The 130,307-nt window shown below is 45.5% G+C and overlaps 3 protein-coding genes across 4 annotated transcripts; 1 reads left to right on the forward strand and 2 right to left on the reverse strand.

Moving 5' to 3' along the window:
• Positions 1-28,985: 28,985 nt before the first annotated feature.
• Plekhd1 (pleckstrin homology and coiled-coil domain containing D1) lies at positions 28,986-58,901 on the reverse strand. Its single transcript, XM_076921836.1, has 13 exons — positions 57,657-58,901; positions 47,278-47,371; positions 46,845-46,934; positions 46,570-46,646; positions 45,740-45,831; positions 44,777-44,829; positions 35,593-35,687; positions 33,997-34,090; positions 32,506-32,684; positions 31,925-32,057; positions 31,107-31,251; positions 30,548-30,697; positions 28,986-30,296 (listed from the first exon to the last, which is right to left on the reverse strand). The coding sequence occupies exons 1-13, from the start codon at positions 57,803-57,805 to the stop codon at positions 30,130-30,132; spliced, it is 1,518 nt and encodes a 505-aa protein (XP_076777951.1). The 5' UTR covers positions 57,806-58,901; the 3' UTR covers positions 28,986-30,129.
• A 9,187-nt stretch (positions 58,902-68,088) lies between these two features.
• Positions 68,089-108,185, reverse strand: Slc39a9 (solute carrier family 39 member 9). 2 transcript variants are annotated; one of them, XM_076921839.1, is made up of 8 exons: positions 107,125-108,185; positions 85,185-85,293; positions 83,497-83,697; positions 78,006-78,074; positions 75,737-75,822; positions 74,568-74,702; positions 71,812-71,913; positions 68,089-71,696 (listed from the first exon to the last, which is right to left on the reverse strand). In XM_076921839.1, exons 1-8 carry the CDS (start codon positions 107,218-107,220, stop codon positions 71,547-71,549), a joined length of 948 nt encoding a protein of 315 aa, XP_076777954.1. In that variant the 5' UTR covers positions 107,221-108,185; the 3' UTR covers positions 68,089-71,546. The 2 variants fall into 2 exon arrangements, with proteins under 2 accessions (XP_076777954.1, XP_076777953.1); XM_076921838.1 differs by having other exon boundaries at positions 68,089-71,908; positions 74,573-74,702.
• A 9-nt stretch (positions 108,186-108,194) lies between these two features.
• Erh (ERH mRNA splicing and mitosis factor) lies at positions 108,195-118,920 on the forward strand. The gene is made up of 4 exons (XM_076921837.1): positions 108,195-108,346; positions 110,881-110,968; positions 115,266-115,386; positions 118,456-118,920. Exons 1-4 carry the CDS (start codon positions 108,344-108,346, stop codon positions 118,556-118,558), a joined length of 315 nt encoding a protein of 104 aa, XP_076777952.1. The 5' UTR covers positions 108,195-108,343; the 3' UTR covers positions 118,559-118,920.
• The last annotated feature ends 11,387 nt before the right edge of the window (positions 118,921-130,307 follow it).

The following is a 130,307-nucleotide window of genomic DNA, read 5'->3' on the forward strand; positions in this document are numbered from 1 at the left end:
TTGTCTGATTTCCACAGCACACTCACAAGTGTACCTGCTTGCACGTGCACAAACATACACACACACTCCCCAAATATGATAATGAGAATGTATAATTTCTTGTGCTTATGACCAAACTTGTTAAGAAGCCTTTGGAATCTTTTGAGATGTCTCTTCTCTATTTGGGCACTGGGATGGATCTCATGATTAGTTCAAGTAGCAGAAAAATCCTCCAGGTAAAGGCAGCCGGCTCTGAAACTCTGGAGTCATGATGATCTCCAATGTGTACATCGGCTTGGCATAGGTGCATAGTACCAGTGTTGCGCGCGCCTCCCGTGTCCCCTTTTCACCCGTGGAAGAGAAACACGAGAGGCAGAATTCGGGTATCACCACAGCGAGGCTTTAATCTGTATCAGCAGACTTGAAAGATCGCGGAAGGGCTAAAGACAGGAAGAGGCACAGCTTAAATACACCCTAGAGTGACGTATTCACTTCTGATTGGCTGTTCACTCATCACCCCATATTATGCCCCGGGATGGGCAGTGACTTTGGCGCACTTTCTGCCTTTTGCACCTGCGCAGTCAGTTGTTTACTAGTGGGAGGATAGGATGCCCGCGCCATCTTGTAATGGCGAATAACTGCGGCTCCCAACATACCAGCATTTAGACTGACTCAGAAGGCAATAGATTGCACTCCTGGAGCAAGAGAAAATCTACTGCTAATTTTATTTAATGTTTTTATCTAATCTTGGTATAATAAAAGTGTCAAGCGTCCCAGAAATGAGGTTCAACTGTTCCTGGCCTACAATGCAACAGGCCGAGGGTCACTAGGTGCTTCAAATGGACTATCCCTTCAGTAACTCAGTGTTGAATATTACATGGGTTGTCATACTGCAGGAATACCCAGGTCCCATGAGAGAACCTAGCACAGACCACTTCATGGAATGCTTGGGAGAAGGATTCTGCTTGCATGCTGCATAGTAATTTTTGTGTGTGCCCAGAGTCCACTTGGCCTGATCCCCCTGATTGGGTTGCACAGAAAGCCATTTCCCTAGAATCTGCAACCTTTTTATGCAGTCTGTGCCCTTCTGTCTGACACAAGCTCCCAGGAATTCTGTAGTAACTGAGGTGATTAGCAGGAGACTGCCTGCCCAGAATGTCAAGTAGCATACAGCAGTGCAGGCTTATGTCCCTGCACACAGCCAGCTTCCTTGGCACCCGCCTGCCCTCCACAAGCTCTCTCTCTGTGTCTCTGCATGGTGTTTTTTCTACAAACCCGCTTGTTTCCAGGCGGCAGAAATATGCCTTCCATGTTTCCAAACCTTCTCCATGACAACTCAGTGTGAGCTAGCCAAGAGAGGCCCTGGGGGCAGACAGTATGCAAAAGCCCAGGAAATGCTGAAATTCTGCATTGATGGCAAGTCCGTCTGGAGGATAACACAGTGGAGATTGAACAGAGCAAGGAAAACTAGCGTGAGGATGTCCAGTAAGATAAACCAGAAGCTGGAGAGCACAGGGCAACAGGGACTCTTTCCTTCTAGAGAAAATATTGTGCAGTTGAAAGCAGAAATGAACTGAAGAGATGGGTCAGTAGTCAAGAGTGCTTGCTACTCTTCCAGAAGACAGGGATTCTGTTGATAGCACCCACATCAGCTCACAACACCGTGTTCCTCCAGTTCCTGGGAATCCACTACCCTCTTGTTTCTCTGGGCACCAGGTACGCACATGCTACATACAAATACTTGTAGGTACTCACAAAATACATAAAACAAGAGATCTTTTAAAAGAGGAAGGAAAGAAGGAAGGAAGGAAGGAAGAAAGGAAGGAAGGAAGGAAGGAAGGAAGGAAGGAAGGAAGGAAAAAAGGAACAAATAAAAGGAAAGGGTAGGTTGGTGGTGGCCCATACCTTTAATGGCAGCACTCAGGAGGCAGAGGCAGGTTGGATCTCTGTGACTTTGAGGCCAGCTCAGTCTACAGAGAGAGTCCCGGGACAGCCAGGGCTACAGAGAGAGAGAGAGAGAGAGAGAGAGAGAGAGAGAGAGAGAGAGAGAGAGAGAGAGAGAGAGGAAATGACAAGAGACCAGTTAGGAGAGGTTTCTAAATATGCTGCCAGTGCCTCAAGATTATAGATATGTGCCTGCCCACACACTCGAGCGTCTGTGAATGTGTGTGAGTGTGTATGTGAGGGTGTGAATATTCAAGTGTGTATGTGTGTATGTGTGAGAGAGTGGTGTGTGTCTCTGTGTGTGTGTGTGTGTGTGCGCGTGCGCGTGCACGCGTGTGCGTGTGTTTTCTGGGGATTAAACTAGGGCCTCACATATGTCAGGCAAATCCTACCCACAGCCCTGGATAAATTTTTTATAAATCTAAAGTGCTGTCCAGATGGTGTGTCTCAGATGTTGCCCCCTATGCTGAGCACACCCAGCTGCAGCTGATGTTATAGTGGCCAGAGTCCCTCCTTTCCCTTCCCCCACTATTTTATAACAGCATGAATCCTCAGGACAGGGTGTCAGCACAGCAGAGATTACTGTTCAACACAAAGCATCTACAGAGAAATATCTTGAAGACCACTAGTTGTTAAGGTTTTGGGGAGTGGGGGTTTGGGGAGTCACCAAGAAAAAATTATTAACAAGTTAAAACACCAAAGGAACCAGGTTGGGGTATATCTGCAAGCTGGAGAAAGAGGTAGACACACAAGAAAGATCCATTCTGCTTTAAAGCATTCCTCTTTACTGTGGCTCTCATGCCTAAGCCATACTGCAAAGGCGGGAGTTCGGATCTCTGTACAGCCCTCATGGGTGCCAGCTGCTTTTTCTGGCCTCTTTCTCTGCTTCCTAATACTGTGCCTCTCCTCATCTTCACTCATAGTTAAAGAGAGCCTCTTCTGAGGCCTTTGGCTTCAGTTAGTACAGGCGACACTGAGGGCTCTGGGCTCCAGCTTGATGTTCAAAGGTATCATGTTATTATTAGTCAGGGTTCTCTAAAGGAACAGAACTGATCAGGGGAAAAATGTATCTATTTATAAATATAGATTCTCAACCTGTAGGTCGCGACCCCCTTGGAGTCACATATTAGATACCCTGCATATCAGACATTCACGTTGTAATTCCTAACTAGCAAAATTAAAGTTATGAAGCAGTAACAAAATAATTTTATGGTTGGGGTTCCACAACATGAAGAGCTGTATTAATGGGTCACAGTGTTAGGAAGGTTGGGAACCACTGACAGAGACCCCATATATTTGAATACTTGGTCCCCAGTTGGTAGGGTAGAATGATTTGGGAAAGATTAAGAAGTGTGGCTTATTGGAGGAAGTGTGCCACTGTAGACTTCTGACACTCCCAGTAATATGTCTCCCTCTCCCTTCCCCTCCCCCTTCCCCTGCCCCTCCCTCTCCCCCTTCCCTTTCTCTCTCTCCCTCTCCCCACTTTCCCTCTCTCTTCTGCTTGTGGATGGTGATGTATGCTCTCAGCTTTTGCCCCGGCACCATGTCTACCTACCGCCATGCTCCCTACCATCCGCCGTGCTCCCCATCATGCCTACCTACCGCCGTGCTCCCTACCACGCCTACCTACCGCTGTGCTCCCTACCCTGATGGTCATAGATTCCAACCCTCAAAACTACATGTCTCAAATAAATTCTTTCTTCTATGAGTTGCCTTGGTTACGATGTTTAATTACAGCAAGAAAAACCCTAACACACACACACACACACACACACACACACACACACACACACAATTTATTAGAGTGGTTTACATGCTGTGGTCCAGTAATGGCTGTCTCCTGAATGAAGAAGACAGTAGTTGTTCAGCCCTTGAGGCTGGATGTCCCAGCAGTCCCAATCTGGTGCTGGAAGCCCAGAGGATTCCTAAGGAGCCACTGGTCTTCAGTCTGGGTCGGAATCCCAAGAAGTAGGTTCTAAGTCCAGTGAAGGAATCCCTCGGGGACGGGATAGATGAACTTTCCAGAGAGTGAGGACAAGCAAGCAAACAGCAAATGCTCTCTTCTTCCATGTCCTTTTAGCTGGGCTGCTACCAGAAGATGTGGCCTGGATTTAGGGTGGGTCTTCTGATTCGAATGACCCAGCCAAGAAAATCCCTCACAGCTATGTACAACTGCTTGGAATTTAGGTGATTCCAGATGTGATCAAGGTGACCACCAAGATTAGCCACAGCAGTATCTGTGTTAGAATCTGAAACCACACCATTTGCCACAAGTCAGAGCATCAGGAAGCTTTGGCTCACCGGTCTTCATTTTCCTTGGGTTTCTAGACAGGCCTAGGACTCCATCTCTATGGTCCTCATCTGTTCTGGTGGATGGAACATTGAGCTCCTGCTCTGACACAATGTCAGCTCTCCTCAAAATATCAGTGAGCAGACAAACTACCACACCAAGACAATGGAGAAGTGGAGGCTCATAGCAGGCCAGCTACTTCCTGTCTTGATTGGTTATTTTGACTCTCCTAAACTGCAGCATTGACTGTACAAACTGCATGGCCTCTGACTAAGTAGCAGTGTAAAGCCTCTTCCTTAGAGATCATTGAGCATTTCAAGATGGCACCAGCAGAGCATGAAACCAACGGTGAACTCTTCTGGGTATGGCTACCTGTATAGCTACTTTTATATTACTGTGATAAAACATCATGACCATAGTGACTTTATAGAAGAAAGAATTCAATTTGGGGCTCATGGTTCCAAAGAGTTGGAGTTCAAGGCCATTGTGGGAGGGAGCATGGCAGCAGGCAACAGGCATGGTTCTGGAGCAATAGATGAGGTCTTACATCTCCACCCAAAATCACAAGGCAGAGACATAACTAGGAATGGTGTGGAACAGCCGTTCTAGTGACACACCCCTCAGCAAGGTCACATCTCCTCATCCTTCCCAAACAGCTCCCACGGAGGAGTGCCCCTCACTGGCTTGGTCCCTCTGGCTTGCTCAGCCGCCTTTTTTATACAGACCAGGCCCACCTGCCCAGGGGCGGCACCACCCACAGTGGGATGTGCCCTTCCACACCAATTGATAATCAATAAAATGGACACACACACACACACACACACACACACACACACACACACACACACCAATCATATGGAGGTGGCTCCTCAGCTGAGACTCTCTCCCCCCAGGTGTATCTAGGTGTGTGTCAAGTTTGCTTCTCGGAGCAATTATTTTACAGTTGTAAAAACAGACACGTTAGGCCAAAAGAAAAGGCTCATGCTCCATATTTTGTGTTTGTCTCATTCCTGTCTAGACCTGTTTTAGTTAGGGGTTCTATTGCTATAAAGAGACACCAGGACCAAAGCAACTCTTATAAAGGAACAACATTTAATTGGGGGCTGGCTTACAGGTTCAGAGGCTCAGTCCATTATCATCAAGGCGGGAAGCTTGGCAGTGTCCTGGCAGGCATGGCGCTGGAGGAGCTGAGAGTGCTACATCTTGATACAAAGGAAGCCAGGAACAGACTGACTCTTCTGCACTGGGCATAGCTTCAAAGCCCACGTCCACAGTGACACGCTTCCTCCAAGAAGGTCACACCTCCTATCAGTACCACTACCTATGGGACAAGCATACTCAAACCATCACAAGACCCTTTTAAGAAAGGGTCTTATATCAGTATAAGTGTAAGGGACTGGGTTTTTTTTTTTTTTTGAACCATTAAACATGGGTGTAGGACAGTCTTTCTCAAGTTTCTTCCACTGCTGTAGCATTCTATCCTCTTACAAAACTGTGCACTGCCTGAAACTGAGGAGTAAGTCAAATGCCCCTGGCCTTGAGGTCATCTCAAGGAAAATTATATGATTTATCTGAGCCTTAATTTCCTCATCTGTAAGATGGGGACAATAATGTTATACATACTACACAGATTACTGTGAGGACTATATGAGAAAAAAGCACACAGAGAGAACAGCATAGCACCTGGTGTATAGTATGTGCTCAGTAATAAATAGCCTTTGGCAATCTCATGATGCCTCCATTAAAAAACAAACAACAGATTCTCCCTATATATCTTTGGCAGTCATGGAACTCACTCTGTAGACTAGGCTGGCTTTGAATTTACAGGTATCTGCCTGCCTCTGTCTCCCAAGTCCTGGGATTAAAGGCGTATGTCACAATAGCTCATTACTTTTTGCTTTTTAGATGGGGTTTCTGCTGTTTAGTTCATACTAGTCTCAAACTCCGAATCCTTCTCAAACTCCTACTTCAACCTCCCAAGTGCTGGGACTATTATCATAGACCACCACACTTACCTCACCATTAATTACATTTTTAAAAAGTTATTTATTTATTTATTTATTTATTTATTTATTTATTTATTTATTTATATTTGTAAATGTGTTTTGCTTGCTTGTTTGTATGGGCACCACATGTGTGCCTGCTGCCTGTAGAGAACAGAAGAGGGCATCAGATGCCCTGGAACTGGAGTTACTCCTTACTGCTGAGCCATCTCTCCAACCCTTTGTCACTATTTTTTAAAAATCAAGCAGTTTATGGTGCTAGAGAATAGCTTAGTGGGTAAGAGCACTTACTGTTCTCACAGAGGACTCAGGTTTGGTTTCCAGCATCTATACAATGGCTCCCAACCATCTACACCTCCAATTCCAGGATCTCTTCTGCCCTCTTCTGGCCTCCATGAGTACTGCACACAAAAGATGTGCATACCATACACATAGGGAGAACACTCACATACATTTTTAAAAGTAGATAGTTGGCCGGGCAGTGGTGGCACATGCCTTTAATCCAAGCACTTGGGAGGCAGAGGCATGTGGATTTCTGAGTTCAAGGCCAGCCTGGTCTACAGAGTGAGTTCCAGGATAGCCAGGGCTATACAGAGAAACCCTGTCTCGAAAAAAACAAAAAAAAAAGTTAGGTAGTTGGATTCATTTTTGTTGTTGTTGTTTGTTTGTTTGTTTTGTCTATTTTGTTGTGCTGTGTTTTTTTAAATAGAGTCTTGCTATCTTGTTCAGACTGACCTTGAACTTCTGGGATCAAGTAATCTTGTGTTTGCTTTTAGAGTAGCTGTATACAGAAGCATGCCACCGTATCTGTCTTAACGTAGATAATTCTAAAATTGAGTTCTGTTGAAACAGAAGTGTCTTAGTTACCGTTCTAACACTGTAAAGAAACACCATGACATTGTCAAATTTTATAAAAAGAAGCATTTAATTGGGGTGCTTGCTTACAACTTTAGAAGGTCAGTTTATTATCAACTTGACAAGGAGCTTGGTAGCAAGCAGGCAGATGCTGGAGCCGTAGCTCAGAGCTATATCTTGATCCACAGGCAGAAAGGGAGGGAGAGACTGGTTCTGATGTGAGCTTTTGAAATTTCAAAGCCTACCTCCCCAGTGACACACTTCCTCCAACAAGGCTGCACCTCCTAATCCTTCTCAAATAACATCTCTCACTGATGCCTAAGCATTCAAATATACGAGCCTGTGGGGCCCATCCTCACTTAAATCACCACAAGAGGTGATCATAGGGAACTATCCCTCTTAGCATTAGGTTTAAAAAAGAGTTGGCTGCAGAGAGACTGGCTGGGGGTGTCCATGTCAAACACAGATCACAGGTCCTAACAGCCCATTAGAGCCACATCACTAGTTTCCCATTGAGCTCGTGAATTGTTCTCTACAAGCTGAATGAAGGCGCTTTTCTTCCCAAATTGTAGACAAGATAAAATAACTATAAATTATATTAGTTTTCCCCAATTTTTTAAAAAAGACTTTGGTGCATAGTTATGGATATCGATTACAAATAATGAGCGTTTTAAAGTCTAATCACACAAATTTATGCTCTAGAGGGCTCAACTGCAGGGACAGTTATAAAGAGGGTAATGGTGGGCTGTGGTCTTGCATGGACACTAGCTAGTGTTCATAGATGCGAGTGAGCAGAGGGCACTTGTGACCCCAGAGGACACCCCCTGCTTTTCCTTTGGCCATGGTCTGATTGTGTATGTCAGTCAGCTTTCCAACACTGTAACAAAGAACCAAGAGTAGGCAAATCCACTGATAAAGGGAAACTTATTTTGGCCCATGGGTGTCATTCACAAACTTGGCTTTGTTTGTATGGAGCCCATGTGACAGCATCACATGCCAGGCAGTGGTGGTGCACACTTTTAATCCCAACACTCGGGAGGCGGAAGCAGGCAGATCTCTGTGAGTTCAAAAAGAGCCAGGTCTACATTTCAAGTTCCAGGACAGCCAGGGCAATATAGCACTGAGAGAGAGGGGGAGGGGGAGGGAGCGAGCCACAGGGAACATTTGCTGGAACAAAGCTACCTACTCACATCATGGCAGTCTGGAAACAGAAATGAACAAGAGAGGCTGGGGCGCCAAGAAGCTTCCTTCCTCTAGGGCCACGCTCTTGAAGGTTCCGAACTTCACAGTAGCATCATAAGCTGGCAACCAACTCAGCATGTGGAGCTTGAAGGACATTCTAGATCCAAACGATACTACTATGCTCTCCAGAACTCATATGTTGAAATATTCATCCTCAAGGTACAGTATTGAGAGGTGCTGAGGTCCCGAAGAGAGACGATGTCTGACTATCAGGAATGAGTTCTTTCTTTCAGAACTGGATTGATTACCTCAAGAGAAGGTTGTTATGAAGTAGGTCTGCCCCTTTTGGACATGCCCACTTTCTTCTACTTCCTACCAGGATTTAAGGTAGCACAAGGCTCTCACTGGCACCATGTTCTAGGAATTCCCACTGTCCAGAACCATGAGCTAAATAACCTCCTTTTCTACATTAAACTACCTAGCCTGGGGGATTCTGTTGTAGCCTCAGAAAACTAAGACACTGGCCTGTGAGGGTAGATTTTCTATTTCTCCTCTTCCTGGGTTCCACCAGATAATCTGAGATGACCATCAAGGACAGGGGGACAGAGAGGAGAGGAGAGGAGAGGAGAGGAGAGGAGAGGAGAGGAGAGGAGAGGAGAGGAGAGGAGAGGAGAGGAGAGGAGAAGGAGAAGAAACACAAATGTGTGGGATTCTGGTCACAATGCATAAATTGGTTAAATCTGCATAATCCAATGGCTACCACAAAAGGTTGCCTTGTTTCCTAGCCCTCCTAGGCAGTGAGGTGACAGCTGCATTTGGAGGTCAGTTTAGGAACGTGGACCATGCTATGCTTTGAATCTCTACGGCAGAGACTGCTGGATAGTGTGGCAGACAGACTGCTTTTCTGACCCCACCAGCCACAGTGAGATTTGCTGCCTGCAGAATATGCCAAAGAAGGATCTGGCCAAGACAAGGAAGCTGTAATAAAAAGCATAGCCACTAACGGCTGCCAAGGCCAATGTTTTGGGTAGTGTCTTCAATGAAAGGCTGGCAGGAGACCAGAGCCTGGAGCTGCTAAGACCTTGGGTCTTAGAGAGTATATGGCTTCTGCTACAGCAGCCAGATTAACCCACCACAGCCCCTGTCCCAGATTTAAAATAGATTCTGTACAGTAGAAAACAGATTATAGAATTCACAAGTCTCTTTTGGTTAAATCTGACATACACAATCTCCCTTCTCTTCTGCCAAAATACATTGATTTTTGCCTAGGTTTTGAATCTGGTAAGGGAAATTCAAATTCCTGCTACTCACAAAACCCTATCTGTCTTCCTACTGGGGCAGGATGAACAAACATTATTTTGAGACAGGATCTTATGTACCCCAGGTTACCCTCAGACTTGCTATGTCATAAAGGGTGGTCTTGAACTTCTGATCTTCCTTCTTTTACACTCCAAGGGCAGTGAATCCAGGCATGTGCTGCCATGCCTGTTTTGTGCAGAGCTGGGACTGAACCTAGGGTTTTGTGTATGCTAAGCAAGCACTCTACCAACTGAGCCATGTCCCTAACCTAGAGCTCTCCCTTTCCAGGAGGCTCTTCTATGACCCGTCATACAAGGGAGAGAGGAAGAGGAGAACGGTGATTGCTCTTTAGTGTTTGCATGTATGAGCTTGTAAAAGTGCTAGTCCCTTTAGGCAAGAAGGAAGGCAGTTTGTATGCATTTCTTCTGGTTTATTCTGCATCTATTAAGTGCCTACCGTGTTCTTGATCCCAAGAAATGTGGGCAGGTGGGATTGCAGTCCCTGACCCATGGTGCTCCCAGCCTTGTGGGATTTGCAGACCAGTGATGTCATCTTTGTAGGATACTGTAAGAGATACTTCATGGAGGACAGGGTGAGCACTCACAGGAAGCCTTAGGCAAAGGAGGGTCACACAGAGAACTGTCACACAGAGAACTGTCACACCGACTAAGGCATGAGGGAAGAACAGAAGGCTGGGATGAAGAGGCATGCTTCCTCTTACTTGAGTCTACAGGTGCTCCAGGCTGGGTAAAGAACCTTGGCTGGTCAAGGCTCAGTTCCCTTATAGCTCCCCTTGCTGTCTTCTGGGATACCTTCCAACTCACCAGCACCACCTGCTCTTCCTAGGAAAAAGGATGAATATGCAGGGCCACCATTTCTTCTTGTAGACAGTTGACAAATACATCCTATTGGCCAGAACCTTGTCATAGGGCAATTCTAGGCTAAAAGTGGGGAGGAAAAAGAATGTAAAACCAAACAACCAAGCATTAAAGTACTTACCACAGAGCTTAGTGCCTAGCTCGTCCTCCCCAAGTTTGTTCTGTCCTGTCTCTTGCCATTTCGTAGACATTCTGTTTCACAAACATACCGCCCCCCCCCCCCCAACCTGGGACCTAATTGCCTGCTAGTAACCAGCACCTCTGCAGGGAGATATCTCTGGTTCCCCAAGGCTCTTCTGAATGGTTCGGCACTGGGAGAAAGGTCCCATGGGTTTAGTGGTTTGATGAGGCCCAGATGTCTACCCATGTGTTAAAACCACTAATCCACAGACTAGAGAGTGTGGGGAGCTCAAGGGTTCCCACTCAAGGCCAAGCAGCATGAATCAGCCCAGCTTCTTGTCCCAAAATGCTGTCCTTGTCCCAAAGCTGCAGGGGGACTGGGCCTCTGGACTGTAATGTCAGCATGGCTTACCTCTGTGGGTGTCAGGTCTACTCGTTACTCCGTTGCCTATACCCTCACAGTTACAGCCTCGAGGAAAAATCACTCTGAAATTTGCAGTAGGTTAGGGTTATGAATAATTCAGCAGTGCTCCTGACTGGGAGGAAGGATTCCGTTTCTGATGCGACTTAACCAGCAGAAACAGTAGACAGCACTCTGCAGCATAGCGTCTGCTCAGACTGGAGACAGTGGATGGAGGAAGCAGGGCAGAAGACAAGAAGCAAGTGGGACAGGAAGGGAAGATGTGGAATAAATAAGGAATACCTTCTTCAATGGGTTTTAGGAGTTCCCAAGTTCTTTATCTCACCGAAGGGATGCTCTGTGGTCTGGTTGACTGACAGGCAGTGTTTACCTACCACCCAGGCAACCATAGCTGGGTAATAACTAAGTGCAAAGCCTGGCCACCAAAGGGAACCTTGATCTGAATGAAAGAGGAACCTGGTGCCTGCGTGCAGAGACCCTCCTAGACAACACGGACCACAGGGCCATTCTCCCATTTCTGTTCAGCATTGTTTCAAGACTCCACGAGGTTAAAGGTGGAGGGGGGTTACGAGGACATAGGTTGGAAGAAGTTCCAGCCCCAGTTCTGCCTTTTGTGGGAGTAGGATCATGTGTTACCCTCCTGTGGTGTGAATGAGGTAAGGATGGGATCTGACCAGGGAACCCAAATTGTCCCAGCCGGTCCCATCTCAGGGCAGACAAAGGCAACACTTATTATTGAAGTTTGTTGTTTTGCTTTGTTTTTGTCTGTGCAGACCAGGCTGCCCTCCCTATGTAGGGGACCTTGATATAGATGGGACTGTCTGAGGCAACTTAGTTTTCTTTTTTGTTGAATCCTAAACCTGTTTGAATTTCTCATCATAAGGAAAGGTGAATTCTAAGGAAAGCAGGTCAAGAGACATCCATCAGAGGGCCCAGGACTTACAGGAGGAGTAAGGATGCTCGCTGATTCCACGTGTCTTCTTCACCAGCCACAGGAATAACGCATCTTGACATTGCTCCTGAGGGGTGGGAGACAAAGGTGGACAGGGTGGGGGTGGAGTGATTCTCTCAGGCTCTCTTGGAGCCAACACTCTGACCTCACCTTTCAGGTAAGAATTGTAAAAGCAATAGTCCTGCTTCCTCAGGGGGTTGGTGAGGAAGCAGAGACTCTACAGGTTGAAGTGGTGTCGGCGTCAGTAGGGAGCATGGTTCTCTCTCTCTCTCTCTCTTGGTTCCCTCTCTCTCTCTCTCTCTCTCTCTCTCTCTCTCTCTCTCTCTCTCACACACACACACACACACGCCTGAGACTTACTGTATGGGACATGGCTATACCTCCCAGGGACAAACTGTATGGGACATCATCCTAAAATACTATTGAAAACAAAATGCTCTCACAACCACCCAAGGGAACAATACCGATAGTGGAGTCCGGTACCAGCTCACTGTAGATAGCGTGTGCAGGTCAATTTAGACACCTACCAACCAGGTGATGTTGTCCTCTGCACTTTGGTGGAGTCTCAGTGACTCAGTCTGGTCTTTCACTTTGTGGGCCATGAACCCCAAAAGACACTGGTCGACCCTGAGACAGAGATCCAGGATAGTCAGCCCCCAGTCTAGAAACAACAGTGCAGTCTTTACTCTGGAAGCCCTTCTCCTTTTCTTGTGCCTAGAAAATACTTCTCTCTGTGTGTTGGAATGGAATCCACCTCATCCCTCATAAAATGAATGAGGTCATAGAATGCTGAGACAGGAGGTCAGGGGGCTGCCTCCAACCTGTCTCATCCAGTCGCTTCTCTCTGGGAACCTTGGGGGCCACTGGATCCTCATGTGAATAAGCACACGCATTTTCTTTCTTTCTTTTTTTTTTTTTTTCTGTCCTTCATAAGCCATCTGCCAAGAGAACACTCAGCAAGTTAGTATGCCTCGGACAGCAGCTTCCTTAGGGAGCCTCGTAGAGAGGAATCCCACAGCTGCATCACCCACTCTCAACCCCTGGAGCGACATTCTCTCCGTGGATGAACAAACTGTAATCACCGTCCGCAAGATCAACCATGGAACTTGCAAACAGTCTCTGAGGCTCTCTCAACTTTTGCATTGGGGGGTGGGGCAGTTACTGGAGCTCAAATCCAGGTAAAGCACCAAACAAGCCTCTTAAGGGACCCATATCCCAGGCCTCAAATTTTTTCAGCTCAATTCCTGCCCACAGAGCTCTACCAAGCTTTACTACCTGCAGTTTGAATGACAAAAAAAAATAATATAAATAACTATCATAAGTATAATAATTATTATTTCAAATTGTATTAAAACATTTGGGGGTAGTTTCAAATTCTGTCGAATGGGTCCCCTCCTAAGAGAATGTTTCCTTCTCCCATCATGAATCACTGGTTTGGATTGACCCGTCAAAATGATCCTTTCTTGTGCTACGGCGAATCTATCCCTTGGGTATCACGGGTGCAAGACTCTTACGTGTTCACACTACGCAGCCCGTTCGTGTATAAAATAATTACTATACGGTTCAGTAACTAAATAGTAAATTTACCCAACTGTGCTTTGGGATTCTGAGGGTGATCTAGAGCAAGATGAGGTACGTAGCTCAAATTGAGGTTTTATCGATAACCTGGGAACACAGCTCGACTTGTGCTGGGAGCTAAGCGAATACCTGGAAAGCACACCTGGCGCCCCCTGGAGGGCACAGAGGGCACACCGCATTTGTCGATGAGGGTTTAAGCAACCTTCCCCCATTACCAGTTCTTCCAGAGGCCGCCCCAGCAGTCCACCTCACTCATCCGGCCAGGAAGCCTAGAATGTCATACAACTGACCTTGTCCCTTTCCAGAGAGTTCCTGGAACATTCCCTTGATTACTTTTCCCTCGAAGGTCCCCGAGGCCTTGTCTGGATGGGATTGAGAGACAAGCGTTGAGCACATCTTCATGAGGTTGGAAAGAGACAAGTTCGTGTCCTGTTCCCCCCAAATCACATTAAGCTCCAGCCCCTCAGTGTGAACGAGTTTGGGCATGGCTCTACAAGGTAGTAACTAAGATGCAGGGAGGTCACGGCAACTAGGGCTCACATCCTTTAGGAGAGGGAACCTGGCGTTCTCTCTCATGTGTGCAGCCACAAAGGAGGTCATGGGAGCATCCAGTGAAATGGCAGCCACCTACAAGGTGAGGAAAAGGTCCGAGAATAAAACCTGACTTACTAGCACTGGTAGTTGAATTTGTAATCCTCCCGTCAGCCTTTCAGGTTACAGGGCTAAGACATAACTCCCATTGTGGTGGTTTGAATGAGAATGGGCTGAATTGGTTCATAGGTTTGGATGCTTGGTCCCTGTTGGTGGAACTATTTGGGAAGGATTAGGAGGTGTGTCCTTGTTAAAGAGGTGTCACTGGGGGGGCCAGTTTTAAGGTTTCCAAAGACCATTCCACCATCCAGCTCTCCTTTCCCTGCTTCCCACTTGTGGATTAAGAGGCAAGCACTCAGCTCTTCCTGGTGCTTTAACATCATGAACTGGAACCCTCTGGAACCATAAACTGTCTTCTTTTATAAACTGCGTACTGTCTTATCACAGCAATAAAAAAAAGTAATTAAGACATGAACCTTAGGACAGAAGGTTTGGCTGGTTCATAATATGTCTAAATACTTGATACATCATGAACTTTCATTAGATGAAAAAGATAAATCATCCTCCTGACAGGAGCTTGTCTCTAAAGTGGCTAGCCTGGCAGGGGTGGGCAGCAGGCTGCCCACTTGGGCCTGGCTGCAGGCAATCATAGGGGAAACTGACTTGGAAGGCTCAGGACAAAGTCCTGTGGTTGGTATTATCCCCATCTGAGAGTCTCTCCAACTAATGGAGAGGTCACACATTGTACCTGAGGAAGACACTGCTTTGCTTCAGGGCAGATAAGAAGTTGTCCCCAACACACAGTGCTTGTAAAGACCCAGCAGGAGAAGCTTCCCTGGAAAACAGGCTATCGAGGCATGTAAGTGAAAGAGAGGGGTGGACAGCCAAGCAGAGGGGCCAGAAAAGATGAGATCATGTGACCAAAATGGCCAGGTTCAGCATTTGCCTGAGCTCTCTTCTGCTGGAAATCTGGAGTCCTGAGGGATTGCAGCAGGAAAGCAAGGTGGTGAGGTTCACTCTTTAGAAAGATGGCTTGGGCAGCTGTTGGAGGAGGAGCTGGTTAGGGACAGGAAAGCCTCATGGGGGAGATATTCCACAAACAGGGCACACCCATGTGCCCTGTGGCCGTGTGCTCTTCGTCTTGGAACCCTGTGAGATCAGTTAGGTATGGAACACATTTTTGTTAACCCTGGGACTCATGCACAGGCAGACTGAGCGTGGGTGCTGTCCTGTGTAGCCTTGGGGAAAGAAAGCCGAAAGCAACATTGTATCGCTGTCAGCTCTTCCCTGGAGCTGGGATGGCCTAAGTAGTGGTGTCATCCTTTGTCTCAGCAAAAGAAAGACGGGTGTCCTTAGGCAGATATCCTTCAAAACACCCTCCAGTCTTTTTCTTGAAACCTTCCTCCATCAGGCTGTTGCCATGACAACCGTGGCTGGCCCAGCCTTCTGGAAGCAGCAGCTGCAGTCCAGAAAAGCTGTGGTCCTGCTGCTGCTCCAAATAACTCAGCTTGTGATGCAACTGTGGCAGGTTGCAGATCACAACACACACACACACACACACACACACACACACACACACACACACACACACACCTTCTGCACCTATCCTTTGCACATACTTTTCTGGCAATACCCTACCCCCAGCAGTATTGGCGGATTGCCTGAGCAATTATAGAAGCTCATTCTCCCCACCTGCAACAGTGATTTAACCAAGTGGTAAGTAAGCACAGGACCTGAGGAACAGGGACAGTTCATTCCCCAGGACTGAAGACCTCAAAAAAGAAGCTTCCTTTCTCCCAGTGTGTGCCATGCTGGGGCTTCTCATGGCTGTGCCTTCACTCCAGATGTCTGAAGTGGTGAAGAGCAAGGTCATCTCACAAAGACACAGAGGCAAAAACAGAGCCAGCATTTTCATGGCAGCCACACCCTGCTTCTGAACCTTGAGCCCCAGATCATGTGGCTAACACTTGGGGTCTGCTATGCCTCAGCTTCAGGAGCCATTGTGCTCTGTGATCAAACACCCAAGTGCATTCATCTCAGTTAGCTCCCATCTGCTCCTCAGCGTCCTCTGAGGGGATCACATCCCTTCTGTGTGTCTTACCTTCCACAGCCCCAACAACGGTTAGAATGCATCTTGGTCCCAACTGTCTCCACTCTAGATGAGGTGAGGAAGCAAGAACAGGTGGTGGAAGGCTGCAGGTTAGCAGCAGGCCAGGGGACTCTGGAATGACCATCCCGCTAATGCACAGTAGAGAGATAGAGGGGACCTCTCCAGAGAGCTGGCCTGAGGCTGAGAAGTCAAAACCATGTTGCCACATCTAGAAAAGGGCACCTCCTGGCGCCGACAGGCTGCTGCCAACAAAGAGTGCACACAGAGCTGGCACACCAGAGAGGCCGTCCCCAAGCCAGCCCTCCTCCTTCCCAGAGAAGTCGGTGCTCATAGCGGGTCTTTGTTACTGAGCTCTGCCTCACATTTTATCCCAAATGCTGGAAGAATTAGCCCCACTATGCATATGTGTGTATGTATGCATGTGTGTATGTATGCATGTGTGTATGCATGTACATATGTACACACATGTGAAGGGGCTCAGAATGAGGGGTAAAGGGTTTTAAACCTGATGGGCCAGGCAAGCCTTTGAGTCTAGTACTTAGAAGACAGAGGCAACTGGAACTCTGTGAGTTCGAGGCCAACAAGGTCTATATGGTGAGACCCTGTCTAAAACAAAATAAAACAAAAATAGATGAAACGTGGTAAACCTGAACAAGGATGAGGCCACTGTCATTCATTCAGTGAGTATTCACTGACTGGCACAATATGTGTAATCTCAACACTGGGGAGGTGGGGCACAGCTGGAGTCTCAGCACTGGGGAGGGTGGGGCACAGCTGGAGTCTCAGCACTGGGGAGGGTGGGGCACAGCTGGAGTCTCAGCACTGGGGAGGGTGGGGCACAGCTGGAGTCTCAGCACTGGGGAGGTGGGGCACAGCTGGAGTCTCAGCACTGTGGAGGGTGGGGCACAGCTGGAGTCTCAGCACTGGGGAGGTGGGACACAGCTGGAGTCTCAGCACTGGGGAGGGTGGGGCACAGCTGGAATCTCAGCACTGGGGAGGGTGGGGCACAGCTGGAGTCTCAGCACTGGGGAGGTGGGGCACAGCTGGAGTCTCAGCACTGGGGAGGGTGGGGCACAGCTGGAGTCTCAGCACTGGGGAGGGTGGGGCACAGCTGGAGTCTCAGCACTGGGGAGGGTGATGTGTAGTGTGATTTATCTTGTGCACCTGGCCCTTCAAAGGATCCCCAGTTGACTAGAATCAACTTTTTAACAATTCTTAGGTGTTAGAACCGCTTGACCCTATGACCTTTGGTGTTGGTTGCCTCTTGGATTTCTGGGAACAGGATAGGATATAACAAAGCCAGCTGAGGCTAAGAAAGGGGATTGGACTAGCAGAGTGAGAAGAGAAAGCAGTTGATGCAGAAGACATTGTTAGCGACAGCTGAGCCAGAGGAAGCTGGGCTGAGCAGATAGGCTGGAGTGTTGTTGGAGTTTGGAGCTGTTAGTATTGGGAAAATTGGGAGAGGGGACTGTTTAAGCGGACTATTGGCAGGACCACTCTGTTCTCCATGCTGGGGCAGGCTGGTTAGAACAACACTGCACTGAACAAACAACACTGTCTCTCACAAGCCCCTCTGAGCCAGCAGAGTGGGTGGAGCCATCTGGTAAAGACCCAGCTTCTGCTGCACTTCTGAAAACCCTCTTTCACCTAAAGGTGTCCCCAATAGAGATTCCTGGTTTAGGATTAGCATCACAAACTCTGTTAGCCACATAGAGAGCTAGGTTTGTGAGTCTCAAGCACTTCACTCAGGACACCAACCCCAAAGACACCAACGAGATAAACAGATTGGGGCTTTCTCTCCTCTAGAACACTCTGGGCTGTTGGGATGGCCTCGCCTCACAGAGTTGTTTACCACGAGCATCACAGCTGTCACGTGTGTCCATAGCATCCCTCAGCCAGCCAGACTACATTTCCCAAACTCCCCTGCAAAAAGATGTGGCCAAACTTCAGCCAATTAAATGAGAACAGAAGTGCTCTGGGCTACTTCCAGGAACAACGAACAGGGAAAATCCTTATGAGCAACTGGAGACATGGACCCCCGGCGGTAACCTTGGAAACCGAAGGCTGATCATTGGAAGGTAACTTTTGCATAGGCCTCTGGATATCGCGTAAAGGACTCTGTACAGTTAACTTGGGCGTGGCCTCATTTATGCATCGCTAACCCCTGCAGTGTAGCAGTGTTCACCCATTGAACACATGTACCATCCAGCTGAAGACACCGTAGAGGACATGACATACTGTTTTTATGTACCCATAAGAAATCAAAATGCAGGCCGGAGAGATGGCTCAGTGGTTAAGAGCACTGACTGCTCTTCCTAGAGGTCCTGAGTTCAATTCCCAGCAACCACATGGTGGCTTATCACCATCTGTAATGGGATCTGATGCCCTCTTCTGGTGTGTCTGAAGACAGCTACAGTGTACTCTTACACACAAAATAAATAAATATTTTTTAAAATGCTGGCAATTAAATTATAACATAAAAATCTTCACTTAGAACTGTCTTTTCTTTGTTTGTTTCTTTCTTTCTGTTTGTTTCTTTGTATGTTTTTTCAAGACAGAGTTTCTCAGTGTAGTCCTGGCTGTCCTGCAACTGGCTCTATAGACCAGGCTGACCTCAAACTCAGATCTGTGCCTCCCTCTGTCTCCCCCTTTCTGGGTGTAGAGGCACCTGGCATATGACTATTATTAAAACAGCCATGGCTCTCTTGAGAAACCTCCATTTGAGTGTAGTTTTCCTTTCCCTAAGAGCCCTTTTCTATTAATACCCAAGGTTAAACAAGGTTAAACGCTTAAATCTCTTTTCATTATGCTCTAATTCTAGGGCCCAGAGAGCTGGCTCAGAGATTAAGGCATTTGCTACTCCAGAGGACCTGAGCTCAGTTCCCAGCACCCATGTTGAGTATCTCAAAAGAGATTCCAATTTCAGCGATTGAATTGCAGGAAAAATGGGCCAGAATTCTCAAAAATATGCTTTTGATCCTCAATGAATATTCATTGAAGGAATGAGTTGATGTCTCTAGTTTCTAATCTGTGGTTGAAAAAATGCTTTTTTGACTATTTTAGGGCCAGAGCCCTTAGATATGAGAACGATGTCAGTAACTCAGCAATCCTGGAGAGACGGAGGCTCTACCCCTGTTTGGCCCTCCTGCATGCAGTGGCATGGTTCTCAGGTCTCTTCCTCATGATCCCAAGTGCGATAGTCAGGGCACAGTCAGTGGAGGGAAGGCACTGTAGCTTTCCTTTGGCTTGCTTTAGGGAGAAAACCTTTCCCAGGAGTCCTCTGGCAGACTTGGGTCTTTGGCATCCTCTTGACCATGTGCCTCCCTCCTCCTGAAGCACTACCTCCAGCAGAGAAGAATAATTGCCATGACGACATTGGATCAATTAGGATGTGTCATTGAGCTGGAATCGAGTTCACCTTCCTCTAGGGGTAAAGGCTTGGAAGTCAACCAAGAGTCTATTCCTGTGAGAGAGGCAACTGAGCGGCTAGCGGTACCCATGAGTAGGCACCAAACGTTTGACTGTAAAGTTGCTTTAGTACCGCTCCTATATAAAGCCAGCTGGGCCTGTAGAGTGAGTTCCAGGACAGCCAGGGCTACACAGTAAAAACCCTTTCTCAAAAACAAAGCAAAAGGACAAAAAAAAAAAAAAAAAAAAAAAAATCAAAAGAATGCTTCTCACATGATTTTTGTTTTTCTTTTCTGAAACAGGGTCTTACTATATAGCTCAGGCTGGACTAGCACTTTCTAAGTAATCCAGGCTAGCCTTAAACTTGCAGAAATTCTCCTGCTTCAACCTCCCAGCGCTGGATCATAGGTATGTGCTGTCACACTTGGCTCATTTAAAGGATTTAAATTTTGATTTAGAAGAAATGGTGAGGGCCTAGCTTGATGGCTCGGTGGCTCAGGATGTGTGCTGCTTCTGCAGAGGAGCAGGGTTGTGTTCCCACAGAGCTGCCTGTAACTCCAACTCCAAGGGACCCAATGCCACCTTCTGACATTGCAGGCACTCACATGAGATGACATTCACACACACACACACACACACACACACACACACACACACCCCTACCTGACAGATAAAAAATGTTAAATCTTCAAAGAAGGAGATGATGGCATTGCCAAGTGGCCATAAAAGGTCAAGAATGGCCATCAGGCAGCAACAGATTTGTGTAGAATGCTAGTCCAATAACATGAACAATATTTCTTGTTGGTATAGATCTTGAAATACAGAACTGAGGCCATCACACTGACACATGATTTCAGTACATATTTGGAAAGCTGCAGCCCACAAATCTATAAGAAGAGCAATAGGCACCTTCTGTGGGTTCCTTTTACACCCCATACTTATTTTGTTATTGTTTGTTTTTTGAACAAGCTCTCGGATGTTCCAGGTCAGCCTCAAACTTATCAGGCAGCTGAGGAGGCTCTTGAGTTTCTGGCTCTCCTGCTTCTACTTTCTGAGTGAGATAGCAGACACACATACACACACACACACACACACTTCTGGTTTAGACCATACTGGGGATTTGAACTCGGGGCTGTGGGCATGCTAGGCAAGCCCTCTACCAGCTGAGCCACATCCTCGGCCACACTCTAAAGCTGCTGTTTCACACAAGGTCTCTTTAACACTGAAACCTCATGCTCCCTCTTTGCATAGATAATCGTTCATCAGAAGAAAACTCTAGGCAAAGTCAGAGGCCACAATCGAATTTTCTTTCTTTCTTTCTTTCTTTTTTTTTTTTCAGTTTTTTCGAGACAGGGTTTCTCTGTGTAGCCCTGGCTATCCTGGAACTCACTGTGTAGACCAGGCTGGCCTCGAACTCAGAAATCCGCCTGCCTCTGCCTCCCAAGTGCTGGGATTAAAGGCGTGCGCCACCACCGCCCGGCCTAGAATTTTCAAATGAGAAATGTGGTCATTATTTTCCTCTGTTAGTGAAAGGGGAAAGAGTGGGTTTTATTGTACCAGCCTTCAACCACGTATTCATTATCAAATGCTTAGTAGAAGGTGGCATCCTGGGTCTTCACCCTGGATGGCAGGCCCAGGAGCACTTAGCCACTTTGTTGAAGGGTTCATTACTTTCTAAGATCGTTTGAAGAAACATTTGAAGAAAATAGAAGGCTATTTCCCCTTCATATGCCTGACAAATTCATAACATTTAACATCTTAATACTCCAGGTCCACAACAAATAGTAAGTAGACTTCTGCCCTACACCCTCTTGCCTCATGAACCCTCAACACAATCAGGACAAATGTCACCAGGGACAAAGGGAATTCCTTGGGTTAGAGCCTGGGTGGCGGTGAACGCGGCTGCTGTTTGTTTTCTGAGAAGCATCTCCAGCGGAGGGAGGCTACAATCCACACCAGAACTGTGGGAGAGTTGAAATGAGCAGCCACGGTCACGTGTGTCTTAATGATGTTCCAGTAAAGTATATTTTCCAGGATGTGCTACAAAGAACACTGACCTTGAGCTCAAACACCTGAACTTCCATTTCCAAGTCATGTGACCTCGGGCAAGTCCTAGGCCACTATGAACCTTATTTCATAAACCCAGCAAAGGGACGTTTTGAGACCACAAACGAGAAACCAGTGTGAAAGAGTCCGGTTTATAATGTACTAGGTATACAATGGTCAAAGCAGTGCCTTTGTTTTCTATCCTAAAGGAAGGAATAACCTACAGATCCATCCAAGCCAATCATGAAGCATTGTGCAGTCCACAAAGCCCTCCCTCTGCTGCGGGAGCCCCAGCTCACTTTCTCACGGGAATCTGCAGGCATGCTCAGAGAATGCTGCCATCTGCTGGGGAGAAGGAGGAAGTGAACATTCAAGCATCTCTAAATGGCAGGAAGCCCGAGCGAAGGAAACCCTAAAGAAAAGAAGGGTAGGAACTGGGCAGTGAACCCTTGTCCTTTGAGACAGACAAGGACCCCTCCATTAGCCAACAACTTGTCAGAATATTTCAATTAGCTTTTTTAAAAAAACTGACAGGATATTATTTAAGGAAAGAAATCCTGACACCGGCGAAGCTCAAAGATATTACGCTAGGGCTTGGGGATTTAGCTCAGTGAGCGCAAGGCCCTGGGTTCAGTCCTCAGCTCTGAAAATAAAAAAAAGACAAACTAACAAAAAGACCAAAAAAAAAAAAAAACAAAAAACAAAAAACACAAGGTTAAAAAAAAAAGATATTATGCTAATGAAATAAGCTAGTGGGGAAAAAAAGAATCTGGTTAAGAACATTGGGTGCTCTTGCAAAAGACCCTGGCTTGGTTCCCAATGCCCACATGGGAGCTCACAACCATCTGTAACTCTAGTTCCAGGAGATCCAATGCCCGCTCCTGGCCCCTTTCAGACACCAGGCATGTGCATACTATACATGCATACGTGCGGGCAAAGCAGTCACACACACACACAGTAAAATAAATCCTTAACAAGACAAACAAACAAAAATGGCCTCACGAGATAGCTCGTCGGTGGGAACAAACACAAAGATCGACAATTTGTGTTTAATCCCAGAAACCCACGTGATGGAGGAGAGAACTGGTTCCAGCAAGTTAACCTCTGACCTCCACATGTGCGCTGTACAGCACACAATACATAAACAAACATGTAAAGAAAAAGACAAATACTGCCTCGTTCCACTTACTTGATCCATCTGTGTCTAAAGTTGCCATAGACACCGAAAGTAGAATGGTGTTTGCCAGCACAAGGGGTAAGGCCAGGGTTTTTTTTTTTTTTTTTTTTTTTTTGGGTTTTTGGAGACAGGGTTTCTCTGAGTAGCCCTGGCTGTCCTGGAACTCACCCTGTAGACCAGGCTGGCCTCGAACTCAGAAATCCACCTGCCTCTGCCTCCAAAGTGCTGGGATTAAAGGAGTGCACCACCACTGCCCGGCCAGGGAATTATTTATTAATGGGTTCCGAGTTTTGCCAAATGAAGCATCCTGGAAATGGATTGCACAACAATGTGAATATAGCTAACATCACTAAGTCACATGGATAGAAATGGTTTGACTGGCCAGGAGACAGAGGCAGGCAGATCTCTGAGTTTGAGACCAGCCTGGTTTACTACAGAGAAAGTTCAAGGACAACCAGGGCTACACAGAGAAACCCTGTCTTGAAAAAACAAAAAGACAAGAAAAGGAATGAAAAGAAAAGAAGAGAAAAAAAATGGGTTCAAATAATTTTAAGTGATAAATTTTGATTGCGTATTTTACCACAATAAAAAGCCTAATAAAAGACAATGGAAGTACACAAACTCCACACCGTAGAATCACAATAAACGCTGACTGAATGAAGAAGGGGGACATCGTCTCAGACATGGGGTGAAGGTGACAATGGGCATCTTCCACTGATTATTTTTTCCTTGAGCTGATGAACTGGTTGTCTTTCCTGTTCTCATCTCAAGGCTGAAAATAACTAACTAATTAATTAATTTGAAACTGTTTCACTGTGTAGTCCTAGCTATCCTGGAACTCACTACATAGACCTCAAACTCACAGAGATCCACCTGCCTCTGCCTGCCCAGTGAGTGCTAAGACTAAAGGCATGTGCTACTACTATGTCTGGCTCAAACTTTTCCATTTCAAATAATTTGGAGGACAGTGTGGCACTTAGTTCAACTGACCAGAGCATCTTCAGCGATGGCCTGACTGTTCTGACCTCTAGTGGCAGTCACAGGCAGTTTTCTATTGGTTACAGAGCAGGAATATTCTGGATTATGGAAGCCCATAGTCATCCATGTGACCTTATAAGATTAAAGAGGCTTCTCTCCTGCAATATAAATATACATAGATACATAAATCACTATAAATAGTGGCTCTCCAATGCCACATGGCTGGCAAGTGACCAGCAGAAGCTTCACCTTCTCTATCAGGGCCACCTCTCCACAGGAGTGGGGAGAGAGGCAAGATTCTCCTGAGATCTTGTCAGTTGAGGTGCTGCTTGTCAAGGGACAGTCTCTTTTGAGGCACACACCTGCCAGCCATGGTTGGGGCAGGGTATAACAGTCATGGGTTGAGTGCTCACAGCATGACTGAGCAGGTGCCAGGTTCCCTAGGACCATGAATCCCAAAATGTAGTTTGCTCTTTGTCACCTGGGTGGTGCCCTGGAGCCCTACATGTACATACAGCTTCTGTCTCTGAGAAGCCCCGAGTCACTTTAGCTTCACCTGATCACCCCCAAAGCAAAGACACAGAGACACAGGACAGGTTGCATTTCCAACTGCGGGAATACAGGGAGATAGTCACCAAGGAATTTGGTTTATTAAGATCTATCTCAGAATACCTGGTCTTGGTGTGTTCCCTAAACTTTTGAAGGACCTTCATTCAACCCCACTGGACAGAGTGACTTTCTCTTTCTACCAGGCTGAACCAACCACTTTATGCTCCCTCAAAGCCTTACTGCTCTACTTCTTCACAAGAAATGGGGTGAAAGAAGCCATTAGCTCTTTCCTGGATCAGAGCTGTGGGGTTTCTGACTTTGGGGAGACTCTGCATAGGGCTGGAGATCAGAGCAGCTTCCCTCTGGCAGGGGCACAGGGCTCCATGTACAGGGTTTTGCCCTGTAGTTTAACAGCTGCTGTCTAGTTAGAACACACTTGACACCCTAGGCTGCTCCTGCGACTGGAGCATGTATCTGTCCCTTGAAAAGGCTGCCAGGGCCAGGCTTAGCGGTGAGTGATTAGTGATTTGAGAGTATTGCCTCCTTCCAGAGATGGAGACAGGAGACAGGTTCCTAAGCTGGAACGTTTGTGCTTTCCAAGTCTCTTGCTTTCTTTAATATGTCTTTGGGGTGGGGGTCGGGGGGAGGTATGATGGTTAATATGGTCAACTTGCTGGGATTTATAATCCTCATGGAAACAAACCACTGATTGTGTCTGTTCAAGATGATCTACATGGAGGTTGGAAGACCCACCTGAAATGTGGGTGGGACCGCTGCTACAGGCTGGAGTCTGGGGCTGAATGTATAGAACCAAACTATAGTGATCGGAATAGGAAAGGCTTGGCATCTGGCTGTAAGTGAAATGTCTCAGCAAACCCTTTGCAATGTTTGGGTCAATCAGTAGAGACAGATATTGTTTTGAGACTGTTTGAACCTTGAAGAAATGTCTCTCTAGAATGTCTGTACTTGGTGCCACATGAAAACTTGCAGCTGCACTAATCTTGGTCCTAAGACACTCCTGGCAAACCTGGAGTTCTTTTGATTATGGCTAGCCATGGTCAAAAGGGGCTGAGATCTGTGTGGGTTGTCTGCTTTCATGGGCAGCAAGGGCAAGATAACTTTGGTAGCTGGAACCATTCCCAGTCCCAATTAGCTTTGGCTAATGTTTGAATAAGTAACTGGAGTGAGCTAGCTGGGTGCCAGTCTTATCCAAGAAGGCTGACCCCTTCTGGTCCTTTGGAAAATGAAGGTTTAGCATCTTGGTGAGCCTCTCCCTCTATTGTGCCACATGACCAACATCAGTCAATGCTAAACAGTGGCATTCCTGGCTCCCCGCTACAAAGGCAGTGGGGCAGCTGTGAGAACAGCTTCCTCTGAAAACACTCTTGCCTTCAGAGACTGAACCTTTGCTGGCTTTGCAACCAAGTTAATAATATGCCTGGAGACCACTTAGAGCTATGCACTAACCTGCTTCCCACTGTGTATTCAGCCTGTTCATCTTGCTTTAAGAAACCAATGTAGCCCACCTTACGAGGCCTTGGACTTGCCCTGTAACCCACTTTTACAAGCTAAACTGAATGCATGACTTTTACTCTCAGACCACATTCCCTCCCTCTCCTTTGTGACTCTTCCATGACCCTGACCCAGAACAATGTGTGTGTGTATATGTGTGTGTATGTGTGTATGTGTGTGTGTGTGTGTGTGTGTGAGAGAGAGAGAGAGAGAGAGAGAGAAAGAGAGAGAGAGAGAGATTAGTTAAATCATCAGATAAAAAAATGGTAGCATCAGAAACAATTATTTAATTGTCCAATATAAATGTTGGAAACAACATGTAGATATAGGTTGGCAACATCTGTTTGCAGATTTGAGTGCTATTCTGGGTCAGTAGGATTCAATAAACCAAATGATTCCCTTATAAACTCTGGTTTTTTGTTTGTTTGTTTGTTTGTTTGTTTGTTTTTCGAGACAGGGTTTCTCTTTGTAGCCCTGGCTGTCCTGGAACTCACTCTGTAGACCAGGCTGGTCTCGAACTCAGAAATCCGCTTGCCTCTGCCTCCCAAGTGCTGGGATTAAAGGCGTGTGCCACCACCGCCCGGGGTTTTTTTTTTTTTTTTTTTTTTGTTGTTGTTGTTGTTGTTTTTTTTTTTTTAAAGAAAGAAAGAAAAGTCAAGCCGGGCGGTGGTGGCACATGCCTTTAATCTCAACACCTGGGAGGCAGAGGCAGGTGGATCTCTGAGTTTCAGGCAAGCCTGGTCTACAGAATGAGTTCCAGGATAGCCAGGGCTACACATAGAAACCCTGTGTCAAAACAAAACAAAACAAAACCAAAAATAAATTAATACAAGCCAGAAGAATTCTTTCCTATACCATGTTTTTGTGTTTTTCAATGAATACAGAGCAAAGCCCTGTGGGTGGACTATAGACACAGGGAGAGAAGTGGAGAACTCCAATTGTGATCATCCTTGGCAGAGATTGTCCCAAAAGGAAGACTCTCATTTGAGGTGGCACCATCACAACCAGCCACCCCAAGCTTCCGTTGCCATGGCTTCCCCACCATCAGGGTCTGTACCCTCACAGCAAGTCAAAATAACCTGTTCCTTGCTCTATATCTGGTTCCATAATTGGTTGCAGAAACAAGAAAAGTCATTAAGACTGTGGGAATGCATCAGAGACAAGCGACCATTCCATGAGGACATTCATGGTAGGCAAATGGGGAGCCCCTGAGTATGCTGGGAAACGGTAAACACCAGGGCAGCCTGCATGACACACGTCCTCAGCTGGGAAACTAACTGAATGACAGTAACTCATTTCTGCAGGAAACTAACCGAGTAACAGGAGAATCCTGTAACTCATTTCTGCCTCTCCTTCTGATTATGAAACAAAGCATGCTTATGAAATAGAGCTGGCAAGACTGCCCATTCCTGGTGTGAGTGTTGAAGTTATCAGGCACGTTGTCTCTTTCAGGCTGTGCTTTTGTTCTATACTCAAGTCAGAGGAAAATTCTGATGGTTTTATAACATAGAGACATCCAGGACCTCAGGGTGGAAACACATAGTTTTCAGTTAATTATTAAGAAGTCAGTCACCGGAAGTTTTCAGCTAGAACAAGCAGGACAGGACAATACAATTCCATGGGTGGCCTGCAGGGGGCAGCACATCTCTAGGAATAACTACTTTGAAAACACTGCCAGGAAGTAACGCACTTAATTAATTAGCCAATGATTAAGAGTTACTTTTAGAAAGTACTATATAATATTAATGTTATATGTCATGTCAATATTTCCAGTAAGTAATTCCGGCCCTCCATATTTTCGTATAGGGATGTTGGTTGGTATATATGCACCTCTGTGTGTGTATTTGCTGTGTTAGATATGGTTGGAGGTAACCTAGACTTGGCTGAAGCATAGAAAGTACAGAGTGAGAAGACAAAATGAACTGGGGAGTTGGTACTTGTGCTCAGAAAGCACTGCTAAGATTTGAGTCTGTCTCCTCCCAGATTCATGTTAAAATTCATGTTTAATTATTGCTGGGCAATGGTGGCACACACCTTTAATCCTAGACCTCTGAAGGCAGAGGCAGGCAGATCTCTGCGAGTTCCAAGACAGCCAGGGCTACATAGAAAAGCCCTGCCTCGAAAATCCAAAAATAAAACCAACTCAATTGCCATTACAATAGTATTAAGAGTGGGAACCTATCCCATAGTGTTGGTGGCACAGTGCCTTTAATCCCCACACTCAGGAGCCAGAGATAGGCAGAGCTGAGTTCAAGGCCAGCCTGGTCTGCAAAGGGAGTTTCCATCCTTTATAAATTACTGGGCTGGGTATGTACTAGCAGTTGGTAAAGTATTGCCTAGTTTACTTGAAGTCCAGTCCTCAGGAGGTGGAAGCAGGTCATCCTCAGAAACACTGAACTTGAGGCCAGCCTGGGCTATCTACAATTCTGAATGAATAAACAAGATACAATACATACTTGGAGGAATTCTTGTACAGCAGTATTTTTCTTTCTGGTTAATAGTTTGACCAGGAACACCAATGCACTTGAAATTTTCTCCACGAGCAAGCCATTATTAATTCTTTAAAAACAAACAAAACCAGTAATCTGGTTTTATACATCTTCATTTCAAAGTCCATTCCACATACATATTTTGTAGACAAGCTCTGGGTTTATGCGGGTTTATACACATGTAAAGCTTTATATTTACACTCAGATGCACTGATTCCAAAACACCCTAAGGCCACCCTCACCAAGAAGGGTCCCCGGAGAACAGGGCAGCCCAGACCTTGACAAAGGCTATTCCCTGGAGCTACATCTGTCCCCACCTCAGGATGCTTCAATCTTCTGAACAGAAAATAGATGCCTTTGATTCAGCACTGTCTTAGCACCCAGCCTCTTTTAAACTTTTTTTTTCAAGATTTATTTTATGTGTATGAATGTTTTGTCTGCATGTATATACATGCACCATGTGAGTGCCGAGTGCCTGTGGAGGTCAGGAGAAGGTGTTGGATCTCCTGGCAAATGAAGTCACAGATGGTTGTGAGCTACCACATGGAATGCTGGGAACCAAGTCTTGGTCCTCCACAAGAAAAGTAAGTGCCCTTAACCACTGTACAAATCTCTGCCCCCCCCCCCCCCCCCCGCCTCAAGTCTTGTTTGGCAAGAATGATAGACTCAGGCAACTTCTGAGGGATGCACCCAAAAGACTGTCACAGATAAGAAACACATTCCACAGTTCTTGGCCTCCTGAAGGGTAGTGGTCATCCATAAAACCTGCAGGCTGGTGTTACAGTGTCACTTTGACAACACTGAACCAACCAACGGCTACTGGTACCCCACAGGCCCATGTTCCTATGTGGTGGGTTCCTGGCTACATTGGTTCAGAGTGAGGCCACTGCAGGGAGAGGAGGCAGCAAGGTGAGCCAGCTAGGAGAGAGACAGACCTCTGTGATCTCAGAGCAACAGGGTCACAAGAGCCTGAGGCAGCTGTAGTTCTGCCTGACTGTGGCTAATACAAAAGCTTTTTCACTCCTGATCTGGCTGTGTGTCCTTTAGGAAAACCCTGGATCACACATGTCTCCTGCACCCTCCAGCAAGTTGCTGGAGCTATGTATGGAGAAACCCATTTGTGAATAGGAGACCTGGGTGGCCTTACAGCCAGGGCAGCCCCGAGGAATACTACAGAGAGGGTGTGGGGTGCTGTGAACCTGGGGTTGAGTTTTAGGGCCTGCTCTTCCCTCTCCAAGGACGTAAGTTCAGGGCCTGGACAAATGTTGTATTGGAGGATCAGGATCGAAGAGAGAGTTAGAAGGTGTCATGTGACCAGGGTCAGTGCAGCAGAGTCACCAAGGGGTATGGTAGGTACCAGAGGAACTTTTCAGTCCTCATGGAATAGACGACTTCTCTTCTTGACCAACAGATACCACACAGAGCCAGGCCTCATCATGACAACCAGGTAGCACCCAGAGTGGACCCACACCACCAAGGTCAGGGCTTGGGCCTGGAGAGATGGCTCAGTGGTTAAGAGCACTTGCTGCTCTTCCAGCGGACCCAGATTTGACTCCGGTACCCACACTGTAGCTCACAACCATCCACAACTCCAGTTCCAGGGAATCCAATACTCTCTTCCAATACTCTCTTCTGACCTCCAAGGTCGGGGCTCTGGGTGAGGCAGAGGAGGTATCGCCTCCTTTGAGAATGAGGGTGGCCCTCCCCCAGCAGTACTCTGGTGGAGAGGACCAAGGGGAGTCCCACCAAGGAGGGGGAGGAGTTGCCATTACTTTCCTCCCCTGGGAAGTGCAGAGGCCCCAGGTTGGGTGGCCATGATGTGATAGATGGATTCCCTGAAGCGCTGGTCTCTGCTTAGCCTCTTGGCCACCTCTTTCAGCTCCTCTATGTTGTTGGCTTCTAGCTGGGAGGTCAAGAAGGACTGGGATGGCTTCACTGTGGAGACGAGAGAACCCATTGCCCCATGAATGGCATTCCCCCATGCTGAGCCCACCCTTCCTCCCCCCCTCATCCCAACCCTGCATGCTGCTGAGTTTCACTTGGTCCTTCCTACCCCAGGCTGGGAGAGCCATGTTCCAGGACATACTGTCCAGCCTTGTCTAACTTTGTTCTCTAACTTGCCATCTTCCTGCCTTGTAGCCCACAGCCTGTTCCATCTGACCCCACCAGAGTATATGGCTGCTCACTGTCATTCCAGGAAGTGCTGGACCGGCGGCGGTGGAAACGGCAGCTCTTGATTCGGCGAGTGGCCGCCTTGTGGATGTACACAGAATTCTTCATGATAACTGGCATCTTGGCTTCCAGCTCTGCATTCCGGATGCACTCCTCGAAGAACCCTGGTGGCAGGAAGGAGAAGTTGACTGTGTCTTTCTCTGGGCCTGTCCTTCTCCTCCTAAGTACTGGTTTGGTCCGGCGGGAGATAAGTTGATCTATCCTTTATGGAACGTAGTTTGTTCCTCAAACTACAACCTATAGCTATCAACAGGGAAGACCTGCTGGGAACAAAGCTTTGAGCTTTTAAAAAAAGAGGACAAAACTCCAGGCTTTCCGTCCATATCCTCATTCCAGGCTCAACTGCCACAAAGAGGCTTTGCCAAGGGTACTCCTACAGGATGGTGTCTGAGGAGAAACAGGAAGAACCACTTCACATGTGTTAGTGCTAGGCCTGTTCCAGGCTCTGGTGGGCTTGGGCTTATGGGGGCTGAGCTCTGGGATTAGAGCGGATCCCTGGAGAGAGGGTCTTACTTTTCAGGTGGCTCACATCAGCACGCATCCTCTCTTCCTTCTCCTTGTTCCGAACCTTGGAATTGAGGCCTTGCTCCAGGCTCCGCAAGGCCGCCTCTGCCTCCCGGAGTCGTCTCTCAAGGTCCATGCGTACTTTCACTTCAGCCTACGTGGAGGGATGGCCAAGAGGGAAGGAGTCCAGGGAGCTCTCCCCACCTCCCCAGAAGCCTTCTGTCATGGTGGATTTTCATTGCTAGTTGGATGGGATTTAGGATCACCTAGGAGACACACTTCAGGATGCGTCTGTGGAACATCTCCAGAAAGGTTTAACTGAGGGTAGAGGGTGCACCCTGGGTGTCCCGTGGGTTGAGGTCCCCGACTGAACAAACAGGAGAGGAGAGAAGGTATGGATTCTCGCTCTGTTTCCTGACTACAGACAATGTTGCCAGCTGCCTCATACTCCCACCATCATGGTTTCCCTGTTAGGATGGACTATCTGCCCCTCAAACCACGACCCTTCCTTCCATAGGCTGATTTTTGACAGGTACTTTATCACAGTAATGAGAAAAATAGCCAGGATACCTTCCCTGATCTTTGTGCACTCAATAGGCTTGGATAGAACTTTCCACATTTTGCTTCCACGCCTTACCCATGACCCAGATGACTGGGCCAGGGCCTATCACACTTTCTATCCATGATAAAACGTCTGCTACTCTTTTGATAAACTCACACCTGGATACACTGGGAGAGAGGATTGGGGTGGCTGTGAAGTACAGGGATGGGCAGGAGTCCCCAGGAGTATGGAGGCCCAGAGCACAAGGCCCATGCAGGTTGCACACCTTGAGTTCCCGCTCGGCCTGCTGCTTCTCTGCAGTCAGCTCCTGCAGCGAGTTCTGCAGGGCTTGAGACTGGCTTGAGTAGAACTCCCGTTCCTCCTCCAGGGCCCGGGAGCGTTCCTCATTCTCCTTCATCCTGCAAGCAGGAGAGGTGCTTACCCAAGGGTCGCCTACAAAGGGGCTTACGCCTGCTAGAGACATGCCTAGCATAAGACTGAGTCCTCTCTGGGTCCAGTCAGCTAGGTGATGAGAGGGGTGGGGTGGGGTGCTAGGAGCCCGAGGCTTAGCTGTTTGGGGATTGCTACTTTTCTGACCTCAGAGAAGTCCCCCGACCCCAGTGAGGCTGTTTCTTCATGGGTTGGGTGGGTGGAGGCTAAAGCAACCTGCTGGCTGGCCATGGACAGTGTTTTGATGGTGCTCTGTATGGTTGGTTAAGTCAGCTTTGAAAAAGCCAGGTCATAGGCAGAAAGGAAGTAAGTGGCCCATCATGTGAATGACAGCTAGAACTCTAGCCCAGCTGTCTAACTCGAGGGCAGACATGGGTCCTGAGATGCTGGAGGACCTGGCCGCCTCAGGTGCCTCACCTCTTCTCTGCCAGAAGCTTCTCTGCCAAAAGCTCCTGCATCCGCTCTTCGATCTGCCTGAGGTTGCTATGGAGACCATCATTAGCCAGTGGCTGCTCACTCTGATTGGTCAAGGGCTGTGGTTGGTTCTTATCTTCCTCCAGCATCTCTAGGGTTTTCTTCTTCTCTATAGAGAGTTCCTGGCACAAAGACAAGAAGGATGAGAAGGAGCAGGGGTTAGCTCTCCAGCATGGCTGCCCTGGTCTTCTTACAATTCCAGAGAGTAAACTACTCCTCCTTCAATCCTCCATGAGGATGTTTTACATGTCTCATTCCAAGATCTCCTTTCTTAGAACATGGCCAGGTTACTCCTTCATCAAGACAGACAAGGAGGAACCCAATGTGACTTCCAATAGAGATGGCACCTGTCAGAGCCAGATGTCAAGGCCTTAGGGCAACATGATCTTTTGAGGCCCGTGTTCCTCAAGGAGAAAGAAAATATATTGGGCTCATGTAAAAATGCCCAGAAGGGTCAGCCCACAAATAAATTCAGATGTTCTCTACATTTATCAACCAGTATCTTAACACTACAATGAAATTATGCCATTGAAAATATCCATGGTAACCACTCCCCATGATGAGAAAAGTGAAACAAACCAAGGTTCCAGTTACTAAGGAGACTAAAACTCTTACAGCCTTCATGACAACTCATGGATTCAACTAAGATGCCTGGTCCCACACTTACTTCAGATGCAGGACTTTGACATGGTATTAAGGCATGGTCAAGTGAAGCCCACATTTCAAATACATAACCAGAGTGTTAATCTTGTAACCGATGTGCAAAATGCATGGAGACACAAAGCAAATGCCTACCTAGAAGAATCAAGGAAGCTTTGACTAAAGAGTCTGAAGACAAATAGTTTTCCAGAAAAAGAGATGAGAAGGCTATGTGGCCTAGAAGCAACCATGGGGCTGTGGTGTGGGGGCTGAAAAATCTTATTGTCCTTGGGGATATGAGTTCAGTGGTTGGAGCAGGGAGTGGAGGGGCAGCGGAGGGACTGCTTGCATGCTATGCTAAGAAGTTTGTTCTCTGTCCTTGACACATGCGGCTTGCCCCTACCACTCTCAGTCTCTTGTATCAGATGACAGTGACCTGGAAGCTGAGATTTCCCTTCATGCTCAATTTCACCCAGGAGCAGCTAAGTTAGGAACCACAAAAGGATGTGGTGGGTGGCACTAATTGATCCTGCCTCTGGTATAAAAATAACAGCATTACAAAAAGCCGGTTTCCTGCGGCCACGGTCGTCACAAGGGCAAGCTGGAATTTTTTGTTCTGGGCCTGGGACTAACCAGTCCATGCTTTGGGTCTCATGTGCCCGCTAGAGTCCCCAGCCAAGCAGAGAGACGTCCTTTGGGTAAACTCGCTTCATGCTCATTCTCCTGTTGGTACTTTCCCTGGGAAATATGAGAATCCAGTATTGCTCAGCCCAGCCGGCTAGCTTGCCTCCTCACCTCCAGTGTACGCTGCAAGGATTCTGTGAGGTGCCTCAGCTCCTTCTTCTCTTGTTCCACGCCCTTGAGGCATCTTGCAGTGAGTTCTAGCTCCCTGTGGGGACAGAGAGCTGAACTGGCATGCTTCCCAACCTCTGCTTCCAGACACGTTTCTGCCGTACATTGTGTGGCTCAGTAGGACTCTTGGATGTTGCTCTGCAACACTGGGTACTGAAAACAGCTGTAGGGTTGGGGCAGCTAAGGCACCTCAGCCAAATGAGGTGGAGTCACTTACCAGATAGTGAGTGAGGTCCTGAAGCCAGGGGACTTATCTTCTAATTCAGTGTCTAACGACTGTCTGGCTTTTTATTTAACTAGATTCTCTTATTTGTATGCTAAGTTTAAAAATTAGGAAAAAGAAGTCTCTGTATTCCACCCCCGTCCCCAGTACATATCTAAATGATTCCCTTTAATAAGGTCTTTACCAGTAAGTTTCTCTGGGCTATCACTAATATCCATGGTGGTGGTGAGGATGATGGTGGTGGTGGTGGTGAGTGTGATGATTAGGATACGACACCAAGCACCACCAACCTCAGCAATAGTTCCCAGATTCTGGATAGACTACGCCTGAGTCACCTAGGTTGGGGATCTATAAATGCCCTACCTTCGTGAGGTTATAATTCAATTAATGCTTATAACGGTCAACTAGTTCTGTCTAGACTGAAGATTCCAATGTGCCATTAACCAAAATGTGAAAGGACTCCAGGAGAGATGGAGAGTGTTGGGGATCTTTGCAGGCAGCAGTTCTAGGCCAGGGCAGCTTGTGGCCAGTAACCCCGGTAAGTGGCTTTCACAAAGATCAGAGGGGCTTGTTCCGTGGAAGAGCCTGGCCTGCTCTTACCCATGTCTAACACTCTTGTTCACACCATTGCAAGACACCATTATCAACGAGCACAAATGACCCACTCATGAGGCTCAATATTCTTCTGGGTATACTGAAGGCCGGGAGCATTGGGAAGACCAGGCCATAAGTGGTTTCCTGATAAAAGCTGAGTCTGGCTGAACATCAGTCTGCCAGGACCAGAGCCAGGGCCAGGGCATCCCCCCTGTTTCCCCTGCCAGGGCCAGGGCATCCCCCCTGTTTCCCCTGCCAGGGCCAGGGCATTTCCCCCCTCCCCTGTTTCCCCTCCCAGGGCCAGGGCATCCCCCCTGCTTCCCCTCCCAGGGCCAGGGCATATCTTTGTTGCCCCTCCTAGAACCAGGGCATCCTGCCCTCCGTTGTGTCTCCTAGGACCAGAGCATTCCCACTCTGTTACTCTTCCTAGGGCCAGGGCATCCTCCCCCTCTGTTGCCCCTCCTAAGACCAGGACATCCCTCCCTCTATTGCCCCTCCCAGGGCCAGGGCATCCCCCATTACCCTTCCCAGGTCCAGGGCACCCCCATTGACCCTCTCAGTGCCAGGGCACCCCCACTGACCCTCTCAGTGCCAGGGTAGCCCCCAATACCCCTCCCAGGTCCAGGGCACCCCCATTACCCCTCCCAGGGCCAGGGCATCCCCACCATTTCCCCTCCCAGGGCCAGGCAGCTCCCATTGCCCCTCCCAGGGCCTGCCATCACCTCTTGATCTGCTCCTGCTCCACTCTCAGCTCTTGTACCACCTCCTCGAACTGCTGCTTCTCAGCCTCCAGCACCTGATTCAGGCGCTCAAGCTCCTGAAGAGAAACGGAGAAGAGGAAAGTCACGGCAGGCACAGAGCCCCTAGGTCCCCTTCACTAGGTCAGGGGATCCTCTGGGGTTTGGCTCAGTCCAGGGCATAAAGCCAGATTTGTGAGAACTGAAGAGTCCAGGCTCCACTCAGTGGCACAGCCTCAACTAGCCCAAGAATGTGATGAACCTGGCCCATGAAAACTGTTAGCCAGAGGAAGGACAAGGTTAGACACGATCCCAATAAGGATCCTCTGGCAGATTCAACTAATTCTGGATGTTGTTCTTCTGGACACCTATAGGAACTAACACCTTAAGGTGAGGTGGTTATGCATCTAGCATGGAACACACACACACATGCACACACACACACACTGATAACAAAAACATGGAGCCTATATTTCCAGGACACTGAGTGGCATTGGGTAAACTGTCAAAAGACAAGCTATTCCCAACCCCAAGAGTCAGAGTTAAGGTGTTCTTTATCTCAAGGCTCATTTGAGTCGGGTCTACAGCTTCCCTCTCCTCAGCCCTATGGGAGTAGGAATGTCAGGTGACTGAGGACCAGTCCCTTCAGGGAAGCCAGGCCTCCTGTTGTTCCCCCTAGCATGTTGGAGCCTGTAGGCTAGGGCTGCTGTTTTCCCTGGGTCAGTAGAAGTGGTGTTAGGGTTCTGTTTCTGACGTTTGGCTCCGTTTTTATGTCAACTGTTTTGTTTCTGTTTTATGGTGTGGTAACATTGTTTCTGGATCTGCTTTTCACTTTGCAGTTCCGGGTGACTCCCTAGTCACGTGGGGGCTTTGTTCTCCAGCATAATGGCTCCTTGCACGGGAGTGGCACTACCTGTGGACAGTGATGTTGCCGTTGGCTTTGAAAAGATACAGAGAGGAATAAATTACAGGGAAGAGTCTGGTTTCAATTCCCACTCCTGGGTTTCCTACCCAAATAAGTCATTTCTCATCTAAGCTTTACTGGCGCAAACTGCCTCTGTTTGTTCAATGCTCATCACCTGGGCTGCTCCCGGGAGTTCTGATGCCCCCACCCCCACGCCCGCACATGCATGGCTACAGCACACTGGCTATTGGTGGTTGAGCTTGTAAGAATGGATAAAGTAGATGTCATTTGATGAGCTCTGGTCCCTTGCCCCGGGCACAGGTAGAGAGGTCCCTTTGGCCAGGGCCTCCAGGAATGAGGACTTGTGAAGCAGAGCTCCAGTCAGCCCGAGGAGCAGCGTGGGAAATTTTGTGCTGTTAAAAGCCATGGGCATATGGGGACATTGGGTTACTCCAGAAGCCATGGCCTAGCCTACATCTATATTTGATGTATCTTATATAGACAAAATATAAGTAGGATTAAATTTATATTCTTGCACACACCCCTCTTTACAATTGAAGACAACTTCAGACCTTAAAACCAACAGAAGCTCTGTTTTAATATGCATGATGTCGCTGGTGCTGACAGCCTCGCTGGCCCCAGAGTCAACAAACTTGAGAGGCTTTCCTCTGGCAGTGTTTGTCTGCTGTCAGTTTGTCAGCAAGAGCTGTTGAGAGGCCCATAGAACTTACTAGCCACAAGGACCCGAGCCCCAGGATGGCTCTCACAGGTCCCATGATCACCCAGGACCCAGTAGAGGACTCCACCCCACAGCCTGGCTTTACCTCCCTGGAAAGCCAGCTCCCTAGCACAGGCAGCCTACTGCCACTCCCTGCTCACCTCTGTTGCCCTGGAATAACCACACTGAAACAGCTTTTCCTGAATTGTCAGTCAGTGTCTGAAACTCAGACCTTCCCACCCTGGGACTCAAGCTCCTCGGGATGCCAGCAGATGCTAGGCTGTGCCTCTAAAACCCCCAAAGGGAAAGAAACCTTGAACATAGCAGGACCATTAAAAACAACCCAGCCATTTGCCTTTTTCTCCTCTTGGTGGTTCCAAACATATGTGATAAGATGTTTTTACTTGTGTCAGTGACTAGCTATGCCCAAGGAAGCATTTGCTGCCACCTCAAAGGAGCCAGGAGACTGGGCGTGACGAACCAAAGCCCTCCAGGGCCTTAGCAACTCTAAAAGAAGTTCAGTCTTCACTGGATGCTTAAATCCCCTAATCATTTTTTTTCTGCTAGCAGGTGGCCAAGCTCAGCTTGAGTGACTCTCAGGGTAGGAAAATCAGAAAATCGGTTTCAGCTTTAACAACCTACAAAAAGCATCCCACCTCCTCCACACCCACCCCACCACCAGCCCTGGATCTCAGTCTCTGAAAGCCACAGACACAGGAGCATTGGCAGATGATGGAAACATTTTGTGGAACTCTTCACACGGACCCACCATCCATGCAACAAGTCTCTGTTCCTATCCCAGTCCCTCAAGTCACCCTGAGGGATTCCCTCCCTTCAGCAGCTACCTCACTTCTGATCTTTATCACACTTTCTTCCTGGGTCTCTCTCTCTAAGTCTCTCAGACCTGTGGATCCCAGACCACAGAATAAGAGCGAGCAGATTGTCCTGAGCCAAGCAGAAGACTGGCAGGGCCGAGGGCAGCGGCCAGCCCCTGAGCATTCCAGGTTACTCTATGGTGCTCCTGGAGAAGCAAGCAACCCATGTTGCCCACCGGTTCCATTTCAGCCCAAATCTGCCTCCCTGCCAACTTCCCTCACCAAATCCAACTTCGTCCTAGGTCATCAAACAAAACTAATTTCTTTTCCCTTCAAAAGTCTCTTCCCAAGTTTCCTGTCCTCTAAGCTGAACACATCTTGTTTGCATGCTTCACAGACCATGGTTTCTTGTCCTCAATAAAACTAATTATACTCATAAAAGGAATGCAGCAAAAGGGGCTCCTGATGGGGAAGACTTAACACAGGGAGGATTCTTTGCAAGTCATTTACAGGCTCAATGCAATTCTAGGAAATGGCCCGGTGTGAGATGTTTTTTTTTTTTTTTTTTTTTTTTTTTTTTTTTTTTTTTCTTATAGTTCTATTCATTCACACTACATCTATTTACCACGTGTGTAGTGTGTTCCAAGCATCTGCTGGGCTCAACATGGAGGAGCTAAAGCTGTTCTTGCGGAACCTATGGTTTCGTGTAGCTACTAAAAAAGCCAGACCAGGCTTTCACATCAAATGCAGGAATCCAGTGTACTGAAATAACCAGGTACACCAGAGAGCAGTTCAGAACACGATACATGTTCTGCAGGACAGGGATCCAGTTCTGAGTCAAGCTGTCCTGGATGAAAGTAGAGAAGTTGGAAGAGTGGCAATCAGTTGGTTCTTGAGCTGAGAGACAAAGGAAGATAGGTACACGAGTTGGAGATTTAGTTCGGTGGCTTGACTAGTAAGTACAAGGCCCTGGGTTAGGTCCCCAGCACTAAACACCAGCAAGCAACCAAAAATAAATACATGGAAGAAAAGAAAGCCGGGCGGTGGTGGCGCACGCCTTTAATCCCAGCACTTGGGAGGCAGAGGCAGGCGGATTTCTGAGTTCGAGGCCAGCCTGGTCTACCGAGTGAGTTCCAGGACAGCCAAGGCTATACAGAGAAACCCTGTCTCGAAAAACCAAAAAAAAAGAAAAAAAGAAAAAAAAGAAAAAAGAAAAGAAAGAACATACAGATGGAAGAAATAGTACCTACAAAGCCCCTGTGGAAACCTGTTGCCTGAAGAACCAAGTCATGCTCGTATGAGACATGAGAGCAACCATGATGGGCAAGAGGCTGGGCTCAGAGAAGCAGAGAAGCTGAGGAAGGAGACACCATACCCACGTAGCGCCTGACTTAGGTGAGGATCTTATGGGTTTTCTTTTTCCTGAACAAGAAGCAAAGAACATTTGTCGGTTGGTCAGCTGTTTGGAGTCTCACACTGACCACGTCACCTGTCCCAGCACAGCCTCAAATTCACAGTCTTCCAGCCTCTGCCTGCTGAAAATGCTGGGATTGCAGCTGCGTGCCCTCACATCAGTGGCAGCAAAAGATCTGAGAGCAGAAGGTCGCTGGCAGCCAACAGGAGCTGTTTTCCCTTTAAACACTGAGTTGGCTGCAGTGTTGAGGAAAAAACAGAGAGGTAGAAAGAGTTTAAGGACCCCAGGCAGGAGGCCACAGCACGTTAGGTAAGGCCTGGTAGCAGCAGGACTTGGGAGTGGGGTGGGAAAAAGAGAAAGGCAGAAGGACAGGGTAAAGAAAGATCCCTAAGTTTCTGACCCACACACAAACCTTGGGTGGTACATATCTAGAGACGGGAATGTGAGAAGACAAGCAACCCTTCCAGAAAAGGTAAAGGCAAGACATCTTGACCTCAGACAAGACATGCTCTCAGCATCTTTGGATGTCTGGGTGGGGTGTGAAATCAATTGTTGAGTATCAGAGGATGGGGAGACAACAGAAAGAAGGGACAGGTGTTACCCTGGGAGTTGCTGGCACATAAATAGCAAACTGAAGTTAGGGGGCATAGATCTGGAGCAGAGAGAAGAGAGGGAAGTTCAAGTTCTAAGACCTGAAACAAGACAGAGCTATTTTGTAGACTTCCCTCACACAGACTGCTTGCAGTGTAGTAGCTGCTTAGCAAGCGCCTTCCAGGCCAGGTGTGGTGTGCACACTTTTAATCTTAGCCCTCAGAAGACAGAGGCAAGTAGATCTCTGTGAGTTAGAGGCCAGCCTCATCTACATAGTGAGTTTCAGGCCAGCCGAGGCTACATCCAGAGACCTTGTCTCAGATCAAGGTATTATACGTACTTTAAAGAGATTATCAGAACCATAGTCAGATGGTAGCCTTGTTAAAAAATTATCAGACCAGGAATTAAAACAAAAAATAAACTCAATTGTGGGTTATATGCTGAAGGCTTTAATGGAAAAAATATGTAAAAAGATAAGACTAATATATGTAGGGAGATGGGAATTACACAGACACACACACACAAACACAGAGACACACACACAAACACACAGACACAGACACACACACAAACACACATACACAAACACACAGACACATACACACAGACACACAGACACACACAAATACACACAAACACACAGACACACACACCCCAAATGCAAGATTCAAAACACAAGACAATTGAATAATAGCCAAGTGTGATGGTGTGCTCTTGTAATCCCAAGAAGACAAGGAGGATCAGGAGTTCAAGGGTGGTTTAAACTACATGTGACCCTGCTTCACAAAGCAAGCAAAAAAGCAAACAAGCCAACAAACAAACAAAAAACAATCAGAACAACAAAACTGTGCTATGAAAGAACACAGAGTGTCTCTGATAAGAGAAACTTCCAAATACAACAGAGAGCTTGCCCTTCATCTCTTCCTATGTGTGGAGACATAGGGTACACTGTGATCTGGCAGCTGTCTACACACCAATGGAAGAGACCTCAGAATACCGCCTTTCTGATAACTTGATCTTGTATTTTCTACTCTCCAGAACTCTGAGAAATAAATTGCTCTCATTGAAGTCACTTGGCCTGATTTTATCATGGTAGATCAAACTGACGAGGCTCTATAACCTACACCACCCAACAATGACAGAGTCCACATCATTCTCAAGTTTGACTAGAACATTCACCAATACAGGCTGGACTCTGCAGGAGGAGACACACCTTTACAGATTTTAAAAGACTAGAAATCATATCATGTTTGCTTTTAGTAATAAAATTATACCATAAACTAACAACAAAACAGTAGTAAGAAAATCCACAGAGATCAGAGATTTAAAAAAATACATTTATGGGGCTGGAGAAATGGCTCAGTGGTTAACAGCCCTGATTGCTCTTCCAGAGGTCTGGAGTTCAATTCCCAGCAACCACATGGTGGCTCACAACCATCTGTAATGGGATCTGATATCCTCTTCTGGTGTGTCTGAAGACAGCTACAGTGTACACATATGCATAAAATAAATAAATCTTTAAAAAATACATTTCTGACTAACATGGGTTAAAGACATGGTTTCAAGAGAACTCCCCCCAAATTAAATATTGAGACCTAAGTCTGAAGAAAAAATTAACATTCCTTGTTATTTATTCAAGTGAAATGACAGTGTCTATCTACACCAAAAAAAAAAAAAATATCTATGGATATGTATGTTTGTAACTGGAACAACCCAGAGGTCCTTGAGTGGGAAAATAGATAAACTGAGGTATATACCCAGATAACGAATTTGCTCAAATATGAAAAGAAACCGATGTTCAAGCCATACAATGACACAGTGGATGTTTAAATGCACCTTACAAGTGTAAGACACTGATCTGAAAGGTAGGTGTGGTATGTGATTTCAACTCCATGATGTTCTGGAAAACGCAAAACTTTGGAGACAGTAAAAAGGTCTTTGTGGTTGCTACATTAGTTGGTTGGTGGGAGAGATGAATACATGAGATGCAGAATTTCTAAGGCAGTGAAACTATTCTTTGTGATATCACAATGGAGAAATAGTAGCATTCTACGTTTGTCAAAATCGAATGTGCTACACTAAGGCTGGAGGCGGATGGCCCAGGCAGATATGCCCAGGTTGCTCTCTCTGCATTCTTGACTTGTGTGCTCAGAGTCTCAGGCTCTTTCTGACACATGAAAAACGCCATGGGTCCACCGTCACATGGTGCGTTTCCCTGAGTTCTAGTCCATTCAGCCTCTCTGCAGCCCAGAAGAAGGCAGAGCAGCTCTCATTTTCATTGAGCACTAGAGACGAGGAATTTGAAGTCCATAGGAATCAAATGACATCCACATCGTCAGGGCTGAAGCTAAAATTCCACCAGGGACCCTGGCTACAGATTCTGAGGTTCCCTATGAGTCAAGGGTATCCCCCAGAAACCTCACACCTTGTCTCTGGGATACAGTATTTTTTTTCTGTGTGGCCCCAATCCCCTCTGCCAATCCTGGATCTAGAATAGGATAGGGAAGGTATTGGAGACAAGCACATCTACCCCATGGGTGAGGAAACTGAGGGAGAAAAACACTTAAGCAGAGTGACTCAGTGTGGTCATTCCAGGAGCAGGATCTGGTCAAAGCCTAACACTGACAGGTAGCTTGTACCTGGTGTGGTTCTCTTCCTGCTGATGCTCCAAGCAGCCTCCTCCACGTTAACTGCTGGGCTCGCACCTTATTTGGACTCTATAACTGCCAGCGTCCCACTTCAGTAGGTGGCATTAAGGGAGGCCTGTGTGCCCTGGGTCTCCACTGCCCTAATTTCCAAGCTAAGACCTAGATAGTGTGTCTAAATTTTCCTCGGGCCAATTGCTGCCCCAGATTCAACCTCTGTTGGCTAAATCTCCTCTCCCTGTCGGGGGCTGTGTCTCCCACTCCAACCCATGCTGGCCCTCCCAGATCATCTGACTTTAAGGGCTCTGACAACATACCAAGGTCTCGCTCCAAATGCACAGAACGCTATGGAGAAAAGGCCTAAACTCTAATGGAATCCAGATGCAAGGAGTGTGGAGACCTTAGAGCTCAAACTCTGGGGGTTGGGGGGAAGAGGCACAGCATTATCATGAGGGTCCATCTAAGGTACTACCCCCTTATCTGCCCTTCCTGGGTGCCAGGCATACATGTGGTGCATAGACATGCATGCAGGCAAAATGCCCATACACATAAAATGCTTAACACTAAACCCCAATTTCAACCCTGCATCTCCAAATTAAAATCTTCAATCTTGGTTTGTTTGTTTGTTTGTTTTCAATGAAAAGACTCTAGATCAGTGGTTCTCAACCTTCCTAATGCTGCAACCCTTTAATACAGTTCCTCATGTTGTGGTGACCCCTAACCATAAAGGTATTTTGTTGCTACTTTATAACTGAAGTTTTGCTACAGTTAGGAATTGTAACGTGAACATCTGAAATGCGGGCTAGCTGATATCCACAGGTTGAGAATTGCTGCCGTCTAATTGGAAGAATAAACTGGCACAGAAGGTGAGATTTTTGGAGGAAAAACAAAAGCAGATTATCCTAGTGGTCTGAAATTAAGCCATAATGTAAAGCTTCAAGAATCAAGTCAGCTCAGTGATGGCTTCCACGGTTACCATCTTATTGTAAGCTGGGTGCTGTGCCAGAAGGGTTTGGGTCCAAAGGAGACATGTGTTTCTTGACTTTGGGGCGTGTTTTAGAGTCCCATTAGGGGTAATAGGGAAGGCACCAAGTTCCTGAACTGAGCTACAGCTGATGGCCTCAGCCCTGTGGCTGTCCTGAGAGAGGACAATGAAAGTGACAAGATTAAAGAATGTGGATTGGGTCAGTCTCCTATCTGCAGGCTCCTCTGAGCACCAGTCTGCAAAGCCAGACCTCACCTATGCCGGCATCACCAATAATTAATAATAACATGAGCACAGTGCTAAGAGAAACAGCTAGTCACTAAGCACACACCGTGAGCATTGTGTACACGCAGTGTGTCAAATGCTTTCAATGCAATCAATGTCTTGCTTCATCTCTGTAACATCCCTTAAAGAGATTGGCCTTATTATTTTCCTCATTTTTTGGGGGGTGAGAATACTGACATTCAGAGAGGGTAAGTAACTTGTCAGGGATCATACATTTAGAAGGGCTAAGGTCAAATACAGGCACAGGCAGTCTTGCCCCAGGTTTCCCCTGCTTACAACCTGCCCTGCCCTTCAGGTGTGGATTCAAGTGGCTCAAATGAGACAAGAGTCCCCTTAGCCTTCAGGCTGGTTTAAGCCTGTGCTGAGCCTCCATGGGGCTTGTATTGCTGATGGAAAAAGAGCAAAGGGATAGATCTCTGAGGTCCTCAAACCCCATCACCTTTATGGACCAGAAGTCTCCCCAGCCCCCATCTCCCACCCACCCCTCTGTGGATAACTGAGGCCGTTGCAACCTGCTGTGGATATCAGCAAGTTTAGAAGGCTTTGTCTCGAAGTTGCACTCACTCATTCTTTTCCTGAGAGTTCGGAGAAAAAACACTTCCCACCAAGATGCTACAACAAGGTACAGATACTGTCACCTCAGTGGCCTCATTGCTCCATCCCTTCTGAAGCCTCTTGGGTAAGTTTCTGGATGCCCAGTGCAACACACACACACACACACACACACACACACACACACACACACATCCCTTAATGCCAGCTGTGTCTGGGGGCAGGGCTGAGTCTTTCTGCACAGCCACGCACGGGCTTACCTCTCTCTGCTCCCTCTGAAGGCACAGTTCTTCTGTCTCCTCCATCAGCTTGTCTGCCAAAGCAAGCACACACACACTGAAAACTGCTCAGAACTGTGAGGGCAGGTGTCTTAGGTGGCCTCTGTCACCTGTGCCATCTCCTTCGAAGAGCCACTCCTAGCCTGGGGTTGGGTCCTGCTCTGCTGAACTGAAGCTGTCTCACTGGCCCAAACTGCCTTTCCAGCCATCTTCTCTGTTTTGTGCCTTCATGGATCCACAGAGGACTTGGACACGCAGGCTCAGATGGGTCTTTGCAGCCTGTGCCTCTGTAATCTCTTACTACTGAGCTAGTGCCTGCTTAATCTGGGAGGCCATATTCCTGCCAAGGGAGAGGTGCCTAGAGCAGGCAGAGAGGGGCCAGGGTCTCAGATATCTCAGCAGGCTCCCAGGAAGGGGATCAGTCCATTCTCTCCCAGCTAGAGGGCATTTAGCAGACCACAAGGGCGCGGGGCCTGGATCCTTGTAGCTAGGTTCCAAGTAGGTCTGGTGAGAAGAGGAGAGATAGGTACAAGACCTGCAGCTCAGGCAGGAGAACATTTTTTCTGTTTCGAGATCTTTCAACTGAAGACCTGACACAGACACACACCTAGGCATTTTCTCTTTAAGCTGATCTCCACCTTACTATAACTCCTGAGGTCATTATGGTCTCTTCCTTAATAAGAAGGAAGTTGAGGCTTATAGAGCCTGAGTGACCAACTCATCCATACAACAAACAGGTAGATGACAGGGCTACAGCCCAGGTTCTGGCCACTAGTGACTCCTGCTTCTAGCTTTCTGGCCAAAAAAGCATGTATCACACCATTAGGTTCTATAGGTGTCAAGCTCCTTTCCAAGTCCCAGAGAGAACTCCCATACCATTCCCACCAGGTCCCTCCCTAGCTGTCATTCAGAAACTTCAGATTCCAGTTCATCCTGGTCACCTACCTAAATATTCCTGTTTTTCCTTAGCCAGCTGTAGCCCCTGTGCCTCCAGGCTTTTGATCATAGCTTCTCCTAGCTGGGCATTTTTCCAGGTCCTAGGGAGGGAAAAGCAGATGGGAGAGAGGAAGTGAGGAAAAATACAAACAGTCAAACCAGAAGGAAGGCCCAGGGAGAAGGAGAGTGTACATTTTCTGTTGTTAGCCCCGCCCCTTGCTCTACAGAATCTCAGCTCAGTCTGGCACCAAGGGCTCTGGGCAAGCCACCAGCATTGATCAGTTACAGTAACTGGAAGCTGAGGTTGCAAAGTGGGCCACCGGGACAGAGCCAAGAGCACTCACAGAGGATGGATGGGACTGATTCCCTAGGAGCCTTCTACATCACTGCATGCATGCCTACCACCTGGTGCAAGGCTGGGTACTCGGTGTTATTGTTTAGGTTAGAAGTACGGACTGGCTCGAATAGGCACAGGCTGTGTTGGTCAGGTGGTTTCTGGGACCTGCACTGTGATTTGTAAACACCATCTCTGGGCCTTGCCAGGGTTCCATACAGGTCTGGGAAGGGAAGATGGATGTACTGAGGTGCTGAATACAAGGAGCAATGCTCTACTCCCTCCCAAGAGTTGGAAGAAGTAAATGATGTCCACATCTGTCATCACTGAGGACACCTTCCCAAACTCACCACTTGGGGACCCTCACGGATGCTCTACAGCCTGAGTGGTCTCCTCCCACACACCCTAGGCAGCTCCCACAGCCCTGTCTCAGGACCACAGACAGGCAGGTGGGCAGGGCCAGCCTAGCCCACGCCCCTCAGGTGCCCTGCTGGCAGACACTTACACCTTCCCAGACTCCTGCAGCATTTCAAGCCATTGTGTCTGCTCAAACTCAGACTCAGCAGCCAACAAGACATTCCCCTGTCGGGAAAAGGAGCCAGAGTGAGAGGTATCCAAGAGAAAAAGGGGAGGGGGGAGGTGATTTCTTCTCTTCCCACCCCATTTTCCACAGGCCCTGACAGCCCTCTCAGGCTAGATGGTGGAGAGCTGTTTCCAGGGGACCAAGATGAAGCTGTTTTGTCCTGTGGAGCCTGGGCTATGGGAGGGTTCCCCACTTACGTGGAAGTCCTGGTGTGAGATCTTCATGGCATAGGGCATACTGGGCTCTTCTCTGGCCTCCACCAGGCAGCCGCCCAGTGGGATGACACCCTGAAGAACAAAGCAGAGCAAGCAGCTCCCACCCTACCCAACTCACATCACTTAAACATCCCAGGAACCTCCTGGAGAAAGCCAAGGGCTTTGCCAAGGGCCTCCGGCTGGACCACATCTTAGGATTATGCCATTAAAGATAGGACTGACTTCCAGAAAGAAAGGTTGCCGGGACTCAGGAAGTGTGTGTGTGGAGGGAAGGACCCAGCCCAGAGGCTGGAGGGGGAGTGTCTTGAGCCCTGAGAGGATTTGCTCTCCAGATTCTAAACTAAATCAACCAAGAGTTCTCTACCATCCCCAACTGTCCCTAGTGGCCCCCCTCAGCATGGAAGGCACCCCTCACCTTTGGGTGAATATTGAAGTATTTATTGGTTTCAAAGCTCTTTCTCTCGCTCTCAGAGTAGTAAAGCAGAAAGCTTTCTTTGATGATGAAAAACCTATGGGAAGCCGTGAGAAAAAAATGGAAAGCTCTTGTGAGTCAACAGCACCCTTGGGGGCCCCGGACTCACAAGGGAGCCTATGGGGACCCCCGTTCCCACTGCCCATTGCACAGAGGTCTCAGAGGTCTCCTGGATAGGCAATGAAGGAGGAGGCTGAGGACTGGCTTCCCAGCCTGCCCTCTTCAGCACAGCAGAAACCTGTTGTCGTTCTCCTCAGGTCCCTTTATCCTCTGAACCGTCAGCTCCGGTCATGTGGTAACTGCTCCAGGTCTGGATGGAGGATTGGACGAATTGATTGTAGATGGGTGTTATAATGTAATCAAATGGGACTGCTATCCACTGCTGAGGCCTGCAGTCCTGGTACCCCAAGGTGATATCGGCATTCTCGTTCATCTCAGAGTACTTACATCCTTTCTTGAGTCTAACTGGGATCAAAGTGGTCATGGTACTTTCTGGTTACTGGGGAGGCAAATCCTCAGTGCCAGCAGGTCCTTGACTTGCCTTGAGGACTCCTACAGAACTAGAAGCAGAAGCTTTAAGAAACCAAGTGTGGGGGGCTGGAGAGATGTCTCAGAGGTTAAGAGCACGCACTGACTGCTCTTCCAGAGGTCCTGAGTGCAATTCCCAGCAACCACATGGTGGCTTATAACCATCTGTAATGGGATCTGATGCCCTCTTCTGATGTCTGAAGACAGCTACAGTGTACTCATATAAATAAAAGTACATAAATAATATTTTTTAAAAAAAGAGTGGGAATTTAAAAAAGAAAGAGAGAGAGAGAGAGAGAGAGAGAGAGAGAGAGAGAGAGAGAGAGAGAAAGAAAACCAAGTGTGCTCCAGGGTGAACTCCAGTTAGGCCTTAAAGCTCCTGGGGCTCAGACACTAGAGTTCTCTCTCCTCCAGGGACACTGCTACGATGTGACCTGGAAAGGCGCTGGAGGAATCCTGAGTGTGTGTGTGTGTGTGTGTGTGTGTGTGTGTGTGTGTACATACAAGAGAAAGTTCGGAGCAGCAACGTGTTAGAGCCTTCTAAGATAGACTCACAATGGCCAACAGTGTGACTTTCTTACCTGCTGAGCATTCTGTGAAATGACACAGGCAACCTGATATAGGTCACGGCAGGAACATTTGCACCATGAAAATCAAATACTGCAGAACCACCCCCCAAGAGCCTATTATTAAACCATGCACTGGACCTTCTTGTGAGGAGCTTGAAAAAAATGTAAGTAGCATGAAGAACTCACAGGATCCTTGCAGGTCCCCCAGCTGCATGAACTTCCCTGTCACCATAGCTGATCTGGGGTAGAATGGAGGGGTAGCCTGGATGGCTGCGGCCTCTGCTCCCTCTCCAGAGGGACCTGAAGCTAAGCTTTGCAGTTTCGTATGAGTTCCATGATTTTGCCTTTTTCCCTCAACTCTCTTTTGAGGTGTGTGTGGGGTCTTCCTGTGTTGCCCTGGCTGGTCTTGAACTTATAGACTTGAACAGTCTCCCTCATCTCAATTTCCTGAGCAGCTGACACTACACAGCTGTACCACCAGGCCTGCCTTCAACTCATTTTCTGTATTCATGTCAACAGAACAAATGCAGCCCTAGAGGACTCTGTGTTTGGGTTCTTGCACTTAGCATTCAATACCCATTGCCACAAAGTGTGTTTCTTTATCTAGACAGGGCCACTGGGCTCCTGAAGGGTGGGGCCATGCCACATCAGTCCCTAGGGAAAGGTAGATGTCTCTCCTGACAGTTCCAAAAGAGCCTCACAGGGTAGGTAAGAGCTCAGACCTTGGATTTTCCAGCTTGGGGGTGGGGCGTTTAGGTAAGGACGCTCAGCTACCTGAGCCTTAGTCTCTGGAGCACAGAAGTGCTGGTACCAACATTAGGGGGTGGTCGTGTGGACTGAATGAGACCATAGTTATAACCTAGCCTGTGTGTGAAGGACCCAGGGTGGGGTGAAATGTCCCATGGTCTGGTGACGTCCCTCAGTAGGAAAGGCAGGCAAGCAGAATAGAGCTGCCTCCCCACCCCCACAATAGTGCCTCACGAACCCCTTAATAGCTTTATACTTGAGGAACCTGAGCTGGGGTTGGGGGAGGGGTGTCGTTATTGATAGAAGGCTTGCCTAGCATGCACAGAGCAATCTGTAGTACCACATAAAGTAGGAATTGTAGCACACACTCATGACTCCAAATATCCAGGAGGTAGAAAGAAGTCAAAGTCATTGTGATGGTTTGTATATGCTTGGCCCAGGGATCGGCACTATTAGGAGGTGTGGTCTTGTTGGAGTAGGTGTGTCACTGTGGGCATGGGCTCTCATACCCTTGTCCTAGCTGCCTGGAAGTCAGTCTTCTCTTAGAGGCCTGCAGATGAAGATGTAGAACTCTCAGCTCTGCCTGTACCATGCCTGTCTGGATGCTGCCTTGATGATAATGGACTGAACCTCTGAATCTGTAAGCCAACCCCAATTAAATGTTGTCCTTATAAGAGTTGCCTTGGTCATGGCATCTGTTCACAGCAGTAAAACCCTAAGACAGTCATCCTCAGTTATGTAGTGAGTTCAGAGCTAGCCCAGTCATGATGCTCCTATCAAAAAAAAAAAAAAAAAAAAAAAAAAAAAAAAAAAAAAAAAAAAAGCACCTCACTAGTAGCACACGTCTTTAACGCCTTTATAATCTCAGGCTAAGATACAGAAGCTACAAGACTGTCTTGAGATACACAGAGGACCCTATGTCAAAAGAATAAGAAAAGGTAATCTTTGAAGAGAAGGCAGGTATGTTAGACACAGAGTCCACAGGTACCAAGGTCCTTGGTTGAGAATGCAGCCTGTTCTAAAAGGAAACAGAAGGCTGAAGCAAGACTCCAATGCCTGGATCCAGACTGCACAGGCCTCCGTGGCTTCTGTCATAGCAATGATGGCAGCGCTTACATTCACCGAGCCATAACCACCCCAGCTTACCCTGACTTGCTTCTGTTAATACATTTAACACTCACAGCTACCCTGCCAGGCAGGTGCTGACAAAGTTCCTGAGCTTTCTGTGTAAGGAAATGGAGGCGAGAGATGGCCTGAGGACCTGGGACTACTTGGTAGCAATTGGCTTTCTCTCAGAGTAAGATGGCCACGGGAGGGCTTTGGGCAGGACTGACATGGGTAGCTTTGGCTGCTGCACGGACAACAGACTGTCCTGGCATAGACAGCAGATCTGCTAAAAGCTATTGACACGTATCACCGTATCACCGGGGCAAGAGATATGTAGAGTAGATGGAGGCTTGAAGAGTTCCCAGTATCTTCCCAATAAACAGGATGTCCCCTGCTGCCAATCCCCTCCTAAAGCCAGCACAGGAAGACAGAGGAGATGCTCCAGATAGCCTTTGCTCCATGGTGGCCACACCTGAGCAGGCTGAGAGTCACCATGGACTGCCACATGAGCCATACCTGGCACAGACCTGGAGGCGGAGGGCAAGCTCCTACCCACCATGGTTCATCTGACAAGATCTTTGATTATCAAACTGTGTTGGTGGTGGCTACTCTGACTGACACCTTTTGGCTTCTACTCTGCAGCTAGGGCCCTTGCAGGTCTATGGCAAATTGCAAAGAGGGGCATTCCTCTTTCTATACCTTCCTCCAGAGTCCCCATGTTCTGGACACCCTCATTCAGTATGCAAGGCTGGAACAACCTCCTTTGGGCCCCGCAGAGCTGGGCTGTCAGTGCAGGAACTGGTCACAAGTACCATTTTCCTGTGTTAGCTTCAGTGAGGCAAGCGATGTGAGAACCTGCTCCTCAGGATAACGCTGGAGGCGGGACCTTTCACTCCCATTTCTTAGATGAGGAAAGAAAGGCTTAGAGGTGAAGTAACTGTGGAAGAAAGAAGATTGGAACCCAGGACCGCAAGGCCCTCTTCCTGCTCCTTATCTGGCTCATGGAGCTGATGTCCTGGCTTAAGCCACACCCAGGATAGAGGCTTAGGTAGCCAAGTTGCACTAGCTGAGGTGGGAGGCTCACCGCTCACTAGCAGTGTTGGGGTGAAGCATCTAGTCTTCTTAGGCCTCGGGTCCCTCCCTCGTGTGGAGCTTGAGGATGGTAGTCAATGGCTATTTCTCATGCTTGGGAGGGAGAGGAGTCTGATCACGTGAAGGCTTAGCTCACAGTGAGCACTCAGGAAAGGATTGTTACCATTCTGCTCACTGTTACTCCTTAGTTAACTTCAGCATCCATGCAGTCGTCCTGCCCGCTTCCCATTTGTGCTCACACAGCAGCTACCGAGGAGAACATGGCTGCCGCCCAGCTGGCTGCCTGCTTTCCAAATCTGTAAACAGCCCTGGCCTTCTCCTATCCAGGAGAAGTTTTACTATCAGCTTTTAGATCCCTGGGTTATGGGAAGCCTGGAGTATGTGCAAGGTAAAGGTTTCATTCAGCCCTGGCTGCCTCCTCTCTCCAGTACCACTACTGCTGTTGTTGTTCTTGTTATTATTATTATTAATTTATCTATTTTAAGACAGTGCCTTTGGTGGCCTAGGCTGACCTCAAACTTCATATAAAGCTGAGGCCGACCTTGAACCTTTGACCTTCCTGCCTCCACCTCTTGAGTGCTGTGATTACAGGCATGAGTCACCATAAAGTGGTAAGAATTGAACCCAGGCCTCTATGCATGCTAGACAAGCAGTCTATCAAGTGACCATATCCTCAGCCCCCACTCTGGTATTTCTACCTGCAGATGAAAGAATATTTAGAAGTCAGCAAGGTATGCCCTCTGCTACACATACTTTATTCTGTCTGTCTGTCTGTCTATGTATGTATGTATGTATGTATCTATCTATCTATCTATCTATCTATCTATCTATCTATCTATGTATCTATCTATGTATCTATCTATCTATCTATCTATCTATCTATCTATCTATCTATCTATCTATCTACCTATTGGTTTTTTGACACAGGATTTCTGTGCATACCTCTGGCTATCCTGGGACTCAGTTTTTGTAGACCAGACTGGTCTCGAACTCACAGAGATGTGCCTCCTGAGTGCTGGGATTAAAGGCATGTGCCACCATGTCCAGCTATACTTTATTATCTTATTTAAATGACCCTCAGTGATGGGTAGGTTTTTTTTTGGGGGGGGGGTCTCATTTTTTTCTTCCAGCACAGTGGTAAGGAAACTGAACCATATTGAGATTAAGCAATTAGTAAGTGGTAAAGCCAGAACTCTGCTGACAAGGCCCAGGTTCTCAGCTGCCCATAGGCTGTGTTGCTAGCACGATCACCACCATCCCCAGCTGCGTGTCTCCCATGAGCTGGTCACTATGGAATGGCTGTAGAATGGGCGAGAGAGCTGCTAAGGAGGCAGTTACCTGGCCTAGGCAGGTACCGGGCTGGGCCAGCTTGATGAGCCCCGGCCCTCAAGGAACTTAAGAGATGAATGTAGGAGAGCATGTGGAAAGAAAGAATTGTTAAAAACCAAGCTCCTTCTTTGCACCAGGCCCTGTTTGAGTCGCAGCAGTTTGTGTAGTAATACATTCGCTGCTTAACCAACGTAGGTGAAGAAGCTGGGGTGCAGAGAAATTAAATAACACGCCCCAGATCACACAGCGGGTAAATGGGGAAGCTAGAGATATACAGCTTTAGGATATAGGGTGACACTGTCAGACATGAGGGTACACAGCAACACAGAAAGCACAAGGAGGATGCTGTGACCCTGTGAATGCCTGTGACCCGGCATACCTTACTGTGACATTATAACCCAGCGGGGTGCATAACAATGACACACAGTGCCCGGAGGATGCACAGCGACTACAAAGCACCAGGACACATAGCAACAAGGGACATTTGTGTGAATAACAGAAGTATGGCCACCAAGAGGACGAATGGCTTAGGGTCTGACCAAGGTCTGAGAGGAAGTCTCAAGTGGTCAGGGTTTTGAAAGAATAAGAAATGTCTTAAGAAGTTGGGAGGCAGTAGAAGAGGAAGAGATGATTTCTAGACGGAGAAGGACATATGTAAAGAACAGTATGCTCAAGGTTATCAGAATATCCCTGGTGTTATGTGCAGATAAGTTATGTACTAAAGGGGTGGCCAGGGCATGGGGGAAGGGCAGGAGAGAGCACAGGGTTGTGAGCAGGGCCTGAGAGCAAGGCAGCCCACCCCACCCCTCCCACACACCCTGCAGAGATATCAAACAGGTACAGGGAGGTCTTAGAACTAGAGGGGTGACCCTGAGGGGGTCACAGCCGGGCAAAGGGCGGACCAGAATTATCAAAAGGTAAATATCAGCAGAGCATGCTGAGTAGATAGACCAGGGAAGGGAAGCCTAAGTCTCATGACACTACGGCCAGGGTTTTAGCTTGAGTGACAAGATGGACACAGGTGTCACCTAACATGATAGTGTAGCTTCCCTGCACCCTGATCTCTGAGTATAATAAGGCCCAGTCACAGCTTAGTGGTTAACACTGATCTCATGAGATATCTAGTAGAGGCAGTGGGAAATGTTGTTCAGAGCACAGACGCAGTGTAACACCACGCAGGTCTTGTTAAAGAAGGACCAGCCAGGGACTGTGAAAATGGCTCAGTGGTTAGTGGTGATGGCAACTCTTCCATAGGACCAGGTTCAGTTCCCAGCACCTACAGATCAGCTCATAACCATTTGTAATTCCAGTTCTAGAAGATCCAATTCCCACTGTGGCCTCCTTGAGCACCGAATATACACAATGTACAGGTAGAACACCAATAATTCGTAAAATAAAAGTAAGTAAAATCTCAAAAAAAAACCAACAGATAGAGATAACATCACCACCAGCCAGTCCAGTCTGTGGAGATCTTTGGTGTTTGTGGGTGTAGGTGGTGTGTGTGTGTGGGGGGAGGAGGATTTGAAGTTGGGGATATCCTGGAGGGTAGAAAGAAGGAGATATGATAGGTCAGTGCAGAGAGAGAAAGAGAGAGAGGTCTCAGGAATGTGCATGAGTTTGGGCCAAAGGTGGCATGGCACACACATGGTCTGATGGCTTGTATATGCTTAGCCCAGTAAATGGCATTATTAGGAGGTGTGGCCTTTTTGGAGTAGGTACCCTTGTCCTAGGTGCCTGGAAGCTAGTCTTCTCCTAGCAGCCTTCAGATGAAGACTTCGAACTCTCAGCTCAGCTCTGCCTGCACCATGCCTGTCTGGATGCTGCCATGCTCCTACCTTGATGATAATGGACTGAACCTCTGAACCTGTAAGCCAGCCCCAATTAAATGTTGTCCTTTATAAAGACGTGCTTTAGTCATGATGTCTCCTCACAGCAGTAAAACCCTACCTAAAACACATGGTATCCGTAGAAGCACAAACAGGCACACATACATAGATGTAAATTTAAAAAAAAAAAAAAAAAAAAAAAAAAACAGTGTCAAATAAAACAGGCTTCAGAAAACAGAGCAGAGAACCCACCTAAAGGAGCTCACTCTTCCATGATGTCCCTCAGCCTCCATGTTACCATGGTTTCCCTTACGTGCAGCTTGCTCTGCCCACAAAGACCATGTATGAGAGATTGAAGGTATGTAGCAGTGGAGCAGGCTGGGCCGGGGGCAGGGAGACTGAGGAATGGGCCAACTTCTACCTAAATTATACAACACCCAACAACAGGACACCTCCCGGGATTAGGGAAAACAAGGATTTAGATTTCTGTGGGATTTTATCTTGGAGCCAACTCTCGCTCTCAAGAGGACAGTGGGAACCTACCCACGGATGGATGCATGTGTAGGGTATAAGTTCCCAGCATGGATAATGAGCTGAGTTCTGGATGGCCTTATGGTGGTCTCAGAAAAGCATTCTATGTACCCCTTGCTGACCCTGGCTGAAGCCAAGACCATCCCCCATCCCCTCCTCCTGTTGAGAGGACTCAGGTCTTTGTATCTGTGCTTTTGCTACCTGAAGAGGAAGAAAAGATCAGTTTACCCTCTAGACCCCTCTCAAAATTCTCACTTCCTTCCCTTTGCCCACAGAAAGTAAGCTAACAATGAGAGCACCTTCCTACTGCTGTTTGGGCAAGGTAGGGGTAGAGGTGGTGGGGTACTGGAAGCTCCCGCTAAGGCAGACTGAGGAGGAGAGTTTTAAGAACTCAGCCAGCCACAGCCAGTTCCATCCTGCTCTGTGGTTATTTATGCAGCATGGAGCCTTTCCAGGCCTCTTCCCCTCAGCTGCCCACTAGGGCATCGATTTCTCTAATGGCAAGCCTCTGCAGTGGCGGGTATTGGCTGCTCTGTCCCAAGCCTTCCTGTGGTCACTAATTATCTGAGGCCCAGAGACTGCACTTCACAAATGGGAAAGTGGAGCCCAGAGGCCCTACTGGGCAGCAAGAGGAGGCTGGCTGAGCCTCACTCTGCTCCTCTGTACCCTGACTGGGTGTTGCTGACTCAAGGGAAAACCATGTGTTGGGGGTGGAGGATGGGGGGGGTGTTCTCCCTGAGGAGGGTCCGTGAACAAAGACCTAGAGCTGGCAGGTAGGCTGTTTCCTGAGTCACAGAGAGAGTCTGCACAGGGAGCTCTTGAGCAAGGAAGGAGACAGAGGTGACAGTCTCGTTCAAAGGACACAGAGCTAACTTGGCCCTGGGACTTACTGTTTTGACTTAGACTGGCTGGTTTGTTTTGGGCAGCTGTGGGAACTGCTCTTGGAGACTTAGGGCCCCAAACTCCAAGTGCCCTGGGTTAGCAGCCCCAAATTAAGGAGCCAGGTCCCTCCTCCCCACCAAGTACCTACACTGGAAAAGGGACCCAGGAGATTCAGCCTGAGGGATCCAAGGCACCTACCACCTAATCGGATGCAATCTGGTGGAGATGCCTGGCAGGATAGTCTTAAATGAGAACTCAGAGAAATACCTGGGACAGAGTCAGACCCATTGGAGAGAGATGGTTGCCAGCAGTAGTGCAAATAGCCCCTCCCCCGCCCTTCCCCACCTCTGCACTCACCACACACACACACACACACACACACACACACACACACACACACACACACACACACACACACGTGCTGTGGCAGAGAGACAGGATGCTCCTGGCCCTCAGTTGGCTACAGTCCAGACAGTTCAGCCCTGTGAGCCTCTCAGAAAACCTTCACACTGCTCAGAGCCTTCACTTAAAGCATCAGAGGAAAAAATCTCAACTTGGGAGGTCAACTCGAGGGGTCCTGTATCCCATTAAGTCCCCAAGAGAAATCAGGCAGAAGTAACAAAAGCGGATGAAACCGGCTCTGTAAAACGTGGAATCCCATCCACACCTCCATTCGTCCTGAGGTCTTACAGGAATGTTAAATTATTCATCAAAATTGAACATCAGAACTAACCACTACCACATACACATGATCTGCAAGTCCTGAAAACATCAGAGGCTTTCAGACTCATGGTGTGGGAGGGGGAAGGGGGTCATGCTTCCAGGAATTCCAGGGAGGGACCAGGACAAAGTCTGAGACTTCTAGACACCGCAGGAAATCTTTGTTGACTTGAACATGAAAGCTATGCAGAAAATGGCCTATTGCACTTGCAGCAAGCTTTGTGAGACTCCTGCAAGGCCAGGTCCGGGAATGCCCCTTCTCCCAACACTTGTCATGGCCATAGAAAGCCCTGTTGGCATCTGGGCTTTCATTGGAGTTGGGGCAGAGAGCCTGGTGCTGATAATAGGGCCAGGATTTCTCTGACTCCCCAAACACCTCTCCAAACATCAATCCTCTGGGCAGGACTAATAAATATACCCTCTCTCCCACACCAACTTCAGTGATGTCTATGTATCAAGGCACAGTTGGAGGAGTTTCCAACACAACTCCTTAAAGGACATTTGTGGTTCTCCTCTCTCTTGAGTACTTCAGAGCAGCAGTGGTCTGGCTTGCTGAAATGCTGTGTAAGGTTGAGGATGCGTGAATGGATAGAGGAGAGAGGCGCCTGTTTTCCAACCTACTTAAAGCCTCGACGAAGGGATGGAATTGGCTGTGGAGGTCTCTGGAGACTCTCTGGTTGGGATGGGATTTCTCCTGCGGACTGGCCCAACTTAACCTCAATCTCCAGCCCACATGCAGCCTCGCCTCTTGGGATTTGGGACTTGGTTCATTCCACAGAGAATTCCCGGCATCTACCGGCCAGTGATTCCATTCTAGCTCCAGCGACCAATTAAAGTCGCATCTTCCAGGTGGGGGACAACTGGCTGGGCAGGTCAAGGTCACAGTGGAAGGCTGAGGCAGGGCGGTGACTGGATGAGTAGGAGTGATCCTAAGGCTCAGGGCTTCCTCCTGAGGTGGGGAGGTCTCCCAGGACGCGGGGACAAAACTCACCGTCGGGACCACTTGGCCGACGATCTCCCGAACGGCCGCTTCCACAGAACCCCGTAGAGCTGCACTTTGGTGCTGATGTCCAGCGCGTCCGCGTCGGCCTGCTCTAGGGACGGCGAAGGCGACACGGAGTTGGACTTGGATGTGAACATCGTGTCTCGAAGACGCTGCCCTGGCCGGGCCCACTCCCTTCGTGGGACTGGAAGGGACAGAGGGGACAGTGGGAAGCAGTGGGCACGGCGAGTGCAGGCAGCTGGGGACGCCGTCGGGGCTCGTATCCCGGTGAGCCGAGGGGCGCGGGAAGCTTAGTCAGCGGCTGGGGCGAAGCTCCCGAGCGCCGCCGGCTGGGAGGGACTCCGCGGGGAGGGCAGCTCCGCCGCAGGCTCGCAGCATCACCCCCCTCCTCCCCTCCGGTGCGGGCAGCCTCAATTCTGGTAGCCTGGATTGGCTGGGAGTGGCAGGTGAGCCGCTCAGTCCGACCGCGAGCGCCAATCAGGGCTGGCGCCGACTGCAGGAACTAGCTCAGGGAGTCTGCAGGGTCCCGGTCGGTCACTCGGCTCCGGATTTGGCCACTGCACCTCCCCACCCCCACTCAGGCGTCCAGCGCTCCCCCAGTTCCTTGTGGTCCGTTGTGCCTACATAAAAAACGCTGGCCAGGTGTGGTCCGTGATGGGCAAGAGTCACTCCGCTGCCACCTGCTCGCCTCTGGGCGTGGGCGTGGTGTTAGGGAACTGCGGTTGCCATTTCAACTCCGGCTTTAAATGGCTCGACTAGCCGCTGGATCGTGTTTTTCTCACCTGTAAAGCGGAGACGCTCCTACCTCTTGGTGGTAGGCCAGTGGCCAGCTAAGACTTCGGTAAGTGCCCAAGGACCCGCCTCGAAAAGAGGTTCCAGTAAGATTCCTGGCCCGTCCCTGTTCCCGCAGGTGGGTTTCACTTTGCCCCAAGGCTGCCTGGACCAGATCGGATTTCTTTTCCTGACACTTGGCAGTCTGTGTTGGCATTTGGCACTCAGTGTCAATCTCAAACTGTCAATGCAGTTTGTGCGCCTCCTTGTGCTCCCCAGGGCTACCTGCTCTGTCCACTTCCGATCTCGGTGTACGCACCGCTTTAAGGCCAGGCCTGGGGACTGCCTCACCTCCTTCTCTGCAAGTGGAAAGGCACTCCAAAAGCTGATGGGTTTGTTTGCGTTCTGGAGCCACTCCCCTCCCTCTCCCCCTTCTAGACTCTTCAAGGTTGGAAAGCCACTGGCCCTCAGGGGCAGTCGTGATTGACCTGTGCCCTTAGCGAAACTACTTTCCCCCTCAGGATCTGTGATTCCTCTGTGTGAAACCGAGAAGTTAAAAAAAAAAAAAAATGCAGCAGAACTTGCAAACAAATGGGTAATCTGAGAGCCAAATCAGTTTGCTCGGACTTTATGAGTTTGCCCTGCGCAAGCAACACTGAGGTGTACTTAGTATACCGGATCTCAAGGACTTGTTTGATAAATGCATGCACCAAGTTACCACCACCACCTGGCGCAAGATAAAGATCTTTCTAGTCCCTGGACCCTTCTCCAGCCAACCCACAATCACGGTTCTCAGTTTTCACCATTTGCTTCATGTCTTGAAATATTTGACCCGTGTTGTGGTAAATATTACTTGGGGGTTTCTACCCCACCTTAGATCATTAAGTTCCCAAATGAAAGACACAAAACATTTCTGTTTATAATAAGCCTTAAAGCACTAGAGCTGGGCAGATATCAGCCCTGTATGCTGTTTTGTCTACTTCCCGGTCAATAATCCTGAGATATCACTTGTCATGTTCTGCCTGGGCCACACTTACTCCAACTGGCTGGCCCTCAGGGTCATGTGCTCATGACCCACATTCCTCATGGGGCTTTCTTCTTCCTCTCTCTCCTGGGTGGTTTCTGCCTCAGATCCCAAGCCCTGGGGAACCAAAGCACCACCAACCTCTTTTCTGCCTATCTACAGGCTGTGGGCATCTCGATTAACGAATGATGGATAACTTGGAGGGCAAGGTTTATACAACAAAAGCTGGTGTGTGTGAGGGTCTTGTCTTGAGGCAATAAGACCTTGGGGTACAGAATTTAGCATTTGAATACAAGCAGCATCAGACCAATCCACCCACTACAGATCTGAATGCCCTAAAGGGCATCTTCCGAAGACATCACCAAGGTAGTCAAGTCTTACCTGCCCAGTTTTTCTTTTCCATAGTCTATAAGACTGTTGTCTTACAAAGATTAAACCTGAGGCTTTATGAATGCTAGGCATGTGCTCTACCATTGAATTACACCCCTGGTCCCTTGCAGGTCCTCAAGTTTATAATCTTGATGCCTAGACATTTTTCTTACTTTAGAAACCCCGTTCTTTTTAGATACAAAAACAAAACAAACAAATCTTGCACCAAGAGCCGATGGCATTGTGTTCCCTGGAGCAGGCCATAAACACAAGGAAGGAGAATGCAGAGGCATGTGCCTTTTCAGGGAAGGAGATGGCTAAGGTACCGGACTTGTTTTGAATAGTCACTGTGGCTTCTGGGCCGCCTTCCTGGTGCAGCAGTAGCAAGGATGCCAGCTGCAGTGGTAGTCACTAGGAGTCAGACCTGACTGCATGTGACAGCAGCAACTAATACTCTGGCACTGAGCAGGGTTTGAGGTTTGGCTTTCCTGATATCCTTTTACCAAATTCATTCTCTCCCGAATCAGGTCAGTAGCAGCTCTGGCCTTGTAGTAAAGACCAAGGATGAGCCTGACAGCTGTGGCATGAATAGAACCATTCATGAGAAAAATCTTCAAGGGGAAGGGCTGAGCAAGCCCGGGGGCTTCTGGAAAACACTGCCACAGAAGACACGGAGCTAGGTTTCTTCAATGGCAGAGGAAAAAACAATCTTTGCTCATTTCATCTGCATGCAGAACATCTGGACAGTCCTCGGCTAACAGCAGTTAATGTTGGGTAGAAAAACTCTTAAGAGGCAAGCAACGAGATACTTCAGTTGTTCTCATCCGCTTGTCAAACAGCCTTGACGATGCCAGGTCAGGCATGGGCAAAGCTTTTCCATTTCCCTGTGTTCTCTGGGAGTCTTAATGCACACTGAGAGGTTTATGGAAGGCAAAATAAACCAGGGCTGCAGGCCAAGGTCAGGGCTTCCAAAGCATTATTCTCTTCTCTATCTCCCTCTCTTCCTCTCCCTCTCTCTCCAGGACCTTCCTATGTGGCCCAGCTGATCTCAAATTTGTCATCCTCCTGCCTCCACTTCTGGAGCGCTGTATTTACAGGCCTGTACTACCGTGTTTGGCCAGGATTGCCTAGTCTTAGCAATCCAATGAGACCAGGGTAGAAACCCAGGCTTCCTAAAGGTGCCCCCGACCTGCTGGTTGGATGTCGAGCTGTTGTTCTTAATGTGCTGCTTGCCACTTACCTAATTCAGCTAATTGTGACAGAAACTAAGGGGAGCGTCTTTAGTCTTAATTGCAGGGATGATTAAAAAGTTTATCTAGATCTTAATTTAAATTTGGTGAGTCATATGTCCCCAGGAACTTATCCATTTCTTCTAGATTTTTCCATCTTTTTGGAACACAGTTTTCAAAATATTCCCTAATGATCCTGGATGCCACTGGTACCTGTTGGAACAGCACCAGTCCTACCCCCATGCCTTTCATCTTTAACTTTTTTTTTTTTTTTTTTTTTTTTTTTTTTTTTTTTTTTTTTTTTTTTTTTGAGACAGTGTCTCACTGTGTAGCCAGACCTTGGACTTCACTATGTAGACCTCGAACTCACAGAAATCCTCCTGCCTCTGCCTCTAGAGTGCTAGGAATAATAGTATCTTCCTTCCTTCCCTTCCTCCTTTCCTTCCTTCTTTATTTATTTGCATTGGTGTTTTGCCTGCATGTATATCTGTATGAAGGTGTCAGATCCCCTGAAACTGGAGTTACAGACAGTTCTGAGCTTCTGTCTGTGTGTGTGTGTGTGTGTGTGTGTGTGTGTGTGTGTGTGTGTGTGTGTCCTGGTCCCTCTGGAAGAGCAGCCAGTGCTCTTAAACACTGAGCCATTTCTCCAGCCCTGGTCTTCTCTTTTTCTTTTTGTGAGTTTGGCTAAAAGTTGTCAATCCTGTTTGTCTTTTCAAAGAACTAACTCTTGGGGCAGGAGAGATGGCTCAGGGGGTTATGAGTGTTTGCTGCTCTCTTGCAGAGGACAACAGTTTAGTTCCCAGCACCCACACAGTAACTCACAACCACCTGTAACTTCAGTTCCAGGGGATCCAGCGCCCTCTTTTAGCCTCCACGGACATCAGGCACACATGTAGTACACACACATACATGCAGGCAAAACATTCACACATATAAATAATCTTTAAAATTTTTAAAAAGATCTGTTTCAGTTTTTGTATCTTTTTAGTTTCTATTTCATTGCTTCCTGTCTTCTGGTTTGGAGTTTGGCTTGCTTCTGTTTTCTAAGAATCCGAAGTGCACTGTTCAGTTGTTTTTTTTTTTTAACTTACCTAGCACTCAGGAGAAAACGCTTCTGTAATCTTGGTATTCAGGAGTCTGAGGCAGGAGAATCACAAGGATCAGACTTGGCTACATAATGAGACACTGTCTCAAAAAGAAAAAAAAAAAAATTCTGCTCAAGGTTACACAGCCAGGCTTTTCCTGAAACGTGGTAGACCTATGCAAGCAGAGTGAGGGCTAGCAGCCAATTGGCTATCTTGATTTGTTCTGACTCTGGACCTTCCCACTGCACATAAAGCCTGTGGCAGCAGCTCCAGGTGACTATGGTGACAGTGGATCTTTGCCTGTTCTTGTATACCAGCATGCTGTCTGCTCGGTTTGGAGTTTCTCTCCTGTGTTTGCTGCTCTTCTGGATTTGAGCTACTTCAGGGGAGGCGCAGGACAAGCAGTAGGCACGCAGCAAATGCACACTGCACTGATGCATCTTTGCTCAGCTCCTGGTCAGGTGCTGTGGGTTTCTGCTTTTGTTTGCCAACCAGATGGAAACCAATGTCTCGGGCGCTTGGTTTCCTCTCCCCTCTAAAATGGAATCTGCAGAGTGCCCGAGAATGGCTGTGGAAGCCACCTGTCAAGGCTAGACTTGGAGCGTCTGCCAGAGCATCAGAACTTTGCCTAGACATTAGCCGTGAGGATAAACACTGGGCTTCTGAGGGCTCCACACTCTCGGCTTTTCTTACCCTCCAGTCCCAGCTAGACACATGCACTTTTCACTTGTACTCTCTCCCACACATCAGGGACCTCCAGAGTCCAGACTTACTGGCTGTCTCTCATCTGATCTCTAAGCCTGAAGCCAACCATACATGTTGGCATCACATCCTCTGCTGCTCACCATGCTTTGACCTGATCCCCAACTCCTGACCTTCTGCTGTAATACCTCCCACAGCCAGCCCGCTCCACACGCCCTCACCCCATCAGGACTCGCCCTACTGTTCCCCAGACTCTGGTCACACCAGTTCTGATGCCCTGCCAGGCTGTCTTACCCGTTTGTATCTTTTCTCCACTTGCCCTTCCCTTGTCTAGGTTTGTCTTCTTCCTTCTTTGTCTGCTTAGACCCAGGTCAAATGATGCTGGTCACACCTCCCCCCCCCCCCCCCCCCCCCCCGCGGAGTGTTCTATTCCTTCTGTGACTGGACTGTCGGGAGGGATTGCTGAACAAGGCATGGCTGCCTCCAGGGTAATCTTGGAGAGATGTTGCATTCTAGTTCCATTCCCATTGCCATGACAAAATACTTTGACAAGAAGCAACATGGGGGACAAAAGGGTTTATTTCTCTTATAATCCAAATTACAGCCCATCTTGGGAAAGTCAAGGCAGGAGCTCAGGGAGCCAATCACATCACATCCACGACCAAGAGCAGAGAGCATATTGCTTGCTTGCTTAGTACTCGGCTAGCTTTTTCCACTCGCACAGGCCAGAGCCCAGCCCATGGAACGATGGTGCCACCCACCATCAATTAACAGGCCAACCTTCCACAGGAACGCCTACAGTAGGCCAGCCTAATCTGGATAAGTCCTCACTGAGACTTTTCTTCCAGATGATTCTAGCTTGCGTCAGGTTGACAGAACTAAGCATCTCTGGAGGTAAAGTGGGGTCCGTGCACCACAGGACAGCACAAAGCCTGTAAGCTGAAGGTAGGCGAGGAAAATGAGAGCATGGCCCAGATATGGAAGATGGCTGTCTTGACTGGGTGATAAGGGTCCCCACAGGCCCTGCAGCAAGGCTTGCCTGTCCAGGGGAAGCTCCCTTGAAGCCATTCTGCCACCCCATTAGAGAGCTCTCTGCCTTGGCTCTCTTGAACTAGTCTAGCAGACGAGCCTGCTCTCATCATCAGGTCTGTTGTCCCAACTGGCCACAGGTGCTCACACCCAAGGACGCCAGCGTAGATGTTTCTCGGGGTAGCCGGAGCACCTTGGTGCCCCACTGGCCTGCCACCTCCCAACACTAATATGGGCTTTGGAACCCTAGAGCATCATGGGAGCAATGACTTCTCAGAAATGCTTAGGATATACCCTTGAGGGTACTATGTGGATTAAAATACCTAGTTTAATTTAGCTTCTTAGAACATGGATATTTTATTTTGGGTTTGGGTAGGTATGTTGAGTTTGGCTAGTAAACCCATAAGCCATTTATTGTTATAATCTCACACACTCCCAAAACATCCCTGAGTGAGAACCAGGGGGTTGGTCCCTCATGTAGAACTGAATGCAGAATTTAGCAGGCCAAACAGCAGTGATCAGGCACCAGCGTTAGCTTCATCTTCCCTCAGTAAAAAGGTTGACAGTAAGAACTTTGAGACCCTCTAGAATTCATATATCAAAAGGGGGCCCTGTAGCAGGGTATGGTGGTACATACCTGCAGTCCCAGAAATTGGAAGGCTAAAGCAAGTGGATCATGAATTCAGGGCCAGCCTGGGCTACATAGTAAGATCCCGCTTTAAGTGGGGAGAGGGCCTTCCAGTACTTAACACCACATTAGCTTACAGTGTTGTGCAAGTCCCAAAGAAGGTTAGTTTCTGGTTCTCAAAGTATTACATAAATTTGCCTATGGCCAACATCAGGCTAACACCTCCCCCCCCCCTCCCCAAACGCACCCAATCTTGTTGAAGTATTGAGTAGAGCAAAGGCTGCCAGCACACTAGAATAAACCAGGCCTGCTTTTTCTGCCCCTCCATACCTTTTGCCGTGAGCCCCAGAAGACCCACCTAAACCATGGGCTGGAGATGGCTCAGTGGTCAAGAACACTTGTTGCTCTTTCAGAGTACCTGGGTTTGATTCCCAGCACTGACATAATGGTTCATGACCATGCTTAACTTTGGTTCCAGGGGATCCAAAGCCCTCTTGTCCTGAGAGTACCAGAAATGCACGTGGTACAGACATACACGCAGGCAAGCATATATATAAAATAAAATCAAAAAAAAAAAAAAAAAAAAAAAAGAGAAGGTTTTTGATGAGAACAATAGAAGTCTATGCATAAAGGGCAGTGGGCAGAGCCCTTTTTTATAGTTCAGAAGAAGAGAGCGCAGGAAGACTGGGGAGAAGGTTAGAGGCAGGGTGAGCAGGCTGCAGTGACCAGCAGGACCGCACCCGGCAAGGGACACTGATGGGGTCCTGTTATCTGTACAATTTTATTTTTTCCTCTGCACCCTATCTCTCCCTTTGGCAGGGTGACAGGGACTATAAGTAGTACGTGCTTCTTTGCTAGTTTTCTTAATGATGTTTTCCAGAAATCTGGAGCACCCTGGGCACCATCTATCACGTGGCACCCGAGATTCACATGGGCCTCTAATGGTGTACAATAGCATGCACTCCTGCAACACTGCCATATGCAGCAATCTGCACTACAGCTAAACATTATCTGAGCTGGGCACAGTGGTGCATACTTTTAATTCCAGCACTCAGAGGCAGGCAGGTTTCTGAGTTTGAGGTCAGTCAGAGCTACAGAGTGAGTTCCAGGATAGCCAGGGCTACACAGAGAAACACTGTCTTGGGGTGGAGGGTGGGGGGATGGGGGGAAGATCTGAACTCCAAGACCTAAGCATGGGCAACAACTTTAGGAACAGGTCTCCAAGGCCCCATGAAATGGTAGCTTAAGAACCAGCAACGCAACTACATCAGACTCAAAAGCTGCTGAATGGAAAGGAAACAACGGTCAGAATAAAGAGACAGCCTACAGGTGAAACAGCCCGGCTCCTCATCTGTCAGACAGTTAATATCCCGAACACATAAATAACTGGATACAAGTATCCAAAGAACAAACAACACAACCAACAAATGAACAAAGGAACTGTACAGACACATCTTAGAAGACACACAAATTGACAACAAATGTGTGAAAAAAAAATATGATGTGAAAAGCCAATGTCTGTGGCCATCAGGAAAGTAAGTCTAAACACCAAGATTTCACCTCACCCAGTCACAAGACCATCAGTCAAGAGAACAGCAGACTCGGCAAAGACAGACCAAAGAAAAGCCTATGTTAAACCACCATATCAGTCGGTACAGAGGTTTATCAAAAATGCTTACCAGATGATCTGGCTATGCCAGTCCTGGGTATACAAAGGAAGGAATTAAATTCAACATACTGAAGACATACCTACATACCTATGCTTACTATGGCACTATGCATAACAGCCAAGTTATAGAATCAGCTTAGCCACGTATCAACAGATGAATGGTTAAAGAAGTGCATGGAGATGGCAGTGGTGGTGCACGCCTTTAATCCCAGCACTGCACTCAATGAGGCAGAGGCCGGAGGATCTGTGAGTTCAAGGCCAGCCTGGTCTACAGAGTGAGTTCCAGGACAGCCAGGGCTACACAGAAAAACCCTATCTCGAGAAAACAAAAACAGCAATAAATAAATAGATGAGAGAGAGAGAGAGAGAGAGAGAGAGAGAGTGAGAGAGAGAGAGAGAGAGAGAAATGAATGAATATGTGTGTTATTTGGTCATAAGGAATAAAACTATGTCCTCTGCAGGAAACTCGGTGGAACTGGAGATGATGGTGCTATGTGCATTAAGCTAGACTTGGAGGCAAATACTATATCCTATCCCAGCTCTGACCTCAATTTAAAAAAGATCACCCACCCCACCGTCCCAGCCCCTGGGTATGGGGCACACACCTTTAATACCAGAACCAGGAGAAACTCTGAATCTGTAGCCTGGTTTTCATAGTGAGTTCCAGGTAAATTAGGACTATATAATGTGACCCTGTCAAAAAGAGAAAAACATAACAAAGGGACCATGGAAGCAGAAGGCAGATTATTTGGGAAGGAGCCAGGAGAAAGGGGGAGGAGGGACAACAAGGGAATAAGGGGCAAATGTAATTAAAGTGCATTGTATACATTGTATACACACATGCAAACATTATAATGAAATCCATTCTTTTGTGCAATTAATATCACTACTTTAGTTTTTGAGTGGGGGGGGGTCTCATGTAAACCAGGCTGGCCTTGAACAATGAGGTGAAGGATGACCTTGGGATTCTCCTGCCTCCATCTCCTGAGTGCTAGGATCACAGGTCCCAGCCACCATTTTTCTTTTTAGAGACGGGGTTTCACTCCATAGTCCACACCTTGAGCTCCTGGCAGTCTGCTTCTGCCTTAAGAGTGCCAAGCCATGAACAAGCCATTAAAAATAAATACAATAAATATATGCCATTAATAAATATAATTTTAAAAAAACATAAAGAACTCCACATGCCCCGATGACTCAGTGGGTAAAAGTGCTTGTGGCTTGTCAAACAAGCCAACTTTGAGGCAACCCAGGATAGCAGAGACTTCTGAAAGTTGCTCTCTGACCTCCGCACTGTGGCATGTCTTTGCTTGCCTCCGACATCCCCTCATGCTAATTCAAAAGCCAGCACTTCTATTTAAGTATCTCTTTGCAGACACAACTGATCATAGCACTTACATGCTCACACAACATCCCTGCCCTTTGAAAGGGGTGGGTAATCCATTTCTCTCTTCTCACTTCTCAAAAGAGCCTGCTTCTCTCTTCTGGCATAGCTACCTTTATAAATCATATCTGCTACGAGCAGCAAGAGGGGTGGTGGTCACTGAATTTGTCTTGTGGAGCAGATGGCATTCTGGGTTCCTCATTTCCCCTTCCTCTTCCCTCCTCTGCCTAAAGGGTATCTTTCTTCTGTCTTTTATAAATTCCCATCACCTCAAAATGTTTAAATTACATTTTTTATTTTGTTTGGAGGGGGCATGCATACATACTATGGTACACACATGGAGGTCATAAGTCAACTCATGGGAGTTGATTCTCTCCTTCCACCAAGTGGGTATCAGGGCTCAGCCATCAGACTTGGCAGCAGGTGCCTTCACCGGCTGAGATATCCTGATGCCCAACTTTTTTGTGTATCAGGTCTGGCTGCCAAACACAAATATTGCCGACGTGTAAGTAGAGAGCCACTCACATAAGGTATGCACTAATAAAAATTTAATATCATAAAACAAATCAGAAAACAGCAATTTTTAAACCATTCACAATTAAAGTGGAAAGACACAAAATTATAAGGCAGCCATCCATGGAATGAGTTTATGTGTACAAAGGATCCAGAAAAGGAGACATTTAAAAATCACCGTTTAGGCCACCAAACCAGGGGAATCATGGTGTTGCCATCCCAGTAGAGTCCCAGTTTACAGGAAGACACACCAGACAGAGAGCAAAGTCAGTCTCTGCGCTTAGCTCTTCTGGGGGGCTGAGCACATGTAAAGAAGTCCTACATGTCTGACAGTCCTTTCCCACCAGCCTCCATCTTCAGGTCTCCTGAACTGAACTTCGATGTCTCAAGTACAAAAAGTTGTACAATATCTCGACCAGTGTTCTTCAGGGGTGAGTCCCACTCTGCACTGAACAGAAGTTTGCTGCAAAGACTCTCTTGCCGAATGACTGCCTGTGGTGCAACGGTCCGGCCCAAAAAGGCAGGAGTGCCTTAGAGGCTTGTGCTATTGACATGCAGTCCCATGTTCAGAACTTCACTAGCATGAGGGTCAGGGCTTAAGACACTGTCACTGCTATGCCCCTCCTATCTCTAGTCCTTAAAAAGTAGAACCAGCTAGAAGTGACAGACTAGCTTAAAAAAATCTGTTTTCCCCTTTCTATAACAACAGACCCTTCCTTTCTTCTAATGATCGTCAACCTCCCAGAGAAGTTGACTCGGCTGTTCTGAACTGAGAATCTGGGGACTAAGGTAAAGGAGGGAGAGAACACTGTCTCGGTGGGTAGTACCATCCCAACCGCTGCCATTTCTAGGCCAGGAAGTCTGCCTGTAAGGACTCGAGCTGGCAACAGCACACACAGGAAAGCAGAGTCAAATGGGACACCACTGCCCTGCTGACTCGGGGACTGGCAACACTGGGAATTGGGGAGCGGGGAGAGGGTGCTCTAAATCTGAAGACCATCTAGATTCTGGGGAAAAGGGACTCCAATTCCAATTAAGACTGCTTTGGTCATGAGGAAGGAGGGCCCATGCTTTTCATCAATTGCTTCTTTGGTAACCCATAATTCCACTTGTAATTGTGGCAGCAGCTGAAGTATCACCAATGTGTTCAAATGTGTTTGCACATTAAGGCATCCACACCTCCAGAGGGAGTTTTAGGGTGGAAGAAAACAGAACTGAAACGTGATGTGAAGCAATCAAGGTGGCTGCTCTGGGAGAGCAACCTCTCCCCACCAGACAGAGGCCTCTGCATGGTTTCTGCTGCCTCTAATGCATTTGAGCCCTATTGAGAGTCATATGGCTATCTGAGCCTGCTGGGCAGGGGAAGGGACGTGCTGTCCCCAGGCAACAGCTCCGGGCCTGGAAGGCCCCAGCTTTGGAAAGCTCACTATGACTGAGGCCCGGAGGGGAAGGCAGATTTGGAAGTTTGATGGTTCAGTCCTTACCAGAGTCCAAGGCCCTACCCAAGATAATATTCTAGCCAAACTTAGAGTGAGATGGCAAGGCACTGCTGAACGAAAGAGGCTCTGGACAGCACAACAAATCTCTGACCACTGCACGGAGCGAGATGACAGAAGCTACTTCTACCCAAACCAAACCAGACACAGTGAGTTTCTAGAGAGGTCAAGACATCTGTACTTTGGGAGGACTAGATGAGGCCAAACCTTTCCAAGTCACCTGCTTGTGCCTAATCACGAGAGTTGCCCACACTCCCCTACTGCACTTTAGCATGGGATGCAATGGCCACCAGCCTCCACAGAACTGCATCCCATTTCTACTTTCTCCATTACAGCCAGCAGAGGGCGCACAGGTTTAATCCCATAGCTGCTAGCTGACCTAATGACAATTTAGGAGAGAAAGAAAGAAAACTACAGGCATGCTGGCACAGATGTCATAGAAAAATACAAATGACTGCACTTGCTGCTCTGAAGAAACTAGTCTTGGCTCCCTCTTTATGTAAAGTATTTTTGAAATGCTACAGAAAATATAAATTAATACAGTATTATACACTTATCTGACTAGGATTTATTCAGATTTTGGCAAACATGGAAGAATTACCTTTGTTGAATACTTTTACCATCTCATTTGCTTTAATTACCAGAGTACTAGTGACTGTGTCAACTCGCATGAGGAGGTGACATTTTTGAGGGTGTAATAAGGTTGTGCTGGACACAAAGGTAACTTACTTGAAGGAAATGAAGACTAGACAGTGCTGTCTTCATCATCATGGTTCAAGTGGTGAGAATTCATTTCACTCAAGGACTGACATCACCAGGAGCAGTAGTAGTACACAGTGGGGCAGGGAGATTGAAGGGAAGAGTGGGGTGCAGACATGATTGCAAGGAGATTGAGGCCAGCCACAGATACTCCCCTCTGATACAGCCCTACCGTCTCCTGCACAGGAGCTTAGGGGCAGGCAGAAACACTCTCCACTCTGGGCAAGGCTCAGCCAGAGGGACTGCTGGCTGCTAAAAGAAATACTTAGAACAGCAGTTCTCAACCTATGAGTCACAAGGCCCACAGGGATGGCATATCATATATCCTGTTACCAGACATTTACATTACAATTCATAACAGTAGCAAAATTACAGTTATGAAATAGCAACAAAATGTTACAGCTGGGGAAGGGGGCACCACAACATGAGGAACTGTAGTAAAGGACTGCAGTGTTCCGAGGGTTGAGAACCACTGACTTAGAAGGAAAGAACAACATACTTTGTAATAGTGTTATTTTTTTTAAAAGGTTACTACAATATATCAGTAACTATCCAAATTCCTGGAAATTTTAACATCCCTTAATTTCACTGCGATCATACTGTTCTTGAGGGAAATCCTGTGCCTGAACAGAATCTGGCTACTGAGAGTGTGCTGCAGACAAGTATTCTGCAAAGGATACTTTTTAAAAAGCCAGTCCCACCTCCTTGCTCTATTGGAAGGAAGGGCAGGCTCTACATAGGGAGGCACGTGCAAAGGGGTTACTGAAGACTCTAAACACCCCTTTCCATGGATGTTTCTTTTGGGTTCAGTTCAGCTTATGTGTCCTGCTCTTATTTTCCTTATTCTAACCTCAAATTAGTTGCCATCATCTTTAAATCTAAGGGACAGGTGTTCCCACCTTCTCTCATGGCGTGTGGCACGGACACTAGAGCACCAGTCTTACATGGTGAGTACCAACCATTTTAAAACCAATGGCTAAAGTGGCAGAGCCTCTAAACTAAGGGAAAAAAACTTTAGCTTAATTACAGAACACTGCAGTTTCATAATTCATTGTATGAAGTTCTCCACTTTTCTTTAAAACTAAAGTCCATCTTCCCTGAGAATAGGGTTAAGAGAAACATCAAAACTTAATATAGCAAAGTCCCTTTAAAAGACAACACAAAGTCTCTGTCTAATTCTGATGTTCCTGCTCTATGTTGTCCCACTTCTCCACGATTGACTCTCATCTCCCTCGGACTCTAGGAACACAGGTGGAGATGGGCAAGGTGAGACAAGACACTGAGCAAGTGAGGAGCGCCACACGCTTGCTCTTCTTCCCAGATGGCAATGGCCGTGGACTGAGGCTGGAATCTGAATGGTCAATGCTGGTGTCCTATTGATAGGATGAGCGGTATGAGACAACCCAGAACAAGGGCTGCCACCTCAAGGCGGCTGAGGCCTCTCCCTCCAGTGGAGTCAGGTTTGTGGCTGTGCCCCATTCCACCCACTTCAGGGAGGACATGGACGGTGGCAACATAAAGAAATGTCCCAGCAGAGAAAAGCATGGCCACTCCAGTGGCATTGACCTCTGAAAGGGCTTCTTTACTGCTCTGTGAATTAGAAGAGATTAGAATTAGAATTAAAACAAATCACATCAAAGTTAGAGACAGGAAGATGTACCAACTAAATCTGAATATATATACCTGATGCTGCTTGGTACATGGAAACATCTTGAGATTGGATGAATAAATTCTGTCATTTATGGGGAGGTCTTAAATAAAGGTTTAAAAACACCAGTGACACATACAATCACAGCTTAAAAATTTATTTGAAATTCACAATGTTTATTATACAGATACTATGATTTGAGAACATAATAAAATCAAGCTAATCAACATATTTATTACTTCAAATGTTCATGACTTTCAAGGAGAACATTTAAAATGTACCCTTACATTTTGAAATGAAAGCTTTATTACCTAGAGCTGCTTTTTAAAGCAACTTTCAAGCACTGCCTAGGAAGTTTCACTTCCACCTCTGAGATGGAATCTTAACATTTTAGGCATCAGTTCATTTGTTCTGTTATTTAACGACTATCCTCTGTGTTACCAAGCTAGGTGCTTGAGACACAGACTGACCAAGATGCAATAGAGGCAGCTATCTCTTAGTGTGAGGCCAGCCTGATCTACATTGTGAATTTCAGGACAGTCAGGGCTACACAGAAAGACCCTGTCTCCGAAACAAACAAACAAATAAATAAAACAAAACAAGATGCAATAGCTACCTTCATAGCACTAAAATATATCTCATTCACTAATCTGGGTCTTGTTGGTTTTGATTATTTAAGATGAGGTCTCATAGTATAACCTGGGCTTAAACTTTGGATTCTCCTGCCTCAGTTTCCCAAGTGATGGGATTACAGCGTACCATTCATTATACTGTCATTATTTACTAATCTTTATACAACTAGCCACAGCCTTTCTATTAAAGAGTAGACATGTGGGCCAAGGCACCTAGTTAAAACCTCACAGACTTGCCCCAGACGCAGCATACCGGTAACTCCATGCTTTCAGAATTATCAGGAGCTTTCTCCATAAAAAGTTCTAAAGCACAGCGCTCAGTGAGGTGATGGTGTCATTTGTAAATGAACCAGCGGGTGGGGAGGTGGCAGAGTATTTGCCCAGCATGTGCAAGGCCCTGGGCTTAATCCTCAGTAACAACAGCAGGTGCCTGTAGGGTAGCCTATAAAGAACTACCCATTGCTCTTAGGGAGAAAGGCCCTGTGTAAGACTCATTTGTTAGACTCAAGATCAACAATCAACAGACCCTGGTTATCAGGATCTAACTACTTGGTCACCATTATCCATACATACTGTCTTAAGTCTTTAAGTATTATCCATACATACTGTCTTAAGTCTTTAAGTATTATCCATACATACTGTCTTAAGTCTTTCCCTTTCCTTCCTTTTTATTTTTTTTAAATGAGAAAAGAACAGAAAGGAAAAAAAGGAAGAAAGAAAAAGCAGTCTGGGGATACAGTTCCTTGGTAGGCCCTGGGTTCATTCCCACCAACCAGCCAACCAATAGAAAACCAGAAGAGTCAATATTCCTTTTAACACATTTATCGTCTTATATGATGATGAACCAATGACCTTCTGAGGAGGCATGGGGGAAAGCAGTTCCTTCCAAGCAGCCCTGGTTAGTCTGATACTAAGATTTTCCTTGTGATTCTACTCACTGACTTTAGGTAAACTAGAAAGGGCGGTTGCTATGGACAGTTTGGAAATGGGAGCATGTGAGCTCTAAGCTGAAGCCTGACATCAACTCTGAAGCTATGTTCAGGTACAAAGAACTGAAAGAACTGGAATCCCAGCTGCCTACAGCCATCTCTGCTCCAGCTCTACTAGAGGCCACTGAATGGCTTGCCTTGCATGCTTCCCATGTCTGCCTCAGCATTAGATGTTGGGTGTGGTGCTGGAGAGATGGCTCAGGAGTTAAGAGCACCAGCTGCTCTTCCAGAGGACCTAGATTCAATTTCCAGCACCTGCATGGCAGCTCACAACTGTCTGTAATTCCAATTCCAGGGGATCTGGCACCCTCACACAGACATACATGTAGGTAAAACACCAATGCACATGAAATAAAAATAAATAAATTAAAAAAAAATTTGGATGATTCTGACTGTTATCTGCCAAAAAAAATAAGCATGGCTGGTTAAATGATACTATCTTAAACACTGAAATGCTACTATATATTTATTCAAATACTCTTAGAACTGATATTCAATTTATATGACTATTAAAGTCATGAAAAGGACTAACTTGAAATTAAGACACTTATTTTATACAGATTTTTACTTTCAATTTTTGTCATTGTTTGAGAAAATACTCGAGTGGGGCCTGGAGTGGGGTGGGGGTGGGGAGGACAGAGCAAGCAGGGCTGGGGCAAGAAGGAGAAGGGAAGGGGAAAAAAAAGAAAGAGAAAATACTGTCCTTGAAAAATTCAACCTAAGATTCCCTACCAGATTTGTTGAGCCTTTTGATATTGTGACAGAATGTTGTGACATACATAGACAACAAGACAACTGAGTTACTAATGAAATAATATAAGAAATAAAAAGTTGTGTCATGTTTCAGTAAGTTTACGATTTTGTGTTGGGTCCATTCACAGCTCTCAGCCCCACGCAGCTTCCAGGCTGCAGGCTGAAGCCTCTGAGAGAGCTAGACAAACACATGACTACACAGTAAGGGATGCTCACACTTACCTTACTTAATCCTAAGTATGTCAGCATGGACATGGCTGGTGCTGCCAATGCAAAGACCAGCAAGTGCTTTCTGATTCGATTCCGCTCCAGGCCAGCATGCATCAGGAAGGAAACCAGCCCAAATGCTGCTGGAGCCTGGAAATGACAAAGTAGCCCCTTTATCACTTGACAAGCAGGGCTTGCTTCCACGTCGAGAAATGTACGTGATGTTATCTGAATAGGAGAAACCTTGCTCCCACCAAGAGCAAGCTTGCCTTTTAGGAACCAATGGTCTCATAAGAAAATCTTACATGTGTCTGTATATATCTTTCTTGGTAGCGTTGGACACAAGATTATTTTGAATTTTTAATTCTTACTATAATTGTGTGTGTGTGAATGTAGCCACCTGTGTGCCACAGTGTGTGTGGTGATCAAAAGACAACTTTTGGGAACTGGTTTGTCAAACTTGTTTAGCAAGTACTTTTACCCACTGAACTGTCTAGTCACTTATGTGAACAAACTTCTATGAAAAACAGAAATTGAGGGCTGGAGAGATTTGGCTGGTCAATGGTTAAGAGAACTGGCTGCTTGCTCTTTTAGAGGTCCTGAGTTCAATTCCCAGCAACCACATGGTGGCTCACAACCAACCACCTATAATGGGACTCTGTTCCCCCTTCTGGCATGCAGGAGTACCTGCAGACAGAGCACTCATAGATACAAAATACATAAATAAATAAATCTTTAGAAAAATAGAAATCAGTAAGCATTTAGCCATTTGTGTATATGATACAAAAAAAAAAAGCCCTTCCAATGAGTTAAAGAAAATAATAGCAAAAACAAAAGCACTGAACACACATATTTAATTCTCCTAAATTGGATAGTAATTAAAAATTTAAAAATGGGGGTGGTGGTGACTATTAGATGCTGCAATGGGTCAAGGTGTTTGCTCTGTAAGACTTGGGACCCGAGTTCAAACCCCAGGACTCAGGTAAAGGTAAAAAGAAGGGATCAATTTCACAAAGTTGTTCTCTGACTTTTATTATGCTGATGGTGGCATGTGTGTGCTCATGTGCACACACACATATAATAAATACATTTTTAAAGCTAAAAAGATACTACATTTCAGAAATGCATCAATGATCAAGACAAATTTTAATCACAAATATGTTCAATATCGGATCTTGGCTTACCTTGTGTAGCATTATTGCCACAAACACAATTAACTGGACACTAGTCTGTGAAGTAGAGGCTGCTGCTCCCAAAGCTACACCATCAGCTAAATTGGGAGACAAGGAAACAAGATGCTATGAAGGGAGGCAGTGCTGGACTTGATCTGGGCAAGCTACTCAACCTCAATGAACTTCATCTTCAGGGTGGAGTCAATAAACCCGGTGGTGGTGCACACACCTTTAATCCCAGCATGTGGGAAGCAGAGGCAGGCAGATCTGAGTCTGAGGCTAGCCTGGTCTACAGAGTGAGTTCCAGGATAACTAGGGCCACAGAGAGAAATCCTGTCTGAAAAAACCAAGGCGGGGGGAAGATGGGGTCAAAAACTGTGCATTCTTAGGGCTTCCTGAGTGCTAAAAATAATAGATGCCAAGAGCTGAGCATCTGGCCCCGAATCATCCATAAGTTAGCTGTCTTTATTGCTAAAAAAATATGAAATACAAACATCCACTGATGAGGCAAGTTATAAGAATGGTAACGAAGAATTTCAAAGAAGACATCTTTCTGTCTTCAGGGCTTGAGGCTTCTATACAGACGATTCACACATGATGGGGACTCTCTGAGTTTGGGTTACTATGCTGTGATGAAACACCATGACCAAAGCAAGCTGGGGAGGAGAGGGTTTATCTGGCTTACATTTCCATGTCACTGTTCATTACTGAAGGAAGTCAGGACAGGAACTCAAACAGGGCAGGAACCTGGAGGCAGGAGCTGATGCAGGGGCCGTGGAGGGGTGCTGCTTATTGGCTTGTTCCTCCAGGCTTGCTCAGCCTGCTTTCTTCTAAAACCCAGGACCACCAGCCAGGGATGGCACCACCCACAATGGGCTGGGCCCTCCCACATCACTCACTCACTAAGAAAATGCCTATAGCTGGATCCTATGGCGGCATCTTCTCCTTTCAGATAACTCTAGCTTGTATTTAAGTTGACATAAAATAAAAAGGTCAAGAGAGGGAGTTGGCTGAATGGGTATACTGAAACACAGTCTAGAAATGGAGTTGTGTGAGGAGAATTCTGCGTGCTCGTGAGAACACTCCAAGAAAACAAGACAAGTCCTGTAATCCCAGTTTCTTCAAAACACAGACTTGTTCTCGAAATGTGTTTTAGTACCCATCCCAGGTGTAGTGGATAGAAGTGAGTTTACTTCAGAGTATTCACTATTGTTTGCCGATGTTATTCAATTAATTTTTTTTCTTTACATATCTTTATGGACATTATTTTTGCCATGTGTGGTTTGACCTTGTGATTATATAAGCCTGAACTCATGAGAACTTTACTCAGGTGACCGCTCTTAACCCTCAAGTATATAAACTGTCTGGGGCTCTGAATAAAGTTGGCTACTGCGTGAGACTTTAGTCTGCCTCATTTATTGGCTCCCTTCTCCCAGGTCCCAGACTCTAGCGCAGTGATATGGGTGATTTAGTTAGAAAGCAGAAACCAGCAGGTTAGGAGTGTGTTACTTTTTATATGCCTTTATTTGGACGTGACGGAATCCTGCCTACCATCAGGTCTAGGTTTAAGTTATAGTGCTGAGCAAGTCCCATCAGCCACACCGAGTCTTCTGCTGACTGCCTCAGCCTACACTGGCAGCCGGGCTGTTTGGTGCTGACGTGCACAGGCTCTTTTCCAGACAGATCTTAGGGTAGAAGACAGCAAATTCCTTAAAGCCCAGACAGGAAATATTTGAGCTTTCTAAGTTACTTGGCCTCTTTTAACTAACTCAACTCTGGCAATACTGTACAAAACAAGCCACAGGTGATACATAACATGTGGGCATAGCTGTCTTCAGAACAGCATTATCATGCCATACCAGTTTTCCAGTGACATGAAAGACCTTTCTGTTTGCTAGTGCTAAGGACTGAACACAGGCCTTTCACGTACTCAACAGATGGTTTGTCATTGAGCTACGGTCGGTCCCAGACTCTTTTGGACAGGGTTTAGATATGTAGCTCAGGCTAAAATTAAGCAGTCAAGTTGGCCTTGAACTCTGGATCCTACTGCCTCTACCTCCTGGGTGCTTGGACTACAGGTGTGTGCTACCATGCCTAGCTTACACTCTGTGTTTAGGGATTAAAACTACAGAACATATTCTTAGCTTGTAAACTCAACAGAGACTATGCCAGGGCTTGTGCTCCAACTAGAGGGCTTTGTCCAGCAACCCTTCCCCAAGAGCGTTCAGTGTGGAGTCTCCTCTGTGAGGTTAAGAGCAGTCTCACTGCAATGCTGACTTACCTGCAGCATGGACAACTAGGCCCAGAGTGGTGGTGATTTTGGAACTGCTGGGCCGTGCTGTTTCTGGATCTACAGAGAATGAGAAAGTATCACTAAGTAGTATGACATAAAAGCAAAAGAAACCCCTCTCTGAAGATGGTCCGTTTCTTATTATCATTGTTATTTTAGAGCTGGAGTCTTACTGGGCACCCCTGGCTGGCAGTGAACTCCAAATCCACATCTTGGCTTACCAAGCACTGGGATTAAGGGTATACAACGCCACATCCAGCTATATTCGTATTTTGGAAGCTCAGATTTTGAACTGTTTCCTCACTGTTCTCCTTGTACTAAAGAGGTGGGTGTGGGGGAACTCTAGACTGGGCTTCCCTGCACAGTTCTGAGATGCACCCCCACTGCCTGAGCTTCCCAGTCTGCAGAGAGCACTCCACTCCTCTGCTTGCTTCTTTGCAGGCTCATCCAACTCCTGCAACTCTGTTTCCATGCAACCTCCATCATATTTTCCCTTCTCCACTATGCAGCTATTTTTACCAAGTTACAACAGTTTCCTACGGCTCTGCTTATTTTCCCCAAAATCACCTCAGCTGGAAATGTCACAGACATCTTTAAAAAGCACCACCCTTCTGCTGTCTCTTTTAAAGAGCTCAGGTCAGCTGCAACTATGCTATCATATCAGGCAGGTTTTTTTCCCCTTTGGCATTAAGAATTGAACCTGGGGCCTTGTCCATGCATTTGAGTACTCACTCTTCACTAGGTTATAATGCCCAGCTTCAAGCGCCAGACTGGCCTTGAACTTGCTCTAAAGACCATGCAGGCCTTGGATTTGTGGCTTTCCTGACTCAGCCTGAGTAGCTGGGATCACAGGCCTACACCACCACACCTGGCTTGAGGAAGGTTCTTAAACTGTGTATCAGCCGCTTCCACGTACTTCTCATTATCTAGACCAGCTAACATATTTCTCTAGTGCTTTCTAACCATTCTTGACCCCCTTTCCTCAAATCTCCTCACTTGTAGTTCTTGGCAAGCTTACCCAGATTATCGACCCAAAACCTGTTCCAAGTCAGATCCTAGGACCACATCAATCAAAAAAGGATCAGAGGATAATCTCAGCTCAAAACAATTTCCCCCTGGCTCAATTAAGATTCTGTGTAGCTGGGACCCACGTGCCACTTCAGAGGTTCTTCTCCATCCCTAGATCAGCTATAACCAATACCCTGTACTTCTCTTTCTTTTTACATTGTCACACACACACACACACACACACACACACACACACTTCTTTTTTTTTTTTAAATCAAGCAAGAAAATAGTTGGGATAAATCTACAGGAAGAAATTGCAGTTCAGCATAATTTTGATAAGTGAATTAACTTTTACTGACACTTAGTAATACATAAAACCAGAGCTATGTATGATGCCATACATAACAGGAGTAATTCTAGCACTTGGGAAACAAAGGCAGAAGGAATGTGTGTTTGAGACCAGCCTGAGCTCCATAGAGAGACTCTGTCTCCAAAAAAATTTACCTAAACCTAAAAAATTGAAAACCAAAGATACACACACAGAAGGCCAGTAAAAATAGCACCCTTCCAGAGAAAACAGAGAGAAGAATGAACACATGTTACATTTAACTCTGGGTACAGGATTACCAGGCACTATTGGGCCTATATAATTTATTAAAAGTTATTTTTGGGGGGACAGGGAGGTTATGGAGAGATGGTTCAGCAGTTACGAGCACTGGCTGCTCTTCCTGAGGACTTGCGTTCAATTCTGAGCATCCACATAGATGCTAACAAATGTCTGCAACTCAAATTCCAGAGGATCTGACATTTTCTGACCTGACCTTTCTGCCTCCGTGGGCACTATATGAATGTGGTGGGCTGATATAGCAGCAGACAAAACGCAATACACATAATTCTGTTTGTTCAGTGTTGAGGATCAAGTCTAGTTCTTAACATGTGCCAGGCAAGTACTCTGTCAATGAACCCCAGCTCTCACGGCCTACTTTAAAAGTTTTAACTCTTCAGTTCCCGAATATTACAGCACAGACTCATGACTAACGCTGGTCAACTTAAGACATGTTCAGTTGTGGAGAGCTCTTGGTGTTGCTTCTAGGAATTTGGCAAGAATTTGACATTGGGCTGGGACAAGCAAAGTGGGCTCAGATAAGATTCTGACACTGGGCCAGGACTAGACTCAAGATGAACACAACCGAGGAATTCATTGTATTCCTTCTATCTTGGTCATCCTAATAAACCCCTAGACACAGTGGCCACAGGACTTTGTTTAATGCCTTATTTGTTCCTTGATTAGTTTGTCTTTGATCTAGAACTGACCCTATTCTTTGCATATACCTAGAATGGTGTAAAAGCAGACTGGAAAAAAATAAACCTGCTTCAGCTTCAGCACTGGCTGGAGTCATGTTATAATATTGTTTAATTGTCTTTTTCTTTTTAATTCTCACTCCCTACCTCAAGACCCTGCTGACTGAGCTGGCTTGGAGTATCCCAAGGAAGTCTATGTTGGGGTCTGTCTTCAATCACTCTCTACCTTGCTTTGTTTTGTTGAGACAAGATCTTTCACTAACCCTTTCATCTAGATTCAGCTAGGATGGCTGGCCAACAACACCTTTTAGGGAACTTCCTGTTCCTGCCTCAGCACTGAGTTTACAGATGTATGAGAGCATGCCTGGCTTTTTACTTGGGTATTAGGGATCCATCTCCCCAGCCCTAGCAAAACCAAACCAAAACAAAGTGTTGGGTTTTGTTTGTTTGAGATAGAGTCTTCTATGTAGTCCTGGTTGGTCTAGAACTCACTCTGTAGACCAGATTGGCCCTGAACTCACAGAGATCAGCTTGTCCCTGCCTCCCAAGTGCTGGGGTTAAAGGTGTGCTCCACCAGGAGGGAAAAAAAATTCTTTAAAGGTGTAGTATAGACTTAGTGGCACATTCAGCACTTGAGAGATGGTAGAGGAAGGAGAATCAGGAATTAAAGGTCATCAATGGTTACACAAAGGGTTTGAGACTAACCTGGTATATGAGATTTTATCTCAAAATAAGCACATTAAAAAAAGATATAATAAATACAAGGAAATGGAAAACTTTGTTGACACCAAGAGTTTGTTTCTGACAGTATGTCAAGAGTTACTATGTAGCCAATACTGGTCTCTACTGAATTCACAGGCTCCAGCCTGTGCCTCCTGAAAGCCTGATCATATCTTATGCCACCACACCCGCCTAGTCAACCTGCTTTTATTTCATTTTAGTACCGTATTTTTTTCTTCTTATGGTTTGGGATTAAAGCTTTGCTGGCCAGTCCATGCCATGTTCAGGCACAGAAACTCTGTTCATTTACTCAGTCCATGATTAAAACAAAACAACTTTTATTTGGAAATAAGTTTTAATCTTGAAAAAAAGTTACAACAATAGTTTAAAGAAAATAATCCCATGTCCCTGACCAACTATCTAAACATTTGGAGCCATCTGCCCACAGCTTGTTTCCATACTGGCTACACAAGTCTCTACTACTTAAGAGTAAGTTGTACACATCATAACTGCTTACCTTTAGATATTGCATTGTGTATTTCCTGAGGGAAACGATATGATCATAAAGGATATCAAACTCAGCAAATTTAGCATTATTTCTGATTCCTGTTGCACATTCATCTTGTGTCAGTGTTCTGATAATGTTCCTCATCAGAGCACTTCCTTTCTAGGAAGTGTCAATTTTAAGATCACGTAATTCATGTGATGTGAATTGGAGAATACATTCACCTCCTCATATCCACATTTTTGTTTGTTTTGTTTTTCTTTCTTTCTTTCTTCTTCTTTTTTTTTTTAAGAATAATCCTCCCCTTTAGAAGACTGTACCTCTGCTAACCACAGGTGCTTTTCATGTTGGATCATATACCAGAGATTGTTAATAGTACTATCACATGAATAATCTAGGTTCTGTTATATTTTTCTACAGAATTTATGTTTTGCTTTATGTAACAGTTTGTCTCAAACTGTAACCTGTTTTTTGGACAGCTTGGTTTAATTATTTTAGTTTAATTGCATGGAGTCTGCCCTAATGTGCATGGCTTGGGAGTCAGCAAGAGACCTGAATAGCTTACTCACAGAAACTGAAGCTGAATTCTAGTGTAACAGGTCCCCAGACCTTAGCACAACTGACACCATGATGGAAGTACCCATTCAGGCCTTGGAACCCAGCACATAGGTAGCAACACCTGCCAAAAGATGAACAAAGTCCTAATCCATCAAAGTCCCTAGTTCTGGGGAAGTCCCTAAATATACTGACTTTGCTTTTGGCTTCTACAGTTCTGTTTTTGGCTAACTGTTCTCGCTAGCTGATGTGTGTCAACCCAGGATCTAGTTTTGTGCTTAAAAGAGAAAGGCTCAGGGCTATCTACACTGGTATCCCAAAACCCAGTGGAGTCACCTGCCGGCTAATAAAGACTTTCTATTGGCTTACCCCGTGTCTGAGCAGTCTTCTCTGGTAGATACCCCATAACACTAGGATTCTCCCTTCTTTTTAGGACTCTGGTTGTCCTGAGTTCTGTCCCACAAACACTGGGGACTTTCTGAGACAAGGTCTCAAGTAGTCCAGGCTGGCTTCAAACTTGCTATACAGCAGAGGTGAGTCTGGATTCTCCTGACCTCACCACCCAAGTCCTAGGATTACAGACATGTGACAGTGCTAGGGACGGTGGAGTTTCTCTCACAAGGACACTTTACTAACCCTATAAAAACTGGCATCTCTGCTCCGAATATTGATGCTCTGCAGAATGTGCTTGCTCTTAATGACTCTCTGCTATCTTTAGCTGGTAGTTTTAAAGTTTTTATCCAGGGTTCAGAGTTATCTGAAAGGAGGCTGGTCTGATGGCTTCCTGAGCTACACCAACCAAAGCAGAATGCTGGTGACACTGACTTTGATCACCTGGTCAAAGGACTGCTGGACTTCTTTGTTTATTTACTTCTTTCCTCCTTGTATCTAACAAGCAGATCAGAATTTACTCACTATCAAGTTTTTTGCTTGCTTGCTTGCTTGCTTGGTTTGGGTTTTTTTTATTTGTTGGTTGGCTAGCTTTTAGATAGTATCTCATTGTATATTTGCTGGAACTCTATATGGAGACCAAGCTAGCCTCAAGTTCTTGTAGCCTTATGTACTAAGCGTATATATATAAACAGTAACATTCCAATAATTGGACTATATAGGCTTTAGACTGCCTAAGGGCTCCACAGCACAAATCAGGCTAGGGACTCCTGCCCTAGACTCTCACTCAAAATGACTATTTTAAGCCCTGCAGGGTTAATATGTCAATACCACAATCACTAGCTCCCACAGTTGAATGAAATACCTGAGAATACCTGAGGAGAACAGGAGTTTGGCATTTAAGTAACTCATTGGTATACGGTATAGACTGAATCATTCAGTTTGTAAATTTCCAAACTACAAAAGTGCCTTCTTAACCCAGAAAGTCTGAGAGCTACTCACCATCAGTAGGGTGCACATGTGAGCTGCCAATCTGGTCCACTAGCAACATGAAAACAAAGCCCAGGACAAGGGACACACCAATGTAGGCATGTAGCTGTGTGTGGTCATGGCTGTGCTCATGTTCATGGACAACTGGTATTTCTGCTGCTTTGTCTGATGCAATCACATTCTGCTTCGTTTCACTGGCTTGGTGGTGTTTTCCTGGAGCAAAACAAACCACAAAATGTGACAGCTTCCACTTGTATTTTAGGTGCCACTGAATTTACTGTACGGACACCTAATTCCTATACTGTAATCTAGGCAACCATAAACCCCTTCAGTTTAAAAGTTGTAATAAAAACAGTCCCAAGATGAAAACATTCTTCTGCTTTTGGCATGCAGACCTTCTACTGCCTATCAACTTAAACTCTTGGACACAGAAGCAAATCACCATGCAAGAATGCAGTGACATTTCAAAGGGCCCCAAATCTAAATCTTCCTTTGTCCCCTCAGGACAGCACATGAAGCTTCAATCTGATGAAACCAGGTAGAGAAAGAAGAGTGGCAACGGAAGCAACTGTAGTAAAAAGTCACCACTGTTATACCTAGGTTAAAGCAAACAGAATGGTAACCGTTCAGCTTTTATAAAATATCAGCCAGAACACACGCGCACACACACGCACATGCACGCACGGAATTGAAAAGGCACATCCTTCCATTTAAATTTAGTTCTAGATCATCAAGATGGTTGGGACACTGAATTATAGTAACTAACAACTAGCCAAAGGATAGTTCTAATTTATAGTCATCATCAATAACACTTAAAGGCTAAAACTTTTTTATTTTTACTGAAAAATGTTATACAATATATCTTGATTAAATTCTTTCTCCTCCTGTATCTCCTCCCAGGTCCTTTTTACTTTGCCCAACTGCATATTCTTTCTCTAAGCAAAACAAAAACAAAGACAAAAAAAAAAAATAAAGCTAAAAGAAAAAAAAATCAACAAGATAAAAGATAAAAAGTTACCAAAAATAAAACAAAAACACCCCAAAACTATAAGATCTATTTTATGTTAGTTAACTCCTGGGGATGGGACCTACCCTGGAGTGTGTTGACCCAGTTTCCATTGGAGAAAATGGATTTTCCCCTTTCCCAAAAGGCTTCAATTGCAAATAGCCTCTCAGTTAGGGCTGGGATTTTGTGTCCATTCCCCTTCTAAGTACTGGGATTTTGCCTGGTTGGACCTGTGCAGGTCTCTGGCTTCTATACTCATGTGTACACATATTAACATGTACCCACATATGCGTATGCATAATACATACGTACAAAATAAGAATTGTAACACTTAAAAAGACTGAAATTGCCGGGCGGTGGTGGCGCACGCCTTTAATCCCAGCACTTGGGAGGCAGAGGCAGGCGGATTTCTGAGTTCAAGCCCAGTCTGGTCTACAGAGTGAGTTCCAGGACAGCTAGGGCTACACAGAGAAACCCTGTCTCGAAAAAACCAAAAAAGACTGAAATTACTCATGATTGCAAACAAATATTAGGAAGTGTTCATGAAATATGACATTCACAAAACTACTAAGGATGTGCACAATGTCTAAAGGCATCTCTTAAACACTCTTTCAGGACAAACATAAACTATATCCAGAAGAAATTCCATGAATTCTTCTGCCAACATGTCTCAAGTAAGGCTTGTCTCTCTCACCCTCCAGAACCTCTTCATAAAGTGCATGCACCCCTTCTGGCACGATAACCGCCAGCGCAGTTCCACAGAGAAGACCAGCACCCAACACAGTCACCAGCTTCAGCCGCTCCTAGAAAAACAATAAAAGAAACCATTAGAAAGACCAACTGAGCCCTTCCGGTCTGGGCCAGAGCACTGAGCAGATCTTGGGTGGCAGCTCTGCCCCCAACCTCCAAGAACCCAGAGGAAGTGGGGATCCCAGGCGCTCTAACTCGGGCAGTATCTTAGAATACACAGCCTTGGTGTATCTACTCATCAAGCATACTGAGCAGACCTACCCAAACCTCCGATGTCCTGGAATTCCATCTGGATTCAGTGAAGACACATCGTCAGAGGCTTATCAACTTACTCTTCCCCCCCACCCCTCTTCTAAAATCTCAACGCCCTTAATCAGCTTGAAGAAGTTAAAGAAGAGTCAGCGCCCCTATTCCCTGAGCTTGGGGACTAATATGGTTAATAATGGTCTGTCTTTCTAGGGAAAAGTAGTGGTTTTGTTGGAACAGGGGGGATTAGCTAGGACTTATTGCATAGCCATAACCTATTGGTAGAAATCTGTATAATTATTATCAAGATGAAGTTATAATTTCTTAAATGGTACAAAATTTACTTTGATTTCAAATTTAAGGTTTTCATTGGTACAAGCCTCTTATTAATATAAAAATGAGATGAATATTGATACTCTCATGGGCATTGTGCCTGTATAACACATTTAGGAATACAAAGCCTAGACCCAGACCTTTTTTAACTTTTTTAACTGATTTGGGACGGTTAACCTATGAATTAAGGGACTATAGCAAATTCATGGTTTTGAGTTTATTGTTTTCCATATTTTATTTAGAAATAGCTGAGAGGAGTGTACAGACAACAATCCAGGTTACCTTACATGGATAGTTGGTTTTCAAAACATCGGAAGTCCATAGAACTGACGCTACAAATATTTATATATTAATGTTCATTTTGATTAGAGATCTGTCTGTCTGCTCCTGACAGCTTCCTGTCGTGGATTCTAAGAAGAAATTGAGCATCCTTGGAGTTACTCCAGTTGTGTGGTGACAGCCACTAGGCAAGAATTGCCTCTCTCCATCTACAGACAAATTACTGTCCAGAAAAGGACACACATGCAGAATAGTTGACTGATTATATCTGCCTAGACAGAGTAATCAGCCCTTAGTAATTCTGCATCACTAAGGTCTGTCAGATGATTCTGGGCCAGAAGGCTGAAGATTTGATGCTCCAACGTTCGGTAGTATAGGGGCTTTTCAGGTGTTCAGCGGTCTCTATAAATTGGCTGAGTTTTAGAAGTTATGTTTAGTGCTTCCCATAACTTCAGATAACTCAGTCATTCTGGATTTCTGATGGGGTTGAAGACCTATAGTCTCATAGCCAATCCTGGCTATTTACTTTGAGAGAAAAGATCTGAGTAGATGGTTTTCAGCTGACATTCATTCTAAAGCCAAAAAAGCCAGGATCAAAAGTAAGTGTTTTAGTTACAAGAGACGACAGAGGTTCTGGTTAGTCAACAAAATGATGGACTGGGTATTAGGACTATCTTGTACCTCACTGGTACAACTAGGAATAAGTATGCTCTAATTATATTTTGAGAGAAAAGTTCTACTTTAACAGGAAGAGTGATATGTAGGAGGAGCTAAGTGGGAAGGAGTACTGAGAGGAAGAGATGGAACAAGGAGAGAAGATGAAGGAGAGGAGAAGCTAGGTGATGAGAGAGAGAAAGAGAGAGGGGGCATGGAGGCAGATGTTCACCTGTCTCCACCAGTCAAAGATAGTTTTTATATCTAGGTTGGGTATTGGGTTATGCTTCTGATTGAGCATTACCAAACTTATAAATCCTTTGATTAACATTTAAAAAAATTGTATAAAAGCAAAAAGGAAAGGGGGGCATGGGACAGGGGTGTTCTAGGGAGGGGAAATGTGGAAAGGGGATGGCATCTTAAATGTAAATAAAATATAAAATTAAAAAAAAAAAAAGAAAGAAAGACCAACTGATGATTAGGGAACATTTTCTATCCATGAAACCAACAGTTGAAATGGCCAGTAAGCATGAAAAATGGTTGGCTTCGTGAGTAACGCCTGTTAAAAGACAGAAGCTGGGTACACAGGCTTCTGAGGAAGCTGACACAGGAAAGACTACTTAGGCCCAGAAGTTTGAGGCAACCTGGGCAACACAAGATCATGATTCTTTGCTTCTTTGTTTGGAGTCAGGGTTTTGTGTACCCTGGCCTCGAGACTGGCCTCAAAGTTGAAACTAGTTAAGGATGACCTTGCATTTCCTCCTGCCTCTGTCTCCTAAGGGCTGAGATTACAGACATAAGATCCATGCCTGGTTCTGTGCAGTGCTGGGGACCTACCTCAAGGCTTCCTACCTTCTACCAGCTGAACTACATCCCCAGTCCATTTTTTTGTTTTATAAATAGCTAAGTTTTATTAGTTGAACAACTTGCAGACAAAGTAATGAGTCTCATATGGCACTGAAACACTGCTCCAGCAGTGCAGGAATTTAAATGTGTAGCCCAGGCTGGCCTCAAACTCGTGATCCTCCTGTCTCTGCCTCCTTCAGCAAATCCTACCAGAGAGTGCCACCACAACTGGCTCCAACATGGAATTTAGTGTAATCTGAGCATATGTCCCTCCCCCATTTCAGTCCCACTGTCTCCTTTCCTCTTCCAACTAGCCACCCTGCCACTTCCATGTCTTTTTCTTTTTTAAATGATCCAGTGAGTTTGTTAGGGTAGCTTACTGCAGACGGGTGACTGTTTGCTTAATGATCCAGTGAGTTTGTGAGGGTAGCTTACTGCAGATGGGTGAGGGTTTGCTTATAGATCTTGAACATCTTACCAGTGGCTGCACCACGGAAAAACACGTCTCAGGTTAGAGAGATGGCTCGGCGGTTAAGAGCACTCTTCCAGAGGACCCAGTATACACCTGGCAGCTCACAACTGTTCTTAACTTTAGTTACAGGGAATCTGGCTCACTCTTCTGGTCTCAGCTCGTACTACATACATGTGATGCAAGCAAAAGCACCCATACACATAAAATACAAAATAACAATTTAAAAAAGAAAAGAGAATGTTTCTTCTTCCTCCCTCATAGAACATTAACTTCTTCCAGGGAGTGGTAAGGTCTTCCACTGACCTGGCCAGGAACTGCAAGCTTAAGCAGGCTTTAAACACACAGCAATCCTACCTCAGTCTCCCAACTGCTGGGATTACAAATATCAGCTGCCAGAGAGACCACAACCCTTAAAGTAAAACGAGAAAATCAGTAACGATACAGGAAGAGTTACTATTGATGAACAGGAGCAAGGAGTGCATTTCCCTAAACCTGCATGAATGTCAATTGCTATATTTATTTGGACCACAATTTGACAATTTAGGCTTAAAGTCTCAAAGATATGAATTCTTGTAAGAAACTTGCTGTACAAGTATTTAGACCCAGGTTCAAATCCCAGTAACCACGTAAAAAGCTGGGCATGGCTATGTGCCTGCCTGTAGCCCAATGCTGTGGGGAGTGAGAGAAGGATCACTGGGGTTTGCTGGCAGCCAGCCTAACTCCAGGTTCAGTGAGAGACACAGTCTCAAAGGAGTAAGGCAGAGAGTGAGAGAACTCTCTGGTCACATCTGGTGTCTTCCTCTAGCACCCACATGTCACATGCACCCACAAGTGTCCCACAAGTCTCTCTCTCTCTCTCTCTCTCTCTCTCTCTCTCTCTCTCTCTCTCTCTCTCTCTCACACACACACACACACACACACACACACACACACACACACACACAAGAATGAGCAGCAAGTTATAGTGTTAGCATGCAGCTTGAACTCTACATGAGCCAGTTGACAGTGACCAACACTGCTGGAAAGGACAGCCAAATAACATAAGCACCACTGCCATGAGCTGCAGTGACAATTTTTATTAGAAAAAAATATTTAATTGTCTTAGTTTGGGTCACTACTGCTGATGAAACACCATGACCAAAGCAAGCTGGGGAGGAGAGGGTTTATCTGGCTTACATTTCCATGTCACTGTTCATCACTGAAGGAAGTCAGGACAGGAATTCAAACAGGGCAGGAACCTGGAGGCAGGAGCTGATGCAGAGGCCATGGAGGGGTGCTGCTTATTGGCTTGGTCAGCCTGCTTTTTTTTTTATAGAACCCAGGGCCACCTGTCCAGAGGTCACAGCACCCACAATGGGCTGGATGCTCCCACAATCATTAAGAAAATGTCTTATAGGTTTGCCTACAGCCCAGTCTCACAGAGGCATTTTCTCAGTTGAGGCTCCTTCCTCTCTGATGACTCTATCTTGTGTCAAGTTGATTAAAACTAGCCAGCATACCACCAGAATCATTTTAGATACAACATAATTTATTTCAAGCCTAGAAATAATGGCTCCATGGTGTCTGTATGTATGGCTATATTCTCTCATATAATTTACAACCAAGGACTCAATCTCAAATTATGTGTTTATCAAAGTTAACAAAGTGCTGGCAGCTTCTCTCCTTTGCCTGTGGCAAATCACTAAAAGAGTGTATTTAAATGAAGAACTACAAATTCCAGGTATATTTCAAGATGGGAAGAGAGCTCCCCAAGCAATAGTTTCTGTCAGAGTAATGAACTATTTTCTCAAGAGAGGCATGAACTGTGCAGTGCCATTGGCTTTGCTGCCTCATTTTAAAACTTCACAGTTGTAGCTGACTGGGCTGAAGAATCAGCCAGCTGTATTAATTAAAACAACAGCTTGCATTCAATGTCATTAACTATCAGTGCAAAGCTTTGAAGTCTGTTTAATTTTCTTGGCAGACAGCAAGAAAATTAAATAGTTTTTCTTTTCCTGCTCATAAAAACAGTTAACAAATGATTCTGTTCAAACAAATACAAGCCATTGCTTTTAGAAACTTTTGATACTGAAAATTCCTGTCTCAATCCTTGTGTCTAAGCCCACTTTAGTACTCAAAGCATCAACAGTGCAAAAAAAAAAAAGGTAAATTTGTTAGAGCAAAACTGACTCGATCCAAGCACTGAAGAACTATCAAGGGATACAGAATAATTCTTGTTCAAACAACAAAGCTTTTCTCCATACTCTACAAAGATGGTTCGAAGAGATGTTTCTACATGATCTGCCATTAATATTAGTAACTCAGATCTAAATTTTGTTCAGGTTCTTCTGTTTGAAAGAAGGTGCTCCACCGGGCGGTGGTGGTGCACGCCTTTAATCCCAGCACTTGGGAGGCAGAGGCAGGCGGATTTCTGAGTTCAAGGCCAGCCTGGTCTACAGAGTGAGTTCCAGGACAGCCAGGGCTACACAGAGAAACCCTGTCTCAAAAAACCAAAAAAAAAAAAAAAAAAAAAAAAGAAAAGAAAAGAAAAGAAAGAAAGGTGCTCCAAAGCTCCCGGGCTCTAAGTGGCAGCTGTATGAACCTCCCAATGTTCCGTGTCCTCTCTAAGCAAGCACTGCTCCTGTCACTGCACAGCAACAGAATGCTGGCACACTCCAGAGACTCTGCTAATTCTTACCTTCGACATAACCTGCTTCATGCACAGAGAGCTTCTAAGAGTAGGGAAATGCTTGGAGCAGCTTAAACAAACAGCAGTCGGGGCAGCTAAGCCTTCTCTTTCCTGATTCATAAAGATTAATGAAGTCTTCCAGGAAGTAATACTAAGCATGTACTTCATTAACACCACTCTCTCCAATCTTGAAATAAAAGACTAATCTGTTTTTCTTTCTAAACTTTTTACAGGGTTTCTCTGTGTAGCCCTGGCTGTCCTGGAATTCACTCTGTAGATCAGGCTGGCCTCGAACTCAGAAATCTGCCTACCTCTGCCTCCCAAGTGCTGGAATTAAAGGCGTGCGCCACCACTGCCCGGCTCTTTCTAAACTTTTATGTTTAAATATGCCAGTTGGTGGTGGCGTATGCTCAGAAGCAGAGGCAGTCAGGTCTCTGAGTTTGAGGCCAGCCAGACTAGCCAGGGCTACACAGAGAAACCATGTCTTGAAACACAAAATAAAACAAACAAACAAACAAACAAACAAACAAAAGAACTGAACATAAGTAAAAATCTTATGTAGATTCTTTCAGATGACCATAAAAACAAAAGCAGAAAGCCACTAGCAGAGAAGTTGGAAAAAATAGGCAATAAATGTACTAGCAATATATAAAGTCCACTGAACAGACTAAAACAATGAAAGTATCTTTTTTTCTAATCAAAGTTATTTTTAAAATGAACAATAATACTTTGGAAATAAAGTGTCATTTGCCTTTGTTGGACAAATATATTCTTAAAATATTGAGAACCTTCTTAGAGACATTTATGCCCTCTGACCCATCATTCTACTTTTTCCTCCCTCTGTTTGTTTCTTTCTTTCTTCTTCTTCTTCTTCTTCTTCTTCTTCTTCTTCTTCTTCTTCTTCTTCTTCTTCTTCTTCTTCTTCTTCTTCTTCTTCTTCTCCTTCTCCTCCTCTTTCTTCTTTTTGTTTGTTTGTTTGGAGACAGGGTCTCTCCATTATGTAGTCCTTCTGTCTTGGAACTCACAACGTACACCAAGCTGGTCTCCAACTCACAGAGATTCACCTGCATCTGCCTCCAAAGAGGTGAGCCAGGTCACTACACCTGGCTCCATTATTCCATTGTTTTTGAGACAGGGCTTCTCTGTGTAGCCTTGGCTGTCCTGGAACTCACAGAGATCCACCTGCCTCTGTGTCTCGAGTGCTGAGATTAGAGTTGTGAACCACCACCACCCAGCTTTGTTATTCCATTCTTAAAAGATGAAATATGGCCACAGTTTTAGACATAAAAAAAATTCACTCAATCTATCATGTCAAAAACAAAAGAATACACATGAATTTCAGTATAATAAATGTAGTGAAGACATTTGAAAATGGCTATATTAAATTTGAACAATAAAAGAAAATGATAAGGAAATAATTCCCCAACAAAAGGGAAAATATAAAATTATACATATGTCACCAACTCAACCATGTTAAAAATTAAAACAGAAGGCCGTGCAGTGGTGGCAAATACCTTTAACACCAGCACTCAGGAGACAGAGGTAGCCTGATCTCTAAGTATGAGACCAGTCTAGTCTACACAGCTGAGTTCCAGGACAGACAAGGACAGAAAAAGGAAAAAAAAAAAATGTGTGGTGATTTAAATGGGAATGACCCCTATAGACTCAGACTCATGTGTGTGAATGAATGCTTGGCCCACAGGAAGTGGCATTATTAGGAGATTATTAGGAGATGTGGCCTTGTTGAAGGAAGTGTGTCAGTGTAGGTCTCTGTAGGTGTGGGCTTTGAGGATTCGTATGCTTAAGCTAGGCCCTAATGAGTCTCCTTCTGCCTGTGGATCAAGACATAGAACTCTCAGCTCCTTCTCCAGCACCACATCTGACGGCCATGTTTCCCACCATGATAACAGACTAACCCTCTGAAACTGTAAGCCAGCCCCAATTAAATGTTTTCATTTCTAAGAGTTGCCTTGGTCATGGTGTCTGTTAACACCTAAGCAATGAAACCCTAAGACAAAATGTTATTAGTGATTCTACTAGGCTGTAGGAAAATATCATTTTCTTTTCTTTCTACACACATTATATTAAGTTTCCCACACACTATCTGTGAGTGACTATAAACAGGCTCCCCCACCCTAAAGTGCTAGAAGCAGACAGTGACTTAGCAGTTAAGAACTCTGTGTGCTCGTCTAGAGGACCACCTAAGTTTGATTCCCAGAACCCACATGGCTGCTCGAAACTATTTGTAATTCCAGTTCCAGAGCATCAGACACTTTCTTAGACATGCATGCAGACAAAACACTCATACACATAAATTATTCTTAATTGCTAACTGTGGGCTGGGAAGGTAGCTAGCAAGCATGAAGCACTGGGTTCTATCTCCAACACCACATAAAATTAGGCACTGGTACACATGTGCAATTCCATCAACAAAGTTTGAGCACAACAACAAAAATTCCTGGGAGCTGGAGAGAGGTCAGCAGTTAAGAGTGCTTGCTCCTCTGCCTGGGAAGTTTTGAATCTCAGCACCTACAGCAGAGACTTACGAACACTTGTAACTCCAGCTCCAAGGAGCCAGTAACTTCCTTCTACATTTGTGGGCACCCACACGCATGCACGCTCGCTCACTCACACACACATGCACACTTTTTAATTGCTAAGTTAACTAGAGACTATATAATATAAACAGCTCTAAATTTACTAACCACTGAAGCTCAGTTTCCTCCTCGTCAGGGTTACTACTAAAATCAACACAGAACTGGCATGTAATTCAGTATAAGCCATTACAATTATTGTGCTCTGGCTGAATCAGAGGGTGCAATGCCCTAAATGTCATCATTAAGATGGTTTCTCCAGGTGACGGTGGATCAGGGAGGAATTAGGGGCAAACATGATCAAAATACAGTGAATAAAATTCTCAAAGAATACAAATATTTTAAATATTTTAAACTTTACTTTATCCATATGAATGCTTTCCCTGCATGTGTGTATGTGCACCAGGTGCATGCCTAGTACCTGTGGAGGCCAGAAGGCAGCATAGTCCCCCAGGACTGGAGTTAGGGATAGTTGTGAACCACCTTGTGGCTGCTGGGAACCAAACAAGAACACATGCTGCAAGAACACTGTGCTGTCTTGCTAGCCCCTAAATATATTTTTTTAAAAGATGTTTTCTCCTTTGCTGAGTGGCTTTAAACACTGCACTTTAAGGTTCTGTAATTACCTGGAATGCTTTTCAGTCTATTGCTCTCTGTCATGTGCATTTATCTCCTCTCCTAGTCCCTACAGTCTGTCTGTCGACAGCTGAGGAAACTGTGGGACCCCTCCTGAGGCTCCCTCAACTCAAGTATGGGTTAATAATGTGTAACACTTAAGTCACAAAATAACATTTGAAAGATTTCATACAAAAATCAAAATTTCCAGTTCTGGAAAAATAGAAAGCTTTGGCAGTATCTGAGACTATGTATCAAATAACAGGGTTTTCAGTTCTTCACAGTTCTCATTACACCTAGGATTCCACAGCAGACACTAAAGGTCAGCTGCCATGCATTGTGGCACTGGACTGATTCTTAAGACATAGATCTTGCTATGTTGCTCTAGTTGGCCCTTCAAGGCTCAAGTAATCCTCTTGCCTCAGCCTCCAGCATTGCTGGAGCTACAGGGGCACACCCCTTTGCCCCAGTTAAACTGTTGGATCTTATGCCAGACCAGGGTGACTGCTCAGCCTTGGTGATGCTTCACTTTATGAACAATTAACTAGCTGTATCAGAGTCTAACCAAGAAAGAGAACCATAAAGTCATTTAAAACAGGCAAAGTTGAATATAAAGAACTTTAACAAGGGGCTAAAGTATATATTGTACACTTGTATATTCAGTATTAAAGAATATACAAGTAATAAATACAAGGAGTGGCTGCCACCCAAGGGCAGAGATAAGAGTACCTCAAAAGTAAATCAGAAGGCTGAGATCCAAACCCTAATGAAGAGGGCATGGCTGGGGTTCAATGAGTAGCAGCCATTTCCGAGTTACCACGCTGGTAGAATTCGCTGGAAACAAGCACTCCAGGGTGTTGGGAAAACGGTTCATGGATGTCTCACTGGAGACTGGTCCATAAAACACCCAAGAGGGGTCCCAATGGAAACTGATGCCTGCTGAGGGCCCCAAGAACCTAGACTGAACAGCTGGCTGCAGTGTGGGAGCTGGATGCAGAGAAGCCTACCCGGAGGGGCTAAGACTCCAGGCACATGGCAGGCCCTGCCAGGAATAGACACTGTTTGAGGAGGCTGGCATGCTAAAGAAATCAGTCCCAGAGAAACTGTCCAGGAGCCTGCTCAGCAAGTATGCCAGAACCAGAAGGGTAACACCTCTCTCATAATTTCTCCCCAGCTTCCTCTATTGACAAGGAGTTAACATTCTGCCAGCTGGCAAATGAAATATTTAAAGGTCTGGGTACATTTTTTTGCAGAGAAGATGATGAAGATTGAATTTGGAACAAAAGGCACTCAATTGGTATCTGGCCCAATAGTTTATGAGAAAAAAGCAGGAGCTACATGAGAACCAAGGGCAATACAGAGCAAACAAAATGCTTACTCTCAAGAGGTCTAACAAATCAGACTTGCTGGTTCTTTGGATTAACTAGGTTTCTGGACAGCCAAGTTTTAGACAGGAAAGGTGCCACCAATGCTCTTCACCCATTATTGTATAACTAGCGGTTGTCAAGTACTCAGTAATTCACACATTCCCTTTACATGTGTCAGCTCAGTTAATCCTGGCAACAATCCTATGAGGTAGGTACTTCTATTATCCCCACTGTACAGTTGGAGAAACTGAGACCTAGAAAGTAAATTTGCCTAGTCTCACATAGCCAGTAAATGGCAGAGCAATGGACCTATGAAGCCTAACCCCAGAGTTTATATTCTTAATCACTATGCTAAACTGCCTGCTGGCAAAACTCGTTTTATTGTTTAACAGGTTTTTTTGCTTTTAGCAAGTGTTCTCCCATTTGCCTGTCAAATGCATAAAGAAATGAAGCTGAGCCTACAGCTCGATGGAGAGCCCGGGATTAGCTAGTTTTTAATAAATGCATAGGGTCAAGGCAGCAAGGAGAACCTTCCATGATGGATGTAATCATCTGGACCTTGTCCTCCACAGCCCATATAACTGAGGCAGTTCTTCTAACCCAATAACCCAACTACTTCTGGCTCAGGAAACTGGAAATCAAACACTAATATTTAAGGGTAAGTGAGGAGCTTTCTGCTTTGCTTTTCTCTTTGTCCTCTTTCTTTCTCCCCTCCCCTCCCCTCCCCTCCTCTTCCTCTTCTTCCTCCTCTTCCTCTTCTTCCTCTTCTTCCTCTTCTTCCTCCTCCTCCTCCTCCTCCTCCTCCTCCTCCTCCTCCTCCTCCTCCTCCTCCTCCTTCTTCTTCTTCTTCTTCTTCTTCTTCTTCTTCTTCTTCTTCTTCTTCTTCTTCTTCCTCTCTCTCTCTCTCTCTCTCTCTCTCTCTCTCTCTCTCTCTCTCTCTCTCTCTTCTGTATCGCCCTGGCTAGCCTGTAACTCACTCCACAGATCAGGCCAAGCTTGAACTCACAAAAATCAACCTGCCTCTGCCTACCATGTGCTGGGACTAAAGGCTTGGGCTACCATGCCTGGCATTCTTTTCTTTTTAAAGAGAGTTCCTAATATGCACACCTGAATGGCTTTGAAGTCAAATCTGCCTTTGAACACCCATCTCACCTGGGATGAAAGGGATGCAGTACCTCACCCTGCAGAGGCTTCTGAAATTCCACCATAGGGTCTAAGTACCACACTCACATTTACACTATCCTTTATTACCTGGAATTTCAAATGGAGCCCTAGTGGATGTTAAATCTCATCATTCAAAAACAGCCTCATTTCTAAGTTCTTCAATTATGGGTTTGGAGATATGGCTCAAGGTTTGTTAAAATGAACATCTGAGTTCAGATCTTTAGCACTTATGTAAAAATTTAGGAGTGATGGTGTGTGTCTGTAGCACCAGCTCTTGGGCAGAGACAGGTCAATGACAGGAAGGGAGCCTTGCTGACCAGCCAGTCTAGCTGAAAAAGGCAAGCTCCATGTTCTGTGAGAGACTCTGCTCTCAAAAGTGAAGTAGCCACTGAGGAATACAGACAGACAGACAGACAGACAGACAGACAGACAGACAGACAGACACATACACACACTTTTCAATTAGAAATATTCTCAATAGGTTTTTCTCTTCTTCCCTTTATAAAGATACTACTTTTAGCACCATAAAAATGGAATATGATTACATAGTGAAGATACCGAGTTGAAACTGATATTAGTTCAAAACGTAACTACTTCAGATTCTAACTGGGCAGGTGTTATAGGCATCTGAGTCTTGCACACATACAAATGTTTATTAGGGGGTTTAAAGTCTTACTACACCAACTAAGACCATGGCAGGAGAGAAACTGGGAAGGTTCTCTGTTCTTGGTCTTGAGATGCTCTCGATTTAGTAGGTGGAAAGAACTGACTTAAACAGATCCTTTCTCATGCCATCTTTACAGTGCTCATCAAGAAAGCAATGTCATACAGTGGATAAACACTATGACACTGGGAATCAAAGTCTCTTGTCAGCAAAGTGTGTGGCTTCTCCTGCCAAATTAGTTATTTGTAAAGCTTCACTGACACTATCTCTGGATCTTATCCTGAGGCTTAAATAAGACAATGCACACCCAGTGCCTGATACATAGGAAGAGCTCAAGAAATACATGCCAGGGCAGTGGCGCACACCTCCTTGATTCTGCCATTCAGGAAGCAGATGCAGGTCTCAGTGAGTTCCAGACCAAGCATATATATCGAGGACCCTTTCTTAAGAAAAAAAAAAAAAAAAAAAAAAAGAAAAGACTATTTTTATTATGCAAGTAGACTTTAATTATGCATATCCATATAGCATCTTAAAGAAATAAATTTTTCATAAGAATATTGGATCTAGCGAACCGCCGGTGGCTCGGCCCTTAAGGCGCCCGCCCGCAGAGGGCGCAACATCTCTTGGTGCGCGGGTTCGAGTCCCGCCGTGTCCCGTTTCCCCGCGTCTCGTGGGGAAAAAAAAAAAAATGGATCTGATTATATCCTAGTTTGGTCTTACTTAGTTTATCAGCCACAGAGCCTTACAAAATAATCATCTGTAGTTCTGATCTGAGGAAACACATTGCTACTGGCTGCTTTCCAGATGAGGATAAATCTACTGAGGTAATATTTAAAGTCTTATAACTCAGAAATGAAATTCAAAAGAGGGGGAAAAGCTACTGCATTCTCATAAAGGAATAAAAGAATAAGTAACCAGACAATGCAAAAAGTCCTTGAAATGGCAGTTGGTCAAACCTACCTTAAAGGGGACCAATTGCCAAAGAAAATGCAAACTGAACAAATCTGTTCTTTAAACACATAGCCTTTTATTTGGTGATAAGCCAAAATACCCACAGAGACACCTATTTTGAATGAATCACTTATTATAATCAGACACAAAAGAAAACTCCAAAATGTGAAAGGACAAAACAAAGCTTAACACTAATATTTAAATAAAGAAAGAGAAAGAAACTTGCATACTAGGAACACTGCCACCAAGTAGGGAAGCTACAGGGCAAGCCTGGCCTCCCCAGCCATCACCAGCCCTCTGCAGTACAAATAAATGCTGGAGACTGTCTGTGAGGGTGAAGGAGATGAGAGGGAAGCTCCCTCATTATCACAAGTTTGTTACCACAACAAGTCATCACAGAGGGTTAGGGAAATGGAGGGGAAGAAGTGTAGAGAAAAGACCAACCAAAAACTAAGCACATATGAAAAGCCAGAAAGAAACAGAATTAATGGCAAGCTAATTTTAAAAAAGTTTAAATGGCAGTCCCTTATGAGGATAAAGTTACTCTTCAGAAACCATAGGACAGGGTGGCACCCTAAATAGTTTTATGCCAACTTGACACAAGCTGGAGTTATCAGAGGAGGGAGCCTAAATTAAGAAAATACCTCCATAAGACTGAGCTGTAGGCGGGCCTTTAGGACATCTTCTTAATTAGTAGTTGATGTGGGAGGGCCCAGCCCATTGTAGGTGTGGTACTACCTCTGGACAGGGTGACCCTGGGTTCAATAAGAAAGCAGGCTGTTGGCTGGAGAGATGGTTCAGAGGTTAGGAGCATGTGACTGCTCTTCCAGAGGTCTTGAATTCAATTCTCAGCAACTATATGGTGGCTCATAAATATCTGTATGTCTTAGTTAGGGTTTTACTGCTGTGAACAGACACCATGACCAAGGCAACTCTTATAAGGACAACATTTAATTGAGGCTGGCCTACAGGTTCAGAGGTTCAGTCCATTATCATCAAGGCAGGAACATGGCAGCATCCAAGCAGGCATGGTGCAGGAGGAGCTGAGAGTTCTACATCTTCATCTGTAGACCTCTAAGAGAAGACTCACTTCCAGGCAGCTAGGGTGAGGAGGGTCTTAAGCCCATGCCCAAAGTGACACATCTACTACAAGAGGGCCACACTCCTAACAGTGCTATTCGCTGGACCAAGCATATATAAACCATTACATTCTACTCCCTGGCCCCCATAGGTTTATTCAAACACCAGAGTCCATGAGGGCCATACCTAGCCATAGCATAGTAAAAAAGTACATTTAGTCTAACTTCCAAAGTCCCCATAGTCTATAACAGTCTCCATAATGTTTAAAGTTCAAAGTTCAAAGTCTCTTCTGAGATTTATCCAATCACTTAATTTTAATTCCCAAAACAAGACAGGAAGCCAGCTGGGCAATCTCCAAACTCTGCATCTCCAAGTCTGATGTCAAAACGGTCTTCAGACCTCCAACTCCTTTTTCATCTTTGTTGACTGCAACAAGCTTCTGTCTCCTGGGCTGGTTCCACTCCCTGTTAGCAGCTTTCCTCAGCAGCTAGCCTATGGCTCTGGCATTTCAAAAATCTTGGGGTTTCCAAAGCAACTTCAATGTTACAGCTTCTTGTTTCAATGTCTGGGAATCCACACACGATCTTCTGGGCTCCTCCAAAGGGCTGGTGTCACTTCTCCAGCTCTGCCCTCTGTGACAGTCTAAGCTCAGGTTGATCCACTCCACTGCTGCTGCTGTTCTTGGTGACCATCTCATGGTACTGGCATCTCCAATGCACTGGAGTCTTCTGCTGCAACTAGGCTTCACCAATCGCCTCTCATAGGCTCTCTTCATGACCCCTTCAGTCCTGGGGCATCAATTGCAAATGAGGCTGCATTTTCACCAATGGCTTCACATGATCTCTCACAGTGCTAAGCCTAAGCTGTTCTTCATAACCCCTTCATGCCTTCAAAACCAGTACCCCGTGGGTGACTCTTAAACATTACCAAGTACAGCTGCTGCAGGAGGTACAACCTTGGCTATCTCTGGAACACAGCTTCTTTGTGATCTCAAAAAACACTTCCCAGAAAACTTCACCTCAGTGATGCTGGTCTCTTCTTAATCACCACTAATTTCTTTAGGACCAGCTAGCCAGCATCAACTGTCGCAGTAGTCTCGTCTATTTTAGAAAGCCAGAGCCACACGGCCACACTCCACAGGAGTGGCTGAGAGTTCTACATCTTCACCTACAGGCCTCTAAGAGAAGACTCACTTCCAGGCAACTAAGGTGAGGAGGGTCTTAAGCCCATACCCACAGTGACACACCTGCTCCAACAGGGCCATACCTCCTACTAGTGCCACTCCCTGGAGCAAGCATATAGAAACCATCACACTGTAATAAGATATGATACCCTCTTCTGGTGTGCATGATATACATAAAATATGTGAATAAATAAACCTAAGAAAGCAAGCAAGCAAGCAAGCAAGCAAGCAAGCAAGCAAGCAAGCAGGCTGAAAAAGCCAGTAAACAGCACACCACACCCCCATAGCCTCTGCATCAGCTCCTGCTTCCAGGTTCCTGCTCTGTTCCAGTGCTGACCTCCTTCCCTTCAATAACAAACAGTGATGTGGAAATGTAAGCCAAATAAACCCTTTCCTCCCCAAATGGCTTTGGTCATGGTGTTTCATCATAACAATAGTAACCCAAACTAAGACAGGTGGGATACCTCTCTAGCAATGGTTGGTCAAGGAGGCCTCTGAGAAGACCCCCAAACAATAAAAGTGTTTGTCATAGCTGTTGGTTGCCCACCAGAACTAGATGACAGCATATACTTTGGTTGTAGGAACATATAAATCAGGCTGGAACTGAGCTGGAAGCTTCCTCCCGTTAGCTCCTACATGATGCTGCAGGGGAGACTCATCACTGATTATTAACCTTGTGTGCTACCATCAACCAGACAGGCAGGAAATACTCACTGGTGCAATAGTGGCAAGCCAGTAACCAACTACTCCCTGCTGAGTTAAGACCTTCTCCAGAGGAAGGTAAATGTACATTCGGTACTGTAAGCCTGCTCAAAAGCCATGGGTGGGTATGCCATAAGCAGTAGTGGAAAAGCTACAGCTATTGTTTTGCTAGATGGACATAATGTACCCATTAAGTTGCTAACTAAATAGTTATGTTTATACCGATAAATTTGCCTGCTGTTAGCTTTAGTCAGAAAAGTTCCTTTTAGCCATCAGTATTCAGTGGTAACTACAGAAAGTCTTAACTCATCAAAGTGCTGAGAATAAGAAACTGCTTGGTGACCTGCCATAAATGGGACTTTTCTATCACCTTCTTCAAAGTTCAGGAAGCATCAAGGAAGACAGGGTAGAAAGAAGTGAAGAGCAGAGGAAGGAGTGGAATGAGGTAGAATGCTGCTTTCAGAACATCACAGCTCTTGATCTCAATGCAGCTGTGATTACCAGCACAAAATGGGGCCTGTCAACATCCTGTCATGTAAGGGAAAAGAGCTCATGAGCCACCCCTCCAAAGCTAACGCCTGTAGAACCTATAAGAAGATAATGGTAGCTGCAGGAGGGGGGGCTCATTAGCCATAGCCCTCCTTGTCTATTTATCTAAAGAGAGTTGATGCCAGCAGGGGAGGAGAGAAATTTCAGTGGTACAGTTACAAGAGTAAGGAGTCCACCACACTCCTGCTAATAACCTCTCACTCAAATCCTGTAACCAATTCCAATGAAACTCACTGGGTCCTCAAAATACAAATATGCAAATAAAGACATAAAGACATAAGAGTAGGTAGAGGAGGGACTAGGTAGGAGAGGCAGGGGGTCAGAGGGAAAGAAGGAGAACAAGTAAGGGCAACTGGGTACATATGATAAAAGGCATATGCATGCATAAATAGCCCATAATGGAACCCACCATCATGTCTAATTAACACATTCTAATAAAACTAAATTTTAAAAGTGTATATCAGGCTCTCTGCTTCTCCCATTCCAGAAACAGCTGCATCTTCTTGTGCAGTGCTAGCCTCATTTCTGAAACATGATGGCCAGGGTTAGAGTGAACAGATTTGGCCTTAGTGGGCACCTGGTTACCACTAGTGCCTTTACCTTTGGCAAGGTGGATTTTTTGCCTTCGTGGACCTCAACTACATGGTCTATTTGCCCAGTGAGACTCCACCCACAGAAAGTTCCACAGCACAATAAAGGCTGAGAACAGGAAACTTGCCATCAACAAAACAATCTCCATCTTCTGAGAGAGAAATTCCCACCAACATCAAATGGGGTGATGGTGATGCAGAGTATGTTACATGGAGTCTACTGGTATCTTTATCACCATGAGGAAGGCTGAGGCCCACTTGAAAGGTGTCACCATCTCTGCCCCTTCTGCTGATACCCCCATGTTTGTTTGTATTGGGTGTGAACCATGAGAAGTATGACAATTCACTCAAGATTGTCAGCAATGTTTCCTGCACCACTGATTGCTTAGCTCTCTGGCCAATGTCATCCATGACAACTTTGGCATTGTAGAGGGATTCATGACCACAGTCCATGACATCACTGCTACCCAAAAGAGTTGTCAACGGAAAGCTATGGCATGGTGACTGTGGGGCTACCCAGAACATCATCCTTACAGCCACTTGCCAAGGCTGTGGGCAAGGTCATCCCAGAGCTGAAGAGGAAGCTCAGTGATACTGTCTTCTGTGTTTCTACATGCAATGTGTCCACCATGGATCTGACATGCTGCATGGAGAAAGTTTCCAAGTATGATGATATCAAAAACGTGTTGCAGCAGGCAAAGGACATCCTGGGCTGAAGTAAGGACCAGGTTGTCTGCTGCGATTTTAACTTTCATGCTCACTCTTCCAGCTTTAATGCTGGGCTGGCTTTGCTCTCAATGACAACTTTGTAAAGCTCATCTCCTGATATGACAATGAATATGGCTACAGCAACATGGTGGTGGACCTTATGGCCTACATGAGTAAGAAATAATAAGCTTTGGACTACACAACCAGCAAGAACGTGAGAAGAGAGGCTCTCTGATGTTGAAGAGTCCCAAACCAGCTCAGCCCCCAACACTGAGCATCTCCCCTCACAATTTTTACTCCAGAACCCCAGAAGGAAAGGGCTCAGAGAACCTCACTCTCCTGAATACCACCAATGAAGTTCACTGCATTCTACCCCCAAAAAAATTATCAATCAAATGATAATCTCAAATGAGGATCTCACAATGCTTTATAAGCAGTGCTGAGAATCCTCCCTCACATTTTCCAATGACCTTATGTCCTTGTGTGCTAGGCCTAGGTTAAGCTGATTGCATTCCATCCTTACAACAGCCTGTAAGACTAGCACAGATGGGATCTGGGGATAGAATGAGGCTCAAACAATACCACTGATGTGGGTCGGTGGTGTTGTTTTAAGATTATAATAGTTACATTTCTCTCTTCCCTTTCTTCCCTCCAAATCCTTCCATACCTCTCCTTGCTCTCTTCAAATTCACATTTTTTCATTAATTGTTATTGCATGTATATATGTATAAACATGTATATTTTGAAGTATAACCTCCTCAGTCTGTATAATGTTGCTTGTATGTATGCTTTCAATACTGACCATATGGTATTGAATAACCAAGTGGTGTGTATTCTTTCTTGTTTTACTTTTTGAAACATGGTGTCTCCAGCTCAGGCTTGATAGAAACTCACTATGCAGCAGACACTGGGCCTCAAACTTCCTGCTTCAGTCTCTGAGGGTTGGGACTCCAAGCTAGCCCTGAAGATACCCAGTGAACTGGTGTCTCAGTCCCTCTGAGATTGGTGGTTAGTCAAACCAGGCTCTAACCTCATCCCTACAGCAGCACTATCCTTGTTTGCCTACTACAGACTCAGTCTCTACAGAGGAAAGCTCAAACTGCTCTCTCACAACACAAAAGCCCCCAAGCTCAAAGTCTTCAGAAACTTTTTTTTTTTTTTTTGGTTTTTCGAGACAGGTTTCTCTGTGTAGCCCTGGCTGTCCTGGATCTCACTCTGTAGACCAGGCTGGCCCGAACTCAGAAATCCGCCTGCCTCTGCCTCCCAAGTGCTGGGATTAAAGGTGTGCGCCACCACCGCCCGGCCAGAAACTTTTGTAACAATATGATTACTACAATTTCAGGAATAATTCTGTGTCTGCTGACTCTAATAACAATATTGGTGGGACTGTGTTTGCTATGCCTTTTTTTCCACTTCATTTCATTTTTGCAAATGCATTGGTTTGGATTTGAATGGAAATTTAAAACAAAAGTAATCCTCAGGCAATCAACCTAAAATCCCACTCTGGCCTTCTTTATCTACTTCATTCATCCATCAGGGCAGCCGATGAGTGTGAACTGGGTAGAGTGGATTCAGTCTGCTCCCACAGCATTGTTACTAACTGCCAAAGAAAACTGCTCCTTAGCAACCAAATCTAAAACACAAGATGCCACCCAGGACCTCAAAGCGAGCTGTGGCCTCCTTACAAGTCTAGTTCACTTCCCCATACGCTGAGAAATTGGCATCTTTGTTACCATAGTTACATATAATTGATTTCACAATTAAAGATTTTCTTCTTTGTTTCATTAATCAAAAATTCATGAAGGTACAGGTTCCAGGCCTAAGGGTAAAGAAAAAAAGCCATCCACGAAGAAAGGCGGTGCTCAGGTGGGGAGAAAGTGAAGGAAAATCATGTCATGCCCTTTCTAGTGGTCAGATGTAACAAGTAGACTGCTCCAGCAATTTTTTTTTTTTTTTGGTTTTTCCAGACAGGGTTTCTCTGTGTAGCCCTGGCTGTCCTGGAACTCACTCTGTAGACCAGGCTGGCCTCGAACTCAGAAATCTGCCTGCCTCTGCCTCCCAAGTGCTGGGATTAAAGGCGTGCACCACCACTGCCCGGCGCTCCAGCAATTTCTAACACTAATGCTGTAAGAACTGAAGGCTCCTTCTGTCAGCTGACTTCATTTCTGCTCTGAGAAATCCTTTAGAGAAGCACAAAGGTGCACACCTTTAATCCCAGCTCTAAGGAGGCAGAAACAGGGGGACCCCTGTGAATTTGAGGCCATCCTGGTCCACAGAGTGACTTTAGAACAGCCAGGGCTACACAGAGAAACCCTGTCTTGAAAAACAAACAGCTGGTCAGTGGTAGTGCATGCCTAGTTCTGGGGAAGATGCTCTCTTCTGGCCAGGCCTCTAAGGGCACCAGACACACACAAGCTGCACAGATACCCATACACACAACACACACACACACACTTTAAAAGAAAGAAAGAACAAACAAAAACCACATTATGTTAGAGAATAATAGGAGGCTCAGAAAGCCTAGGCAAGAAAGTAACTCAAAAGAGAGGTTTCAACCGTCGTCAAGGACTGACAGATCACCTGCTTGCCAGCTCTATCCAACTGCTACCTTGACAGAAACCAGGAAATAACGGTAACAACTTAAATACACTAACAGTAATTCTGTGAGCTGGATTTGTCCACATGCTACGTAGTATGCACGGTGGACAGCAGCTGAAAACGGCTCTGACTCAGAGTATCTCATTCCAAGATACTTGATGAACTTTTTCAAGTTACATAGCCTGTTTTCTTGTCTGTAATATGGCTGAGTGAGTGTGTTGTTAGGGTTTTGTTTGTGTCAGTGCTAGGAACCAAATTTGGGCTTTGCATATTCTAGGCAAACACTACCATTTGGCTATACACCAGGCCTTTCAGTGAGTCATGTTACATAATATATATAATTCTTTTAAAGTGTTATGGTTAGGGGCAGGAGAGAGAGCTTAGTGGTTAAAAGCACTAAGTGATCTGTCAGAGGACCCAGGTTCAATTCCCAGCACTCACATGGTGGCTCACAACACTTTAGAACTCCAGTTCTAGGGGACCCCAAAACTTCTTTTGGCCTCCAGTGATTACATGTGGTACACAGACATACATGTAGGCAAACCATCCATAAATAAAATAAAACTAACTTACTGTGGGCACAGGTGAAAAAGGAAATAGAAAAGGAATGCACACAAGCCGAGGTGAAGCCTCCTCCTGTCTGGCTGGAGGCTCTGTCTCTCATCCTTGCCTAGGTTCACCACCCTTTCCACCACAGGCTGTTTCTTTACCATCCATGCCTTTCTGTCACAATCCCTCTGAGGCCTACCTCATGCCTCATCTTTCCTCTGAGGAAGTTAGTCCTTGCAGGAATAGAACTGAGGCAAGGGTGGGTTTATTCTACTACTGATCTTGAGGATGAAACCGTGGAATTCTCTTGCATGGAGTAGTTTTTTCCCTAAACCTTTGAGCACTGTGCACCCAGGGAACTCTGATGATCTAAAGAATAGATGTGTGTATCTTTTCTCCCCCTCTGATAACCTCTGTTTAATGGATGACAACCTAACAAATAGCCCAAAGTGCGTCCTGCATTGTAGACCAGGTTTGGCCTTGAACTCAAGAGACCTGCCTTTGCCTCCCCAGTGCTGGGATTAAAGGCGTGGGCCACCATGCCCAACAAAAAGTTTATCTCTAAACAGATTTGAAAATAATCTCAGAATATCCATTCCAGTCCTTGGCTTCTTTGAAAGAAAAAGTTCACAACAACCTACTCTATTTTTTTCCTCATACTGATTGTAGTGCTGACATCCTAAGATTTCCTCCAAAAACATTCATGATTTTTCTCTAGAAATTGTTATACTGATTTCACCTCAGAGAAATAATAGTCTCCACTTGGCTTTAACTGATATCTTGATTTCTTGAAACCTCCAGGAATCATCAGAAATGTAACTGTGGCTCCTGTCTTTAGAAAAATGCAGAGTCCCAACTTTTAGGGTTCATGGGGTATATAATTTTCAGAGGTTTCTAAACACTCTAGGCTGAACGTGAGCTTTGTTTCTTCTACTGTGAAATGTTACATCTTTTCCTTAAGGAGAACTTAGAGCTGAGAGACAGCTTCTTTGCAAATATCACTAGGTCTAGCACCATTCTAACGCTTGGCAGAAAAAAAAAAAAAAAGAGAGAGAGAGAGAGAATTTCTTACCTCTGAGAAATTAACAGCCAAAGGAATGATTCCAGCCACGTAACATCCCACCAACATTGCCAAAGACAGCAAACTAATGGAGAGAAAGTCATCCATTCTGCCCTCTACCACCAGGCTTTAAAATTCCAGCAGTTTCAAAAGGCGCTTAGGCTGTTTAAACTTGTGGTCTTCAAAAAAAAAAAAAAAAAAAAAAAAAAAAACAGGGGAATTTCCCCAATTCTTTCAGTCTTGCCACCAGCTGGTGTTTTTAGGAAACACGCCGCTCTTTTAAAAAGCAAGCTCCTTTTGCTGATATTAGCACCAGAGAAAACTTCGCGCAATCTTAGGTACTTGGTTGTCAGTCACTGGGATTCCGGTCGGTAACAGATGGAGAAATTGTGCGAAAAGAGATCTCCTCGATCGTCGGAATGAGGGTGACACAACGACCCACTCCCCTAGACAATGTCCTTGGTAGCAGCAGGAAAGAGATACACCCAAGTGTCTTCTCCACACGCGGTACCTGTTCCCAGGGGTGGCACCGCAGGTGATACGCCCCCAGGGAAGGGACCAGCCCACCAGTCCCAGCAAACTACCTTCCGAGTCTACAGTCGGGCAAAATGTCCTGCAAGTCTCTAACAATGGGCCGGAGGATTCAACAGCAAAGTCGATACGATGCTGTCTCTGCCCTGCACCCGGTGCTACCCAGGGTACTTCCCTCAGCCAGGCCCTGACCCTGAGTCTCCAATACTACAGCAGCCATGGCCGCCAAGTGGCACATCTTCATTACTCCCACTTCCGGATTGTCTCACCGCCTCCTCTTTAGTAGGGCACTTCCGGGTTACAACCGACCTATAGGCCGGGGTCCTTATATTGCCGCCATTTTTTAGAAAAGCTAAAAAACGGTGATTGGTGTCGCTGTTGTATTCCCCATCACTTTAGCTACCTGTCTGTTAATTAAAGTACAGAAGGCAGCACCCCGAAGCAAACTGTTCTTTCTAAAGCTGCGAAAGAGTCTTTTACACGTCTCGGCGCCCTTACCCAAGATGGTTGAAACAGAGTCAGTATCCACTCTAGAAACCGGAAATGTGTGGATCTCTATGGTCTGAAAGGCTCTTTTGCGTCGCGCTTCCGACGATTTCCGGCGGCGGCTCTCGCGGGATTGGCTGTTGGCGGCGTTGCGGCTGAGCTCGTGTGCGGTGGCGGAGTTGTTAGCGGTAGCTGCAGCAAAGCGTTTGGCGCGATGGTGAGTCCTCAGCGGTTGCCGGGGTCCCCAACTTCTAGGGCCACCTCTGCTCGGTACATCTGCCCATCCTTCCCGTCCCTATCCATCTAGCGCGAGCGAGCTGCTCCCCGCCCCCTTCCCCCCAGCTCGCGGATGGGACCCTTCCCCTTCCCGGCGCCGAACCGCGGGGCCTGGCTGTAGGCCCCGGACCTGGTCCTCCCCGCGGCTGCGCGCCTCCCTGATGCTGGGGGCGAGGTATGCGGTGGGCAGAGGATGAGCTGCCTGCCGATCGCTGCCTGGAAGAGGGAGATGTGGTGCCGTTCTTTCTGTTCAGATGCTCTAGCGGACTGTAGGAACAATGGCCGGGGAACGTGTGTCAGACGTTTCCTGAAACTGACACACCGGTCACCTTACTGTTCGCCGCCTTATGTCGGCCTTGGGGAGTCGGATTTGCTTTGCAATGTGCTGCTTCAGCCGTCCCCCGACCCCCGAACTTCAAAAAAAAATGTATTTCCCCTCTTTCAGTATCCTCAGTTGCCCCGTTTTGCCAGTTCCGGCAGCCTTCGATCTTGTTCTTACTTACATTCTCTTGGGAGTGTAGCCTGAAAAGAGACTCCAGCATCCTGGTCCCATAATCAGACAGGGAAGGTTTTTGTTTTGTTTTATTTGTTATGTGTCTGTGTTTGCATGTGAGTACAGGAGCCGTCGGAGGCCAGAAGAGGGAATAAGATCCCCAGGATCTGGAGTTACAACAGGCGGTTGTGAGCGGAGGATGTGGGTGCTAGGAACCAAACTCATGCCCTCTGTAAGAGTAGCACGTGCTCTTAACCTCAACACCCTCGTTGTTGTTTTGCATTTGGGGAGCTTAAAAGATTTCCTTTTCTGTGTATGGTGTTTTGCCTGCATGTCTTGTGTGCCACTTGCATGCAGTACCTGCGGCAGACAGAAGAGGGCGTCCGATCCCCTGGATTGGAATTACCGGTGATTGTAAGGGACTGTGTGAGTGCAGGGAATTGAAAACCGGTCCCTTGGAAGAGCAGCTTGTGCTCTTAACCAAAACCATGTCCCCAGTATTCCGGCCCTCTTGTTTTTAAGTAAACAAAAGGGAAATATTTGGAGCGTGTATGTTTGTATTTTTCAAATGTTATTTCAAATTATTCCTTAATTTGTCTTAAAATGTTAAAAAATTTGGCAAAGAATGAATAGCTTGCCTAGGATGAGCCATTACAAGAATGCAAATAAGGTTTTCATGAAACTAGTTTTCTTCTCAACAACAGATATTCTGAGGGTACCTTTTGGAGTAGCTGACCTTTTATGAGCCCCTACACAACAAATGATGCTTTCTCTGGCTATTAATTACTAACAAAGCACTGTTCACATCAGTACAAGTTTCTTTTGTTACCAATTTAGAGTTTTGTCTCAAGTCTTCTCAAACTTGTTTAAAATGAAACAGTTCTTGCTGGGGATGGAGAAATAATGATGCTCCTTTGCTACATGAAATATAAAGTACTTTTTTCTGGGTGTTTTTTTTTTTTTTTTTTAAATCCAGAAAGCCTACATCTCAGAATCTCAGTTCAGTTTGTTGATAATTAAGTTTTTGGATTGTTTCAAAATAGTGTGGGCAACCTGACATAAGAATTTATATTTTAACCAGAAACTACTGTTGCAGGTGAAGAAAACAAGGTGGATAATTTGGTTGAGAATTGGCCTTGCAGTGGAGTTGCATCATGCTAGCATTTGTTTAATTAGTTCATCATTCTTAACTGCATGGGAGATACTACATAAGACTGTTGCTGGTCAGGGCTCCTCCTTGTCTCCTTTGAAGACATTCTTGGTTTTTGCTTCTTTGAAGGGAGTTGGTGTTAGTGATGTCTAGTGAGTAGAGACCAAAGATGCCACAAAACATCCTATAGGCACAGGACAAACACAAAGAATTCATTTCTCTCCCAAGATACCAAGATACAATGAGAACTGAGACTGACTCCACTTCCCAGTGAGAGGAGAGGAAAGCTTTCAGTGTCTGGTACAGTCAGAGATTTTGTGCTCTCAAAGACAAATGGGTATGTGCTAGCCTCTTAGGGCAAGTCATCTAGGTGGATAGTTCGCTGGATGATTTCAGTGTGGCATTTCCTGTATACATTTTATATTATTAATTTATCTTACACCTTGCTGTGGTAGTAGCTCCTGTATGAAATGTGGCTACACTGCTGTACTTGAGTCAGAAGAGATTTTAGGTTGATACAGCAATTGTTATATTTCCTTCTCTTACCTTTGATCACCCCATGTCTTAGTTTTTATTGAATTAATAGAGCTAAAGGCTAGTGGAGACAGAAAACAGGTTTAAAGTTTAATAAGAAAAAAATACAGGAGCAGGATTTGAGATATGACCCAGAGAGTAAGGGGCTGACTTAGTTAAGGGAGTTGTGAACCCGGCACTGATACAGAAACGTTATGTTTTAGTAACTGGAACATCATGTCATGTCGGGGCTTATGTAGTGATGTGAATTTCTGAATTGCATTGTTAGGATATTCACTGAAGTTGTTTTCCCCTTCAGTCTCACACCATTTTGCTGGTACAGCCTACCAAGAGGCCAGAAGGCAGGACTTACGCTGACTATGAGTCTGTGAATGAGTGCATGGAAGGTGAGTGAGCACGGGGTTGATGTCTTCACAGTCCCTCACGCACACACTGTTCATTCTCTTGGGAGATAAGTAGCATGCAGGAACTGGAATCTTTTCTACATTTCTTGAATTACTCATTTGAGCAGGGAAAATAGGTTTTTAGCATGGACTGTTACTGCATTTTGTTATATATGATATATATATATATAATGTCCATGCCTTACATGTTCTGCTAAACTGTAGCACTCTGAATTGTTAAGGTCAGCTCTGAGAAAGCCCTCTGAAATCTAAAATAAGTTAGCTCAGGGAAAGTCAGTCAAGGTTCACACAAGCAGGCCAGTATGATTTATTGTGCATTTGCTAAACTCACACCAGACTCACACTTAGCGAGCCATTAGAGCACAGACTCACTGTTCGAGGCTAAGTGGGTTTGTTTTTGTGCTTAATCATTACATCGTATTAATTGGTTGTGCTACCTGACATTTCTAGAAGTTGTTAGTTCTTTGCTTCCAAATGGAACTGATTATACCTGTGAAAACAAAAGCTGCTTATAATCAAAGATGACTTCAAGGTAGCTTGTACAATATGCTTGGCACTGCCATCAAATTCAGCTCCTAAAGATGAAAAGGGGAGTCAGGTGGTGGTGGCACACAACTTTAATCCCAGCACTCAGGAGGCAGAGGCAGGTGGATCTCTGAGCCTGGTCTACAAACAGATTTCCCAGATAGCCAGGACTACATAGAAACCTGTCTTTAAAAAAAAAAAAGGAAAAGGTGGGTTGTTTGTGGGGAGGGGAGACTTGCAGTGTCTTCAGTACTGTTCTTCTGTTATTAAGGCCAACTACATAGCAAAAGAACTGCCTTCAGCAGAATGTCTCTGGGCCTGTGTTATCATGTTTGGATTGCCTTTCGTAGCCTTGATTAATCTTAGTAAAGCCTAACTTTGTCTGTCTGTTTATGACAGAGTTTTGATAGCTATCCAGGCTAACCTGGAATGCAAGATTACCCGGCTGTGGCCTCCTAAGTGCTGGGATGTGCCACCGTATCTGCTTCTAATATTTTGAATTTTTGTACTTTAATATATGGGTTTGAGTTTGTTGAGAAATTGAACAGAATATAAAGTTAGCCCCCTTGCCTCTATCCGTTGTTAACATCTTGAGTTGATGTGGGCTGTTAAAATGGTGAACTGGGGCTGACACATTGGTAACTCAGTTTCATAGTTTACCTTAGGGTTCATTCTGTGTTGTCCAGTTCTGTGAATTTTGCTAAATTGGTTGACTTGTCAATACAGAGTCATAAAGAAAGGTTTCTGGGCTGGTGAGATGGCTCAGTGGTTAAGAGCACTGACTGCTCTTTGGGAGGTCATGAGTTCAAATCCCAGTTCACACCCATTCATAATGAGATCTGATGCCCTCATATGAGCCAGTGGGGGCCCGGAGAGAGCAGGGCTGGATGGAGTAAGAGGGAGAAGGGAAGGGGAAAAAAGAAAGGTTTCATTGCCCTAACATTTATGCCTGCCTTCCAGACCCATAGCAACTGCTAGTCTATAAACCTGTACAACCTAATACAATGTAATATGTAAATAATATTATACAGTTTTTGTTGGAGAAATAAGAAAAAAGTATAGATGTTGAGTGCCTGTGGAGATTGTTGTTCAAATGTTTCCAACCCATGGTTCATTTTAATTAAACCCATGAATGCTGACCCCACACGTGGGCCCAGTGTGCTGGTTGTAATTACTGCGGACAGACTTTGTGCTGGTTTCTGCGACATAACAGTGTGCATTTAAGGTTCTGCTATGTCTTATGACTTTATTTCATTTTTTAGATTATAAATTGTAGTTTATGAGCTTGGATCTAGCTCATTTTATAGAATACTTGCCTAGCGTGTACAAAGCCTGAGTTTGTTCCTTGGCACCACATAAACAGACATATGGTCTGAACCTGTGATTCCAGCCCTTGGGAAATGGAGGCGAAGAGATTATAAGTTCAAGTCTATCCTCAGTTACAGTGATTTCAAGGCTAGCCTGGGCTATATCCTATTGAAAAGGAAAAAAAATGGTAATTTATTTTTTATATTAAAAAGTTAAAAGAGTGATGGTCATTATCATCTTGTGTAATTCCACCACTGCTAGGGCTAAGGTCAAAGGAGCGTGGAGTGTGAAGCCAGCCTGAGCTACATAGTAAGTTGCAGGACAGCATGAGCTGGATTCTAGGGTGCTTTCTGATAAAACCTGCGTGGTTGGGGTGTAGGGGAGGTAACTGAGGCTGGGGTACCTTTCAGTGGTAGAGAGTTTGCTGAGCATTCGTGAAGCCCTAGGTTTAAGCTTGCCCCTCAAAAGCAAACACTTGCTCTTCCTTGAAAATCTGCCTGTATATCTTCCCTTCCTCCCTCCACTCAGATCTGATACTGGTAAATTTATTTACCAGGTTTATTGGTAAGAGCTTTATAGAGAGTTTAAGTTCCTTTTCTTTTTGGGGAGAGGTTTATAGAAATAGAGCAGATTTTCATGTATTGATCATGTATGTTACAGCCTTGTTACTTCATTCATTCTAATCATGTCTTGGTGGTTTCATATCTACAAGACTACCTCATTTACAAATAGGGACGGTTTACTTCTTTTCCTCTGGTCTAGATGCCTTTTAACCTTGCGTCTCCTTGTTCTGTAATGAAGTGCTGAGTAAATGTTCGTTCTTCCTCCTGGTGGTAACAGGTAATCTGTATCCACTAAACAGGACAGGAGTGACAGGCCAGTGCCTTTTAAAGACGAACAGTGAAATTACCTTCCTGGATTTGACTTCCTTTTTGATTACAGTTACAGTTACATGATTTCAGTGGAGTGTGCTAGTAGCAGTTAAGAGGGGAGGGGTAGCTCAGTAAAGGCATAAGCACCAATGAGTGTGAGAGCCTAGACTCTGTAAACAAGCCAGGCTTAGTAGCCTGAGCTTATAATCTGATGCTGAAGTGTAGAGACAAGTGGGCCCTAGAGGCTCGATGGCCAGCCTAGCCTGAGTGAGATGCAGGCCAGTGCAGACACCCTGTCTCAAAGGTGAAGGAAGGTGCCATTTCACTCCCATTTCCTCTGTGTAGCCCTGGCTATCCTAGAACTGACTCTGTAGACTGGGCTCCAACTCACAGATATCTACCTGCCTTTACCTCCTGAGTGCTGGGATTAAAGGCATGTAGCAACTCAACCCCAGCTTTTAAAAGTTATTTTAAAGGTTTCTTAAATATAGGGCATGTTGCCCACAGGTAGGTAACTAACATTGATATCACTGTTCCTTGAGCGGTTGGTGGTAGCAGTGGACTGAACAGGTAAATTCCTGTATTTGTAGAATGCTTTACTGGTTGGGAATTAACAGGTAATGTGCTCTGTTGATAATTGTTAATACTACCATTACTGATTGTGGCGTTTTGGTATGGGTTTTGGGGTACAGTTTCATTTATTCTAAGCTAGACTGAAACTCAAAATATATCTGAGGATGAGTGTGAACTTCTGATCCTCCTGCCTTCCCTTCTCAAATGCTAGGATTACATTACATATGTGACCAGCACGCCTGGTTTTCTTATGTTGGAGTATTTACAAGCTTTGCTTGTGCTAACGCTTCATATGTGTTACTTCAGATAATCTGTAGAGCCCTATGGAAAGGTATTTACTGTTTGTCAGGTAAAGTTTTCTGGGTGGAGGTGTTTGTCCTCAGATGTGTGATAAATAAGCTAGCTTTCTGGATTCCTCTTGAGTCCAGCATCTAAGCACTTCAGTGCCATATTAGGATAAGTTCCAACTTTGTTACCAATAACTGACTTTTTACATTGCAGCAAAATTTGAAGGTGAAATAGGACATTTCTGTGTTCTGCTCTCCAGCTATAGAAAGATTTACTGGGAACCTTGATAATAAGCTGGGTGTGGTGGCAAACACCTTTAATTCCAGCACTTAGGAGGCAGAGGCAGGAGAATCTCTTGAGTTCTGGGACAGCCAGGGCTATGGAGACAGATTCTGTTTCAGGGAACAGAAAAACAACAACAAAACACATTATCTGGAAAGGGTCACTGTTAATGACCAAACAGACATAGGCCCTGGGCCAGCAGCCTGCCCAGATGGCCAGACCTTTAATGTTCTTTCAACTCCAGGGATTTGAAGTAATCATCTAATTATAAAGCACAAAATGGTTATCAATACTCTCATAAATGTAAATTGCTAGTGATAAAAATTAAAACAGAAGTGGCCAGCCTATGACCCTCTTCCAGATCAGTTTTCCTAAGGTAAATACACTGGCAGTACAGCACTACTTAACTTCTTGTTCTGCCCTCCCCATAGGTGTTTGTAAAATGTATGAAGAACATCTGAAGAGAATGAACCCCAACAGCCCTTCCATCACATATGATATCAGTCAGTTGTTTGATTTTATTGACGATCTGGCAGATCTCAGCTGTCTTGTGTAAGTATTAGCCACTGTATCTCTTAATTTGTATTTCTCTGGGTTTCGTTCATTTATATAGTTACCAGCGTTTCACTTACATATAAATAAAAAGTTACAATTATGCTATAGAGCTGAAGGCATATCACCTGCCAAGCCTCTTTTTTTTTTTTTTTTTTTTTTTTTTTTTGGTTTTTTTGAGACAGGGTTTCTCTGTGTGGCCCTGGCTGTCCTGGAACTCATTCTGTACACCGGGCTGGCCTCGAACTCAGAAATCCGCCTGCCTCTGCCTCCCAAGTGCTGGGATCAAAGGCATGCGCCACCACCGCCCCGGCACCTGCCAAGCCTCTTATGCCCTAACCCTGATAATCCTTTTCTTGGGTTCTGATCCTCTTACTTTTTCCTAAAGTAATTGTTTTCAGATTAAACCCAAAGTTCTGTTTTTGAAGTTTAATTTAGTCCTGCCCTATGTAAATAGGGTTTGTTTTGTTTCGTTGGTGTGAGGTTTTAGATTCTAACATGCTTATTATAGTCATATTTAAATTTTATTGTCAGTAGTACTAATGTAAATATGTACTGTAGTCTACACCTTGAACTACACTAGATGGGCAATTATTTAATTAGGATATGAACAGAGTATGGTCCTAGGAAATTATTCACTTTTGGGGCTATTTCTCATAAAACAGTGTTAGTGAGGAACTGCTTCTTTGTATTTGACGAGGTGTGTTAGGCAGTGGGTTGGGAGGGTGAGGCAGGAGGATGGAAAGTTTAGTTTAAGGCTAGACAACTCAGTGAGATCCTGTCAAAAGGTAAGGGTAGACTTAGGTGTGGAGAGCTCAAGGTAAACTGCCTGCTTACCAGGTACAGATTTTATTTTTTTATATTGTATATATGAGTACACTGTCGCTGCCTTCAGACACACCAGAAGAGGACATCGGGTCCCATTGCAGATGGTTGTGAGCCACCATGTGGGTGCTAGGAATCTAACTCAGGACCTCTGAGCCAACTCTCCAGCGCCATTTCAGTCTTTAGTGCCCTGAATCATAATAGCAGGCAGCTTTTTAGCTTGGTCGATCCTGGTGAGGGCTCTGGGGCCTGGAATGTTGAGCTGTACTGTATATAATGGATGACAAGATTTATGATCTGAAGGAAAATGAATTTTGCCAGCATCACTTAGCTTTTAGGTGGCTTCCCTTTAACCCTTGATTTCCTTACTTCCTTTTTTTTTTTTATTTTTAAAAATAATTAAAGCTACTTACAGGAATATTTTTTTAAAAAGATAAAGAGAGCAGTTCAGATACTTAAAGTAATATCCCATACTTAGTAACAACTTTGTGGGGTTGGGGGTTGAGGCAGGGCTTCTCTGTTTAGCCCTAGCTGTCCTGGAACTTGATCTGTGGTAGACCAGGCTGACCTTGAACTTAGAGATTCATCTGCCTCTGCCTCCCAAGTGCTAGGATTAAAAGCATGCGCCAACACCTGGCTAACTTTAATTTTAAAACATACTATCACTTGTCTAATTCTTTTTTTTATTTGTATAGTTGTCTTGTCTGTATCTTATGTCTGTTCACTACATGCATTTCTGATATTCTCAGAGGCCAGAAGAGGGGTGTCAAATCCTCTGGAACTGGAGTTACATACATAAGGGTATGAGCCATTGTGTGGGTATTGGGAATTGAACCCAGATCCTCTGGAGCCATCTTTCAAGCCCTCTTCCCCAGTTTGTCTTTTTGGTTTGTTTGTTTGTTTTTTGAAACAGAGTTTCTCTTTGTAGCCTTGGCTGTCCTGAAACTTGCTCTGTAGACCAGGCTGGCCTCAAACTCAAATCTGTCTGTCTCTGCCTCCCAAGTGCTGGGATTCTATACAAGCACACCTGTTGCTTTGTCTGCCTTGTTATACTCCAGGGTTTTGTTGGTTTGCTATTTTCTGTGTATAGGTGTTTTGTCTGCATGTATGTCTGTATACTCTGTACATGCAGTGCCTTCAGAGCATCCAGTGCTCTTAAGCGCTCACTAAGCTGTCTCTCCATCCCTGTACCGCAGCTTTAGCGTGTTCCTCCACATAGAGTCGTGTTTTAGGCCAGCTGGAAGGCTTCTGTTCTTCAAGTCTTGTAAAGATACTCTGACTGGCTCAGTGGACTGCAGACTCTGAAAACCTTCATTATCAATAGAGTTCTGCTGCTCTGGAATTTTCATCTGTAGGCCTTTGGTTTTTATTTTTAAAAGCAAATATTAAAGCCATGAGTTTCTTAAACAGCGGGAAATCATTATTGAAGTAATATTCTGCTAGATATTTTTTAGTTGATTCAGAAAACATTTAGCAAATCTAAAGCTTGTACTAGTGTTTAGCTTTTGTTTTTAATCACTAAAGGAATTATAAAAATAGTTCAATAAAAATAGAAGCTATGTAGTAGAAAAAAACACAAGGTTTTTGGTCAGTAGGTGTGTTAACTGAGTGTTTAAGAGTTCTAGGCCTCGGCTTTTACCACCATAAGATTATAGTAGGTGATGCAAATCTGTTTGTTAAAACAGCAACATTGGGCTGGAGAGATGGATCAGTGGTTAAGAGCACACAACTGATGCCTTTCCTTCCCACTCGAGAGATGTAAACATTCTCACGGGCATCTTCTTTGCCGCAGAAGAAGCTCCCAATTCTAGTCCATGCTCTGACCTGGGGATTTTGAAAGTAAGTTTCACCAACTGAAAAAGGAGACCTAACCCTGCTAGTTCCAGAGTTTGACATGAGTTTGGGTCTTAAAACAGATACGATCTCCTCTATTGCAGGAGAGAGATGGCTCAGTGGTTAAGAGCACTGACTACTGCTCTTGCAGAGGTCTTGAGTTCAATCCCCAGCAACCACATGGTGGCTCAACAACCATCTGTAATGGGATCTGATGCCCTCTTCTAGTGTGTCTGGAGACATGGACTGTGCTCACGTACATAAAATAAAAATCTTTAAAAAACCCACAGCAGCATTGTCTACTTTGATTCTCTTCTTGTGTGAAAATATGCAGGTTGAAGCCACTCCAGGCAGTTCTGTGAGCAGTTCTAACTGACCGCTGTAACTTTGCATGCTTCTTTCTGTTCTCAGTTACCGAGCTGATACACAAACATACCAGCCGTATAACAAAGACTGGATCAAAGAGAAGATCTACGTGCTCCTCCGTCGACAGGCCCAACAGGCTGGGAAGTAATTGAATGGGAAGCATTAGGGGCTGGGGGTGACCTTGGAATAGGTACATCCAGCGTGCTGTAGTGACCCTTTTGTATGACAGCGAGTGAAGACTGAATGTCTGCTGTGAACGATCTTTTCACTCTGAAGCCACCATCGCCCCTTTGCTTCTTTACTTTCGTTTTTTTACTTAAACGTTTTTATGATAATTCAGATAGAAAACATTTTTGCCATTTAAGGTTGGTTCCAGTCCTTGAAACTGTCGGAGTCTGCTTTATAGCAGTGAGCGCACTAACCCTTCGTGGGGGGGTGGGGTAGGGACAAGGTTAGTTATATCCTCTGGGAAAGACTTAGTGAAAAATAAAGAAATGTTCTGTAGTTGTATTTTCTCACTGAGTGGTTTTCTTGTTTGTTTTCTTGTCTCCAAATAATGAATTGTCTGACAGAACATTTCAGTTTTAAAAACAGCAAGCTGCTACACAAAGAACTGGAGCTCACATTTGGACACAGTTTGCTATGATTTCTATGACAGTAAGCCTTTTACCTTATTTTTTCCAACAATCAATAAATCTCAATTGTAGTGACAATATTTGTATCTATTGTGGATACAATTATAAGATGCTTCTATACTCAATAGTAAGAGTACATCCCATGACAGATTGGAAATAGTCTAAGTCTAAATACATTTGGTGCTGCCGAGCAGTGGTGGCGCACGCCTTTAATCCCAGCACTTGGGAGGCAGAGGCAGGCGGATTTCTGAGTTCAAGGCCAGCCTGGTCTACAGAGTGAGTTCCAGGACAGCCAGGGCAACACAGAAACCTTGTCTTGGAAAACCAAAAAATAAAATAATAATACATTTGGTGCTACAACTCCAAACACAGGACACATTGCTGACCTCTCCTGGCTGCCTGGTGGCTGTGTCTCACCTCACTGCAGCCCTTGGCATTGCTAGAGTATCTAGACCTGCTGGCATCCATCAGCTTAGGACAGAAGCAGAATTCAAAACACAACATGTATCTTTCACACTATCCTAAGCTGGAAACTGTTTCTAACATTCACTGGGAGGTGGTTGTGCCCTGGAAATCTGTAGCAGTAAGTACTAACTGCTCACTCTTCTATGGAAGCTATTAGGGTGAAGGGAAGACCAGAGAAAATTACACAAAGTCATCTTGTTTTGAATACAGTGGTTCTGTGTTGGCTTAAACACATCCAGTCATTGGGTGCATGCACACTCCTAAGTCTGTTTCGTGGAAGTCAGCATCTTCACACTCTGAGGTTGATAGTTTACGAGGAGACTCATGGCTGGCCTAATGTACCCCCTCCCCCCCCCCTTTTTTTCCTTCCCCATCTCTTGCATTAGTCCTTTATATTTTATGCAAAATCAAATTCTGAAATTGATTTTTATTGTGGCACTTAGGATGAACTTGAAGACCTACACATTGAAGTCATAACTCTCTTACCACTGAACCCCAGCCCTGCTTATCTTAGTGGAAGAAGGATCACTGTACCAAAGAATTATTAAGACCAGGCTAGCAGTGATGTTCACTAGGAGTTAGCCTGACTTAAGGCTAAAAATATCTCAAATAGCTGCAGAGCTAATAAAATCAGGTGGACCTGTTTATAACAGCATCTGTCCAGCTAATCTGCTAATTGTGTTTCTCTAGCATGACCTTTGTTTTGTTTAAGATATAATAGAACAAACCGGGAGGGAGTGTGGCCCTTCATTCTCCAGCTTGATTGTAGGTTATGATAGAAGTTTACAGCCATGTCTGTTGTCACACAGGAGAGGGTCAAAAAGAGGTGGGGAAGGGGTTGTTTGTGAGATGGCTCAGAGGGTAAAGATGGTTGCTATGCAAACCCGGTGATCAAAGTTTGACTCCAGTAACCCTGCATCCAGGTAGAAGGAGCAAACTGATTTCACAGGTATCCTCAGACTTTCCTATCGATAATAAATTTATAATTTTTTTAAAGTTAGCCTTTTAAGGTGATGTCTTAGTAAACTTAATGCCGTGGCTCAGACGGCCCCAGTGTCGGCAAAGATGGTTAAACCGTGGTTGGTTGGCTTTTTCCATAAGTAAAACAAGTTTGATTTCTGCTGCCTAAGGCAGGGACTTGAAGGAAAATTACTTCTGGCATAGGCCAGTGAAGTGGCTTATCTGGTAAAGGTACTTGCTGCCAAGCCTGACAACCTGAGTTCAGTCCCGGGATATGTGTGGGGCGGGGAGAAAACCAACTCCCCAAAGTTGTACTCTGGTCTCCACATGTACATATGTGCACACTCAGATAAAAAAAAAATTGGAGAAAATGGCTCACCAGCAATCCCACCCTATACTTCGATGACACAGACACCAAGCTTACTTAGGTTGTGAGCCATCTTACATGAAGCAAGGCATGAGCAGTTCTGTACTATTACAAAACGGCCAGACTGAGTTGGGAGAAAAGGCAAGGCAGGTCTTCATCGAATCAGCTTGTATGAAGGCCGTCTGTATCAGATACTGTTAGTATTTGACAGTTGCAATGAGTAGGGCTGTCATGTGTGCTGTCTAAGGAACACTCTCGTCTGTAGGAAGCCCCTCTGGGATGGTTTTGGGCCAGCTTGATGAGAATAGGGTTAGCACTTAGGACAAGTTTGTTACTATATTCATCTGTGTGTATGTGTGCATGTAGAGGGCAGAGTGCACTATGGGTTTTCTTCTGAGCTCTAGATCAGGAAGCAAGTCTCATTGTGGTTATCCCTGCAACACTTCAAAGTAGGAAATAATTGGGTTTTGTTTTGTTCGTATGCATTTCACAATGGTTGATTTGGTTTTCGTATTTCAGCTTTTTGGGTTTGTTTATTTGTTTTGTTTTTTTCTGAGTCACAGCCCCCCTCTGCAGCCTATCTCATCCGGCCTTTGGACCTAGACTAGTATCAAACTCAGCAATCTTGCTTCAGCCCCTTAACTGCCAGGATTACAGGCATATGTGAGCATACTTGCATTTATTTTCATAAAGAATGAAAAAGTAGGATCAGACTCCATAATCTGGGTGATTCACTCCCAGATTGCATAGCAACAGGTATTGCTGGATGGAAAGGACAAGATTTTAATCTCAAAGATCTTCAGGGGCTGGGACTCAACAAGATGAATGGCTGTGGGCAACGTAATGCATCTGCCTGGTGTCAGACCTGACCAGACTCGATTCACAAGCCTAACAACTCACACTTAGCACCGGTTAACTCAGAACACAGCTTGCTGATTCAGCTTTCTTAGGGTTACTATTATAATAAGACCCTGACCAAAAGTCAGTTGGGGAGGAAAAAGTTCATTTGGCTCATATATCCTGAGTCATGGTTCTTTGAGGGAAGCCAAGGCAGGAACCCAAGATAGCAAGAACTGATGTAGAGGCCAAGGAACAGTGATGCTTACTTAAAGCACCCAGGACCATCTGCCAGGGAGTGGCACCACCCACAATAGTCAGGGTCCTTCCACATCAGTAACTAAGAAAATCCTCTACCGGCTTGCCTACAGCTAGATCTTATGGAGGCAGTTTCTCATCTGAGGCTCCCTCCTCTCAGGTGACTCTAACTTGTATCGAGTTGACAGAAGTAGGCAGCATATCAACCAGGCAAGTGCTTTTCTCTTCCTTGGTAGTAATCCTCTTGATGGTTCATCCATCTTTCCAGGGATTATTCTTAGCACAAAGACACAGCTCATCTACAAGAAAGAGATGACTCGAGTAAGAGCCACCCTAGCCTAGACACCTCATGCACAAGTATCACCTGTCATAGCTATGTGTCTTAGAGCCAAAAGGTGGGTGTGCCCCAGTTATGAGAGTCACTGTTGACAGAAATAACTGTTTCCTGCCATGGACCTGTAATTTGTCCCAGTTTGGGTATAATTTGCCATAGAAGGGTCATTGCTTACATACTCGACAATCTTGCCTAGTAGTGTATCATCACAGCCTCTCAAGAAAACTGAAAAGTCAACCCTCCGTCAAGTTCGTCTGTGGAGCAGAAGTTGCGTTAATCCCTTATCTGCAGACACATAAAAAGTGTAAGATGGCACAGTAGCCAGCTCCATGAAGGAAACACCTTTTTCTAAATTTGGGAGATTTGTTTCTGAAACATTCTCATTATGTCATCAACCTGGCCTCAAACTCCTCTTCCCCTTTTATCTCCTGAGCAGCTGGGATCACAGAGTGGCTAGAGGGCAGTCTATGCTGGCCCTAGAAGGACAGCAGGAAGCCAGGTCAAGCAGTCAGGGATGCACTGCTGGAAGCATTTGAAAGATAGTAAGCCATTGTGTCTGCAGTAGAGACCGTATAACAGAATAAAAGCCACGAAAGCTATGACCACAGTGCCTTAGACAGCAAACTAAGGCTTAGCCTTAATTCCGTAGGCTCCAGGTATCCTTAAAAGATGTTCAGTCATAACCTGTCAAATCTTTGCATGAGAAGGATTAGGCGCTCTGCTTTGTAGACTAGATTGGAAAGCCAAAGAATGTAATATCCTCGAAACCTGGTCATGGGAGAATTTCAGAGAGACAGGTAAGGTGAGAATTACAAAAAAGGCTTTTGATTTGCATTTCAGGAGGTCTTTGCAGCAGTGTACTTTAAAGACACGTGGCACATTTGCAGGTAAAGGGGACGGGAGTGTGGGGTAATACACCTGATCCTAATGTTCAGGGAGTCAGGGCATGATGATTTCTAGCTTGAGATTGGGGGCGGGGCTTCATTATAATAATACCCTATTATAATCAGGAACATGCTTGCTCTCCCTATCCTTGTCCCTGTCCCTGTCTCTCTCCCCCTACTGTTCCTCTTCCTCTCTCTGTCCCTCTCTCTTACCCTGTCCCTCTCCCTGTCTTTCTGTCTCTCCCTCTCTGTCTCTCTCCCTCTCCCTCTCTTCCTCCCTGTCAGGAAGGGCCAGAGAAACAAGGGGTTTTACTGTGAAAATGTCAGAAGCTGCACCCATGAAGTCTCACCAACATGGCTGCCCAAGCATGAGCTGAACAACAGCAATAAGCCGAGCAGTGGTGGCACACACCTTTCTTCCCAGCACTCCAGGGGCAGAGGCAGATAGATCTCTGTGAGTTTGAGGTCAGCCTGGTCTAAAGGCCAGCTAAGGCTACACACGGAGAAACCTGGGAAGGGTTTGGGGGGCGGGGCATGACCAGCCAAAGACACGCTAATGTGCATGGGGAAAGCTCTAGAGGCCTCAGCCCTACACAAAGAGCTAAGGACTGCTGAGAATGAGAGATATGGTCTTCCCCAGGGAAGAATGCTCCAGTTATCAAATATCAAGGGACCATCCCTGAAAACAAACAGACACAGTTAACATTATACAGACTCACGGTTTTGTTTTGTTTTTAATATATTGGTCTGCATGCTACAATTTTTAAAACCCCAGAAAAATGGATTCAGTCAGAGTTTGGACCAGCGAAAATAAAAAGCAAAAACTACCCAGACTTCCACCGCCACAACAGAATAATGAAGCCTAAACTAATAAAATAAGTATCTGTTCCACTCTTGAGATGCTAGGCAACAAGGTAACGCGGGGCTGTGAACTAGGAGAAACTGGAGGGAGTCCCACACCTCTGCCTAGATGGATTTTTCTGGATGGTAGGTATGGGGAGGATCCACATAGGCCCAGCCACCTTGCAACAGAAGAGACCATTTAAAATCCAAGTGAAGCTGAAGCAACTGGGAATCACAGCTTGATAGTTTGAAAATACTCGGCCCAGGGAGTGGCGCAATGAGGAGGTGTGGCCTTGTTGGAATGGGTGTGGTCTTGTTGGAGGAAGTGTCACTGTGTGGGTGGGCTTTCAAACCCTCCTCCTAGCTTCTGTTTGTTTGCCTTCCGAAGAAGATGTGGAACTCTGAGCTCCTCCTGCACCACGACTGCCTGGACTCTGTCATGTTTCCCGCCATGATAATGGACAGAACCTCAAAACCAGTAAGTCAGACCAAATAAATGTTGTCTTTTATGAGCTGCTTTGGTCATGGTGGGTGTCACTTTACAATAATGGAAACCTTAATTAAGACACAGATTGGGACACAGATTGGGACAGGAGGAAGCTTAACAGAGAGGGTCTCCCAGAGTCCCAGGGAACAGGAACCATGGAGGAATCTGCAGAATGGCTTGCTCCTCAGGTTCATGTTTCTGTACAATCCAGGTCCTCCTGCCCAGGTACCCTGCACAGTGGGCCGAGCCCTCCTACTGTTTTAAATGTCAAGAGAGTGTCCCATAGACATGCCTAGAGGACAACCTGATGGACACATTTTCTCAGTTGAAGTTCCCTCTTCCTGAATGACTAGTTTGTATCAAGTCGACAAACTGGCCAGCACAGAGAGGGCACCTCTCAGAACTCATGTGGGGTGAGGAGACATACAAAGAGTGACCAGCCCAAATAGGGTCCTATATGATTATGTAACATAGGGCATACACAAAGCCCTCAGTGTGTGATCTATTCATAACCAAGACTGAACTGTCCCTGAAACCAAAGCTACTCTAGACATCCTCACCAGAGCTTTAAAATGCCACACAAAGGAGTCAATTGATCTGCAAGTAATTTCTGTGACAAAGACCAACATCTATTGAAGAAAGATGAATAAAGTAACATACCTGTCCAACACTCAAAAATTGCTAGTAAGAGATAAACCCGGAAAACATTGCTCATAGCCAGAGATAAAAATCAGTCAGTGGAATCTAACCTTGAGATAACAGGGATGTGGCTACCAGACAAGGACATTAAAACAGCTTTTATAAATATATAGATCCTTAGAGCGAATATCATTGTATAGGGGAGAATGGAAGATATTTCTACGTTTAATAATTTTGGTTTTGTTTTTTGGGGTTTTGTTGTTGTTGTTTGTTTTGTTTTAACAGGGTTTCTCTGTGTGGCCCTGGCTGACCTGGAACTCACTCTGTAGACCAGGCTGGCCTCAAATTCAGAGATCTGCCTACCTCTGCCTCCTGAGTGCTGGGATCAAAGGTGTGCGCCACCACACCGCAATTTAATTATTTTTTTTTTTTAAAAATGGAATCTCTAAAAAAAAAAAAAAAAAAAAAAGTATATTTGAGCAGATGTGGCTCAGCTATTAAGATCACAAATTATTTTTCCAGAAGGACTGGAATTCAGTTCCCAGCACCCAACTCCAGCTCCAAGGGATCCTATGCCTCTGGCCTCTATGGATACCCACATACTCATGACTTATACACACACATACACATGATTAAAAATAAAATAAAAATTTAAATACATGTACATATGTTTTTAATGAAAACTATACTAATAGGCTACAGTTGAAAACTGTGTGCCATATTCTTGAAATTTGCTGAGAGTAGGTTTTAAGCTTACCCAAAATAAAATGTTAGGTAATTCATATGTTAATTAGTTTGATTTAGCGTTTTCATAATATATAAATTAAAAAATGCTATACCTGATAATTACACAATGTCAGTCAAATAAGTTTAAAAATAAAATGTAATTTCAAAGCCATATTCAGAGTGTACTAGTTTCATTTCTGTTGGCATGATTAAACATTCTGACCAAAAGCAGCATAAGGAAGAGAAGGGCTTATTTGGTTACAGTTCCAGGTCACAGTCCATCACTGAGAAAAGTCAAGGCGGGAACTTAAAGGCAAGTCTGCTTGCTATTCCACACAGTACTGACTGAAGCTCTCAATTCACAGCCAAGGAAGCATGGCGAGAACATGGAGGACTCTGCTGGTTGGTTGGCAATCAGGCTATTTACTCGGCCTACAGAATAGTACCACCCACAGGAGTCTGGACCCTTGTGGTACTTTAAATAGGAATGGCCCCTATAGATTCATGTCTTTAAAGGCTTGGCCCATAGGGAGTGGCACTATTAAGATATGTGGCCTTGTTGAAAGAAGTGTATCACCGTGTAGGTGGGCTTTGATGTCTTCTGTGCTCAAGCTACACCCAGTGTGGCACACACCATTTTTCTGCTGCCTGTGGATCAAGATACAGAACCGTCAGTTCTGTCTCCAGCATCATGTCAGGCTGGATGCTGCCATATTCTTCCTGCCATGATGACAATGGACTAAACCTCTGAAACTCTAAGCCAGCCCCAATTAAATGTTGTCCTTTATAAGACACAGTCATCAAGTCCTAGAAGTGTACCAACAATCTCTTTATCGCCTTTCATCACAGTCCCACATTTCCTGTCCATGCTCTCTCAGCAGGAGCTGCAAAGGGGGAGTGGGAGTGTTGGCCACCATGGCTATGCTGGAAATATCAGTGTCGTTTCAGTAGAAGCTGTTGCCATTTGTCATAAACATATGTAACATTACATACTAATTATCTTGACTCAGCTGTTCTACAGTGTGAGCACGCATATATATATATATACACATATATACGTATATATACGTATATATGTGTGTATATATATATGTGTATATATACGTATATATATGTATATATATATACGTATATATGTATATATATATGTATATACATATACTTATATATATGTGTGGAGATATATATTTTTTTTTCTTTTTTTCCCCTTTCTCTGTCTCTAGTTCTGGGGATCAAATGCTGAGCCTTGTACATGATAAAGCACAAGGTTATACAAAAACATTCTGTGTATCACGTATTCCTGACTGGCCTCAAACCCATTACGTAGCTCTAGATGAACTCGAGCTTCTGACCCTCTGAGCACTGGGATTACAGGTATGCCACCATACAAGGTTTGGGTTTTTTTGTTTGTTTGTTTTTTGTTTTGTTTTATTTTGAAACAAGAAACTTGCTAAGTTGCCTAGACTCAGGCAATCCTCCTCCGTCATTTTACTGAACGGCCGGGACTACAAGTATGAGCCACTACCTACAGCTCCAATATACTCAATTCCTATTTCTCAATTTTCAAAAATTCTTACCTAAAAACTTGTGAAGATTCTTAGATAAAATCAGAGATAACTGACAGGCAGCATTGCTTCTTCTACAAGAGGTCAAAGGAACCCTCGCAGGCCAGGTCAATAAAACAGATGAACACTCAGCTGTACACAGGCATTGCAGATGGGAAACATGTGAGCAAATAGGGGACCCTTTCTTGTTTTGAATCTTATTTTCTATTCGTGTGTACACAGGGGTGTGCAGGTGCATGTGCCTGTTGATGCACACGTAGAGTTCAGAGGTCAACATTGATTTCCTCTATCCGTCTCCATCTCACTGTTTGATACAGAGTCTCTCACTGAGCCCTCACTGGTTGGCTAGACTGCCTGGCCAGCAAGTGCTGGGATCTGCTTGTCTCTACCTCCCAGCAAGGCAGTTACAAGTGTGCACGGCTATACCTGGCTGCTGCTTTTTTTCTTTTTTAAAACTTGGGTATTGACAATCCAAAGTCAGATCTTCATGCTTTTTTTCAGCGAGCATTTTTTTTTTCCGGCTGAACTATCTCCGTAGCACTTATTTTTAATTTACTTACTAAAACATTCACCTAGCCTGTCCAGGTGGCATGTGCCTTTAATCCCAGCACTCTGTAGGCAGAGGCAGGTGGAGGCCAGCCTGGCCTATGTGGCAAGTTTCAAGACAGCCAGGATTATATATAGAGACCTTGTTTGTTTGTTTGTTTGTTTGTTTGTTTTTAAAAACACCACTTAAAGTAAAAACATACCGTGGGGTTTATAACAAGCAAGTAGACACATATGACAGCATAGCTGTGGGTACAGCCCAGATGCTAGAGTGCTTGCCTCCCTGAACATGAAGACTCGAGTTCAATCTCTGGCACCATATAAACTGTGTGTGAAGACACACATTTGTAATCCTAGTGCTTGGGAGGTAGAGGCCAGAAGGTCAGATGCTCAAGGTCATCCTCAGCCACAGGAGATTTGAGGGCATCATGGACTATATTAGATCCTGCCTCAAAAATCAAACTTCAAACCGAACAACAAAAAAAATCTACATGTAATAAATCGCTCCTAAGTAGTTCGACAGGCATGTAGTCTAAATGTTTAACGTCTGGGCCTGAGGTGAGGCCAAACATTCTAAAACTTCCAGGTGGGTGGCCATACTTAGGGTAACAAGGTACCCCACATGATACAGCTTTCCATGAGGTAACAGAACAAAGTGCCTGGTACATTTAGATGCACTGTGATTAATGACTGGAACAGGCGAAACGTTACAAGGCACAGGTTCAGCTACAAAATCAGAATGGTCTCTGGCTTGTGGGGAAGAGCATAATCTTTAGTACCGGGTGCTACACAGTTGGAGGTAGGAGTATTGGCATGGGAGAAGAGGACAAGAAATGGGTGACAAGCACATTATAGAAAGGTCAGCCAAACAGTAGGCTAGCCCTTCAGGTGAGTGACAGGTGACAAAGTAGAGGGGCTGAGAGTCTGAGGTCATCTCGACAGTCGAGAGATAGCAAGGCTGAAAGAAGCTAGCTCATGGTCTGATGGCAGGCAGTGTGTGTGTGTGTGTGTGTGTGTGTGTGTGTGTGTGTGTGTATGATGGGAACCATGGGGGAAGTCTTTTCCTAGTGATTTACTCTTCTGTCTACTCCAATTCGCAGCTTGAGTCATAAGCCATCTCTAAGAAAGATGTTTTGTCTTTGAAAACAGCAGCAATCCTTCCTGCTACACTTGAGGGCCTGTGCCAACTCATCCTCCACACACCTTTCTCCTGTAATTATATACTTGCCCTGGATGCCAGATTCCAGACATATTGTGGAAAGGTTGGTCTAAAAGCCTCTTCAGTGCCAAACGTAATTTGCTTTATGCTTCTCGAGAGAACAGGGGGAAGCTAACAAGAACTGATTACATCACTTTAGCTGAGACAGGCCCTGGGTCCTTGTCAAGAGATGTTTGAATTTAAGGCCTCTGGACTGTAATTTCAGAGAAATGGGATAGATCATGGTTTCTTTCTTAGAAGCCCGGGGCTGGAGAGCTGCCATGGTTGTGCTAACTCCCACCTCCACCTACAGGCTTTGGCTTAGGAGTCCCTGCCCTGTCACGGGGCTCCAGGCTTAGCCTACTACATTGCTCCTGAGGTCTCAGAAAAAGAAAGTGTAGGTGAGCCATCCAGTGTCTGCTCCAGGGTGACTAGGTGGAAGATACCCAGCAACACTGGGGTCTTCCCTTCAGTGGCCCTGGCTATCTCAGAGCTTACTCTGCTTTTGACACTTCCTGAGGTCACAGTTGGAAGCCTGTAGAAACACAGCCACCATTTCCACTGTGATGTGGTTCCAGGAAGGGCTGTCACTCACCCAGTCATCACTCCAGCCCCAGTGGCAGGTCACAGATGGCAGAGGAGTGTTAGTGGGGGATTTGAGTGCTGGTACTGAAAGGCTATTGAGGACAAACACTGCCAAGACTGAGGAACTGCTGTGGCTCTCAGGGGTCCAAAATTAAAAACCTTGATGTCTCCAGAGTCAGGCCTTCTGAACATGGTCAAGACTTTGGGTCAGTAGTTCTCAGCCTGTGGGTTGTGACCTCCTTGACCCCCTCTTCACATTACATTTATAACGGTAGCTAAGTTAAGCTATGAAGTAGCAATGAAATAATTTTATGGTTGGTTCCACAACATGAGAAACTATGTTAAAGGGTTGCAGCACGAGGTAGGTTGAGAATCACGGATATGGATGGAAAATGTGTGAAAGGCTGTGCTTGTCCCTGAGATAGTTATGTACACCAGACCTGTGTGGCCTGTGTATTGGGAGAACATTTCTGTGGTCTCACCAGTTTTTCCTGTGCTGCCGACTGTAGACATTGGGCTCCCACAGTTGCTATAAGAATCTGGGTCATCCTTAGCAGGCCTCAACAGG

Source organism: Arvicanthis niloticus, chromosome 23 (assembly GCF_011762505.2).
Source record: "Arvicanthis niloticus isolate mArvNil1 chromosome 23, mArvNil1.pat.X, whole genome shotgun sequence".
Classification (NCBI taxonomy): Eukaryota; Metazoa; Chordata; class Mammalia; order Rodentia; family Muridae; genus Arvicanthis; species Arvicanthis niloticus.

Coding starts and splice junctions, on each gene's coding strand:
- Plekhd1 (XM_076921836.1), bottom strand. CDS start 57,805: ATGTTCACATCCAAGTCCAACTCCGTGTCGCCTTCGCCGTCCCTAGAG. Junction 46,935..47,277: donor ACTTCAATATTCACCCAAAG/GTGAGGGGTGCC, acceptor TTTGTTCTTCAG/GGTGTCATCCCACTGGGCGG. Junction 34,091..35,592: donor GAGCAGGAGCAGATCAAGAG/GTGATGGCAGGC, acceptor CTGTCCCCACAG/GGAGCTAGAACTCACTGCAA.
- Slc39a9 (XM_076921839.1), bottom strand. CDS start 107,220: ATGGATGACTTTCTCTCCATTAGTTTGCTGTCTTTGGCAATGTTGGTG. Junction 85,294..107,124: donor TGGCTGTTAATTTCTCAGAG/GTAAGAAATTCT, acceptor TTGTTTTTCTAG/GAGCGGCTGAAGCTGGTGAC. Junction 83,698..85,184: donor TTATGAAGAGGTTCTGGAGG/GTGAGAGAGACA, acceptor GTTTTGCTCCAG/GAAAACACCACCAAGCCAGT.
- Erh (XM_076921837.1), top strand. Junction 110,969..115,265: donor TGTGAATGAGTGCATGGAAG/GTGAGTGAGCAC, acceptor CCCTCCCCATAG/GTGTTTGTAAAATGTATGAA. Junction 115,387..118,455: donor GCAGATCTCAGCTGTCTTGT/GTAAGTATTAGC, acceptor TTCTGTTCTCAG/TTACCGAGCTGATACACAAA.